Source organism: Brienomyrus brachyistius, chromosome 19, assembly GCF_023856365.1.
Source record: "Brienomyrus brachyistius isolate T26 chromosome 19, BBRACH_0.4, whole genome shotgun sequence".
Classification (NCBI taxonomy): domain Eukaryota; kingdom Metazoa; phylum Chordata; class Actinopteri; order Osteoglossiformes; family Mormyridae; genus Brienomyrus; species Brienomyrus brachyistius.
In genome coordinates, this window is record NC_064551.1 from 10,371,504 (window position 1) to 10,513,625 (window position 142,122).

The 142,122-nt window shown below is 43.5% G+C and overlaps 6 protein-coding genes, 1 long non-coding RNA gene and 1 other non-coding gene across 19 annotated transcripts in view; 4 read left to right on the top strand and 4 right to left on the bottom strand.

Annotated features, from left to right (window-relative positions):
* Positions 1-11,216: 11,216 nt before the first annotated feature.
* On the top strand, positions 11,217-56,623 carry LOC125714763 (pleckstrin homology domain-containing family G member 1). Of its 7 annotated transcripts, none has more exons than XM_048985688.1 (19): positions 11,217-11,829; positions 38,490-38,911; positions 42,879-42,979; positions 43,820-43,889; positions 45,708-45,754; positions 47,076-47,226; positions 47,738-47,869; positions 48,117-48,299; positions 48,462-48,557; positions 48,973-49,059; positions 49,536-49,569; positions 49,681-49,770; positions 49,997-50,035; positions 50,134-50,156; positions 50,292-50,483; positions 50,656-50,775; positions 50,969-52,361; positions 52,443-53,237; positions 53,402-56,623. In XM_048985688.1, exons 1-19 carry the CDS (start codon positions 11,739-11,741, stop codon positions 54,448-54,450), a joined length of 5,115 nt encoding a protein of 1,704 aa, XP_048841645.1. In that variant the 5' UTR covers positions 11,217-11,738; the 3' UTR covers positions 54,451-56,623. The 7 variants fall into 7 exon arrangements, with proteins under 7 accessions (XP_048841645.1, XP_048841649.1, XP_048841648.1 ...); XM_048985692.1 differs by having other exon boundaries at positions 50,969-52,278; positions 52,468-53,237; XM_048985691.1 differs by having other exon boundaries at positions 50,969-52,249; positions 52,412-53,237.
* LOC125714775 (uncharacterized) lies at positions 11,464-14,047 on the bottom strand. 2 transcript variants are annotated; one of them, XR_007383836.1, is made up of 5 exons: positions 13,813-14,047; positions 12,842-13,051; positions 12,603-12,667; positions 12,347-12,484; positions 11,464-11,976 (listed from the first exon to the last, which is right to left on the bottom strand). It is a non-coding gene; the product is annotated as an uncharacterized LOC125714775 (long non-coding RNA). The 2 variants fall into 2 exon arrangements; XR_007383835.1 differs by having other exon boundaries at positions 13,722-14,045.
* Positions 56,624-61,352: 4,729 nt separating the features above from the next.
* On the top strand, positions 61,353-66,491 carry tcp1 (t-complex 1). Its single transcript, XM_048985717.1, has 12 exons — positions 61,353-61,497; positions 62,081-62,166; positions 62,546-62,674; positions 63,005-63,102; positions 63,216-63,326; positions 63,689-63,870; positions 64,600-64,726; positions 65,053-65,228; positions 65,315-65,438; positions 65,543-65,735; positions 65,814-65,977; positions 66,103-66,491. Exons 1-12 carry the CDS (start codon positions 61,425-61,427, stop codon positions 66,314-66,316), a joined length of 1,677 nt encoding a protein of 558 aa, XP_048841674.1. The 5' UTR covers positions 61,353-61,424; the 3' UTR covers positions 66,317-66,491.
* Positions 62,738-62,875, top strand: LOC125715287 (small nucleolar RNA SNORA29). The gene has a single exon (XR_007383999.1). It is a non-coding gene; the product is annotated as a small nucleolar RNA SNORA29 (small nucleolar RNA).
* Positions 66,492-66,840: 349 nt separating the features above from the next.
* On the bottom strand, positions 66,841-74,396 carry acat2 (acetyl-CoA acetyltransferase 2). Its single transcript, XM_048985718.1, has 9 exons — positions 73,970-74,396; positions 72,816-72,950; positions 70,609-70,790; positions 69,784-69,901; positions 69,560-69,703; positions 69,338-69,460; positions 69,018-69,172; positions 68,786-68,896; positions 66,841-68,554 (listed from the first exon to the last, which is right to left on the bottom strand). The coding sequence occupies exons 1-9, from the start codon at positions 74,016-74,018 to the stop codon at positions 68,384-68,386; spliced, it is 1,188 nt and encodes a 395-aa protein (XP_048841675.1). The 5' UTR covers positions 74,019-74,396; the 3' UTR covers positions 66,841-68,383.
* A 1,250-nt stretch (positions 74,397-75,646) lies between these two features.
* On the bottom strand, positions 75,647-83,707 carry LOC125714771 (WT1 associated protein). Of its 3 annotated transcripts, none has more exons than XM_048985720.1 (8): positions 83,136-83,707; positions 81,985-82,036; positions 81,843-81,898; positions 81,229-81,287; positions 80,808-80,935; positions 80,047-80,225; positions 77,379-77,533; positions 75,647-77,287 (listed from the first exon to the last, which is right to left on the bottom strand). In XM_048985720.1, exons 2-8 carry the CDS (start codon positions 82,012-82,014, stop codon positions 76,770-76,772), a joined length of 1,125 nt encoding a protein of 374 aa, XP_048841677.1. In that variant the 5' UTR covers positions 82,015-82,036; positions 83,136-83,707; the 3' UTR covers positions 75,647-76,769. The 3 variants fall into 3 exon arrangements, with proteins under 3 accessions (XP_048841677.1, XP_048841678.1, XP_048841679.1); XM_048985721.1 differs by lacking the exon at positions 83,136-83,707 and adding an exon at positions 82,996-83,070; XM_048985722.1 differs by lacking the exon at positions 83,136-83,707 and adding an exon at positions 82,159-82,838.
* A 198-nt stretch (positions 83,708-83,905) lies between these two features.
* sod2 (superoxide dismutase 2, mitochondrial) lies at positions 83,906-88,411 on the top strand. 2 transcript variants are annotated; one of them, XM_048985724.1, is made up of 5 exons: positions 83,906-84,049; positions 84,926-85,128; positions 85,638-85,754; positions 86,029-86,208; positions 88,001-88,411. In XM_048985724.1, the coding sequence occupies exons 1-5, from the start codon at positions 83,949-83,951 to the stop codon at positions 88,144-88,146; spliced, it is 747 nt and encodes a 248-aa protein (XP_048841681.1). In that variant the 5' UTR covers positions 83,906-83,948; the 3' UTR covers positions 88,147-88,411. The 2 variants fall into 2 exon arrangements, with proteins under 2 accessions (XP_048841681.1, XP_048841682.1); XM_048985725.1 differs by lacking the exon at positions 83,906-84,049 and adding an exon at positions 84,088-84,631.
* A 34,236-nt stretch (positions 88,412-122,647) lies between these two features.
* The window catches only part of fndc1 (fibronectin type III domain containing 1), a 32,410-nt gene continuing 12,935 nt past the window's right edge, over positions 122,648-142,122 (bottom strand). The window contains exons 4-22 of one of the 2 annotated variants that reach the window (XM_048985694.1): positions 141,843-142,007; positions 141,297-141,395; positions 141,021-141,138; positions 140,281-140,474; positions 139,758-139,865; positions 138,517-138,705; positions 136,179-138,257; positions 135,238-135,353; positions 135,027-135,138; positions 133,988-134,341; positions 132,670-132,753; positions 130,752-130,877; positions 127,980-128,210; positions 127,233-127,341; positions 124,959-125,038; positions 124,843-124,872; positions 124,480-124,641; positions 124,120-124,242; positions 122,648-123,588 (exon numbers count right to left, since the gene is read on the bottom strand). In XM_048985694.1, coding sequence (XP_048841651.1) covers positions 123,473-123,588; positions 124,120-124,242; positions 124,480-124,641; positions 124,843-124,872; positions 124,959-125,038; positions 127,233-127,341; positions 127,980-128,210; positions 130,752-130,877; positions 132,670-132,753; positions 133,988-134,341; positions 135,027-135,138; positions 135,238-135,353; positions 136,179-138,257; positions 138,517-138,705; positions 139,758-139,865; positions 140,281-140,474; positions 141,021-141,138; positions 141,297-141,395; positions 141,843-142,007 — 4,595 coding nt within the window. In that variant the 3' untranslated portion in view covers positions 122,648-123,472. The remainder of the gene's footprint in view (positions 123,589-124,119; positions 124,243-124,479; positions 124,642-124,842; positions 124,873-124,958; positions 125,039-127,232; positions 127,342-127,979; positions 128,211-130,751; positions 130,878-132,669; positions 132,754-133,987; positions 134,342-135,026; positions 135,139-135,237; positions 135,354-136,178; positions 138,258-138,516; positions 138,706-139,757; positions 139,866-140,280; positions 140,475-141,020; positions 141,139-141,296; positions 141,396-141,842; positions 142,008-142,122) is intronic. The other variant, XM_048985695.1, reaches the window with a different exon arrangement.

Consider the following 142,122-nt stretch of genomic DNA (forward strand, 5'->3'; position numbering starts at 1 on the left):
ATAATGTATACTGAATGCTTCCAGTCATACCAGATTCCCAAGCATTTTACTTTCACTTTCGCTTGTCATTAGCGTGAAATAAGCATACGTATATGATTTTCGAAAACTGAAGTATTGTCTGCATTTTAATAGAGCTGAGAAATTGTCCTAAACACTAAGCTAAAAACTAAAAAAAAATTGTAAAAAAAAAAAAACAAAAAAAAAAATAATGGAAATGGAAATAAAAAAACATTTATGCCCCGTAGTTAATTTGGTATACAGGGTGCTCAGCTTTTTCTCTTGTTCTAACATGCTTTGTCTTACAGTCTAGTTCCAATACATACTTTCATTACAGCAAAAAGTTCTGCCTTTCATTGTGATTTAGATTTGGGCTTGAAAGGTGTTATGAATCACATGCATTGACATTATGATGAATGCGCTGATGGTTGTGATGAACATTCGACAATGAAATTTGAGAGATGGGTGTTGCATTTGAATTTAGAATTTTTGTGTAGATATGGCACCTTCGCGTGTGTGTGTACACAGGGAGACCTGGAAGCTATGCCGGACATCCTAGGGCACAAGGTAGGAGAGCATCCGGGATATGTCCATCACCCTCATGCACGCAATGACGGCTGTTCAGCGATGGCAGTTCACCTGACTTCATGTTTTTGGTCAATAATATCCAGAGAAAACCGACATCACATGAGGGAAACTTCAAGCATAGTGAGTGGTGCAGCCCTGCAGGTATGTGATCACTGTCGCATCCATCCATTTTCCAAACTGCTTATCCTACTGGGTCGCGGGGGGTCCCGGAAGCAATAGGCACGAGGCAGGGAACAACCCAGGATGGGGGGCCAGTCCATCGCAGGGCGCACTCACACACCAGTCACTCACACATGCACACCTACGGGCAATTTGGCAACTCCAATTAGCCTCAGCATGTTTTTGGACTGTGGGGGGAAACCGGAGTACCCGGAGGAAACCCCACGATGACATTGGGAGAACATGCAAACTCCACACACTTGTGACCCAGGCGGAGACTTGAACCCAGCTCCCAGAGGTGTGAGGCAACATTGCTAACCACTGCACCACCATGCCGCCCCCGCTAACTGTCCCACTATTTTAAATTTAAAAAATATTTTGTGTCTTCCACTAGAGGGCGACATTTACGTAAGTCGCTTCAGATCAAATACTGCACACACCGTGTGACAAATAGATGCCTGGAGGTATTATTAGAAACATTTGATTGAAAAAAAGACAAAAGCATAAAACACTTTCTTCTGCCTACATTTTTTTGTGTGTCGCCTTTGAACTATTGAAACAAGTTTGGCAAGTTTAAAACCACTAAATGGAAAATAATGGCAGATACTATGTGCAAATGGACCATTATGTTTCTGAATGATTTAACACAGCTGAGGAGGGCTGGGTGAGGAGCTTGTTTGACAGAAGCTATGAAACATTGAAACGAGTCACGTTTTCTGTATTGCTAGAGCATGTAAATGTATAGCAGCATCACCATGCATGCAGATACATTAATTCAATGAAAACCAGATAAAACCTTGTTTTACAGTAAATATTCATGTCAGCAGTAAATCAGCCACGTCTGACTGCACAGCCTTCTGGGATTGCCAGAAGCATCACATGACGGCTGTCAACCTTCCTTTGGACTTTAAACCGTCATGAGAAATATTAGATTGGGTGGCTATTGACTGGTGTGGACCAGCATGTACTAATTAACAGTTGATGATTGGTATAGACTAGTGTGATTCAGCCAAAGGTTCTGAGTATCACTGTGGTCTGCTATGGACTACCTAAAAGTGGTAATGATTGGTACAGATTAACTGAGAACTGAAGCAGTAAACTATGACGAATTAGTCAATAATTCTGGGGATACATGTGGACTGGTTTGGATCAGCCGAGAGCGGTAGTGATCATGTATTTGATCCATGCAGCGGGTAATCCCACAGGGATACATACCATGTGGTTCTGCGATCCACACCCTGAGCCGTTACCAAGGTGATAGTGGACACACCCTGCCATTTTGGTGTTGGCATGACGACGTGCTCCCACGCCCTAAGCCCACATGCTCCAGCACAGCCTTTGGGAAGGAGTACTCCGATGCAGAGTGGGGGTGTACCCATATGCTGTGCTGTAAATCCTGGGGTGGAAGGCAAAACTGATAGGGGAGAGTGTGGGGGTACATGGAGGGGGGATTATTTGACCCATGGCGGAATTCAGGAAATCAAGCCATGCATGAACAAGAGGGAAGAAAGGGGACATTGTTGTGGTCTGTATGAATGACTCTCGGGTCACAGAATGGAATCACTCCAGAGATTTCAGGAGAAAATGAGTTCGATACACAGTCTATTAGCACCTGCTGCTGGGCGAGTGAGTGAGTGAGTGAGTGAGTGAGTGAGTGAGTGAGTGAGTGAGTGAGTGAGTGAGTGAGTGAGTGAGTGAATGAGTGAGTGAGTGAGTGAGTGAGTGAGTGAGTGAGTGAGTGAGTGAGTGAGTGAGTGAGTGAGTGAGTGCTTCTCATGACATCACAGCTTGTACTTTGCACAATAACCCCTTGATAAAATATGTGTCCTTAGGTCATTCATGTTTTCTAGTAACCTGTGTAAAGCTTCATTGTTGACCCGACAGATGACACTGAGACGACTGGTCGACTGGATCTCAACTTTGCTTACGGCGAATGTAATCAACACTTTTGATTCCAATTCTGCCGACCGCCACAGCCATGGCTACTCCGGGCACTGCTGGGGTGATTTATGAACCCCTCCTCTTCCCAGTTGCCACCCCGTGTCTATTGAGTTTGAGTATTGACAGATAATTTGCACGGTGGATGGAGGCTCTTTCATATGTTGCCAGGGATTTTTTGGTAGTGATGGCGTTCGGGTGCATTTGAGTGTGATATGATAAGATGGGTTTCTTGTGAAGGCTGATTTTACAGCGGGGGAGCAGAGTGCATGAGATCAGGTTTCAGTAAAATATGTGCAACCCGACTCCACTTTCGGCAATCCTGCACTTGGGCAAGAGGACCTTTAAACACCCCTAGATTCCTTCAGGGCTCTTAAATCCGAATCGCTTTATTTGGGCTTGTAATTCCATACAGTGTGTTGCTTCATCAATAGGAAGTCACTCTATGTTACCTAAACCAGTGTTTCTTACACCGATCCTCGGGGACCTCCAGACAAACCACATTTTTGCTCCTTCCCAGCTCCCAGAATAGAGTAAAAATATGGACTGTCTGGAAGGGAGCAAAAACATGGTCTGTCTGGGGGTCCCCGAGGACCATGTGGAAAAAGACTGACCTAAACAACGGCATCATTATATCCTTGTTGTTTTGTTTGGTCCTACTATATGCAATGCATCTTGAATGCTTTTTACTGACAAATATTACAAGGAAATCGAAGCCAAAGTAAAGACATATTGTAGCCAAAATGTTTATTGTTGGGAGGAATCCACTGTATCCTGGAACTGATCCTGAAACCATCCAGTGCCAGTAGTCCAAAGCAGAAGGCTTGTTAATCTGATTCAACATGTCTGACGCAGTGAGATATGTGGAGGCGCGTCCCTCAGTATTGTTCTGCCTCCCAAAGGCTCCAGCTGCAGTTTGCTTTTCTGCCGTTTTTTTCCCCCATTTCCACCCCATGTGTCCCAGTGGCTGCTGCTCCGTTCTGAGGACCAGGCGCCCAATTAACACGTGGCCTAATTGCACTACTAAGTTTGGCATTTACAGCTACTGCAGCATCCCCCTCACTCTCAGCCAATCAGTGCCGCTTCCTCACTCTGTGCGTGGGGGGAGATCCTTGGAGAAATACCGAGAAGAAGCGAACGGCACCAGATGTGAAGCTCGAGATGAAGGTCCAACGGAAGCTATCTGTCATCTGTAGGCAGACGGGCTCATGTGGTGCAGAAGGCTGGTGCCCACAGCATCCAAGGTGTGCAGCATCCGAACCCAAACAAGGCAGGAGACACTTCATGGTCAGCCTGACCTTACACTTTTGTAGACTAACCCCCTTCCCAACAGATCTGCAGATGATCAAATTACACAAACCGAGCCCAGAGACAAATATGTGCTCTTGCCTGTGAGTCAGCCTCCCTTGAGTAAGAGTCAGACTTATATTTAGGCTTAAAAACAAACATCAGTGTTACATGCTTTTTACAGTAGCGGCCACATTAAATCAGCATTTTCCAAGCGTTATTGCCCGTGGTCAATAGCTATATGGGAAGTACCTACATTCCTGCTTATCCACAATTATCACATTATTTTAAAAATCCGTCGCAGTTTTGTTACGACTCATTCTTATCTGGGCATGGATAACATCCAGTTGGTATCACCGACTGGGACCCCCGTGACCTTTTGGGCTGACCTGGGAATCCCTGATGAAAGGAACCCTCTCCGCTCGTCCTCTCAGAGAGCAAAGCAATTAGGAGAAGTGAGGCAGACGGGCTGGGGCTGTGAAGTTTGCAGCGTTTGATTGTTCGACCCGTAGCTGGAGGGGAAACATGGAAGGTGTCGCGTATCGCAAGGCCGTGATCGGGCTCATTCACAAACACCGGGGGTGATGATGGAGGCGGGGGCAGGTAAGGAGAGTCAAAGCAGTGTATAACTGATCGGGGAAGGGCGGAGTCACTGCAGCACAAACTCCCCACACAAACGAGCGAAACAATGCACCTACACAGGCTTTGAAACACTCATTAGCTGCTGTTGTTATTGACAGACTGGGCTACCTAATACCTATCAGATTCTTATATTTGCACAGCTTTTATCTGGGAGTCTTCAACTGACATTGTATTAAAGAATCAGCTAATGGCTGTGGAATATTACAACCTTAAATCTAATCTAGTTTCCCCGTAAATTATACTCAGCACAACAGCAAAATAATTCTGCAAATATTTATTGTAAATATTTACAATAAATTCCAAGAAACCTTTCATGATTTTTCATGCTACTGTACATTTTTGTATGATGATCATCGAACATAATTTATTACTTTTTTTCCACTTTTGTGAGCTGTAAGTAAAACATCGACGGATTCATTGTCCAAATGGCATGTTTTGGGCAGGGGGATTAATGGGTTAAAGCATATTTTTTGTCGTATTAATATGCAAGAATCCTGTATAGGAAAATATATTTCCATAAAACATTTCTGAAGCCTGTATTTTTCGCGGTTTGCAGGATACATGCAGGAAGGTGAGTAATGTAACATGCAAATTAAATGGGCTATATACAGTTTGCTGAAAATTAATTACTGTGGACTGAGTTTGCGTGTTATTCCCACATTGTGCAGCTTTCGGATGGGGACTGCGGTTCCCTCTGGCAGCCGCAAGACCTGCAAACTTAGGTTGTGCTGACTGTCAAGCCTGAAACAGAAATTTCTAGACGTTCACGTCATCTCAACTTTGTGAGCGGCGGTATCTCTGCACCAAGTGATTTCCAGCGGTGTCACGGGTGAACGACTGATGAAGGGTTGTTGTGGGGACATGGGTAATAATGAAAGCAGTGTTCTGAATGGATGGCAAGCTCATCTTAAACTAGTTACGAATAAGATGGTGAATGGGTTAGTGGGAGCCAAAAGATCCAGTTCAATGACAGATGACTCCGCTGGTTTTAACAGAGATGAGAAGTCAGACCATATGTACGGTTTTAAATTCCCAAGGCACATTCAGAGTATTGAGGGTATTATCTTTGTGTGGAATGTATAGGACTGTCGCTTAAACAGACATTTTATTCTCTGCTGTAGTTAATGGCTGCATCAGAAACTCATTAGGAGAAATCTGAATCCAAACTACCCAGAAACCCCTTGCAGGTTATGCGGCGTAAAAAAATCCATTTTGTGGTCTCACGGCCATGTGTGCATATGACAGGCCTACTCACACAAACCAAAAGTTATCTGGAAGTCATCTGGTGTACAGGAGTGCCGTAGATGAGCTGCAGCAGATACGCAGTACAGAAAGCTGGCACGCTCCACGTCTGGCAATATTTATGTCTCTCCAGATTGAGAAGACAGAGGTTCCTCAGTAGATGGGTAGATGGAATGGAATAGTGATACTTCATCCACCCGCATAGGGAAATTAGGCTTTCACCTACATCCTCTCACTTTCCATGAGACACACACAAGGAAGAGCAAGCTTGAGGGTCACAGCACGAGGTATGGAGATAGAGATAGACAGAGGCCTTGCTCAAGGACCCAATGGTGACATCGCCAGCAACCTTCCTATCACATATTCCTAGCCCACACAGTCAGAGGAAAGGACACAGCCATGGAGAAGTTTTGTTCCCTAAGGTACAAGCAACATTAATGTACTCCAAATGGCAAAGGTACATTTCAGTACCTTAAAATGTATACAGGTTGTCATCGACTTACGACTGTGATCGGTTTCCGACTAAGCAGTTGTAAGTCGTTTTGATCATAAGTTGGGCCTTTATTTTATAGGCCAAAATTATGATATGTATAGTATATTGTATAATAAAATAAAGATTGTGTCCTCTTTAAGTCATATTGTTACTGTTTTTTTTTTTTTTTACCTTTTCACCATTTTCTGGGGGGTGGGGGTGCTAGCACTGCTGTCAGTTGGGGCGGAAACTGTCATATACTCACACTGGGCGACACTCGTGCTACCGTACGTGACACAGTCGTGCACACATATCTGCGGTCTTGGAACGCTGATAAAGTCCATCAGTTGTAAGTTGCATAGCTTGCAAGTTTATAATGACCTGTATACCCCTGCAACTAGGGTACAACTGGCAGACCTTTGAGGGTACAGCCCCAGTGAGAAGTAATTGTACCCTCAAAGGTACCTTTTTATGACAGTGCACTCCTCATGTTAAGCACCAGTCACGTTGTGTCCCAGAGTGTGGAGAGAGCGAGTGTGACCCTCTCAGGAGGGATAGTTGGCTGATTGTGGCTGTTTGCTTTTTCTATCTGTCCCCTGGTCACACCTAAAAGTATAGAATGACATCTTTTGGCCCGTGGCTCCTGTTAAAACCAACATGACCCTGATGCCTGCCCTGGCTCCCAATTTAGTTTTGACACACTTGCCTAAATTCAGGGCTTGTGAAACTTCAAAAAGGGAAAACCCATTACTCAATTAACCCATTCTATAATCTCCCTGTATCACATGGTTCTCTGTCCCAGTTGAATTATCCTTGTTATATAGCCATTATATCAATTAAGATACGTACAATAATAAGCATACTATGGGCAAAATGTACATAAGTGATACAAAGAAGTTAATCGTGTCATTGTGTGGGTTGCTATGCTGGACTCAAGCTGGTGCTGCAACTGGTAATAATGGGCTGACTGTGATGGAAATGATGTAACTGAATGGCCACAATTAGACTGGTTTCAGAAGATCCTCAGATGCAGCTTTCTGGAGTGTTCTTGCATAACTGTGGTGTAGTTACAGTAATAAATCATTTTAATAGTACATTTATGCAATCAGAAAACATGCCCTAACAATGAACTTCAGCTGTTACACTGAGGCATTTCATGGTGGCTCCCTCATTAATGCCTGCATAATTGTTCCCCAAATTGCATATTTATTTAAATGCATCAACATGAACTCAAATTTTATTTGCATTGTTTGAAGGGAAAAAGGTAAATTAGAAAATTAGAATGAATCCAAGTACTAATTAGAAACATGAGAGAAAAAATCTTTGTATGCAGCTATGATTTAAGCTTTGAATTTGTCCATAAGGTCATAGGTTCAAACCTCGGTGAGATATTCCCCTGAGTAACGAACATAAGTGCAGCTGCTCTAATAACCAGCCAAATGTATTCTGATATTTATAGGTTACTACCTGTCTTAATGTCATACCATTAATCAACTTGTAACATTTAGGAGTTTTTGCCTCTCAAGTCCTTAAAGATTTATCAGCAAATAGGCTTTAAAACTTTTAGTCTTTACTCACTAATACAAATTTTGTTTAGTGTGATTTCAAAATTAAGAATAGGGCAGTAGAAAGCATAGTCGTTAATAATAATGGCCTTGTTCCAAATTTGACAAGCAAGCCCACAGCTTTACTGCTTATTTAATAAAATGATTTTGTCCAATTTAATTTTTGGGAACTTCCTTCTATTGTTACACCAGTGATTTTGATTTTTTCAAGACACATGGGAACTGACGGTCTCAATGGACTTAATCCAAACCTACACATATAGAACACCTAACCATTTACAATGTGCCAGCACATGACATGATTAACACAACAGACTTAAGGTCAAACCCTTAAAATATTAGTCTTCCGGAAAACACTTTGTTTGGCTAGTAACGCGACACAAAACCGTAAACTATGCAACAGTGGTGAGGAAGACACTGCAGCACAGGAGCATGCAAAAATTATCGAAAATTGTGCAAATAAGCAGAAGATTACCCTTCCCACAGAATAATACTTACAATTCGCTTTTAGGAATTAGACATCAATAAATCTTGTGGTTTGTGAACCTGCAGGCAGAATATCAGAATTCCATATGCCATAAACATGCTTGGGCTAGTGTACACTGGCATGGGACAGCGTGCGCACACAAACTAATCACTTATGGTTTGCATTTTGGAACACAATTTATTAATATTATGTCTGAACGCGCACTAAACAAGACTGCATGGCTGCCTGAAATGTCTCATTGACCTCTATGGTAGCCCAACTACCTATCAGCATGAGTAAGAAAATATTTATAAGTGTTGGTATGGCAAGATCAGAGAGGCCTACCTGCTCTTAAAAGGCATATGTTTGCAACAAAGAACTCTAAAAGGCAGCATGATGCCTATCTTCGTGAAGAATGAGATTATGTCCAGCTAACAGCAGAATTCCTTGAAATCTGCAGCAGAGTCCTTGGTGAAGTGATGCAGCACCTTGTAGACATCACAGAAAATAAAACCTCACTGCCCAAGCTGCCCCGGGACCAAAGACTGGAAACGCTGCCCAGCTCCTCCTCAGTGATGTCACCACAGAATGTTGTTTTGAACTGGTTTTTCCCTCCGTTTCCCACTAGCACTTAAAATAAAACGAAAGGAATTATCAGGGGACAGCAGGCTCTGTATCCTTTCTGAATACATATGCTGGTGTAAGAGGTGTGGCAGAGCGACAGCACAGTGACAAAACAGACTAGTGGAGGCCTGGCTTTGAGTTTCCGCCCTGCCTTTACATCCGAGGAGTGTGCATGTTCTCTCCAGTTTCCTCTGGGTTCTCTAGTTTTCCCCCCGCAATATAAAAGCATGCTAAGGTGTCTTGGAGAAGTGTGAGTGGTGTGTGTTGGCGATGGGCTGGTGCCAAATCCTGGGTTATTCCCTGCCTTGTGCCTGTAGCAGAGGCGTAGCTTTGGTTGCGGGTTTGGTATGGACCAAATCAGCCCCAACCCCTTATAGACATAAGTTATTTTTACAATACTGGTAGGGGCATGTCTCTACCATCCATACCCAAATCTATGCCCTTCTTCTGTATTTTTTGGGACAGGCTTTGGACCCTTACAACCCCAAACAGAATGAGTGGGTATAGGAGATGGATGGATCGAATTAAAGTAGAAGTAACTATAGAACAGTTGCTATAATAAAAGCATCCACTCATAATCAATCAAGGCTCTACGGAACCCAGTCAGGTGAGAAATCGACCACACATTTCATCCTGATTTGCTTGAAATTCTTCATTATCTGTATGTAATAGGCTTGTGTCCTTTACCGTAAGTGGACAAAATGATCTTGGGTCATCTGTGTACTAATGTGTTCAGTTGGCAGACAGTGTGATTCATCCTTCAGTTCCGCCATGATGGGAGATAGGGATGCACAGATAGGGATGTTGGACAGTAATGATGCGCAGATAGGGATGTTGGACAGTAATGATGCGCAGATATGGATGTTGGACAGGAATGATGCGCAGATAGGGATGTTGGACAGGAATGATGCGCAGATAGGGATGTTGGACAGTAATGATGCGCAGATAGGGATGTTGGACAGTAATGATGCGCAGATAGGGATGTTGGACAGGACTGATGCACAGATAGGGATGTTGGACAGTAATGATGCGCAGATAGGGATGTTGGACAGGAATGATGCGCAGATAGGGATGTTGGACAGGAATGATGCGCAGATAGGGATGTTGGACAGGAATGGATACTCTAGCAGATTCAGGGCCCCCCACGCATCACAGAGGTCCTTAAATACACTCAATTATACATACAAGAGGGAGGTGCCCAGAACGTGTGCCCCTGTTAAAGAGTCAGTATGGATATTATAATTTAATTTTAAGCGTATTACTTAGTGAAATAAGAAATGCACATTAAAAAAACACATTCACATATACATGTATAATTAAGTGTTACACACAAACAAAATTTTAAATTGCATGCTTATTTCAAGGGACTCCTCACCTCCAAAAGAAACTAATTCAGATTGGAAAGTGAACTAATTTCTTGTTTTAACAAACTCTAAAGAACTGATTCACTGAAATGAATCATCCATCTCTACGTAGTCTTTCTGAGATATCCAAAGACATTTTATATAATTACCACAAGTATGACACTAAAGTCACACGTTTAACATCAGATCAAACCCTTCCTTGTTCCCACTACATTAATCTACAGCATTTCAAACAAAGATACGGAAAGTGTTATGCCAGTCCGCAATTAGGCTGCATTGTGGAGCTTCACATTCTACAGTTTTTACAGCCAGAGCTTTTTAAAAAGGCTCTGAACATTACACAAAAGGGTGGACACCGCAGATAAAAACAGGGAGACCCTGGAGAGACAAGAGCCTACTATTTTGCACATTAGTAACGCTCCTCTACATCTTCTTATCGCTTTAAAGCATCGTCTAAATAGCTTCCTGTCAACTTTGTACAAGTATGATCACAGAACGGCAAACGCCGTGTTTTTTGTTGGTGCTATTTGATGCCGTTAGTTTCATCAACCCCGAAATGGCTGTCTTTTTTAACTCATGATGGTACGCTGATTGTATCGCAAATCTTACTTAAAAACACTACGTACAGAAGCGCAGATTTCCTCTCCGTATCCCTTTTTTTGCAGTATGGATAATATAACTGCTGGATAATATAACTGCCGCCTATACATTCACACATGAATGGAAAAAAATTGTCCTAAATTCTGGAAGTCTTTCCATAAAAATATACTTGATACAAAACGTGCCCTGCCCAGGTTTTTGTAACGATTAAAGAGTTTTGTGAATTTTAATTGAACAACATGGCTTTCAAAAAGTAACAATAATTTCAACCCCAGTTCCGAGAACTGACCATTTTTAACTAGCCCGTTCTAGATTTACTGCAGAAAGGCAGAATAATTGCTTTTATATCCCTCTATCCACCATGAACACCTGGAAATAATTTCGCCCACCTAATTGAACGTTAATGTTAGCCTAAAGCCTTCCAAAATTGTTAAATTACTATTTTACTTTGAAACACGTTTCAATGTTATTTTTGAAACAAGTCTGACCACAATTAGACAGCAAGTGAAACTTTGCCTGCAAATGTGAAGCGCTCTTTATTGTACGAAACATTTACAACGACCCCACCGACAATCCCGACTGCTGGGTGGCGCATGTCGGTACGCTTAGTTTCCCAGTATAAAGAGTGTTTGAACACTATCGCAAAATAAATCATACATTCATTATATGGTGGTAAAGTGACCGCTCACTCCTGGCTATCGTCCAGGCAGATTGAAAGGAGCGCTTTAAAGGCTGTTAAGGGGTGGGGGAGTGGTGTTGCCGGACAGGCACAGCGTTGATCTCCGGCTAGCTAGATGAAGAACACCTTCAGCCCGGGGTCGCTTAGTACTTTGAAGAGGCGATCTGCTTCGGGGCATCGACGCAAAACGCCTGGGAAGACGCGAGGTAAGCGCAAACCAGCAATACTGCGGTGGAGCCGGCTCCCAGTCCCAGTGTAGGTCTTGGTGCATGTAGGATGTTTCTCGCCGCCTCCATCGCAGCCAACTTGATCTTCTAAAGTTTCCCGAAAGCGATCTGGCTCCAAACTCGCCCCTGGAGAGAAACGTCTTTACTTTATAAATTTGCGCTTTGTTTTTGCACCGCTCCAGAGAGTTCGCCTTTCTTTACATTTAGGTGACAAATGTAGGCTAATTATTGGATGAAGAATGATAATCGCTGCTTTTTTTCTCCTCTGGTTAAAGAGCCCGTTGTTTGATAGCTACTTGTAAAAGCCCTGTAAACGGAACAGCTATGCTTAGTGTCATTTCAGTAAATTAAGTCATTTGGCATTAGTCTATATTTACAAAACTGGTCCGTCGTTAATATTCATTTCACTTAATCAAATTTTATTTTATATAATATTCCTTTATTGGACGCGTCATTTTAATAAAACAGCAATAACCACGAAAATGATAAACATTACCGCCGTCATTCTGTCTTTTCCCAATAGACTGCTTGGTTATTTAACTGGTTGTATGAAAACCAGTTCGTCGTATTTATTGATTTGTAGCCGAGTCCTGCTTTGTTAGTTATCGCGGGTCCCATCAAAGAGTCTCAGTACCTGTAAATGTTAACAGAGTGATTGAAGTTCGCCAACCGTGCGTTTCAAACCTTACACGCCAATATCGCATTAGAGGCACAGAAGAAGCGGGCAGAGAGACATTCATGACGCACGTTACCTGGATGTGTTACGATACACTTTCATGGCATCGAGAAGATGAGGGTGTTAGCTTAAGTCTAGATACTAAGAAAAAAAAAACTTTCTTGAACCATTTCCAGATTTAGATAAGTGTTACTTAGGCTGGCATTTCACTAAACGCGTTACGACATTGAAAAAAGGAAAAGTTTATAAAGTACAGCGATGACAGGCTATTGTGTGTTTCTGCTACTTGGTAAAATACATTTGATAAACTTGTACCTTCATTTGAACGTGGGTAATGCATGCTGTGGATGCTGGTTGGCAGGCAACGGCATCGTGACGCCTAGTTCTGCACCTGCGCGTGTTGTTACTTGCGGATGGTACCCGAATGACGTAGAAACGCGCACATACGTAGCGATGACGCCACACCGGGTGGGTCTTGTTTTACTGTATCCTCTCCCTCACCTGGGATCTGTTGAACCTGTAGTGCTGTAGTTGGTGTCAAAAAGAATTATAGGTTTCCGTGTAAGCCAAAACTTCTGGTTTTATCTAAAGCTATTAAGTTTTTTTTTCTTCGCACGCTGAGGGGCACTTTGCTGGAACAATTTTAATTGCATGTTTATCTAATCCTGCTCTCACATAACGAACCCAGCTTTAGCCTTGAAGCTAATTATACTGTAAACCCCTATGCTGTCTTTTGCCATAGTTTTAGCTCACTGTCAGCCTTGTATTTCTGGTTTGCACTAAAGAGGTTTAAAACAATACTGAATGCGGTTTATAGATTTATTGTAGCACTGACAGAATGTAAAAAGAAAAAATAAACTAGTTGTAAAATTGTTCACAACATAAATAATAAAACAACAACCAATCCTAGCATGTTTTCTCTTCAAAATTTCCATCTTTGAGTACATGGCATTTTGTGAAATGTTCTTCAAAGGTAAAGATTATGAATTACTTTTGAGTATTATGAATGCCTTTCTACTTTACAATACATTTTGTAAAGTAATGACCAAGTTAAATTTGACCATCTAATGAAGATCAAATTTTGCTAATGTATTATGTTGGCTGAAAAATAGATGTTCAGTTAACATTTTATAAAACGATTTGATTTCTAAAATCCCAAATTCAGATACCATCTGTAATTTTACTCCCAAATTACCGTAAATGCCTTCCTCTTACAAACAGTCCTTCAAAGGGAAATAGCTCCTCCATTACAGATGAATAACAACGCCCATGTGACACAGCCGAACCTTGATTGGAGGACATCTGCTGTTTTGTGGCTGGTTTCCTGTTTCTTTATTTAAACGGACCTCTTTCAGCCTTCATGGATGAAGACCACACGCCAGCAGAAAAGCATCAGTTTCCTGAAGCAGCCAGGTGTGAGGTCACATGACTACATAGCAGGGCGGAGCCAACTAGCCATCCAGGGGGTCTGGCTGGCTTTGGTGGTGACAGGCACAGGCCCGTGAGCCACATGTATATTTTTAGCTTTTGTTTGTGCTGGAGAATTTCCTCCCCCATCGCCCGCATATTACCATGTGACTTCCTTTTAAAGGCAGATGGTTTTTAGGGACGTCAGTTTGGAATGTTTGCAAGGAAATTACATTTGTAAATAAATAAAGCCCTCTTGGGTCACTTGGCTGACCAGTCCGCTGGATGGCAAGTGTAGTCACTTGGTGTTGACACGTACGTCCTTGTGGTTACAGAGGGTCTAGGCCTTTGACAGGTCTCCCTCCCTTATTCTCAGTAAGGGCAGATGTTCAGAGAAAGTACAGGTTTTAAACCTGATTCTGTTTGCAAAAAATCTTCATAGCTACAAGCTGGTTTGTATTTTGGTGTTTTATCAATGTAATGTTTACCAGCAAAGCTTGAAAAATACAGAAGCACTTTACATTTAAAAAAAAAAAATCACAAATAGCCTTTATTTAACTGTAAATGGATTGTTGATTTTATGCTTTCAGATTTCTGAATACAGGTCTGAATTTTCTATGAAATGTAAATTGTGGGTATTTTAGCTGTATAGACATGAGTCCCATTTAAACGAATATATCCAAATTACTCGGGGTGTCCCGGGCGACCGAAGTCTGGAAGGTTGTCCTTACATTAGTGGGCCTACATTCTCTCACTGCTTCCGTATGTGCCCTGTTCCTGCAGCACAGCTGGCCTGAATTTCGTGTTGTCTGCAGACAGATCAGTATATGTGTCTGTATCCAAACAGCTTGCTGCTGAAGTTATCCTAAGAATCCCAAATCTCTACACACCTGACATCTCAGAATATCATATCCCCTTAGCATCTGGTACGCGGCCCTGTGAGACGAAAGGGCCCTCGCCATCATATCCGTGCCCAGTAACCCTTCCTTCTGTGCTACAGGAATCTGCTGGGATTGTGTGACCTAAAGCCCCTGTCACCAGTTTCACTGAAATATCTGTCAGCTGCGATGAAAAACCTATAAATTACTTGCATATATTTGCTTTCAAAATTGAAATATAGCAACAATATTTAACCTTAATTTAACGCTATTGTTTTAAACTGAATTGATAATGACTTCATCTAACTAAATATAACCTTGAGCTTAGCTATACTGAGCAGAAAAACTGTGAAGAGGATCTGGGTCAATTACAAACCAAGTGGACCCTCTAAGGATTTTATTGTGTACTTCTATATCTGTGTATTCACTTCTAAGCCAGCTTAAAGTCAGTATAGAAACTGGTTTTGCTCAAAGTACCTACTCTTTCCTGGTACTTGACCCAGAAGGTGGGGCTGAAACTGATCTGCTGTCTGTGGTATGGTTTCCTGACACCTAGCAGGTCTCCCAACCTCCATATACTGTACACTGACTTTAAATCTTTTAGTACCTCTTAGGTCACTGTTAAACAACTGAACCCCTGATACTCGATGAACAAGAGACGGTCCTTGCATTATAAATTAATTTTTGGTTTAATGTTCCAGTATAATGCCTAAATTGTACTGTTCCTTGTGTCCTTCTGCCTTTTTGTTTCTTGGCATAAGCTCCAGGCTACTAGACGTACTAGCATTTGGGAGATGGATGGATGGATGGATGTTTCAATATGCTGAGGCTTACTGCTTTATTGATCACTCTTTACCTGTCTAACCCCAAAGAACTTATGTAAATTAGGTTTTCGCCACAATATTAGAGCTGGAAAGAATCCGCTCTATCTCTTTTCCATTGCACAAAGTACGGTTCTTTCGGTACGGTACCTTCGGTACTATCGCTTTTCCATTGACTTCCAGTTGAGTACCAGTACCGAAAGTGCCAAACCAGCTGGGGTACTTCTTTGGTACTTTGGGGTGGGACTGGCAGACGTATTTGCTCTCGATTGGTTATTCAAACAGCCTGCCCCAGAAATACAAAATACGGCATCTTTTGAAACACACAGCGAGAAACAAAATAAAAAGCATTAAAAAAATATTTAAAAAGTAAAATGGAAGGATGGACAAACACAGGCTTTAATCGCCATATGGTCAGATGAACAGATCCAGCAGGATTTGGATGCACGACTTGAAATAAAAAAAGTATTTGCTGTAATAGCAAGCTGCTTGGGAGAAATGGGGCAATCGAACACCGAACAATGCCACTTGAAATTAAAACAAACTTAAGCAGGACTACAGGAAAGTGAAGGATCATAATAACCAGTTTGAATTCAGTGAAAGAAATACCGCGCTGCGCTTTGTGATGATGTCAGTCAGGGGCGGTCACTGATGATGTAATTTTGCGCCGGTACCAGTTTTTACACCAGTGGAAAACCGACACAAAAGAAGTACCATACTTTTGGTACTTTTATGGAAATACCGAAAGTATGGTTCCTGGTGAGGTGGAAAAGCGCCCTAACAATGGGCCTGGTCTCACATGGCTTCGTACAGGTCATGTCGCTCACCGATCATGCGCACCCCTTCAGTGTTACAGGAACTTTTTTTTTTCATGTTTAGATTCAATGAAAGTCTGAAGAGGCAACGTGAGCTGCAGCCTGGTGCTTATTAACATTACAGCCTGTATTTAGAGCTGTAGATTATAGCGTCGCTGACTAACCTGCAATTTGTCTTTATAACACCCCTCCGTGTCATGTACACCCCACCACCACTTTCTACGAGCTTCGTAAACGTTCAGCCAACTTGCCGTGGTATGGAGAAGAAATGTGAGCAGCATGTCGCTTAACTGAAACGTTTGTTTGAGGGTCTTGGGTCTTAACCAGGCTAATTTGTATCCTGACACTTAAATACTGGGTGGGGACCACAAGACTACGTCGGACTTGGTGATCCTGATTGCTGATAGTCGTTCCTGGCAATATGCTGGAATTTCCCTCCATTTGAATTCCGGGACGGGCTGTTGGCTTGCTGTATGCGACGTCTTATAAAATTTATAATGGTTGAATGTGAAAAATCTCCCCCTCTGACTTCAGAGTGCGCAACATTCCAAGCCATGATGCCTAATTGCCATTAAAATGGAAAAAAAGGCTGCGATAAGGGCTGTTTTTTTTTTTTGTTTTTTTAAGATCTCTTTGTGGAATAAAAGCTGCCTGACTGGAGTTTCAGCAGATTTTGAGGATTTCGGGTAATGATGCGGCGTCGGCGATGACGCGCTAAGGAGCGTGCGCTTATTTTGATGAGTGAGGCTTACAGGAGGGACGTAACGTCTGCCCGCCAGCGAGTGAAGTTCGGCTCCTCGGTCGCACTTAGCCGTCTTGGCCGCCAGCCAGTTGATGGGCTCTTGGCACGCTCGCCGGAGGCCCTCTGGCAGGCACGGACCCGGGCCTCCCAGGGCGCTGCGGCATTGTGGGGCTCCTGTCCTGTCCTTCGAGAGGAATTCGAGTGCCCTCCCCACCAGCCATCTGAGTAGTGCCACGGCGTGCTGCGACTAGCCCACGAGAGCGCTGCTGTCGCTCTCAATGAATGATCCACCTCCATTCACAGTGTGCCATGTTTAGCAATTAACTCGCGAGGTTTAGTACAAGCAGCACGCAGCTTTATTCCAGCTACTCAATGCCCAGACCCATGGAAACCCCACCCGTCACCCACGGGGCCCCCCCTGAAACGGATCCTCAAACGGTAATCCATCTCGGAGCCCAGGCCCCGCTAAAAACTATAGTTGCTATTCATACATCGTTGCATATTAATGGTAGCATCAAGCATTGCGAGAATAGCGTCTTGCGGTTTTGAGAGATCTTTCCATGGAAATACAAGGAGGCGATCCAAGTCGCCCAGTTGTACAGAATTACCGAAGTCCTTTATCTTCTCTTGCGTATTCTGAAATATTCGCATGGAAGCGTTCTTATTTAACGGAGATGTTTGTTCCAAGTCAACTGTCGAGCAGCTGTGGGAATGCTTCTCTGGCCTAGTTATACGCATCTGGATTCATATGCTATGACTGGTCTACTTAAAACGGCACAGAAAGGGCGTCTTGTGAACCAGAAACAAGTGATGGAAACTATGTGCCTGCAGGGACCCTTTAGTTTAGTAAAAATGGGAAATGTATTGTTCTGTTCTAAATTTATCATTCAGTACTTTTAAGGCAGAGATGATATGGGAGTTTTTGTCCAGATTATTCAGCAAGATGCATGCATTTTGGAGCCGCAGGGAGTGTAGAGTGTGATCACTAACCCTCAGCCGCGTAGCAAAGTCAAAGGGGTAGATGTACAGTAGTATCATGAGTGGCGGTGGGTCATTGTGATGCGTCCTGGGGGGTACAGATAGTGGTGGGCATTAGGGGTGGTGTATGTATTACTTTGTCCTTGGGATGCAGATGGTCAGACTGACATTGTAACGAAGTCCATCCAGTTAGACATTGTCAGCTTCTGCTCATTTTCTCTTCCCTTCCCACACCGTGCTGTCAGTTTATGTCTTAACTTCACAAACATTCATGGTGACACGAGAGGAATGCACATTCTGCTGTTTTTCACTAGCCTTCTTCTTTGGCTTGGTTTGTGCAAAATCCTACACTTCTGCTGTTTTTAAAAGTTATATTGCAGATTGCCCGTAAGCTAACATTCCACTTTCTCAGGCTGTAATGATATCACAGCTGTCTGGGTGTGGAGTGCCTTCACTCATAATAGCTAGGTCTCGTAAAGTGTTTCCGTGAAATGTCTTTGCGATGCCTTTCGCATGTTTGATGGGGAAAGGAATGAACCTTGTTGTGAAAATTTATGAGTAAGGGCTACCAGCAAAATGACTGAGGTCTTAGGCAATCGGAGAAAGTGTATAAAGCTATTTATCTTCATAGGAAATGTATATTTGCTTAGGGGAAAAACATTAGAACATACGAAAATTAACAGCAACTCTAAAAACCAACAAGAATTTTTCTTGTACTTCAAAACCTTCCTGATATCTAGTATCTGGGGGAACCTCAGCCATTCCATGTTTAAGTCCATCTCTAGCACAATTAATTGCAAACGCACTTTAACAGACATTGTATCATCGTGTGCATAGTGTTCATGATCATTTAAACATTTTATCGGACTTCCTAACCCTTTTGAATAGTACTGCATGTCAAAAAAAGTGATTTAAATAGAGCAACTTGAATTGGTCTTTGTTCTTAAATACAATTGAATATTTCAGATATCGAGTCATTTTCTTAATTTTCTTAAAGATCATGCATTTTAGATTTTTTTTCCAGTTCTGGGTCTCTACAAGATGAGTTTATTTGTTGTATTGGTCTGTCCCTATAGTCCTTTGGACTGCTGGTGTTTAAAATGGGCTTGTGTTGCAGTTCAGCAAGGACATATGTGGACTACAAGGCTTTGGCTAAACTGGAGTAGAGAAGGATGTACTAATGTCTCTGGGAGGGAGTCTGAAGGGGTGAATGTATGCAGAAAATTCTGCTCTGAGCAGGAACAAAGCCCCTCACTGAAAGAGCTGCATGTTTCTGCTTTATATATCAATATAACGTCACCAAGGAGCTGCTTAAACGCTTTGATGGGAAGACGACCCATCTCGCTTGTTAATCACACAAAGAAACTGGTCCCCGGATCTCGTTTGCGATGCCTGCGTTCACTGAAACATGACCACGATAGCTGTCAGACGTATCATCTTTCTTGCGCAATAAATTTCATCTCATAAAGATTAGAGAAACCCGACACTGCGCAAACATCAGAGATGAAAGTGTTTGCTTTCATTATAAAACCTTAGTTGTGCTTCAGAAAATCACAGCCTGGTGGTGTCCTTGTGAGCAGTACATGGCAGTTTGTATGCTAGAGCCTAGTTACTGGACTATTACCACATGCTTATGTAACGTATGTGAGTGTGTGGTTTGAACTGAGTGCCTGTGGCCCCAGAATTAAGAGGTTCCTACACCAAATTTCAAGGTCTCTTTTTTTTAAAGAGTTGCAAATAAAGCATTTAGAATTAAATGAGGTAAGGCACAGTCAGCGATTTCACAGTGCGGTACGCTGTCGCTCAACAGCTGAAAAACACTGACGGTGAACTTGCATTGTTTACATGTTTGGTTCATAGCATCTAAATATTTTATCACTTCGAGAACTGAATGGTTCCCAACACATTGTGTTCCTAATAACCTACAATGCTCACCCTGCACCTGTTGCATGCGTGACGTCGGTTTGGAAATGTGCCCATCGGGCACGTTTGATTAGATTAAAACGAAGGTCTCTACCCCCCCCCCCCCCACCCCCACACACACCTGCATTCTATGCACACATTCAGTGTAAATGTGAGACTTCACAGCTACAATACGAAAGCTGAGTGTCAATTAGGCTTAATAATATTTTGTTTACTTGTTGGAGGGCTGAACCGAATCGGGCTCGTCCACTGGCAGATGGGGCATATTCTGTACTGTGAACACCTCCTCCAGGGCTTTCAGGTCCGGTGCTGCATCATGGCAAGAACAGTCACACTAATGTTAGGGTTGGTGTTCATTTTCCTTTAAGAAATGAAAAGTTCCATTAATCAAAGACCAAATTTCTAAGACTGAGTCTATAAGACTGTGAGACTGTAAAGTCTGTGAGCTTTGGAAATTTAACGCAAGTTCTTCATTGGATTACATGAGGACAGAGTGAATTTTGGTTCCCAGTACTGGGAACCAAATGAGGAAGCCTAACTTTAGCTCATTGGTGGTATCATCTCAAAAACAAGAAAATGGGCTGAGTTTTGGAAACTTTGCTCTTTAATTCAGTTTCTGTTTAGCCATATATGTATAGCTAATTTTGTTTTGCTTATGCAGTGGCATGCAAAAGTTTGGATAGTTAAGTGAGCAGAAGATGAACTGATCACCAAAAGGTAAACCTTAAAGACACATTCCTTTAATATTTAAGAAAGATTACATTATTTCAATTACAGGTAGAAAATACCAAAAAAAAAAATAAAAATGTAATGGGTACATTGGTATGGTACATATGGTAAAAATGTACATGGTCAGTACCTAGTAACACCCCCTTTGGTGGGCATCACCACTTGTAAATGATTTTTGTAGCCAGCTACCAGTAAGAGTCTTTCAGTTCTTGAGGGATTTTCGCCCATTTACCCTTACAAAAGGCTTCTAATTCTGGAAGATTCTTGGGCCTGCTCTTTTGTGATCCTTCCACAGATTTTCGATGACGTTTAAGTCAGGGCCGTGGAAAAACCTTCAGCTTGCGCCTCTTCAGGTTTTCCATTGGAGATTTTGACGTGTGTTTCGGACCGTCATCATGTTGTACGACCCATCCTCTATTCAGTTTAAACTTTTTTACAGATGCTGAGATGTTTGCTGCTGGAATTTTGCTGCATGGAATTTATTCAAATCCATTCTTCCCTCTACCAATGACACGTTGCCTGTGCCATTGGCCGCAACACAAGTCCAAAGCATGATCGATCCACCCCCAATCTTAATAGTTATAGAGGTGTTCTTTTCCTGGAATTTGGCTTCCTTTTTTCTCCTAACATACCTTTGCACATTGTGACCAAAAGGTTCTATACTTGGTGGCAAAAAAAGTTAAGCACCCATATGGAGTGGTGGAAATGAAATGATGGTATATGCATGTGGTGAAAGGTCATGGGACTGTATAACAATGATTATAATATCAGATCAAACGGACAACAGAGTTGTAATGAATGAGCACACTGCTGATCCTATGTCCCCCACCCGCCCCGAGCCTGAATACATGTGGCGATATGATGTGGAAGGGAGTCATACAGCTCTTGTATCCTCTCCTGCGGCAAGTCGGCGCAGAGCTGTTGAAACTGGCCTTCGAGATCCTGTAGATTAGCATTGCGTCTGAGTTCATGTCCTTGCTGATCCCACACATGTTCAATTGGCGAAAGATTGGGGGAGCTGGTTGGCCATCGGAGGAACTCAACATGACGCAGACAATCCATAGACACACCTGCCGTGTGTAGACGGGTGTGGTCTTGTTGAAAGACTGTACCAGGCTGCTCTCTCAGGAGGGGTAAGACATGCGGATGTAGGATGTCACTGACGTAGCGCTGTGCCATCAGGGTCCCCTGAATCACTATCAGATATGACCTGATGTCATACCCTACGGGTCCCCACACCATGATGTCATACCCTACGGGTCCCCACACCATGATGTCATACCCTACGGGTCCCCACACCATGATGTCAGGAGTGGAGAGACACCAGCGTTACAACACTGGCAGGCTTGGTCCTCTCCCCTTGGTGCTGCCGTATGTGCACACGACTCTCATCCATGTTATTCTTGCTTAAAATATTCAAGAAATATATCACCTTTAACTTCATGCCTTTTTGGTAATCGATTCTGCTCACTTAACTATTCACATTAGCAGCCATTTTAAGCTCGGGTGCCCAGACTTCTGCATGCCGCTGTATGTGGCCGAGGTTTGGCTGCCTGTGTATTAAGATGCTGCTATACCGTCCCTTGGATCCTCCTGTTCCAGTAAGCACTGCATCACAGCTGGGTCACTGCATCACAGCTGGGTCACTGCATCACAGCTGGGTCACTGCATCGCAGTCCTAGGCATGGTAGTTTGGAAGCCTGTAATATAAACCTGTTTGACCGGCTGCTGCTGGGGATCCCGGCTTCCAGCATGGTTCTTAAGAGACATAATTTTGTGTGTGTGCCCTTTAAAGTAAAAACATGTATATTGGCTCTATGAAGTTGTGGCTGAATGGTCCTGTTACAAAGAGATGAGATACTTTACCATCACGCAATCGTATTAGAATAAAAGTGAAATGTGAGCAAATTACATGGACTGAACAAAACATCTTGCACGCCATCATCGCCATTCCGATGCAGTCAGGGCAGCTATGCCAGCCTTTTCTTTTGCCTTGTCTATCTACTGCTGAATGTGTGGGTGGGATTGGAAGCCTAGTGTGATCCAGTCTTTAGTCCTGTCCTATTCACTGCTGGATTTTGTTGTACCCTTCTATTTCCACAGTTCATTGGATTGGATTGGATTGGAATGGATTAACATGAACAGAAACAGGTTAGCCATTTTTAGACCCTGTTAGCATGACTAGGTTCTGCTTTGCATTGGGCCGTTGAAGGACTGTGTCTTGTCATTGAGGCATTTTTTTTTTTTTTTTTTTTAATTGCACTGTCAGCTATTTGATTAAACTTTTTACCTTGAGTAAAACAAGTCAGTGCTCCCTGCGCTTGGCATTCCGATTTATATATACACCATTCTGTGTATCCCTGCTAGTCATGTGGGCTTCTTAATCTAGATGTTTTACTGGTCTAGTAGAGTTATTGTAATTGCATTGTTTTCTGCGTATTCTTTGCTTGCAGTATTGATGTACATCGGATGGCTATTGAATCCCTATGGTTAAAATACTCCACCTTCTGATTTTGTACTAAGGGAGGGTCAGCTGCATGTACTGATGGCTAATTGTGCACAACCAACCTGTTGTGATGTGTGTGTGTGTGTGTGTGTGTGTGTGTGTGTGTGTGTACCCACCCCCTCTTGTTCTTTGACAATTGATATTGTCTTTTCTGAAAACTTAGTTCTGACCTTTGTGGTTCCGTGTCACACCCTATGTGCCCCGAAAAAAGAAGCATGTAAGTAACATGAAGAAAAGTGTGTGTGTGATCGTAGAATGTGTCGGTGCACAGCTTACACTCTGCTGTTGTACTACAGGCTCATTCCCAGCCGGTTGACCTACCGTGGGATCATTCCCAGCAGTGTCATTCCAGACACTTCACCAGTTCCCAACACGGTGCCTGGACTTCTGGAAAAGCAAATGACTTTAATGACCTCCTGCCAATGGCAGTTATTAAGGATAATGGCAGCTGCTGCTACTGCTACTGCTGTGGATGTGCTTTTGGATTTATTTTTTTTAAAAAAAGAAAACTCCTTTTAAAACCAAGCAAAATTCAGGATTAAACCAATAATTTATTTCAGAGCATTCGTATAGTGTGCACATGGGCAATGTACATGTACACACAGTTCAATGCGACTTTTATGAATGTTTTTTCAGTAGTGTGATAGTAGTAAAGATTAATCGGTGTGATTTACTGGACCTGAGAAGTACAGTACATATACTGCCTGTGTGTGTGTGTGTGTGTGTGTGTGTGTGTGTGTATGTATGTATGTGTGTGTGTGTGTGTGTGTGTGTGTGTGTGTGTGTGTATATATATATATATATATATATATATATATATATATATATATATATATATATATATATATATATATATATATATATATATATATATAATTTTTCTTTTTTACCTGAGTAATTTGATGCTGCTGGTCTTAATTACCTTTCATGTCACAAAATGTGCTTAAAAATGCTGAATGTCGTCATCACCTTGCTTTCCCTAATCAACATTCAGGTTCCTTACAAGTGAAGCCCAATTTTCAAACACTGAACTCTTGGTACCGAGAGCATTTTGACAGTCAGGAAAACCTTTTCAGAATGGCTTCCAATCTGTCTTCATTTATTTAGTGATTTAAAAAGATCTTGCTTGGAGGGTCTTTAGTCTGTGGCTGCCCTGTTTTAGAGGTGAATATTCCAGCGTCGTCATTTATTCAGTAAACAGGTTATCGTCAGTTCAAAACCTAGATGAAGCTCTTATAGAATTGAGGTCTAAGAATCCCACCCTTTAGAGCACATCTAAAAATAAAGCTCTTTTTTTGGGCCACCTTGGCACTGAATGTCCAGCAGGGATTGGTGCTTGGAGACCCAGAAGTAGGCCAGAACCAAGCTTTTGGTTTAGCTGGTACAACTGTCTGTTGTGACCGTCATTCATCTCGTCACACTGCCTGTTAATACTCTACACAGTACTCGTATATCAATTTTGGCCGTCAATACCTTATGTAGCATCCTCCTTGACCACATGATCAGTTTAAAAAAACACTGTACTAAACAAGGGCACAATTCAGGCCACAGCTAGATCTTTCCTCTCTGTTTCCATCCTCTGTTTGTTTCTCAAAATAGTCTTTACATCACAAACGGTGGCTGAAAGCAGCCATGTTTAATGAGACCTAATTACAGCTGTTCCCTGCCTGAACAAATATCCTGTATCTTCAAGCCCCGCTTTCTCAAATCGCGTTACATAAAGGGGACAGGAATTTCTTTTAGGTTTCAGTTTGGAGGAGGGGGGGGAGTTGCGTTTCTGTTGGTCTCTTTATTTTTCAGGTCGTTTGGTCCGCATCGCTTTCTGCCCTTTTCTCGTTTTTCTATGCTATAATGTTAGAACTTAACGGAAATCGCTGCCGATTTTCACAATATCTGACTGATGCGTTTCCTTTGACTCGAGCAGCAGCCATAAAGGAAATGGATAATTAGATCATGGTGATGGCTGTCATGCAAGTTATCCCAGACCATTAGCTAATGTCCGATAAAGCTGACAGACGCTGGAGCCGTAGTGCGTTCCTGACCCAGAATGCCGTTCCCAATATAAGTCTTCCTGCTTCCTACTTAAGACTTCTGCTGCAGACATGCCCTAGTTCTTGTTCTTTTACTGCACTTTTGGGACGCTGATGGTGCGCCATTGCTGGCGTTGCAGCTGTCTGACATGTCCTATATTAGTGGCACGGTTTCTTTTTGTTTAGAAACTTTTCTGTAAGCTGGCCCCGTGGGGGAGTCGGTGAAGGGCCTGAGGGGGGGAGGTGAACTGATGTGGTGTACCATGTAGGGGCGCTTGTATGAGCACTAGTGTAGGATAACACCCCAACGAAACAGGGTACCGACTGAGCAATAATGCTTGATGTGTAATACGGTGATCTCTAGTGCATTTGTTTGCTTTAATCACCTAGAAACATTCTGAATAGCCAGCCGTCTTCATTCAGATTCTTTGTGTCCTTCTGTTCAACAACAGCACATCACATTATGTTGCGTTACTGCAAAACGTGAGGGGAAAACAAAGGAAAAGCTGCACGTCGTGCCGGTTTTTGAGGAAGGCCTGTAGCTTTCGTTTGTATATTTAGGAAGTGCTTGTTTGGAGTCTGTGGGAACCGGTTCACACGGAGCACTATGCCCAGGCACCCTGTGTACACTGGACGATGGAATTGAGTTTCCAACATCTGTATCTTATTTAAAAAAGTGTGTAAAACCCTGAAAGTGGACTGTAAAGACTAGTTTGATGTCTGCAGATAACCTCTTATTAAAGAGGCATGTGCTCTCATGTTTTGAGGTTTGCTCATCCTGCCAAGGCAGTGAGCTTGTCTGGCAGAATATCGCATCATGTATGGCTGGGTACATCCTGAGTGTGTGGCAGGTTTTTCTGATGAAGTTTTGTACAAAAGCCAGATGCTCAGAATCTAGGGAGAACATCTCCAAGAGTTGCTTTGATTGTAGTGCCACTGCCTCTGCAGTGTTCCCAGCATCCTGTGGCTCAGAGGATCGCCAGGTCAACGCAGGATCGGCCCTCCGCTGTAGACCGTCTGCCAGAGGGCCAGTCTGACCAGAAAGGCTTTCGGCCGCTCTGCTGAGCTCTGCTTTCTGCTGCTTCCTCTAAATAAATCTTATTTGATTTGGAAGCCCTTGAAAGGTCTTTTGTTGAACATGACATTGTTCCCGTAAGACCTGGACAGAATAGCAAGTTTAGCAAGTTTTGGAAGCTCTTTTTGTATGGGAAAGTTCTCCTTATGAATTATATGTATTTTTAATGTTTTGAAAATGTTTTCCAAAATGCCAGAGGAACTTCTCCTACCAGCTGCACACAACTTGAAAGATTTTCAGATCCAGCTTTTATCCTGCGCTTCACCTACCACACCCATCTCACTGGACAGGAAAGTGGTCACTGCCTTCCCATGTTTCACGTGATGAACTAGTCACCTCCTGGTCCATTGATTTAGATCTTCAAACACTCGTCTGATTTGTTTTAGGTGTGGTATTTAAGTGAATCATATACTTAGAAATGATGTAATTTCTTGTCAATGTAATACTTATTAAATGATCACTTTCTTTAATTGTGTAACGTGATGGTTTAGGCGTGGATACTTCCTCTTTGTATTATTCATACTTTGTTTTGTTTTTTTTTTAGTAAACATAGCTGATCTATTTTTAATATAAAACAAATGTACACTAAACATTCCACATTATCAGATTCAAAGTACTTAAGTCTGTTATGGAAATACTGTAGGATTTTGAATTCGGGAAGCAAAGATTTGTGCTTCTTCAGAAATCGTCTGTGTTTTACCATGTAAAGCCTCTTCAGTTTATCTGGTTTAGTTGACTTCTGTATGTCACTAGCTATGCTATTAGCTAGCCACATTAGCTAGGCTGATATTGCTATTGTGAATATTAGCCATCTCTCCTGGATTGCCAGGCTCTGATAGGCCTATGATGTAAATGACGGGTTTGACACTTGAACACTAACCTGCTATACGTTTTTTTTTCTTCTCCAGTGTATGGTCCTCACTTCAGCTGGTGGTTATACTAATGTATTCTGTTAAAATATGAGCCATCAAATCTGTAACTAGTCTCACTGTACATGTACAAATGCAGAGGAATTACAGGCGCACTCCGTCTTGCCTTCCGATTTCAGTTTTGAAACGGTTTCACATTCTTGAGCGTTTGTTGAAGTTTCCCTTTTGTTGCATGTAAAATACTGAAATACAGGAAGAGCTAGTCAGATGTTGGTGGAATATGTTTGGGACTTTCCTGTGGACTCTCGCTGATGTAATGCTGGTTTGGTCTTAAACAATGTGAGCAGGTCTGTAAACATTGTCTAATCTTGAACAAAGGAATCGCAGTGGATAAGTTTCATACATTCATTCAGGGAACGGTTTCCTTGATTCCAGCCACATTTGCTCATGACCTTTTAAAGAAAGATGAATCAGTGTTTCCCATTTGATAGCTCATGTTATCTATGGGGGTCCCGTTGGATCCGTCGCCCCAGACATTAGGACACTCACATCATCTTGTCAGTTTTGCTGAGGCTTCAGTGTGTCGATCTTGCAGTCTTGATCGATAGCTAAGCTTCCATCTATTATTAACCACCCCCCCATGTTGGAAACGTGACCTAGTTGTATGAGCTGTAGAAGTATCTCTGTGTCCTTGAGCTCGCACTTGTCCGCTAACCGCAGTTAGCAATCTCATTGGTTCAAGTGGAGCAATGCAGCTTGCAGAAGTGTCTGTGGGGAGAGTTTATCTCTCGGAGCTTGTATCGCAGCTTTCCATGTGTCCATGCTGCTGCCGTTTTTATCCCTCCGGTTATATTAGCAGGAAGTACGTAATTCACGCCCATTTTGATTTTATTCAAAGCGATGTACGTTTGAGGAATTCAGGGTCAGGTGGTCCCTGGAACAATTTGGGGTTAAAGGCCATGCTGAGGGGCCCAATGGTAACATCACTCTGCGACCCTGACACTTGAACCAGTGACCTTGCAATCATTAGCATAGCATCCTAACTCACTGAGCCACACTGTTCTCCTGAGGAGGGACTGTTTCCCTATTTTGTCTGCAGTGTTGGTGGATGTCCAGGTTTGCTGTACTCATCACTGTATGAGCACTGACCTCATCTCTGTGTCCTGATATCGACAGTCATGGTGGAAGGTCTGTACTCCATGTCCTGAGCATCCCGGGACTCTTGGGGGAGTCTTACCCTTGGGGAAAGTTACAGAGCCCAGGTATGACTAGTCCTCAGTTACAAATCCCATTCCTACTGTGTCCTCTCTGTGATTCCTTGCTGTCAGCAGTAGCACTCTGCGTAAAGTACACGAAATGTAGGGCATCTAGTTTGGTTGATGCTGTTGCATTTAGTCCTTGATTGTAGACACTGTCCCCAATTGCTATGTTCTAAAATCAGGCTAGCAGGGAAAAAAAATCCAGTTTAGCAAGAGGTTAATCGCAACCTTACTGTCCCGTATAATCAAGCAGAGAGCTGTTATTTCCAGCGCTTGAGCAACGTTTCTATGGTATGGTCAACACGTGTGTCGTCATGTGCTTGCTGTGTGGAGGGAAAGATCTTGCACTTATGAAAACATGATGTGGCAGCTGTATGCCTCGGAGAGTAAGGTCTCGGAGAGAATCTTACCTGCGGAGTCAGATGAAGATGAGGCTTCATGTGATAGATAGGAGATAGATAGTCTATCTCTCTCTATCTCTCTCTATCTCTCTCTATCTCTCTCTATCTATCTATCCATCCTTACTCTTACAAATGGTGAAAAAGTTAAGGCTACTACAGTCATGAAGAGTCCAGCCAAGCGCCCGCTTGACCAGTGAAAGCCAGTGATTGGAGATAAATGTGTTTACACTCCATCAGACGGTCCCCCCCCCCCCCCATTTTTATTCACTGGAGGGGGGGTCTACTTTTCACAGTGTGCCTTTATTTCCCTTCCTGTTGGCTGTCCATCCCGCATTTTAATCTGCGTCTAAACATGGCTTTCCTCCGCTGTCTGGCGGCCAGTTTCTCCGGGTTCTGTCGCCAAACTGCCGCTCTCGTTCCGCTCGCTTGCCAGCTCTCTCTGCCCGCATCTGAGCTCAGGCGCCCAGTCCCAGGCACCTGATTCTCCTAAATCAGACCTCGACAGCTCCGTCTTACGACGGCTTAGGAATGTGGGATGAGCCTCCACCGGCACTTAGTCTGTGCTGGTTGAGAAAACAAGTCACTCCAGCCCATCAGACCTGATTTTGGTTCTCAGCATCAGGGCCCCCAGCTTCCAGCCGCACCGTCTGGGGATTCTTGCAGCAGCTGGTTGGGATGGGTCGTGCATAGCTTTGGGGGCACAGAAAGGTGGACGTGTGGCCTTTGTGGGTGGGGTCAGGTAGTTCTTATTGCCAGGCCTGCTGGGAAAGGGACCTGCAGCTTGGGAGTCAGTGTGCACACCTGCGTATCATGTGATGGGGATCTTGAGGCCGGTTATAGTAAAATGGGGATCATTGTAGCTGCATTGTTCCTTCACCACTGAAATAGATGAAAGAATAAATGTTTTTTCTTTTTCATTCCAAAAATGTTTTGAGTCTCCCACTGCACTGACCCAGTTAAAAACGCAGTGCACTGCACTGACTGGAGCTAGCTCCATGCACCATGTCTGGGTCAGCTGCCGAAGCTGGGCATTTAACTGGGCACGTCTTGGTTTTGTTGTCACAGTCTGCTACAGTGTGTGTTTCTACAGGTCCACAAAAAAGTGGGGCACATCTTGATTGCCCGGGGGAGAGGGGGGCAGCCAAAACAAGCACTGTGTGTTTAGGAAACCATCTGTAATTATGGCCGGCCCTTTGCACGGTGACTGTGTCCCTCCTAGGAGGACCTCGCATAATATGTCCTTAGGGTGATGATGCACAGGGCAACTTTTTGAGCAATGTTGCCGGGCAATGTTCCTGATGAATGTTGCTCAGGCACTTTCCCGTTGATATTAGGCATCAAATGTCTATTTGGAAAAACTTTGATCAGCAATGGGCAACTTTGTGATCATCCAGATCCAGATGAGTTGCCCATTGTCTCCTGGTTGGCAATTGCCCAGGAACATTGCTCAAAAAAGTTGCCCTGTGTCACCTTTAGGGTCTCTCCTGGAAGTCTAGCCTAATGCTCTGCATTTTCTGTACTCTCCATGATGGTCTTTTGTAGAATATTTTTGTCTACTTTTGTAAGAAATACTTAGAGACCTTTATTCCAGCTTGAGTCGGTTGGTGAAGTTCTGCACTCCTAGGTGGTGAATAGCCAGGAGCATGTTTGACTTGCAGAGCCGTGAGTCTGGGTAGGCAGCTTTCTTTTAAGCCTGCACTGAGCTATTGTTAATTTTCTTTCTCTGGCAGTGGGGGCTGTGAAGGGCCGTTGCTATAGTGACTGCAGTGCTACAGCCCTGGTCATTTCGGTGACCCACCCCCCATGCAAGCAATTGGAGGATCTCATTAGGGGTCTGTGTCAGCCAAACATCTTCCATCATGCTCTCAAAATGGACCCCATAAAACCGCTCAAAGTGTCTCTCGCTGAGCCCCTACTAAACAATGTCCCTTACTAAACCCATAAAACATTCCCCGCTGACCACAGGTCAGCTGCAGTGGGGGAACACTGGGCCTCTTCCTGTATCCACATCTTGGTTAGTTTTCACTCAAAATGAAAACTCTGTCCACCTTAGTGTAGAGCTGGGCTGCCGGGTGCCTTTGATTTGGCTGAGGGTACAACCTCCTAGGAGACGGAGCAGGCAGGACGTCCTGTGAACGGCGTTACAGGAAGGACAAGGAGGGGTCTGGCTGAGATGTGTCGGATGCGAGAAGCAGTGTGACGGACAATCTCTGTGCAAAACATGAGAAATACCAGCGTTATAGATCTGAAATTCAGAGCTTTGAGGGCAGACCACTGGTGAAGTCAGGTCCAGCGTGGGGTTTACCTGGGGATCAGCACGATCAGAACCTGTGAGCTCAGTGTGGGGGTCAAACACAAACTACCTCTCTCACCTGCTTCATGAGCAGAGATGCATATGGCGGGAGGAAGTGGTTGTTGATCCACTGTTCATTTTACTTTCTAGCCTTGTTTTTGTACCAGATTCTTTGAGGAGATGGTGTTTTTAGGAAATTTAATACGTATTTCGTCTGCCTCTGAAACATAATACCGACAGATTTTATAAATGTTGATTCCCACGTCCAGGCTGTTTTTAAAGTGTGTCAGTTCTGAAGAGACAGCAGCTGGTTTGGTGTTAGCCTCGCGTTGTAGCATTCGGGAACATAGACGTGATTCTGTTGATAATAACTAGCCAGGACAGCCACAGAGAACATTTAAAGGCTTCCCAGGTTTTTGCAATTACATAGAGGGAGGGGTGTGGCTTGGAGAGGGGGTGTGGTCTGTGGAAAGGGGGCTGGACCAGTGTGTGATCAGTGGGCAGGATGTGGGTGGAGTCGGCAGACAGTCAGCCTGTCAGTGTCGCTCCAGAGGCTGCAGTGGAGCTGAGTGAGCATTCAAGCCCAGAGGGGGGAGTAGACAGACACGGATCCCCCAGCACCGTGTGTGTGTGAGAACAAGAGAGAGAGATTTGTGAACAGAAGGAATGGCCAAGCAGCGCCGAATGTGAAGCGCTCGCCGGGCTTGCGGACACTTGTGCTTGGAATCCAGGTGCCCTGGGATATGTGATGGTTTTGGAGTTTATCGCCGGTTTCAGGAAGGGACAATGCCAACTGGTGAGGAGCTTTTTAAAATTCTTTTCTAAACTTTTTCTGCATCCCACATTCAAGTCCGTTGTTGAGACGGTTATTGTTGTTCCCAGAAGTGTGCAGAATGTAACCAAGGGTAGTCAAACTTAAAACCCAAAGCTGCTCTACATAGTCATTGGGGGTATTTAGCGAAAGTACAGCCCACTGCAAGTGAGTATAGCGTAAGGATGGGTTAGTGCAGGATATGCTGTATTGTTGCTGTCATCATCAGTAAGCTGTTTTCGGTTTTGGTTTCAGGCGAAGTTATATTGGATTTCGATGAGATCCGTCTAAGCTCTTTGCATTAACAGGACTTTCTCTGCTTCTTCTTCTCAATCAGATTCCTATTAAGTTTTCCTGCTTCACTGGTCTGTGGGGGATGAATGTTAAAATGCCTTCTACGGCCTGTGACCCAAATTGCTGCCCCCGGGGTCCATAATTACGCTCCAGTGCCACTGAGACATTGTCTCTCTCTGGGACATCTGCTCTGTGTGTGTGTGTGTGTGTGTGTGTGTGTGTGTGTGTGTGTGTGGGTGTGTGGGTCGGGGTGGGGTAGGAGGTGCGGGGTTTGGAAGTGGGGGGTCAATCCGTTTTGAGAACTCCAGTTTCTTCCCCTGACAGCAGCCACCGTATTGGGTCAGGATCTCGTCCAGCCTGGCAAAACAGAGGAACTATTTCGGGAAGGGTTAGGATTTCGGTTCCCCGCTTTGGAAGGTGTAACCTAATCACCAAAGGGGTTCTCCCCCGTGAGTGGACACCCGTGCAGCTCCGTACCTATGGCAGGCTCAATCTGCCCCCTCACTGATGTGCTCGTGTGGGGCAATAGAGTGCAACAGAAGGCAGATGTGAAGATCATCCCAAAGTAAACAGGGTGATCCTAGGAGACGACCTCTGCCAGTCACTGAGATTGCGGTCAGCTGTCCCGTTGCCTTCTCTATAAGACGGCATTTGGCATGTCAGTATAGGTTATGGAATTCAATAGTTTGGGAATTTTGTTTTTTTTTTTTGCAAGATTGATATGAGGGGTATTTACGTTCTGGACACGCTTCCACTGGTAGAGTATCGCTTATCCATGGCTGGAGATAAACTTGTATCGGAACTTTGCTCTTTATCTCTTGTATCTGCGGCCTTGTTACACTTTTTGATTTATTATGAATTGAATGGAAACCTATTTGCGAACTGCACGGCTTGCGAGTCCTTTGTCAGATTCTTAGATAGTGCTATGGAATCCTGTTAACGGTGGTAACCAGCTATCGGTAAAAGGTAAAGTGAAACTTCTTCATGGGTGTTTTCGTTTTAACCCCGTGAGTTTTCATTGCCGCGCATGAAGCATGAACCTTTTGCACTTTATCACAGCTTATCTGGATTCCCTGGAACTTGTGCGCTAGACGGGTTGAAAATAAGGCAAGTTCAGTGGTTTGTTTTACCTCTTAAATTAGACAGCATTTAACGAAGAGGAAATCTCAAATGAGCTGAGATGGGAATTGGCGTGGCCTCACAGTTCATATGCTTTTGCAGTCTTGCATTTAATCGCCTCATATTTATTTAACCTGTTGGGGTTTGGCTGTATGATCGCCATACCCTTTCCGCCTTGATGAGCTTGGATGTCATCATCAGTTCAGGGGTCTAAGGCCTTGCTATGTATAACTCGCACAATAATGTGTTTATTTCGGCTCTCTAGGACATTTTCTAGTCTATGAGTCGGCTGAATCTCTTGAGGTACGTTATTTTGGAAAAGAACTGTTGACCGTGCATTCCGTTCCATTTTAAAAGTATTAGAAGTACACTGGTTTATGGATCACTGCATTTTCCTTACATGCATATTCAGAGTGTATATCTCAAAGGCTATAATAGGTCACCCTTCATTAAAACTTTCTGTCACAGCGTCTGCAGCTAGCCCAATATTGTACAGCTGTTGGTAAACTTCTTGACCCCTACACAGCTCCTTTGATGACGGAGGCATATACCTCTTAACCAGTGCCGGGGAGGGGTTTGAATCTGGGAGGGAGACTCCACAGCATTGGGGAGGGGTGGTGGTGGTGGTGGTGGTGGTGGTATCAGGCTCCTGCTGTAACAGTGTTTAAGGCTTGCGGTCTTTGGGGTGTTTGCTGTATAGGTCAGCTTCTCTGTTCTGACTGTTGTGTGCAGCCATTGGCTGGAGGTATGTGGAGAGGCGGGGTTTCTGCTGTACCTCTGCTAAACTGCCCATCTACTGTGTGCAGTGCCCTACTGCCGCCGCTGCTTTATGGCCCCACTGGCTGCTATGACGCCAGGGCCCTAGCTGTGCTGTGGTGACTCCTGCACTGTCACACTGTGACTCTTTCTGTGTACTTGTGCTCCTGCTGCTTTGTTCCTATATGGTACTATGACCCTTAAGCACAACAACTTACCTCCGTTTTTGCTTCTGTACTTCTCCTTTTTAACTCTGTTTGGTACACTTTATGTACTACAGTGTGTGTGTGTGTGTGCGTGTGTGTGTGTGTGTGTGTGTGTGTGTGTGTGTGTGCATGCGTACACACACACGTGTGTTGAACCTGCCCACAGCTCGGGCTATTGTGCTGTGTGAATTGAATGATGTCATGACCGACTGTGGGTCTCTGCAGCAACACTCAGATTCCACCCCCCCCACTGCACCCCGTTGGACGGGAGGGGGGGGGGTTAATACTGGCCAATCAGGTTGGCTTTCTTTGTGTTTTCGGGGATTTGCTGGATAAAAGCTGACTCATGGAGCGGTAGCGGGTCCGTAGCCCATATGCCGGGGGGGTTCTGCTGTCTCTCATATGTGCCCCCCCCCCCCCCCCCCCCCCCAAGTACCTGCACCATTAATGGCCCTCCTGTCTGATTTTTGCTGTCTTGGGTCCGTTTCGAGTGGGAATTCCTGTTTGTTGGCATTAAGCAGAACTCTGAGTTCTGTGTTTTTTTGGTATTCGTCCCATTTGGTGGATCTTAGCTGTAATCCAGCAAATCACACACACTAGAACTGCGGCTTTGTTCCGGCCTCAAATTGCATACTGGTGTTATTCTCCAGTTTTGAGAATGTAGCGTCCGTGTATGTACACATGAATTTTCCACAGTATAGTATGACCTGGATAGTATATACTTAATTCACCATGTCAAATCAAGTAAGCTTTTCCGGGAATTCTTTGCTAGTCAGCACAGACATTTATGGTGCAGTTTACCGTGGGATAAATATTAACGTGTAAAGTAAGTTAGCAAATGGTATAGACTTTTTTCTTTTTAGAAACTTGCAGATGTTTGGGCCTGTGTGTTTTTGGTGCGGCGTTACATTTCCTGCAATTGCAAAACAGTTTAGTAAAGAAATTATACATGCAAATTGTATTCAGATTTCAACAGTATGCATATGAGAGCTTGGTAATCTATATATATTACTAACGAATATGAAGTATACACTTTGACAGGGGTGTGACTGGTCCTTTTTTGAAGAATTCAAAAATGACTAGATGATAAAGTATCTTTTCATTTTGTTTGTTCATCATGATGTTTGGAGGCTGGCTGTGTTTACAGAAATGCTTTGGATGCAACTCCATTGTTTAGTCTTTTGTTTTACCCCAGATGTTAACCTATTCAACGGTTATGCCATTTTCATATAAACGTACGCATTATGAATAAATAAACCATTGTCTTTGTTTATAAGTAGTGTAATAGTGATCCAAGGAATGGGGGGGCTGAAATACAGCCCATTTCTCTGCCAGAAAAGTAGTAGCAGAGGGGGTTTAACCCTCCTAAGCTGGTCCCATTCGCATCTTCAGGTTTGGGGGGCTAGTGTCACACTGGGGAAACCGACTGGCTGAGTCATGTCCAACACCAGAGACTCAAAGCAGCGCAGTGCCGACTGGCATAATCCCAGCGCAAAGAGCAGTTAAACATGCAGGCTTATGTGTATTATCAGGGGACATTAAAGAGATCAGGTTGAACATAATCTAGGCTAAAGGTAAACCCCCCCATTGTGGCGTCTACCATTACCTCAGCGCTCCACAGTTCAGCTTCTCTTTTGATACTGAAGCCAGGATTCTCGACTACAGTCTGCGAACCTGCCAAGGGAGTGTCCATGCGAGAGCCAAAATATTACCCACCTTTTGGCGTCGTTGCGTTACCTGCCGTGGACCAGTAGAGTGTTTTCCCACCGAGTGTGCAGAATCTGGCTTCCGTTTTCTGCATTTTGCAGTGAATGAAGAAAGTAACCGGATGAGACGCCTTCTATGTAATCCAGAATGAGCTTGTGTTTCTGAAAAAGGACAACAGTACGAATTTGTGGTGGTTTTGTTGAACTTTTGTCTGTTAGCATTTTAGCATTTGAACAAAGGAATTCACACATGCATCCTTACCTCTTGCATGACCCCTGCTTTAAATCTGTTTCTTTTTTCTTTAGTATTTTGTGATTTGCTGTTCGGGGACCTTACCCAGCATCGCATATCCACTCCTGCTTTCACAGCTGGCTTTTTACAGCAGCAGGGCAGGCTAGGAGCACATCTCTTGTGTGTCGTCAATTTTTAACCTTGTCGTGAGCCCTGCGCCCTAACTGTACCCCCTGGTGCCAAATATGCACCTCTGGTTCTCCCCCTTAGGCTGTAGTGTCACACTCATTACTCAGTAGGGCCCCATGTAGCTCTTTATAATGATGGCCTGACTCCTTCATGGATCCGACCACCCAAAACAAATGGCTGAGCTGAGCAGTGTCATGTTGCTCTGTTGGTAGCGTAGCTGTGAATGTGTTGAGGGATCCTTGTCCACACCGGTCATGTGTGGACAGCTCTCCCAGAAGGCATCCTGCTGGGGGTAGGGCCCCACAGGACAGAGTTGGTGGTTTAGGAGTCGGTCGTCTTGAATGTGACCATGGAGTCACCATGGAAGTGATACCATTTTCTGGTACCCCCGTTAGCCAAGGTGCCGCACCCCTTGGAAATCAGCCTGATCCTGTGGAAATAGTCCATTGGTGCTGCCGGTGGAGACCATGCCAGCTGGGATCCTTGTCCGAAGGGACGCAGCCTTCCTTCCTGTGTTTTGTGAAGTCATCAGTTGCTCAAGTGTCTCAGTTCTGCAGGAAGGACTCGCTGCGGTGTGTGTTCCCTGTGCCGTAAAATGGACACCATCTCTTCCTTTGTGACGGTATGGAAAAGGAGGGGTAGGGGGGGGTCCCATAAGTACTGAATTAGACCATCATTATCTTGCGTATCTCTGGGGGAAGCAGGTGTTCAGGACTAGGAGTACAGTTGGATTCATTTGGGTTCCTTGTTTTATTGTGTCCTTCCTTACAGAGCTGCCCTGAAGTGCTTATCAGATGTAACACATTTTAGAATAACATGGAGCCATTTCTGCCGCTAACATCCTTACTGTTGCAGCGCTTTACATGACTCAATCGCAGTTGTTTTTTTCCCACTGACACCGATAGCTATCCAATCATGGGAATCACTTTGGATAGAAGCATTTAGTACGTATCTCCTCCCTATAAGTACGTCAGTTAGATTTGAACCTACGTAGCTGTGAGCCAATTCCAAAAATACATTTGAATTAGGTTAAAAATGTGTTTGAAATATTTGCCCTCTACAAAAGTTCTATTATCTAAGTTGAACTGTTGGAAATACTTTTGGGAACAAGCACACTTGTCAGTGAAACGGGGACAAAAACCCCCCCCCCAACGCCTTTGATGGAGTCTAAGCTGAAAATGCTCCTTTTCCTCTTTCCAGGACAGTGCCTCTTGGAATGTGGAACTCCATCCTTGTGCGGATAGATCTCGGAGACCACAGGGGTTTTCGTGATTGCGTCGGTTTTGGGCAGGGAGGTCTGGGAGCCGCAAATGCGGGCGTCTGTCTCTCTGACGACGTCTCGGTGGCACCAGGCTGCCTGGAATAGAGGGCCTCTGTCGAGCTGGCCGGCGTTGGTGACGTGCTCGCCGCCCGGGCACAAAACGCCCATTCATCCCTCCATCTGAAAAAGCAAATACCCTTGTCATTACATAGTTAATGTGCTTATTGAAGCTTCCTTTTGTGCCCTTGGTGTGTCTCGCCGTGGAGGATGAAGCGCTTTCCAGGGTCAGTCCAGGGCGTTGCAGCCAACCTCTGCAGCAGCCCGGGCAATGATGCATTGGTGGCTCATGTCGGACGTGAAGAGATGCTCTTTTGTAGGTGCAAACGAGTCTGCAGATGTTCCCGGATCCTCTCATGGGGTTTCACCTTTCCGCCAGTGAAGGTGTAGCTGTGTTTCTGTTCTTTGTTGTGGCTTGGCCGCTGCCTCTGGAGCCTCAGGCACTGTCATTTGACCGTAGGTGAAAGACCCTGGGTTGGTGTTACCCTGTTAGTGGTTGGTGGTTTGCCCATTAGGCGAACCTTTCTGTTTTGTTTGAGGTACGCTGAAGCCACCGTCACACTGAGTTCCGCTCCCTCTCTCTCCCTCTTGTCTCCACCCTACCAGACGACTCCGCCCTCCCCTTGGACACCCGTCCCTCCCTTCCAGAGACCCCCATGGAGACCCCTGACAGTGAGCGGCCTGTCAGCTATAGCTCCACCTCCTCCTCTGCCTCCTCGCGTGACAGCCACTGCTCCTCGCTGGCCCCGGCTTTCCGAGCCTCTTCGGAGACCGATCCTCAGGCTGGCGCCATCCGGCTCGAGCTGGTGCCGGCTCAGCAGCTAGAATGTGTCGACCCCCAACTGGAACGGAGGCTGGAGGCCACGCATGGGCACACGCAGGCTGCCATGACACAAGCCATGTCGGAACCTGCGGCGGAACCCGCAGCAGAACCCACAGGGCCCAAACTGCAGTACGTGGACAGAGTGGTCCAGGAGATCTTGGACACAGAGCGAACTTACGTGCAGGATCTCCGAAGCATTGTGCAGGTGAGAGACCAGCTTGGCCTTTCACTTAACTTAAACGTTTTCATCCAAAGTGACGTACATTGAAGAAAGCAGGGTCATCCAGTCCCTGGAGCAGTTCAGAGTTAAGGGCCTTGATCGAGCCCAATAGTGGCATCACTCTGCCAGCCAGGGGAATGGAACTGGCGACCTTCCAATTAATGAGTTCTGACCCACAGCGATGTGTGTACCAGTATATATAAGCCACCTGCTCCCCCTGTCGCACTCTTTCACTGTAAATTTTAACAGCATAAATGACATACTCACATCGAATCTGTACATACACCTGTTTTAGCCCATTGCATTAAAAAAAAAAAAAATGCATTGGAATGGATGCACATCCTCGCATGCTAGAGCTGAGAAAATTAAGAGGATTAGCTTCTTGTAGCAGGAATACCCCAGAGTGCACTGGACAAAAATGTTTGCGACAACCATTCACATGCAAACATGCACAGAAAAATGCACTTGGGGGCCCTGTGTCCTCTGAGGCCTTCGAGATTAGTGGTTCACATACTTGTCCCTACAGTAGGAAGAAAATTTTGTCATGTCTAAACGGCCTGCTTTTCTGGGACTGATTTTGTGAGTAAATACTGGCGTGGCAGTAAGGCATTGCCTTTCTGAGCTGGAGGGTGAAGGCCTCCTCTATGGCCCGCGGGACACGGGTAACGGCTGCGAGGGCTGCGGCGTAAACTGCGTGGCTGAGAGAGACATGGGACATACGGTACCGTGCTGCTGAGAGGGGTGGGTAGACGTGAGTTTGACTCCGTCCTCTTGTCTGCTCCCCCAGCAGGAAGCCCCGGGCTTCGGGGAAGCACAGGCTCCCAATGTAGCAGGAAAATGTCCCACTTCCTCATGGAAAGACCCTAAGGCCAGATAAATCGGGGTGGGGGGGGTGCGGAACGCAGCCAAAGTGAAGTGGAAGTATGCTAGCGGGGGCAGCAGGATGTGGAGGATGACGGGGGTCAGCCAAGCGAGCGCTAGGGCTTCCACTTGGAGGATGCGAGCCTCTTTACTGCTGCACTCCCTGCAGGCGGCGGCGCTCGGGGGCCTTGAATGGCTGAGGCGGCCCAGCAAAGTGTCCTGCTACAGCTCTTATACAGAGGAGATGGCGTATGTGAGTGGACTGTCATTAGGTCATTTGAAGCGAACCCAGTGTACTTAAACATCAGGGCGCAGTTGTTCAAAAGTAATCCAGTGCGACTTCGGATAATGGATTGAATCTTGAAAATAGGTTGTTCAAAGGGGGATTCTGAAATCAGATCAGATCATGTAATTTAAGCTCGGTTTTAATCTGGATCAAACCTTCACTTTGTGTTGTTCAAAAGTTTGTATTTGAATTGGAATACATTTCATCCAAAAAATCGGGATAATCCTGATCCCAACACAGGGGTGGATTCAGTGCGGGTTTCTGGCTCAGAATTAAATACATCAAAATTGATCACAAAAGCAATTTCCTGATTATGTACATTTATTTATATTTTGTACAATTGTTCAACTAGAAAAATGGCAGTGAAAATAAAGTAGGAAATAAATCATTTCAGTGTAGTGAAGGGAAAAAAAATCCTGTAAGATCTGTACTCAAACAAAATCTCAAAGGTCAAAACAAAAAGCTCTTACTGTCCATTGTATTTTAATGAAAATGACAATAATTACTATTACTCAATTCATCAGTCAAAGGTAACTGATGCATCCCTGGCCACATGGTGGTTGCGCTGGTTTATTGTGGTGTTTCCTGTTTGTTCAAATTAAAACACATAATGGGCTGTTTGGGGGCGGCATGGTGGTGCAGTGGTTAGCACTGTTGCCTCACACCTCTGGGGCCCGGGTTCGAGTCTCCCCCTGGGTGACGTGTGTGGAATTTGTATGTTCTCCCCATGTCGTCGTGGGGTTTCCTCCGGGTACTCCGGTTTCCCCCCACAGTCCAAAAACATGCTGATTGGAGTTGCTAAATTATCCATAGGTGTGCATGTGTGAGTGAATGGTGTGTGAGGTGTGCCCTGTGATGGGCTGGCCCCCCATCTTGGGTTGTTCCCTGCCTCGTGCCCATTGCTTCCGGGATAGGCTCCGGACCCCCCGTGACCCAGTAGGATAAGCGGTTTGGAAAATGGATGGATGGCTGTTTGTGGCCACTAGTATTTTAGGTTTACCTGATGCTCTTTACGTAGCCGGTAGGCTTCACTGTGGGTTCCAAAGCACTAGTAAAATGTATTGGGTAATCCTGAAAATTCTGTATTTGGATAACAGTGATCCAATCCAGTGTTGCTTTGAAAAACTGGCATACAAGTAAAATGGATTACCAAGTCCTGGATAGCAAAACAAGGGATTTCAAAATTCAGATTACTTTGATCCGGATTAAATTGTTTGAACAACTGGGTCCAGAAGATTATGGGAATCTCTTCCAGGAAATCAGGATTGTCTTGAAGAGATTTTTTTCAGAAAAAAAAATTCATCATATATATAATGTTAGCATGCGGTGCTAACTACATCAAGGCATTGAACTGGATGTGCTAATCTGGGGGATGTAGCTCACACTCCTATGAAGTCTATCTTCTCTGTCTCTGTTTTTAGGAGTATCAGGTTCCTCTGGTTCAGGCAGGCGGTGTTTTGGCCCACATTTCAGCCAAAACGCACTCCATGATCATAGATCATATCCTTCAAAGCACATCTTCAAAGTCCCTCAGGTTCTGGAGTGATTTCAGATCTCGTGGCATATGAACTACATCCCCACAACAAGAGTGGGACAGATTATGACCAATGCATAGGGAATACAAAGCATTCAAACATTTTCCAGTGCTTATTTGGGTCATGAGATGTACTCTGTGATGTTATCTTCTAGTAATGTTGATTTCAAATCACTTGCGTACCTCAGCGTGCATATCATGGAGAGGATCAATCCCATTGACCAAAATTACAGACAAGTTATTTTTCAGCAAATCGCAAATGTGTGCTACGAACCCATACTCAATATTGTACGTGGGATGTCTTGTGGTGAGAGAAGTAAAGGCTTGTTGAATGTTTACAGTAATGCCGTTGAGCAGAAACAAATGATAACCAGAGGCGGAAGTGACTAATGTGTAATCGAGTGTTCGATTTCTGAGCCTTTATGTCAGAAAGTCCAGCCCAGGGCTGGCTGGATGCAAGCGGCTGTAACATGCTGCCTCGCTTCCTGTGCTCGGCATATGAGATGCTACTCTCTCGGTGCTACAGTATCCGCACCACCTGGGGCGGTTTGAGAAGACGGTTTAGTTTTTGGGCCGCAGGCTGAAGGCTCCATCCCTGCCAAGTTCACCTGAAGGTCGAGAGGTTCCTTGCGGTCCCGGCGCTTAGGGTTAGCATGGCTGAGCGTGATGGCTAGCTGGTGCCACGTGAGGACAGCGGCGAACATGACTTCTGAGATTCTGAGGTACTTCAGTCCACCCGGAGCTCTGAATGACGCGGGGAATAAAAGCTGCCTAATCCCCCGTGAAACTGAACGCCGATGCCAGACACCTAAGTGGTGCTTGGCCTCTGTCTCGGGTGCCTTTCCTATCAGATCCAGTGCACTGCTGGAGGGCTATGAAAACCGTGGCGGGTGGAGTTACTCAGCGCTGTCAAAGCACGCCCTGGTTTAACCCAATGGGAACCAAAAGTCATCAGTTACCTGACAGTGTGGGATAATCCACCCAGCTGTGCGTCTCAAAGCCTCATTTCTCCACCGAACGTGGCTATTGGGGTGGCTGGAGCTGCCTGCTACCATGGTACTCAAATAAACCTCCCAAGTAGCTCTGTTAAACTTGGCTCCATTCCCATTGGGAGATTAATATATTGCTATGGGGAAAAGGAGCTAATTTAACTGGATGGACAGTTTTTAGTTCACGTCCCTCCAGATAGCACCACATGGGAGGCTTATTTGAGGCCAATGTCACCCTGATCATGCTCCTAATGTTCATGTTGCCTCCTAATATCTCCACAGGACTACCTGGGCTGCTCTGCCAGCCAGGCCCAGCTGGCCCTGGGGCCAGAGGAGAAGAGAGCTCTCTTCGGGAACATTCGAGATATTTACCGCTTCAACAGGTAACCACACAGCCGTCGAGTTCATCTCTAAAGCAGGGGAACATAAAGATTGTGGGTCAGTCAACCACCTCCGCTGGAAGACTTGCGGGGCAAGTGGGTCTCATCCTGAAGACCCTGAGTGCCCCCACCCAACATGAGGGCATCCAAACTCCCACGCAAGCCAGGTGCAGGAAAATTTATCTGGGCTGACATCTGCATGGATACTCGGGTTAAATCAGGCCGATATAACTAACCGTTCCATTTTTCCCGAGGGGGGGCGGGGGCGTCTAAGTGTTAATCCGCCACTGGGCACGGGATTCGAATGGCAACAATGGAGGTGTGAGACGACGGTGCTCTCCACTGTGCCGTCATGCCACCCATATCGTAGAAATGGTCAAAATAAAATCAGCTTTGCATTGGTATGATAAAATGAAGCAGGAATCTCTGGAAGTCTTGTGTATACAGTGTGGACAAAGTTTATATTGTGAGTTTGAAGGGGGGGGAATCTGGCTTGATAATGACAGCACTTAGCTGCTGAAATGAACACCGCAGTCTCCGCTTCACCCCCTCGGTCATGTACCTATTGTACGCCATGATGGTTCCCATGGTCACTATTTAAAAAAATAAATAAATAAATCAGAATTGAATGGGCCTGAATACATGGAAGTCATTTCTTTTGTGTTGTCAGATGAATTAAATGTATTAATAGCAAATATGGACTATGTCACTGCCAAGGATTGCTGGAGAGCATACTTTTAGTGCGTCTGAAAGCCTCAACATGGTACTAGAGCACAAGCCAACAGCAAGGCGACTAGAACAAAAAAATAAGCCCCAAAGTAATGGACTCCCTTTGTGTTCCAGTGAGCTGCTGCAGGAGCTGGAGAAGTGCCAGGCTGACCCAGTTGCTATAGCGGAGCGCTTTGTGGCCAAGGTAAGCAGCCTCGCACAGCCGTCAGCTGGCTTCCTGTCACTGAAGGGACAGGCAGTGCACCCCCTGCTGGTCGCTGACTGCACATGCTACTGCCTCGACGTTTGGCACGCGGACGCGCGCGACAGGACCTCGACAGTCTGTGTTTGTCTTAGGATCGTAGTTATTGTTCAATTTGTATGTTTTTCTTAGGATACATGATTCAGATCCCAGGAAAACAGAATAGCACTATTTGAGTATTGCTTTTGTTAAATTATGCGTCTTCTGGCCATAAAAATGACAGTGGGGAAAAAAATTACAGAATTTAAGGTCAGCGGTGGTCATTTCCTCCCACTCCTGTGTAGTTTATTGAGTTCAGATGCTTTCTGGAAGCCTTTTCAGCTCTTATGAAGCATAAACTCGGTTGTTTTGAGGGATGTGCAGTAAAAAGGAAGACAAAGAAGGTGGGGATATCTTGAATGCATTGTACTAGTAAAAGCAGAGAAGGCCTCTTCACGATTGATTCCATTGTGCCAGTTGGGTTGGTGTTCTGCTCGGCTAAGCGAATTGACACAATAGTGTTTGAAGTGGTGGCGTTTTACGTCATACAGACCCAATCAAGTGTGTGTAGGTTTTCTTGGGTTGCTTCTGTGAATCATAAGGACACAATTGTGAGAGTGACACAGGCCTCGTGGTACCATGTGGGTCAAGCGACAGGGGTCAGAGGTCAGGTGAATGTGGTCACCTCGGAAACATCAGCAGTATGTCTGCCATAATCCAGCCCCTGCTGCTGCAGAGCCAGCTGTGAACAGGACGGCTAATTAAAGGGAGCCTTCAGCTCGCGCTCAAAGTGCTCCGCTGGGGCTGTAAATCTGCAAAAGCCTCCTCCAACAAAAGATAATTGGATTTTTGTCCTTGCTAATGGTGTTCTTCTCTCCCAGCTGAAACTTGATGAGTAGGCATGCTGAGCTTTGTCCCGAGATGAGACCAAGGTAGTGGAACGGAGTTAGCGTCATTAGCAGACGGCGTTCCTTGTGCCGAGTCCACCATCGGAGTGTCATGGCTATGGCGCTGGCAGCATAAGCAAGTAAAAGCTCAGTGTGATGTCAGCACTGAGTAGAACATAGTTAGCTTCAGGAGTGTTAGCAGCAGCCGGTCAGTGGACTGTTAGAATGATTTTGGGTTGAAACAGAGGGAATAGAATAAAACTCTTGTCATTCGTTTAGCATCATTGACAGTCAAAGCCCAATCGAGTGCCTTCAGCCTTCCGAACTGGGCCTGAACTGGTTGGATGCTTGTAAAATGTACCATATAATTTATCAACCCAGTTTGCCAATTGAGACATCTGCTCCTGCTTTGGTTGTGTGCTGCCGCAGGCTGCGGAGGGCAGGCTGGAGCCGGCCTCAGTGCCGGGCTGCTCACACGGGGCCGTCCGCTCCTGGCTGTAGTCCAAAAGCAGAGATCTGTAGGATGTCCTGTTCATCAATCTGCTGCATCTATGCTTAAGTTTCCTGCCAGCTCAGAATGTGATCACGTCCCCCCCCCCCCCCCCCCCCCCCACTTCCTCACTAGGAGGACTTAACGGGTGTCGCCTGATGACTTGCTTACGCCACGTATGAAGAGCAGATGAGCCTTTCCTGCTCCGCGTCCTAATGCCTGTAAAATATGCAGACGCGTCTTCTCAAGCATCTTAATACACTTACAATTAATGTTCAAATTTCAAAATTTTACTTTGAAATTAATAATAATAATAATAATAATAATGTCATTTTAAAATTTAAATTAAATTTCTTGGGACATGAGTTATAACACTTCTCACCATTTTCTCTTTTTCCTTTCTAGAGTGAAGAATTCCACATTTACACTCAGTACTGCACTAATTACCCGAGGTAATTTTTTATATATATATTTTTTAAGTCATATTCGGAGCTGCACTAGTTGCGCTGGAGCCTTGCATTTGACTTGTCAGCGTGTGCTTCCATACTTGCTTGTGTTCACGTTCTTCCTGTTAGGGAATTCAGAGCTGAAGTTGCTGGTAAAATTAGACAGGAGCTGTGTGAGTGTATTAGCATCTGGATGGGCCAGTTTTTAGCCCTAGTAAACAAAACCTCTGTATATATGCAGGCATGTGTGTGTTTATATGCGTCTCCTCAGTCAGCCTTTGGAGCTACGGCGTGTTTAAAGTTAGCACCCAGGCTTGTGTGGGCGGAGCTATACTTAGATATACGTACCGTGTTTCCGAAGTATGCATGCAAAAAGCTGTAGCACTAGCGTGCTCGTACTTACAGCTATCTATAGGGGCCATGGCCATGCGTGTCCTCGGTGATTAACAGCCGTCTCATTGCAGTCACGATTCTCTCTGATTTCAAAAGGGCTAATGCCCGGAGCATTCCGGAGAACCCAGGGCAGCGTCTCCTCTCTGCTTTAGCTGCCTGCACTTTAAAAATTCCGCAGAACAGTCACTGTCTTTCATGGAGTGTAATCTATCAGCTTGCTGTAGTACTGAAAGTGCCCCCTCGGTGCAGTACACGATCTTCTCATTAGGCAAGGTGCATGAACTCATGGAGCTGGTGCAATTGATCACTGTTTTAATGGCCTGTCTGGAAACTAGATAAGTTACTGTCTTTCAGAAATAGGTATTTATTTGCTAAAGCGATTCTATGGATATCTATTATATTTATTACTTGGTGTGATGCAGTGGGTGTTGCTTAATGATTAAAATTGGACTATTTTGATAAGTGAAAGACAAAGGGCTATCATGTATTTTCTCATAAAAGGGAAGCACAATTAATATTTGGACCCAATTAAGACATGCAGGCATTTCCTTTGGTTGATTTTTATGAAATTGCTTATTAAGATCTTACGTTTTTTTTGATCGTTTAATACTTAATTACCAAAAGTTAATTTATGTTGCATGCTGGATTAACGCTTTAAATTGAATACATGTATATAGAATGAAGCAGTTGAGTGTCTATTGACCTGAGAACACAGTCATGCTTCCTCAGATCCCAGACAGACACTCACTCACCCTATGCTGCCTGAGTGAGTGAGTATGTCGTGACTAGTTCACGCACACAAACACGCCCATGTACTCACAACGCCCCAGGCATCAGGGTATATGGCTTCAGGCCCAGCCCATGGTGCCGGGCCGGGCTCTAGGAGAGCACTGAGGCTGGGTCCAGGTGCTAACAAGTCACCATATCCTGGCAGGTCAGTAGCAGTTCTCACAGAGTGCATGAGGAACAAGGCTCTGGCGAAGTTCTTCAGGGAGCGGCAAGAGTCACTGAATCATTCCCTCCCTCTGGGATCCTACCTGCTGAAGCCGGTGCAGAGAATCCTGAAATACCACCTGCTCCTCCATGTCAGTACTGCCTCATGCTAACATCGTGTGTCCGCTAGCCACAGCTTTCATGGTCTTTGAAGGTCATGAATTATTAGCATGCTATAGTACTAATTGTGTCATTAGTTAATACAGTGTGCATTACTGTATGTAAATTCAATTAAATTCAAGCAAAAACAACTGCAGGATGCAACTTGACGGCAAAAATACGCACAAGCAATATAAAACCGCATGTGTGACACAGCGCGGTAAAAATGTTTATTGGTGTTTCATGTACTGCTGATGATGAAATACCCACATCACACTAAGTAGTCCTTAACTGACAGTTTTATCTTTTTGGAGGGTCTGAATGTATAGAAATTTTCCTTTGTCTTGGAATACTGATGAATAAAATACGTACGGTATGCAAATTTTACAAAATACATTTTGTGCATCTGCAAGGAGTTGAATACCAATTTTGAGAATGATTTTGAGATGTGTTTCTTTCAGAACTGTTTTAATAAACCATCTGTTGGGGGTTTGTGGGCTTTAGGAGATCGCGAACCACCTGGACAAGCAGACTGACCGTTATGAGGTGGTGCAGGACGCCATTGACACCATGCAAAGGGTGGCCTGGCACATCAATGACATGAAAAGGAAGCATGAGCACGCGGTGCGACTGCAGGTAGACTCCGCCTTCAGCTGTGATTGGCAGCTGTCACTGTTGGTCTGATGTGATTGATGGAGGTTTGGAGGTGGTGGAGAATGCTACTTGCAGACATAAAATAGCATGTACGTTTGCAATGAGGGAATTAATCATCTTCATGTAAACTTTCTTTAGTGGTTCGATATTTTACCTGTTTTCTTGAAGCTTACCAGAGGCTACAGATTATATAGGTTATAAGAGATTAACATGCCCTTGCCACTACCAGGAGATCCAGAGTCTGCTGATGAACTGGAAAGGCCCTGATTTGATTGGCTATGGAGAGCTGGTTCTAGAAGGCACGTTCCGGATCCAGCGAGCCAAAAATGAGCGGACCTTATTTCTGCTGGAGAAGCTTCTGCTCATCACAAAGAAAAGGGAGGAGTCTTATACCTATAAGGCTCACATAATGGTAAGTACTCTTACCTATGTATGCGTATCTGTGTATGGTGACCCCAGTGTCAATGATAAACCATAATGTACGTAAGACTATGGCTTTGTGCCCCCCTCCCCCATTTCAGCATCCATACTGGAACACCTTGGACTGATTGGCTGTGTTTTTCTCCATTTTCAGTGCTGTAACCTGATGTTAGTAGAGGTCATCCCCAAAGAGCCGCTGAGCTTCAGCGTGTTCCATTACAAAAACCCCAAGCTTCAGCACACTGTGCAGGTAAGCGGCGACCCAATCTCTCCACAGCGGCTTGGTTCTGCTCTGGTATTCTCCAGATCCTCACCGCAGCTTCCTCTATGGAGGAAATGGCAACGATCAGGGAAAACATACAGAGCAGTCCCTCACTGGGGATTAAACATGGACACGGAGCCATGAAATTGTAAATTGCGTCCTTAAGCAGACACATTGCAAAGATGGCAGAACTGGATCCTTCAGATTACGATCAGAATGTCTTCAGTCCCTCTCCTCGGATTTAATTGGTACACTTGGGCTCTCCCTGTACCACTGAAGGCCAGTACATCTGGACAGCTACATTAGACATGCGCTGCCGTAGGCTGACGTGTGCATGAATGGAAATTTCTGTGTTTCTGTATTTGCGATTGTAAAATGAACTCTGCATATTGTTTTCCAACAGGCAAAATCCCAGCAGGACAAGCGCACATGGATCCTCCATCTAAAAAGACTCATACTCGAAAACCATCCTGCGAAAATCCCCGCCAAGGTCAGTCCACGTGTGGTTCCGTATCGCCGACACGAAGGGGGCAGCTTCTCCTGTTTTATAGCTTGACAATTCTGTCATTTAGACCCTGAGAACTTATATTTTCAGGGAATTTTCACTTTCAGCAATTAAAAACCAAAAAAACATAAAACTTTATAGTGTATAATAGGGTTGGTGTCATGTGGGAACATTTTTGGGCCATTTCTCCCCAAATGAGCCACTGTACCCTGGAAACTGTCTCTTTTTTTTTTTAATAAAGGCGTTCATCCTAAAACAAATAAGCCTGGTATATCCTAGGGATGCAGCCCCTGATTTGAGCACTTCCACTCTCCATGCCCTGCCCCCCTGTCAGATTTGCTCTGGTGCCCCACACTGGTCTATAATTACCTCTCTAATGAATGGGAATTGAAACATATTGCATTTCATGTCTTTACTCATTATATGATTAATGGCTAACAGCCTTTTCTTTTGGCCTTCAGGCTAAACAGGCTATATTGGACATGGATGCAGTGGGTGAGTATCTAAACAGTGACTGTACTGTGACCAGCACAATGTCTACTGGACATGCAAGCCTGAAGGTGCAAATGACATGGAGGCAAAACATTCGGAATCGGTGTTCCACAGATTCCACCGGACTGAGCTGCAGTCCCCATTGGGACAAGAAAACCCAGGCGAAGGATGGGCCCACCCCGCGGCGAGTCAGGAGGAAGACCGGTAAGTTACCGGAGGCGGTGACTCGCGCCTCTCGCGCAGGATTAGTGCAGGATTAGCAACATGCATGTCGGTGTTTCCCTGTTGTAACAGTGATGGAATAAGGGGTATGTTCAATGGCACGCTATTGGCTGAAGAATCCTGGAAGAATGGTATTTGATTTAGTCATGGTTTGTTTGATGATTTTCCATGACCTGTAGTTAATCTGCGGTTTTCTGTCCTTTTTCAGAGCCATTATCAAGACTGCTGAAAAACGCAAAGCAAAGTGGTGAGTTTCGGGCGTGTTAGAACCCGTTGTGTGTTGACCACGGAAAGGAGCTCAATGTAATAACTCCCTTTTCTCTCTCTTGCCTAAATTCATCTCAGGCACTAATCCTGATCCACAAAAGGTAAGCCTCTCTATTATGTTTCTGCCTCAACTTGAGCTGTTCTTAGACTAGTTGATAACTTGACCACAAATGTAATGCTAAACAGAGGCTAGGTATGGATTACTTATGGTCTAAAAATTAATTTGTTTTTCACAGCGGGGAAGTCTAGGAGTGGCCCTTCTGTCACCTATGTCCCAGCTCAGCCCCAGAGAGGGGTTGCTGGCCTCGATTGGCCGAACCAGGAGTTTGGTCAGCCAATCACAGGAGTCTCTGGACCCAGCAGAGCCTAGTGACTGTGATGACAACCCACACCTTCCAGAAGCAGAAAATGGTGCTGAACCAGGCTTGGTGAGCTGCCATGATGTTGGGCTTAGCAATATAATAAATTATGATATCAATACCGCCAATGTCATTGGTGTAATCACATAATCAAAATGTTCCTTTATGCGCTGGCCGGAATTGCAATTTTATTCTTTGTTAGATCTGGCATAGAAACAGCTAGGTAAATTTTTGTCTGCAGGTTAAAGGGAAGAAGTCAAAAGGTCAAGGGAAAGGAACCATGAAGAGACTCAACCCGCAAGCTTCAGTTGACTGCATTGACAAATGGCGTGATTGTAATATCGGGGTGCAGGACTTGCAGGTACCTAGATTAATCCCCCCAAAGCTCCCTCTCTTACAGTACATAGAACTTATGTTTTTGGTGTAACCTGTAATTATGGACTAGTGTAAAGTTCTCATTGGTCAATCACTTTTTCCAATTAGTAAATATACTATGGTGATATTTTGCATACGTTTTGCCTGAACTTTATAGTATCATTGTTTTTGTCTCGCAGGCTGTTAAAGATTCTCTTCAGATGGACCCCAGCATGTCCTGTCGAACCGAGGGCCTCTTGGCTCGTCCTCAAAGCCCCAACCTTGCCGCCATGATCTCTGGTGGTCACATAGCTCGAAACATCTGGACAGATCACAAGATTCGACGTGCTATGTTTCCAACCCGGCAGCAGACCGTTCAGGGAGAGGATGAAGAGGACCTCTACCAGATGTTTATGCCGTCAGAGCCATCTGATCCAGACCTAGTGGCCTCCCAAGAAGGGGGAAGTAGTCGTGGATCTGGTCGCCCCTGTAGCTGGCACATGGAGCAAACGCAGGCACCAGTGTACACTGAGGCGCCATCCAGCAGCAAGAAAGTTCTGCGGCGTGCCAGCAGTGTTGGTGAGAAAAACAGCAAGGCTCCAGATCCAGGGGAGAAGCTTGGCAGTCCCCGGGACAGCTTGCAGATAGACTCCTCCAGCAGTGTTTCAGGCTCTGCGGAGCAGCTCACCATTGACGATATTGAAAATGTGTATGATAACATCAGCTATGAGGACCTGAAGTCTATGGGGTTAATTTGCAGAGAACCGGAGAGCACCCAATATCCTCAGGTAACCAAGGAGGAGAAACAAGCAAAAAAGGCAGAACAAACTGCCACGTCTACAGGAATGACTGAATCCAGAAATTCGTCTGATATTTACGTTTCCCCATCCAAGGATAGTGTTCCTTTTGGGACATGTGAACTGAAAATTGTGGAGGAAAACATCTATGACACCATTGGTTTCTTGGACCAGCCTCCAGAGCCATTGCACAGTCCAGCTGTGGGCGAACAGGACACCATGTTTCTCCAACCGATTTCAACTGGTAGCAATAGTTTGGACAGGTTTCTCTCTGAGGACAGTCTGCAGAGCTATGAAGACGAACGCCAGGTCTCTGTGGAGATGGACTCTCCCTCCATTTCAGATTCCCTCGTGCACAGGTCCCCTGCAGGCACTATGTCAGAGAAGGTGGATGAGATCTGGAATGACCTGGAAAACTACATCAAGAAGAATGAGAAGAAGCAGGACAGGCTTACGGCTGCATTCCCAGTGAATGGCGAGGAGAGCCCTGTGAAATCCTCGACGCAGGAGAGCCCCATCAAGACCACAAAGCAGGAGAGCCCAGTGAAGTTCTCAAAGCAGGGGAGCCCCCTCAAAGTAGCAAAGCAGGGGAGCCCTCTGAAATCCTCAAAGCAGGAGAGCCCCATCAAGACCACAAAGCAGGCGAGCCCAGTGAAATCCTCAAAGCAGGAGAGCCCCCTCAAAGTGGCCAAGCAGGAGAGCATGCTGAAATCCTCAAAGCAGGAGAGCCCCATCAAGACCTCAAAGCAGGAGAGCCCCATCAAGACCACAAAACAGGAGAGCCCCATCAAGACCACAAAGCAGGAGAGCCCAATGAAATCCTCCAAGCAGGAGAGCCCTATCAAGGCAGCAAAGCAGGAGAGCATGCTGAAATCCTCAAAGCAGGAGAGCCCCATCAAGACCTCAAAGCAGGAGAGCCCCATCAAGACCACAAAACAGGAGAGCCCCATCAAGACCACAAAGCAGGAGAGCCCAATGAAATCCTCCAAGCAGGAGAGCCCTATCAAGGCAGCAAAGCAGGAGAGCTCGCTAAAATCCTCAAAGCAGGAGAGCCCCATCAAGACCACAAAGCAGGACAGTCCGCTGAAATCCTCAAGGCTTGGGAGTCCTGTCAAGGTGACAAAGCAGGAGAACCCACTGAAATCCTCGAAGCAAGGGAGACTAGCACAAGGCACCTCTGGGCGACGGGGTCCAGGGCTTTTTAGAGAAGAGGCCATTGAGATTCTGGAGCCCCCAGTGTCCTCTTCTGTTGTTGTAGAGAACTTGGGGAGCACCAAGACTATTAAGAGCAAGCTGGCTAGATTCAGCAGTGGTAGCTTTAGACTGGATGAGCCAGATACCCTGAAAGAGAAGGGAGAATCGCCAAGAGAGAGAGCCTTGCTTGGCCTTGGCGGTGGCCTGTTCCCCAGGGACTTTGTCAGCTTTGACAACACCTTGGACTCCTCCAGTAGCCTCTTCCCGGGTGCCATGGATTTCTCCCTAGACTTCGGAGACAAAACCAAGAATAGGGTGTATCTCATGGCAAGGCAGTATAGCCAGAAGATCAAGAAAGCTAATCAACTGCTGAAGACAAAGAGTTCAGAGCAGGAACATACCGTTAGCCGGCTGAAGTCAAAGCAGAAGGATTTGGCAGATATCTTGGAAGAAAAGAAACAAGGAGGGACTGCAATTGGTAAAGCTCTATTTATGAATTTCCAACACGTGTATGTTAGAATTTTTTAAAATGTGTCTATGTGAATGTGACTAATTAGGAATCTCTTTGCTTTCAAAGGAAAGCAGGGGTGCAGAGGGAATCTCCCATTTCCTTTATGAATGAAGTTTTCCTTCTTTTCTCAGGTGCAAGAATTGCAGAGTACTCTCAGCTGTACGATCAGATCCCGTTCAAAGATATGCCCCCTGGCAAGCAGAATGATCCAGAGAATGCCACCCTGGAGCCTCCATGTCTGCATTCTTCCCCTTCACTGGCCCCACCTCAGGGCAGCTCTGAAAGCCATGCCAGTGACTCTTGTGTGGATGAGGACTGGCTCAATTCCACATACAGTAATGGGGAGCTGGTGGACTTTGTCTCCTGTGTAAATGAAGCTGCCCTTCAGAGGGAGGGTTTGGTATCTTCTCCCGAGAAACAGTTGAGCCTGGTGTGCCCGATCCCTACCATCAAATATTCCTCTCCTCCACAGTCTCCCACTCAGAGGTGGAGTGCTTGCATGGCTCAGCCCAACAAAGAGAACTTGAGCCATCAGCATGTCTATAACTCTCTGGACCGACAAACCCAGTCTGCCAAAGCACTTCCTTATAACAGATGTCTGTCGTCTTCCTCCATAGCTGCAAGTGGCAAGAATGGGGATCATTTGGGAGGGGACAGCGTTGCAGGTCTCGGCATTAGCTTGACGGGTGGGGGGAGCTGGGGATCTGCGTTCGCCAGGCTTGGGTACTCAGGGCGGCAGTCCAGTCTTCCCGAACGTTACTCTGATTTAACCCTCCAGGACTCGCAGCAGGTGGTGGTGGTGGTGAGCAATAGTCCCTCGTCCAATGCTCTCCGGGCCACTCAGAACTACCACGCCAACTTCAAGGACAATGACGACGACGATGACGATTACGTGGAGATCAAGTCTGACGACGAAGAGCTCGAGGACGGAAGGCAGCACAAGGAGCCGCTGGCTATATCGACACCTTGTGTGACCCGAGCTGAGCGTGCAGGCCAAGGACCGTCCATCAGCCTCCCCTGCACGCCCATCAGAACCAACCCCCGCATCCCGCCCCCTGCATTCCCCGACCAGGACAGCCTGGCCCACTACCTGTGGAGCGAGCCACAAGTCTCCCAGCAGAACCTTGTGCAGTCCCTGAGGGATAAATTCCACTGCCTGAGTTCCAGCAGTTTTGCATGAGGCCCATCATCCGCTCTCGTACACTATTACTGCACGCCGATGTAAAGAGGCTCTGCGTGACACGGTCTAGTGTCTGCTTTGATCTGGTTCTGAGAGATTCCCTGACGGTAACTTAGATCTTCTGTACTTGGTAAAACTTTAAAAACACTATGTATGTATATTTAAGAAATGTAATTAATGTAATTAGATTTATCATGGTTTACATAGCAATGAAGATATTTTAATTACTCTGAAAGTAACACATTGATCAGATTATAGGGTTATGTTTCCAAAGGGATTATATTTTTAGAAGCTGTGGCCAATTTAATGCAACTTGTATGTAGCTGGTGTTTCTGTGGGCTTCAGCAAACTGTGGACATAGAAAAATCTGAATTACTGAGTAACTTTCACCATATAGTATTACTGTGCCATATAAATCAAAACTTTTTTTTGATACTTTCGTGGGAGGGGGGCAGGATATCTCCTTATACCCCCCCCCCCCCAACCCCACCCCATGATTTACCTCATACAAATGCAAGGACTGACTGGGGCTAAAATTCAGAATTGTAATTATCAGTGTTAACTGACAAAAATTAAATTGGAGAAACAAAACCAACTAACTTGTTTTTATGTAGCAAAGCAAAAGTTTAAATTATTAGTTTTAGTTGTATCTGATACTGCTTTAGTGCTTGTTTTGGTTTTGATTTAATTAGCAAATGCTAAGCCTGTCCAAAAAACCTCCATCCTTATTTTAGTCTATTTTAACTGTGCACATCAGTTGTCACTTGAGAATGTATGACATTTACCAGAGTTTACTTTGTTATATGCTAACTTAATGTACTTAGCAGGTATACTGTATTTAATACTCAGGAGCTTCGCCTACAAACCAGCTAATAATGGCAGTTAAATATCCAGTGAGAGGCTGTATGCATGCTTTGTATGCCTGAAATATCCATATATAGTCGTACAATTGCAAATGTAGTTTTTAAAATAGGACTATAAGGGTTTGCAGCAATATCCAAGTTAAAGGATCATGCTTTGAGGTTTGCTAACGTACCAACCTAATGAACAAGGGATCATGCTTTAATGGGCTGTCTTGAAGAACTTACTTGGCATCAGAAGTACATATTTATTGCAAACTCTGTGCAAAATGTTGGTAAATTTTAGTTCACCATATTTCTTGTCTTACTGTAGCAGAACATCATGCATCTTAAGAGCCTAAAATACTAAAACCTGAAAATCTGGGACCACGGAAGAAAGTTAAAACAGTACTGTACTTGTATATTTTCACATCGAGTTAATTTCTCTCTCTCGCCAGTGCACATATCGACACTACTGATTGCATGTTTAACATTCACCTTTTGTGATCCGTCTGGGGTCCATTCTTTGTCCGTCCTTGGAAAGGAAATGTATACAGTTTAGTTCTGTCAGGATTTTCGTTAAATCTGGGGTCAGTCTGAATTATTCCAAATGATGAGAATTTATGTCGACAATGATGTGGACTTAACGTCAAATGTTTCCTATCGTTCAACAATATACTGGGCATCGACCGTATGTGTACAGATAATGTCACGGTTTGTTTTTGTTTTTTGTTTTGCAGTATGTGGTTTCCCTCATATTTCATTTAAAAAGTAAATTAGTTCCCCTCGAACTGTTAATAATTACAGCCAGTCCATAGATAAAATGCTGAATAATTTATTTATTTAAGGTTTTTTGGGGTAATTTGGGATATTTTGGCAATGGGTAATTTTGTTCAAAAGGATACTGTGAATGTTATTTATAAAAGGTTGGTCTTAAAGCACTGTTGAATTACCCTTTCTGAAATACAACTAAATGTTCTAATGCACAATCAAGGCTTTTTATCAATGTAAATACACCAAACAATGTAGAAAATACAAATACGTTGTGTATTCATGTGACTTCGTAGTTTTTGTTTTTATGTTTTTGCTTCTTATTTTGGGGATTGTCAAACTTTTTTTGTTCATTGAAACGGACCTTTTTGCACTTTTTGCTTTTTTTTTACATTTGATTTGTAAACATTTTGTAAAGATGTAAGTATATTTTAGGAAACTTAATTGTACGCTATAGCTATGCTATCACCATATTAGTTTATAAGTTTTTAACTGGCTAGTTGTCCTTCTGTAGGGAAAAAAGGTATTGGAGGAAATAAAGTATAATTAAAATGTCAAATAAATCTCTCGTATTTTTGAAGTGGGGAGATACTGGGGTAAAGGGAGAGACTACATGACAAGTACCGGTTCAAGGAACCATTTCTCTTGCCAGAAGTCAACAGGAGTGAGAGAGAGCGGGATCAGTTTCAAACGGATAGAAAGTTGAGGGATAGAGGATTATGGTTAAAGGAAAGCAAGGTACACTGCAGATACACTTCAGAGCTTGTCATATGTCGCCCCCTAGTGGCATATTCCGGAAGAGCATTCGGGGAAAATATTTTTTTCCAAAGATAAGCCTACACATATCTAACTATACAGTATATTGTATAAAAGTCTTAGGCAGTCAACGGAAATGTTTTAAGCCGTTTATCTGGGTTGTAAATGTATATTTGCTCAGAACAAAAAATTTATTATGAGAACATAAGAGAATGTAAGAGTGACACAACAAAATCTCACAAGGATTTCCTCCATTTTCCAAAGAGTTACTGATAACTTGTTGGATGGCTAGAACACCGCTTCTGCTCCCAAACCGCTCCTCAGGGGCACCCCAGACATTACATGTATTTGTTACATCTCAAATGAAATCGATTAATTAGTTTTAAAAGGTCAATGAGGTATCGATTAGCTAAAATCGAGTCAAGAAATGCATGTGTGTATTTGATGTTTGCTGTCACGCCACAGGAATGAGACTTGGCAACGCTGCTATTGCACGATACAGTTTTTTTAAACTTGGTAAATGCGTTTGGGTCCGTCTTTAACGTTCAATATACATTAATTACGTGTCCATCGAGGCTATGAATTTGGTGCTTCATGACAACAAAACCACATTAAACATTATATATATAATTAACAAAACATGTCTGAAAAAGATTAGTGGCTTAATTCTCACGATGCCGACCGTGGCGCCGTTGAGATCCGTACAAATACAGAGAATTGATTATCATTATTGGAATCATATTAAAGAAATATTACATTTAAAACACTTAATATTTTAAAAAGGGGGGTGCAGAGAGTAGCAATGTGGTTTCGATCCGCTAGACTTGGGCTGTTCTATCCTGCCTGGTCTTTGACGCAAGGCTGTATATGGATGGAAGGTTGGCTGGTTTTTATCTTTTTAATATTTGTTTTTTTAATAAGTGTATATTGGTTTTGTTAAGTGGTATTATTACAAAGAGGAAGCATTTAGGAACGGCAGAAATTCAGCCATGAAGTGGCAGATCACATAAGGTAACATAGCGGGGTCGCTGACGTGCATAGTGCGTAGAAGTTGCTAGTGCTCTGTTTACTCACTAACTGTACAGTTCCACATAATTGCATTAACCCCAGTACAAAAACTGCGTGCCGGGAGCTACATGGAATGGGCTTCCATGGCCGAGCAGCTGCATCAAAGCCTCACATCACCGAGCGCAATGTCAAGCATCGGATACAGTTCTGTAAAGCACAACGCCACTGGACTCCGGAGCAGAGGAAATGTGTTCTGTGGAGTGACGTATCACTCTTCTCTGTCTGGCAGTCTGATAGGTGAGTCTGGGTTTAGCAGCTGTCAGGAGACCGTTACCTGCCTGACTGCATTGTGCCAACTGTACAGTTTGGGGGAGGAGGGATAATAGTGTGGGGATTTTTATCAGGGGTTGGGCTAGGCCCCTTAGTTCCAGTGAAGGGAAATCTTAATGCTTCAGGATACCAAGACATTTTGAACAATTGTATGGTTTTAATTTTGTGGGAACATGTTAGGTTGAAGAAACTGTTATTAATCATTTGTTATCATTTCTGTATAATCAGCAATGAGTGTAAATATGTATATACATTATTTTGTTTTCCTCTAGCCTCATACTTTAGATTATATTAATAATAGCATTCAGCTTGCACGTACCCTGAGTATGTGCTCAACAGCTGCCGACCTAAGCAAAACCAGAACTTTCTCTTCTTGCTCTCACCTCCCTATTTTGCGAGACCCCTGCGCCTCCCACTGACTATAAATAAAGGAGCCAAGGGGAACCACCCTTTGTAGCACATTCTGCTGAGAGTGTGGGTACCCTTGCGCGAGTAAAACTTTAAAGTGTGTTGTCTCGTAATTCATAGTGTGTGCAGAGTTGGGGTGGAAAGCCTGGCGCTTTCTCCAACATATAGTTTGGTCCTGTGTGCAGAGTTGGAGTGCAAAGCCTGGCGCTTTCTCCAACAGATCACTTTAGGGAAGGTCATTTCCTGTTCCAGCAGGACTGTGCCCCAGTGCACAAAGCAAGGTTCATAATGCCATGGTTGGATGAGTTTGGTGTGGAAGAACTTGACTGGCCTGCACAGAGTCCTGACCTCAACATGATCAAACACCTTAAGGATGAACTAAAACGGAGATCGTGAGCCTGGCTTTTCATGCTCAACTTCAGTGCCTGACCTCACAAATGCTCTTCTGGATGAATGGGCAAAATGTCCCACAGACACACTCCAAAATCTTGTGGAAAACCTTCGCAGAAGACTGTTATAGCTGCAAAGGGGGGGACCAACTCCATACTGATGCCTATGGATTTCAGAGGAAGGGGGAGGTGCCCATAGCTTCCAGGATACGTTCCAGACCCCCCACAACCCTAAATAAGACAAGCAGTTTCAGAAAATGGATGGATTTAGAACGGGATGTCATAAAAGTTCCTGTAGGTGTAATGGCCAAGTGTCCCAATACTTTTGTCCATATAGCGTATGTGACTTTTTGTTATCATTTCTGTATAATCAGCAATTATACAGCTATAACAGCTATAACAGTTGCCACTCTCTTTGCTTAATATATAAATGCAATGTCAGTATAATTATTTTAATGTGTAGCCAATATGAGACTGACTTTTACAGTGTGAACTGTATGTACTATTTCAAAATCATGGATAATGGGGTATAGCTGGAAAATATGCAATATTTACTTAATACCTAGCACTCACATGTTGGTTTTTTGGTTCTTTGTGTTTTATATGCATATCTAGCACTTGCTTTCACTCATGCTTCTGTATCCTACATATAGTTAAATGATGTTTTAAGGTTTGTGGTAAGAATGGCAGGCATATTTTGCAGAAACATAATAAAGTTTTATGCTTTTCCATCCACTCCCCAGTGGTTTTATTTGCATGTCAGACAATGAAATTTCCTGTCTTGCACCATATCCAATGAGAGACCGGTTTCCAGTTTGACATAGCATTCCATACTTGCATAAGCACTGGTCTACTCATGTATTTATTTATTTTTGGCATTGTTTTCAGAAGAATTTAAAAAGCAAAATCATTTAACTTTAAGCATTTAGCTTCAGTGGAGATTTGTCCAGTCAAACCTAAAATCCTCAGTCTGAAATAAAAATGCTAGCTAATACAGGATGGCTTGTGCTGGAGCCTCCTATTTACATTGAAGTTGTTTGGCTACGTTTGTCTGATGGTTGAGTATTATGCAATGAAGTTGGCTGGTGTAACCAGACATTTTAAATTCAGTGCGGTTTGGACATATTCCGCCTTGATTCTATTTGGAATCATAAAAACAGAACATTAGGTCCTTGAAAACATAAAAAAATGTGCTTTTAAGCAGGCTTTGTAATAAATAATTGCAATAAATTACTGGAAAACTCTTGGCAACTTTAAAAATATAACCTGGTCAGTGACAAACTGATTGGGATGATAAGGCATAAATGATTAAGTTAGTTTTTCTTCCTGTAGGAAGTGTCAGATATCTGCAGGTCAAATATGCAGTTGTGGAGGGCTTTTTATTCTGATAAGTGCTGGTGCATTTAATAATGTAATTGTTTATTTTTCTGGATTAATATCAGAATGTCTTAACTCAACAGCTGTAAGTGCATATAAACAAGTTGAGCATTTGCATGTTCCAGCGCAAAGCACTGCAGGAAAAAAATGTGACATTTCAAATCCTTGACTCAGATTTGCTGATAGTCATTCTATACTACTTTTGTATCACAATAAAATATCTTGCCAAATTATGTGTGTGTATTTTTAATAATATTTAAAATGACTAATAAAAGAATAACAAATATATGATTTTCCAAATGCAGTCTGGATGTTGGTGATTCATACCCCCAAAAGCAACTTTCCCATCATTTTGAGGCAGTGTGTGCTTAAGTGGGTTAAGACTCACTTAGTGATCAGAAAATCACTGGTTTAATCCCCATCTGCAGCTCAAAGGGGCTGAACCCCGTTATGGAGCACCTGATTGACATCAGGGCTAGAGGTAATGCATCACTTGTTAAAAGACATTTGTGAATGGGAGCCATGCTCTTCTATATAGTTAAATCCATCCATGTTCCAAACTGGAGCACCTGGAGGAAACCCTACAACGACATGGGGAGAACATGCAAACTCCACACACATGTAACCCAGGGGGAGGCTCGAACTTGGGTCCCAAAGGTGTGAGGCAACAGTGCTAACCACTGCACCACCATGCTGCCCCTTAGTTGAATCCAGCCAGCTCCAAAACATTACAAAGGAAACTGTAATCCCGAATGTGGAGCTCTTAGGGCATAGGGCACGATTTGGGACAAGCAATTTTACTCTTAAAAGGAAAAGGAAACAAGCCGTTCCTGTTTCATGGGAAATGTAGTACACACAAAAAATACTGTCATAGTAAATGATAACTAAAATCGCCATAGGAAATATGAAAAACAGTAAGAATGCACCAGTTAAAGATATATAAGTGAACATTAAATAAAAAATATTTCATAGTTACAGTGAAATATTCTGGAACATTCGAGACAGCGCCAGTGTTTACCCAGAATTCCGCGCGCCCGCCCCATTACCCACAGTGCTTAAGCGGCTTCTTTCTTGTGTTTGGAAGTAGCGGATAACGATGTCTGTACTGGAGGGTCCGCTTAACGTCCTCGGTCAGAGGACGACCGGGGAGTCGGTTCGCACTCAGAACGGTGAGGTTTATTACCTACTCAAGCGCATTTTTTTAGGTTTGTGTTTTGGAGCGCAGGACATTTGTAGATGCGACACAGCCGGCGCCTTGCTGCTCCACCTCAGACACGTGTGCTATACTTCCTTAGGCTAGCTAGCTAACTAGTTAGCTAACCTACTCGATCGCTCATTTTCATATTTTTAAAAACCATTTTGTGTCCATATTAAGAATTATTATAATGTACAAGCGTTCCACCATAGCCGTTTCTTGTATTTAGCGAGTTAAATCGAGAGGCGGATTGTTCTTCCTTTTCAGTGGCTATGTTAGCCTAGCTGCTCCGTTCATTCTGCTGGCATTGTGAGTGCCGATCGTTATTTATTCTCTCGCGTTAAGGGTGCGACTGTGCACCATGCATGCATCCATCCCTCCATTCATCGTGCTTTGCATAATTAGGGCTGGATTCCATTATCCCTCTTTTTAAATGGCCTTTGTTCTGTACGTTCCCTTTATGTCAGTCACACGTAAGGCGCTTCCTTAAGGGGGGCGGGATGCGCAATTGAGCATTGAGATGGTCCTCTAATGATGGCGTTTGTCCACTTTTCCAGTCATGGCGGCATCCTCCATCGCCAACATCGTCAAAAGTTCCCTCGGTCCAGTCGGCCTGGATAAAATGTTGGTGGATGACATAGGAGTAAGTACGCTTAGGCGCTGGATAGTATTGAGTTGTGATTTTACAGAAATGTAGAATAGATCAGGTTTTTATGTGTAAGTGTGTAAGGTTGTAATCTCTTATACTTATTGAATGATACTAGATCAAGGATAATCTAGAGAACATATATACTTGTCAGTCTGAGTGCAAATGATGTATGATGAGCATAGGTGGACATTTCAGGTCCAGAAAGCAAAAATCCAGTCCAAGATTGAGATTCAACCAACCAGTTGAGAACTGTGTGACTTTTTTCACTCGGCCGGTTGGTTGAAACAAAATCTTGATCTGGATTTTTACTTTCTGGACCTGATCGATCCACCTTTGATAATGATTATCAGTGACAGTGTTGTGCTGTGTGCAGGATGTGACCATCACCAACGACGGTGCCACCATCCTGAAGCTGCTTGAGGTTGAGCACCCAGCCGCAAAGGTTCTGTGTGAGCTGGCAGATCTCCAAGACAAGGAGGTCGGCGACGGGACCACTTCAGTGGTGAGCTTGCCAGTGGCTTCTCGACTCCTCCCATCCGAGCTGCCTTTGCGACTGCCTGCCCCGGGTCCCATTTTAGTACCAATCATTCCTATTTCCCACGAATGACTGGCTATGCAAATGGGACAGAGCATCTCTGCCATTGTCTGAAGGAGAGGTCTGCACTTCCTGCCTCTTCTATATGTAATGACAGCACATCCCGTGGTCTCTTGTGGATAAACTGCTGTTGAGGTCTAGGTCTGGTCAGCTGATTGAAATTAGACGCCCCCAAATAGGTTGTAGAAACTGAATTTTAGCCAAATTTTAGCTTATTGATCTGTGGTCACCTTGTAGGTGATCATTGCAGCTGAGCTGTTAAAGAGTGCCGACGAGCTGGTGAAACAGAAGATCCACCCCACGTCTATCATCAGCGGATATCGCCTGGCTTGCAAGTCAGTATCTGTGCACTGTGTTATAATGAAAAAAACCAAACGCGTGCTTCCCCCCAGGTTGGTGAAGGGTGCTGGTATTTCGATGCTGAGTACTTATTTATCTCCCTCTGCAGGGAGGCTGTGCGCTACATCAATGAGAATCTCACCATTGGCACGGAGGACCTCGGCAGGGAGTGCCTCATTAATGCTGCGAAAACCTCCATGTCGTCCAAAATCATTGGCGTGTATCCTGTCACGTGCGACCTGCGGATCGTGTTCCGTTATTAATGATGATGCTGAAGTTTGCCTTTCTTCATTTGATTTTTACTCGGGGTTCCCTATTTATTTCAGGTGGGACCAGCCATATACAAAGGCTTTAACCACCCCACAAAACAACATCAATCTAGACATGCAGGGAAATTGCTTTATGCAAGGGTAAAGAGATTTCTTCATCGAAATACTTTTCATATGTAAGGGGGCACTGAGATATATTTAAAACTCAGAGACGGAGAAAAGTGACCTATGGTATAGTAGGGGTCTTTTTTCCCTCAGAAATGTTGCCCCTTTGTGGTTCAGTTTGGTGGTGGACCTTGACAGGAGCTCCCAGTGACGCAGACTTCTTCGCGAACATGGTGGTAGACGCGGCAATGGCGGTGAAGTTTGTGGACAGCAAGGGCGCTGCCCGCTATCCCATCAACTCCGTGAACGTGTTGAAGGCCCACGGCCGGAGCCAAAAGGAGAGCTTCCTGGTCAATGGCTACGCCCTCAACTGTACCGTGGGCTCGCAAGGTGGGGGGGCGGCTTTGGCATGGGGGTGGGGGTCTCCCATTCTGTTTGCTGCTGCGCTTGTGCGGTGGTGCAGGGAGCTATACGCGTGGGAGAGAGCAGCCAGCCCAGAGTGTGAGGGGCGGCCTGCAGGTTGCTGCTTCATGTCCTCTGCGACTGAACAACGTGTTTAAGTGTTTACCCTAATGGGGGGGAATTAATATCATACATCAGGGTTTCCCAATCTGGTCCACGTTTTTGTCCCTCCCCCATCCCAAGCAAAAATGTGGAGAAACTGTGGATCCACATTAGGAAACACTGCTGTACATTTAAACGTTTGGAAAGTCCACCCACCTTTGCATGGCTGTGAATATATGCAGCTGTTTTGTGGGGGTGTTTTTATGTTAATCTACAACATCTGCACTTTTACTAGGTATTATGGCAGGGAGTTTTTCTCTCTCTCTACTGATATGTGTGGGCAGTTCTGACCATTGCATATCAGTGTGAGGTCTCCTGTAGTGAGATGGTAATACCAAAGTAACAGTTTTATATTACACTGTTTTGATTGGTATATTGTATGTATGTAATTCAGCAATTTTTGCTGTGTTTTTGTGATGCTAGGTGGTTAGCAGGGGATTGCTGTGGTCTTGATTTTATGGTTAGTGCCAGCAGAGTTGTCCAGCCTCATAATGGTGGTCAGTGTAGGCATGAGTCATGTCATGCCCCCCAGATGAACATCGATGTGTCCCTCAGGTATGGTGAAGCGTGTGACCAGCGCCAAGGTGGCCTGTCTGGACTTCAGCCTGCAGAAGACGAAGATGAAACTGGGCGTCCAAGTCGTCATCAGTGACCCGGAGAAACTCGATCAGATCCGGCAGAGGTATGCCAGTAACGGGGGACTGTCCCCCTGCCAGTGGATGTAATCAGTCTCACTATTTGGATTCCCATTTACATTGCTGCCACACTGGCCTGTAGTGTGAGTGGTTATACGCGTGGGAAATATCAACCGTAGCCTGAGATCTTTCTTACCAAAATGCACAATTTTGGGAGTCATTTTGGGCTCGACAGCTGATATTATACTGGCAAAATCATTTAACCTTGAATGTTTCTAAATCCATTTTCTGCTGCTTTTCTATTGCCATATAATTAAATAGGATTATTCTGTGCATCAGTGTGGTGAATGTACTTCTCAATGGGTTCTTTCAGGGAGTCGGATATCACAAAGGAGCGTATCCAGAAGATTCTGGCTGCGGGGGCTAATGTCATCCTGACCACTCAAGGCATTGATGACATGTGTCTTAAGTACTTTGTGGACGCTGGCGCCATGGCAGTGCGCAGAGTCCTGAAGAGAGATTTGAAGCGCATCGCCAAGGCAACAGGAGGTGATTGGACACATGCCTGCCAATCAGATACATGCTGAAGAACTTTAAGAGTTTCATGGCGCTTATCCAATCCATTTGTGTTTCAGCTACTGTCTGCTCATCCCTATCTAACTTGGAGGGGGAGGAGACATTTGAGGCGTCTCTTCTTGGCCAGGCAGAGGAGGTGGTCCAGGAAAGAGTGTGTGACGATGAGCTCATTCTCATCAAAAAGTGAGGCTCTTCTTCCAGATCCCTGTTTCAGAGAATTGAAATGTAGTGGAGAGAGTCATGTCCCCTTAATGTAATGTGTTTATGTCCCTCTTTCATACCTACAGTACCAAGGCACGTACTTCAGCCTCGATCATCCTACGTGGAGCCAACGACTTCATGTGCGACGAGATGGAGCGTTCGCTACACGACGCGCTCTGCGTGGTCAAACGTGTGCTGGAGTCCAAGTCTGTGGTGCCAGGAGGAGGTGCTGTAGAGGCAGCCCTGTCCATCTACCTGGAAAACTACGCGACAAGCATGGTAATGACTGGGGTGTAGAACGGTATTGCGTGTCGTGGATGTCGTTTGGCTTCTTCTGACATAGCCATGCTCCTGCAGGGCTCACGGGAGCAGCTGGCCATTGCCGAGTTCGCCCGTTCCCTGCTGGTGATCCCAAAGACCCTAGCGGTGAATGCGGCGCAGGATTCCACCGATTTGGTCGCCAAGCTGAGAGCTTTCCACAATGAGGCTCAAGTCAACCCCGAGCGCAAGAACCTCAAATGGTCAGTGATGGGATGTTAATCTACATTTGCTGCATTGCTTTACCTCCGATTTAAAATTGAAGGTTGTGCACTGAAAGTGGGGGTTGCAGTTCTTGTAATGGCTGCCATTTTTTTGGTCTGGACAGGATTGGTCTCGACCTGGTCAACGGCAAGCCCAGAGATAATAAGCAGGCGGGCGTCTATGAGCCAACCATGGTCAAGACCAAGAGCCTCAAGTTTGCCACTGAGGCAGCTATCACCATTCTCCGTATTGATGACCTCATCAAGCTGTTCCCAGAGCAGAAGGAAGGTGGGCCATCCTACCAGGATGCTGTGCAGTCCGGGGCCCTGGAGGACTAGAGGCTGGTCACTGACGGCACTTTGGAGGTTTCTGTTCCCTATTTATGCATAGCTTCCTATTCTGTGTCATATAGTATGTAGGCCTTGCACTTGCCTTCCCAAGCCACTTGCAAACATGGGTTTACTGTGTTGGACACTTAATAAATAGGTCTCAATGGCCTGTGTTTCCTGTTTATATTCATTGTGTGTTTGTTTCTCAGCTGGTACCAGAAATTGCCAAGTGGCAATAATGGCAAACTTCTTCCCCAGTGAAAATATTTTGGGAGCTGTAATCCTTCATGGTAGGATGCATCAAAATTGTTTTTCGTCTATGGCAATTAAGGATTGGTGGACTGGATTAACTGATTTAAATCTGTAAAATGGTCTATAGCAGTGGTTCACGCACTTTACACCATATACAACTTACACCATATACAGTCGAACCTCGTTACTACGTACAAGGCGGGATATCAAAAACATGTACATTATAAGCATAGAACGTTGTAACCACTTAGTGCAAGATGGATGAAAGAACTCACGAAATATCCATGTAAATGATAAAACTTTAATAGAACAGACCCTTAAATTGACTACAAAACAAAAAACACATTATTACCTGTTAAATAATTCGACAAAGCTCATTTGGATCCTTGATATTTTCCTTAAATTACTCACGATTACTTAGTTCCGGCCGGCAATAAACGGCAACAAAAATACACAACGGATTTTTAAAATAAACATTCGCATCCGAATTGGCATTTGGCCTGAAAATATTAATGAAATATTGGTCAAATTAAATCCTTTACTTCCATTATTATTCTGAATTCACAATTACCAGCATGACCGGTATTTCACAAGGTTTAATAAACAAAGAATACGCACACAACGCTTAACAAGCCATTACTACGCAGTCCGATAACGATCGGTCAAGGCAACTCATTTAACGCGGGAAGTTACAACGCAATAGACAAATGTGCATTGTCGGGCGAAGATCCGGTAGATACAAGTAGATGTAGCAACACAAGTTGTGGTGGGCGGGGAGAGCGCTGCACGTTGTAACGATGGTTAGTTTTCGTATTTTCTCTAGAAATTTGGCTGTTGTATCGAAGTTTACGCTGTAAGGGTGTATGCTGTAAACAATGGCTGCTATTGGAATAATACATTGGCTAAAAACGGGAATTAGAAACCTGCACGTTGAAAACGTTGTATCCGGGGTACGTAGTGACGAGGTTCGACTGTACCACACCCAAGGGTTGCCGTTGGACACGTTCTCAATCTCCCTCCGCTTGTTTGCAGCACGGTGGGTTGCTGAGTCGCAATATCGCGGAAATCTTCGTTTTTAGACCAGGGGTCACCAGTATGGTGCCTGTGGGCACCAGGTTGCCCCCAAGGACCACGAGTCGCCCGTGGACCTGTTCTAAAAATAGCACAACTCACCATTGAGCAGCGTCTAAAATTTAATACGTGACGGTATTCGTTGTGTGGTGTGTGTGTTAGATTTCTTACATTTTTTTTAGATCAGGTATACAATACAGCCAAAGGACATCTTATGCTGTATACAGACATTTTCTTAGAGGTAAACAGACTGACAGTCTGATTCAATGCGGTTTGTACTACAAGCAGCTGGAAATTTAACCTGCCCACATTGGTAAGTGTCCATCTGAACATCACAGCACTCACCATATGGTCCATGACATTTTATTGCTAATGGTGTACAGAGCAATACAGTAAAAGCATTTGTTTGTGTGTGTGTGTGTGTGTGTGTGTGTGAATATATATATAACAAATTATTCCTGACCATTCTTACACGCAGTTAGTGATTTCTCATCGTATTAACTGAACCCTATTTGTCCAGCTAGTAACTGTTGCTGTAACTACATCACAGGCTTGATATACTGTAAACAATTCCAGTTTTCACACTGATTTTACATTAGACTGTTCAGACTCCCTATATATTCCACAACTTTCTGTAATAAGGTATGTGTGTGTTTTTTTGGCACTTTATGGAAGACTAACTCAGTAACTGTACTGTAATACCGAATGACTGGCGGAATGTCTTAAACCGTCTAGCAGTGAAACGGGGTATCTTCAGGCTCTCTCCACACACATGGCCACGCCCATCCCCCCTCCCACACAGAGTGCGGCCACACCCCTCCGGCCACCAGTCCTTTGTAGAGCGTGCAGGAGCGTCACCAGGATGCGGCACCCCGACATGCCCAGGGGGTGGCCCAGTGAGATGGCACCACCACTGATGTTCACCTGCAGAGGAAACCAAGTTAGCTTCTGCAAGTTGGGGATTAGGTTGGCACAAATGGGTGGGATCCATGCTGGGAATGCAGTCTGTGCGTAGGTCCAAGGAAGAGTTATTGCTATGGGATCCAGAAAGAGGCCACAATATCCAAATTTTATTACTGGATCAAGTTTTGTCAAATATTTCAGTCCAGTTTAGAGAAAAACACACTTTAATGCCTTATGGTTAGACAGCACTACCTTGTCCTGGCTTAAGCCAAGCTCCCGGACTACAGCAACCGACTGTGCTGCAAAGGCTTCGTTGATCTCAAACAGGTCCACCTGATCCAGCTGCCATCCAGCCTTCTCGACCTGGAACACAGACGAAGCCTCTTTTCTGCTTTCACCAGGCATGCAAAGAGAAATGAAATCACTGAATATGTATAAAATAAAGAGTTTGATGGTAGAGGGTGTGACTCAGAGCCTCCCTTACCGCCTTCCTAATGGCAGCGATGGGACCAGTACCCATAATCGCTGGGTCTAGGCCCACCTGAGCCCAGGACATGATCTTAGCCATTGGCTTCAATCCCCTACGGTTGGCCTCAGAAAGAGACATGAGAACCGTGGCAGCAGCTCCATCATTGATCCCTGTGAGACAGCAGCAGAAAGCATCATGGGAGATGGGTGACAGAGGGCTTTGTGGGTTAAATGGGTCATAAGTACACCCATGAGTAAAAGACAGTTTCAGGTTGGTATGATGTCAATAGCAACTACTGCACTCTCAAAAGACGTTGGCAGGTCCTGCCGACCGACCTGATGCATTTCCAGCTGTCACAGTCCCCGTTCCATCCTTCACAAAGTATGGCTTCAGTTTGGACATGGCGTCTAGGTTGCTGCCATGTCGGGGAAATTCGTCTATTTTCACCTCAACCGGTCCTGCATTCAGAGTCAAACCTTCGTGACCTTCGCCAGCATCACGCACGTTGTAAGCGCTCAAGTCAGTGACTGTCGTCGGAGCAGACGGGCGAACCTTACCTTTTCTGGATGGAACGGTTACCGGTACGATTTCCTGGTCAAAATACCCGGCTATCTGGGCGGCCTCTGTTCGATTCTGGGAGGAGACTGCGAACTTGTCCTGATCGTCACGGCTCACAGCCCACTGCTTGGCCACATTCTCCGCTGTGGCGGGAGCACGTGCAAGAACATAAGCACGGTATACAAAAACGTACGGCATCCAGACACCATGTGGGAAGACCGACCTGTGATCCCCATGTGGCAGCTGTGGAACGCGTCGGTCAGCCCATCTGAGACGATGGAGTCCTGCAGGTTAGCGTCACCCATTTTCACTCCAGCTCGCATGTGGACTAAGTGCGGGGCCTGCAGGTCATAGGAAGGCATTATCTACTTGATGATATCACAACACACAGCTGCTGATATTGGGATCTGGAAGCTCAAACACACTGATTTAAAGACCGCTGGATGCAACATTCACATCAAGGCATGAATAACTGACTAATCGCTATGGATTAAAAGTCCTGTAGTAGATTTGAAGTGGCAGGGTATATCACAGGGTGCAGCACTGAAGGTTATATGCTATGCATATAATCAGAAGGTTGTTGATTCAAATCCCATGACTGGCAGAGTGATTTCATGTTGGGCTCTTAACCCTAAATTGCCCAAATCCTAAACAGTCTGATAAATAAAACACAATTGTTCACGAGGGCTTCATTTTAGCCTAAAACATTTCTAAGCATCAGCCTCATCAACAAACCTGTTTTTGCTTTATTTCTAAAAAAAAAATGGTATTCCTCTCCTCTACTTAAAGAGAACACTCCTTTACACTGTGAGACTAGTCTTTTTATTGGCATGTGTTCTGAGTTACAGGTGCATGGGGACAATAGTACCAACAACAGTACAATAAAGGACAAGAATCTTGGACCCTATGCTTATTTTTTCAATGGTAGTACAGGCAGCGACCTGTAGGATGCTTGTATATACAGGAGTCCCTTTGGAAAACGCTGAATGTTGACATTAGCAGTCTATACAGTACAGCTCAGACCAAACAGGCCTTGACGGTGACCTACCCTGCTCATGTTCTCCATGCCCCCAGCCACCACCACCGTCGCCTCCCCAGTGAGAATCGCCTGGGCTCCCAGCCACACGGCCTTGAGGCCCGAACCACACACCATCTGGCAGCTCCAGGCAGGAACGGCATATGGGATGCCCGCCCCCACACCGGCCTGGCGTGCTGGGTTCTGGCCCTGGCCTGAAGACAGGACCGGCGGGAAAGGGGAGAACACGTTCAGCAACGCGTGCTAACAAAAGCAACTCTGACAGCCAAGCTGTCTGCAGGAACCACGCATTCGACGTGGAGTGAAAGGCAATGGGGAAAGAAAAAGCCATTTTACGCACAGTTGTGAGAAAAATGTTGCAAAAAGTTAGCAGATTTCCTTACTCAGACTAACCAACTACACCGGATAATTAGCTCATTAATGTGTGTTTGAGCAGCGAAATCTGCAAACTCTGTTGGATTCTGGCCTCCAGGACTGATGTATTAGCTGGACTTCCAGATAAGTGACTCCTAAAATGTGATCTGATCTTCACCAAAGTGATAAAAATAAAGATTAGGTCAGGTCAGGTTACTCGATTTGGTTTGCAACACTTTACATTGTATTATCTTTATCGGACAAGTGAAACTATCAAGGTCACTAACCATATTAACCGTTATGAACCGTTATAATTAGAAATCAGTGGAACCACATTAATTTGTAATAACCTCAGACCCACTACACATGGAGTAGGTCTTTTGGCATTTTGGTCTATACAATACCGTTGCAGTTCATACATATTTTGGAAAGTCTTGCCTGATTGTCCAAAAAGGAAGCCTATCTAAAGAATAATATGCAATATTTTAATTAAAAAAATTGGAATCAATGATAGATGATAGAATCATTCCCCTCCACTCCCTCCCATTTTTTTTTTTATGGAAATCAACTAATCAGCAGAGTTCAGATTTAATTATGATTTACTAACATGCCATGAATTTAAAACAAACTTTAAACATTCTGTTAGAAGAAAAAAAAGACGGTTTTTCCTTTAAATGCCCAAGAAATACAGAAGGCTGAACTGAAAGGCAATATGTAAATCTTTCTTATCGTACTTTCTGTGCAGCCCGATAAACACAATCACCAGTCATGTCTGTTATTGTCCCTTACCAATATCTTCAAATCACGCAAGCCTAGATAACTCAGACTCAGCCCTTATAAGATGCAGTATTTGTTCTCTTACAGCATCTTTTATGTTAAGATAACAGGTACCACGATATTCCGCTGTAAAATTTCCTGATACGACTTGGGTATTCATTATACCCATTCATTATGCTAAGCAGCCCCACAACATAAAACCCCCTCACTCATGCTTCACACCTGGGGGGACATATTGGTTTGGTTATCCTGTATTTTATTTTCTACAAAAACAGTGCACAATCAAAAGGTGTCCTGTACATGTCCACAGAACTTTATTCCAGCAGTGCGGTGGAACATGCAGGTGGCTGACTGGCAGTGATGTTTCTTTGGGGAGAGCGGAGGTGTACTCCATTTAACCTCCCCAGTCTGCGACTGACACATGAATACAGGTATCAAGTGCAAGCAATACCTACAGACAGCTGTCACCCTACAATCCACTGCTATTGCACTGTCAGTAGCCGAGGGGCTGAATTTCTTCTACCTGTAAACTATCCACCTGACTGCGGACTGATGAAGCCTGGGCCTACAGAAATCCTTTTGTAAGAAGTCTTCCATTGAGGTCCTCTGAAATCTCATCTCATCAGACCATATTGGACTAAGAGATGTCTGTTGTGAAGTACAGGTATCCAGCATTGTTTGTTTGTTTGTGTGTGTGTGTGTGTGTGTGTGTGTGTTTTTAATGTGGCAGGGCGGGTAAAATGCCTTTGGAACACCTTTCTTCAATTATCGTTTTTTTCAAGACGGCATTGTGTTTGTCTGTTGAAATCATTTGTTCAATAAACATATGGAATTGTAAAATTCTGAGTGTGCCATTTGTTAAATGAGATTGTGGCTATGTATTATTAAAACTTTGGTGATGATCCGATTACATTTTGGGTGTCATTCATACTGAAATCCAGATAATTAAAATGAGTTTCTGAACCATATGAAAGTGAAGAGTGTCATATCATGGTGTTCTGCCAATAATCACAGGTTAATAAACATAGAGACAAACAGACCCTTCTGATTACTGTGTCGTCATGCTGCAGGTCATGTTTGAGGTTCACCTGCAGTCAGAACGTGTCCCATGACGACCTCGGACACGTCATCGGGTTTCACCGAGGCTCGTTGCAGGACCTCCCTGATCACAGCAGCACCCAAGTCGGATAGAGGTACGCTTGACAGGACACCGTTGAAGGACCCTGTCCACATTTAGAAAACATAAGGAATTCATACTGCAGGGGTCTCCAACTCCGGTCCTGGAGAGCTACTATCCAGTAGGTTTTCTATCATACCTGGCTTCTGATGAGCCATATCTGTTCTCGGGCAAATACCAGGAACAGATGTGACTCATCAAAAGCAGGGTAGGATAGAAAACCTACTGGATAGTAGCTCTCCAGGATCGGAGTTGGAGACCCCTGCCATAATGGCTGAAGTGCAACATACCTAACCTCAGTGAAGACAACTAACAAATTACGACACCTCCAAAACACACAAGAAGTTTTAATGTTGCAATGCCGTCACAGTATAACGAAAGAGACAATGACTCGTTTTCCCCGTCTCAGTATACCACGCTGATTTCGACAGCGCTGGCTCCTGTCTCAGTGTCAGCCGAAGCTACACTCCTATGACAAACGGTTATTGGTTTAATCGGGGAGGAACTTTACAGTCATTCCCGTTCTACAGCCAATAGGAAATCATCGACCTATCGCCTTACGACGAGTTACCAGCCAATCGCAACCTCAGAGGTCTGGACCGGGTCGGGGCAACCAATAAGTGCTCTCCCTGAACAGCGATCAAGGAAACGTCCTAACGAAATTAACGAAAAGCAACAATAGAGCAATGAGATAAGTCTATAATGTTTACATATTTTCTTGGAGTCTTCTTGGTAGCTAATTTACCAGCTGTCGCGTCATAGTGTTAATAAAACATACCATTGATTTGAAGTGAATCGGATTGAAATCAAGTTGTTGTCTATTATCATTTACAACTGTTTTCCTACACTCCAGTCTCCAATAGTGTGACCGTAATTGCTATTCAATATTTCTGAAAATCGGCAAGAACCTCACACTACTATACGTGACACGTTCAAGTACCCTGACAAACTGTAATTTATAACATTACAAAATACAAAATACCAAATCGGTTAACAAAATATATTCTAAAACCAATTTGCTTTGCAATACAATTAATACACAAAATGAAGAAAATTCTGTTTTACCAATGGGGGTCCTTGCCGCAGAAACGATAACAACTGAATCGGCGTTCATTCTCCTTGATTCTCCTTGGCGTTTGTGGGAACTTCGCACAGCAGCAGAAACCTGTATATCTGAATATCTCAAAGACCAACGTGCTACCTAACCATAGTGAGGTGACCCGTACTTATTTGCATGTAGCTGTAGATTGGCGTATTTCCCAAGAGATACACAACTTTCCCTCCGTGGGTAGTATACGTGAGCGTATTGGGGAGGCCGTAACTTAGAAAGTGAATGGTCCTCCTTGTTTGTTTAAACTTCCAACGAGGCTGAAATTTGCAATTCTATTGAGCAACATACAATTTATAGTAAAATGTAAATATACGGAAGTTAAATATCAACTGCGACCAAGAAAGGCATATCCTCACGAAGAGATCTCTTATACGCATGCGCAACATCACGCCACCTCATTGGCTGCATCATACGTATTTCGGAAGCTTCTTATGTATGACCACCTCTGGATATAAAACATTCTTCCTAATATATACGTCATTTAGCCAAATAATCTGTCACTCAATGTAGATACAATCATACCTAAAAATTAAAATGATCCTGTTTGTGTACCTTTCATTTAAAAACCAGATTCGTGTTTGTCGATTCCCATAGACCTAAACGTCTCCCATCTACTGGAAACAACGTCTACATATAATACGATCGATTTCACATCTAATAGTCCGCATAAATATCAGGATCATCAGATTCCCTTCCGTCAGGAAGTGCACTCGCGAAACTCCCTGATGCACGAATATTTTCTAGTTTTAAGGCAGACAGATATTTCACAGTCTCTTGGATTTTTTCCATGTATATTCACGGTGTAGTCGGGGAGAGGGAAATGCGGTACTTCTCAACATATATGTTGAGAACATTCATATATTCATCGGAAAATCTTTACGTTGTTCTATTAATTGCTTATTGAAATCCACGATGCCCCCCACTTTGAGTAGAAACGTTATTGGTTTATTAAGTTAAACGTAACACCGCCACCGCCTACTCAGGGAAGCGATGAGGACATTGGAGCATTAAGTGGGTGAGGAGAGCAACCTTAAGCAATTCTTCCTACGCTGAATAAATTTTCCCAAATGCTTGTACCAAAGGCGGCCAATGTAAAGTGTAAGAATTTCAGTAAATTCATAACGAAATCACTTACGTAGATATACAAAAAAGTATGAATATTAACAATACATGTTTTCTAAATATGCACAACAACCCGAACCTTAATCATTAAGACTAGGCCCTGTCGCAGTGACCTTGAACAGCGCATATAGTTATAATTTATTCCAGTAAACTGTTTATTGTCTGCGGCACAATTGGTTGAGAAAAACAATTGAAGAAATATAAATGTAATTTCTGGGTTAACTCCACAGTGTAAGGCAACACAAACACAAAGTTAATTGTAGTGCATAATTATACGGACAAATGCGGCTTGTGTGTCACCTTCAGAGTGCATGACGGTAATAAGGGAAATTAATAGGCATGATTCCTCTGGAAAAGTTATTCACATACATGTCAGTCCAACAGACATCAAGAAATACAATTAATACTAACAAAGCCTGCTACTTGCGAATAGTTTTATTGAGTTATGCATAACCACAGAATTCACGTGAAAGCCTGGTTAAACTCAATAATGACGTCACACGCAGACATATTTTCAGTTGTTTATTCCCAAACCCTGTAACACCAATGTACTACACAGCTACTAAGCTATGGTTCAGGCTTTGACATTAAACAGATCCCATTACAATTTGAATTGTGTATGAAGTCTGACAGGAAAAAAAATGGCATTACAAAAATAAGTTAGAACACATCTTAACATCACTACATTGAAAGTCCGTTCTCTAAAGCTCACCCATTCTACACGGCGCACGTGTCGATTATAAACCTGTTGCTCATATTGTTGTGAGTACAGTAAGAAGCATTGAGCTGCATAACAGACATGAGAGCAGAAAACGGTTTCGAGTCTGCAGCTTCCAGAGCACCATAACCAAGGGGACATCCTTCCTGCTTGAGTGAGGTCGCTGCATCGAACTTGCTTTTAAAATATGGCCAGTTTAGCTGACACCGACAGGATAGGGACAACTCAACAACCAGGACTATCAGACTCAAACGTACATGCCAGGCGAATAACCCCGCTGCATGTGAAACAAATATGGGGAGAAATTAGAGAGCCATATTATTAAAAGTTTTTATTGATATTTGGTCAGTACATGAAAAGGGCTGAATCAGAATAATAGGAATTTCACATGGTATATGCAGAACTACACACAAGTCAAACAGAAGTCTGCCTAGAATGGGAAGAAAATAAAAATGAAGCTTAACACCAAGAAACTAAGGACACCCTGAACATTGGCAATGCTATTTAAAATAACTAGACAGAACCTGTGGTGTCATCATTTTGTTGGCCATAGCTGTAATTGCTAGATGCAAAAAAAAAAAAAAATTCTTATCAGGATTCTTAGTACACAAGGGCTGCACTGAACCAGGCATGTTCAAAAGCTTTCAAAGCACTGAAGTGTTCAGTTAAATGGTTTAAAAAAAAAAAAAAACCCTCAAATCTACATTAATCCACTGCTTTTACTGTTCTCGTTTAGCGACGTAATTAAAAGTTTCAACTGCGGCAGAGATACCACGAGAAGCGAAGAAAAAATACAAAGGAAAAAAAAACAAAAAACAAAAAATGATGAGTCCCAGCAACTGTGGACAGTATCCTCAGCCAAAACGTTTAATGACACTATTTGTTGGATATAAAAAGCTGATGTGTAAAGAATGTTACAAAACCGTGCTGTGTGAGCTCGCGCTGGAGTCCAGGCCATTCTGGGCATGGCGGGAACCCCCAGTTCTAACCTTGCCACCGGCCGCCTTATCCTCCTGGGGGTCGGTAGTGGAGTCTGTGTCGTTCGAGTGTTGCGTGAGAGACGCATCGCTCCCCGTGGGCGAGTCCACGCTCTCGTAGCCTCCGCTCAGCTGGTTCATATAGCCGGTCCCCTGCCCCGGCTGCTCCTCAGAGTGGTTGGTCAGCTTGGCCTGGCCACCCGGCGAGGCTGGTGAGTCGTCTTCGATGCTGCTGACCTCCCCGTAGAGTGGGGGACTGCCACCCGCGGGTCCATTGGCCACCCTCCCGCAGTCTTTGGCCGGCATGTCAGACGGGCCGGGGGTGTGGCACGACGACACCTGGCCCTGCTGGGACAGCTGCTGACGTGTCTCCTTAAGCTGCTGCTGCAAGACCAGGATAGTGCTCTGCATGCCTTCCACCTCCTCGTCCAGCTGGATGATGAAGTCGTTCAGCTCTGGGGAGAGAAGCAACGGGGAGAGTGGGATGGTCACCCAAAAAGCTTGCTGATAAAGACTCGGTGCACTGGTACAAGAGCCGCAACTCACCGTCCTGACTACTCTTCAGCTCCTCGCTGTACTTCTTCTGCAGGGCGAGCTCGGCCTCCAGCTGGGCAATGCGGCCCTGTGAGAGCTGCCTGCCCAGCTCCTGGTTCTCCTGAATGAGCATCCGGCATTTCGCCATCAACTTTTTGCCTGTTTGGCTGTAAAGGAGAGGAGCCTGCCATCACACAATGAACCCATCTCCCCACAAAGAAGGTTAAACACCACACCTGCACCAGACGAGCGGCCATGGGCAAAGGCACAAACACCCATGGAATGTTCAAAATGAGTTACCTTTAGGATGCTGCCTTCTCAACCCACCAGACAGCTGTATATCTGTATTACTACACAACATACTGTACCTTTACCTTCAGTACACAACTCAGCATAGCAGACATAATGAAATGTCACACATCTAGAATATGTGAGATAGCAATAAAAATCAACCCATGCAACAAGGAAAATTGTTGGATGAAAAACATCATACTAGATCAATCCATTTCAATGGGGGACCAGCACTGGGGTGGACCTCTTACAGCATCAAACTGCGTGCACAGATATCCATCATGTATGTGGGAAGCAAAACACCCACATGGCCAAGTCTATCAACTAATAAATCCTCCAATCACATCCTCTGCCATTGCAGTTGGGCAGACTAGAATGTGAGTAAATACAGTATTTGCCATTTTGCAAATAAGTGATCAGATGGGCTTCTCTTCCTGCTATGGGGACACAGGACTGGAGGTCAAAATTGGGTGCATAACATCACAGACCAGTCTGTTTAAATTTGCCATTGCAACCATGAAGTTGTACATATAACAAAAGGGCATGATATAATCTATGAAATTGCTCATACAATAATCGGCATATAAATCTGAAAAGTCGGATATAACCATAAGCATCGTAAAATTCACATAAAACTATTTTGACTGGCAGGATTTAAGCCACCATGTAACACTCTGCAAAAGGGTCACATCCTTTTTACCAGTCAGAAAAGCTGAAGTTAAGAGTCCTGGCTCATGAAGAAGCTTTATATTATTAAATAGTAGGTTAATCATTCTGTTAGTAACCACAAGGAATATGGAACATTATGTCTGATTGAGACTAAACATTAAAAAATTATACAGAAATATAGCCAGGAATTACAGGGAAAATGAACAAGTCTTTAAATCCAGTGTGCTCACTTCCGTGTTCAAGGACAGTCTAAGCAAACACACATTTTAAAAGTTGGCAAGACGACGGCAATTTCTCAGACCCGCCAAAACACAGCCAAATTATGACCAGATTCCATAACATTGTTTCAGCAAAGTTTTCAGCACTAATAAAAAAAACATTCATGCATTTTGAGGCCGATACTCGCTTTACCCAATTGTCATTGAAGACATTCAAAAATACCCATTCACTTACCAGGAAGGATGAAAGTGAAATCATACCATACTTTCAAAATGCAAATTTGTCACCTCTAAACCAACCGCTCAGGGCAAAAATCACCAGAGCAAAATTTCCCCACATGCTTTTAACATAAAGCCCATATAATGTCTAAGAATTTCAGAAAATGCACAGTGAAGTAACTAGCTTAGATTTGCAAATGCGAATGTTTTAACAATGCATGTTTTCTAAATATGCACAATGAGAATCATAGCCTTCCTACAGTACAACTTACATTGCAACAGGAATTGAAAGTATCTGAAAGGCGAAGAAAGTCTTTCGAAATGTAATGAACTGATCCGAACAGCAACGCATTCAAAATTGTCGCCCTTTGGAGCTGCACAACAGTAGACACATTCTCACCTGCACGGGAGCCAATCAGCTCACATCTGTACACACTGGCATTGACACAACCTCGGGGCCCAGACAGAAGTTCGCACGGCAGCTCGTCACGGACCCCGACCATGGCGGCTGGCATTTCATTCAGTCAGTTCCCAGATAACACTGGATGAGCACATTTGGTTTTTTTTTTTTTTTTTGGTTGGTTGGTTGAACAAGACTCCCCTTTTTTGCACACCGCTGTCAATGCAACGCATTTGAAGGAAATTAAAAACAAAATGTAAAAATAAAATTAAAAAAAAAAAAAAAAACCAACAACAAAAAGAGTAACTCTACGCGTCTCAGGATAACATGCTCTCTGAGATTATCAAGTCACTTCTTAGGGTCTGACTGGCTTCGGATGACACAGACCTCGAAGGAAGCCGACAGTCTTACGATACTGACTCCCGAGTGCCTTGGATGGTGCAGCTAGTGCAGGGCTCCACTGTAACTTTACTGGAATACTTTACTTGTTCAACTGGGGGGGGGAGAGGTTAAAACTAGGCTCTTTCCTCCATTACTCAGTCTGCAGACAGATCACAGACCCCAAGCTGGAGTCTACCCCCCCACCTCTCCATCACACTCGGTAACATTCTAGGGGAGGGCGAGCATTTGGAGCAGGATGCGACCGCCTCTTCGAACAGTCCCGATTCCTTCAGCTCTCTGAACGAGGGGAGAGAAAGCTGCAAATAGAAGGTGCACCTGACAAATCGGTATGTTACGCGTTATAAGCGGGACAGTACAAAAATGTGGCTTTTTTTGGCTTTAAAGTCTGAGTCTCGTGGTGAACAGAGCATTTCAGCTTTCCCACCATTCCTGCAGAGGGAGAGTCAGGAAGGTCTTGACTGGGAGTATTTGGGTTGTTTACCTATCAGGTGTAAACTTCCAGGCACTCAGTTCATTTTGGGCTTGCTCCAGTTTGTCTTTAGTCTGTTCCAGTTCACTCTTCATTTTAAGGAAAAACAAGTTGATGGCCGGATCCACCATGGAGGACCTCAGCTGGGCGGCGCGGGGCTGCTGCACTTGCTTCAGATACTGGATCTGGGTCTGCAGGAGGTGAGGAAACCAATGAGCAGACAAATTCTTCTCTGGGGGCTAAGCTAACCAACACACCAAAACATCTCATGGAGCAACACCAGGAGATGCAGTCAAGCTATTGGGTCTCCGAGGACCAGGTTGGGAAAACTGCAGTGTAGGGTACTCATTTCACACAAAACACCAAAAATAACTGTTACAGAAAAAAGGTGAAAAAAGCTCCTCAAGAAAACCTTAGCAGAACTTCTCCATCTTCATCCCTGTTCAAGGTACTGAATAGTAGCAGTGATGTTTAAGTGTCAACTGTTCCATAGAGAGATGTACCAATTGGGCCTATCAGGGGTGCCAAAGTTCTCAAATGGGGCATCTTACTCCTAGTGCTTCATCCACACCCCTTTGTTAATGATCACCATCTCTGGTCTGCAAGAACAGTGACTCCTCAATCAAAATCAACAGCTCCAATTACAGTGCAAGTAAGCAACAAAATATTATCTTCACACTGTGTATAGTTGTGCTGTGCTTAGGTGCTGGAAGGAGACATCAAGTGCTTCAGTTCCAAATGCCGTTGAAGGAAGGGCTGAAGCCTTCACTTACCGTGCACTCTTGCATCTCCTGCTCCTTGGTGGCGAGCCGCATGACCAGGATGTTCTCCCTTCTTGCCGACTCCTGCTGCTGCTGCTTCAGCTTCTCCTCTGACTCCTTCAGACCAGTCAGGTCATTGGCTGCAGCAGCGCCACACGTAAAGGAAACAAACATCTTACGATACCATCGGCGAGAGATGTGCCCGTCATTTTTCCGTGCCCCGGCAGATACCCAATAGCAGGGAAACACTGTGAGGAAGAGCGACACTGTCCAAACAAACCGGAAGCATCTTACATATCATGCAATTACTTTTGTATATGTCAGAAAAACAGCAAATAATTACCAACTAGAATATCTTGCGAAAGACGTATTGAAGCATATTTAAGACTAAACACTTCCCCAGCTCCCAAATCACTTATGAAAATGAGCTTACAATTCAGATCTGCATATTTCGCCTCCAGCAACTGGACATAGGCTTCATGCTGCTTCCACCTAAAGGTTAAAAAAATAAAAATCAATCAAAAATTCAAACAGTGAAACAATTAGTGAAAACTTCACTGTGAAGCTAACTTGAAATACTCAATGTCACAGAATAAAGGTAACCAGAGAATGACAATTACCAACTCAGTCTCAAATATCCTGAACCGATGTTGCACACAGCTCAGTACTAAGTGTGCAAGATCAATATGAACATTCCACACTGTAACTTAAAATCCAAATCTACATTTTAGCCCATTTAAATAAAGTTACATGCAAAGCATCAACCATAAGAATATCACACTGTCAAGTTACTGATATTGAATTAGCAAGGTTACTGTGGACAGAAATCAAAACGGTTTAAAGGGAATTCAGCTTAAAACAACACAATTCACTTCCTTACATGGAATTTATTAAAGTGAAACCCAGTATTAAGTGAGGTGAAACTCTGTTCTGTATGGAAAACACACACATTTGTTGATGGCCAAAATATGCATTATAAGCAGAAAGGTGACAATCCCACCAAAAACAAACTATAAACTGCAGCAGACCAAAAGATGCCCCATTTACCTGGCACATAGCTCCTCTCTGGTGAGTGTCTTCAGGTCAGACTCACTAAGGCGAACCTACACAAACATGCAAGAGAAATCAATGAGGCCACTTAATGCAGAGAGGAAACAAGTCAGCAAAGATATTAAAGGACTGTAATTACCTTCTTTGGTAGAGGTTCCTCATTAGTCATTCTGAACTCTGAAGGGGCACGACTAAAGAAGAAACAAAAAGGGGCATTTTAAGACCTATGCATCATTTAAAACGTTTTAGACTATTTGAGAGCCCGTCAGTGCATGAATGCCATCTAGCTGCCCCCCGAATATAGAACACACACCTCCTTCACATAGATGATTCCCCTGCAAAGGTCATTACCCAGCAAAATTACCTAATGGGGAAACTTTAAAAGTAAAATCAGTTATGACTGGCATCTGAAGAAATCGCGAGGTATAAAACCCAGTTTAATAAAGAAATGTATGTGCCACAAGAAATTATAAATCACGGTGAAAAATGCAGGTATGCCGCAATGAGCAATTAATTACAAAATTCCCGGAAGTGGACAGTCAGTAATTCAGCCAGACATATACATGTACGGCCAGCTATTTTGAAAGTGCTGCAGTACCGTTAATTTCAAAATGAACTATACATAATAATGATTCGAAACGAAATATAGCATAAATAACTAGCTACGCGATAAAAGTAGTGTTTTTTTTCCTTCGCATCTCACATTACTGCGGAACACCTATCTGGCCTGGTGCCTTCTTGCTTTAGCGCCTGTTATTTTTTTTAACTAGTACAGCACAGTAGCTAACCGATGCTTCGTCCGAAATTGCATAAATGGGTCGGGGGGGCGCAACTATTAAAGCTTAATAAAAAGGCTCGGATTGCGGCGATTTGGCCGCGATGGAGGCGGCTTATAATGCACTACACCACGGAGCAAAACAGCGCCGTTTCTGTAATCTGGGTGCCGGATGATACAAGCCATCACGCCGTACGAGCACGCCAGTTACCCCCCCCCCGACCCGACCAGAAAAACAAACGCGAAAAACGCACTTTCCCCGCCGCTTACACGGCCAGGCGGCCGGACGCACACAAGGACGGCGACGCGCTTCTGGCCACTGAAGTCGGCCGCGGGTTTCAGCTTTTTAAAACTTGCGATAGCCAAGCCACGTACCTGCCGGTTTATTATATGTTTGTGGCTTCTCGCAGCTACAAAATGGCGGAGAAGGAAGAGACTCTCCCACGACCGAGGAGAGACGCGCTCTCCTCCCTAGCCTGCCTAGCGACACCACGATACCAGCCGAGCGCACTTACCGAGTTCGCTTTAGGTCAGCGTTAGAAAACCTTGTAGCCCGACACTAAATTAAACAATTGCTCGGAGTTATGAGTCTTGCCGAGTGTATTTTTTTTTATTGCATTTTGTCCTACGCCTGTTCGTACGGGACCGTCAGAGGCGCCATCGTCAATGAGGAGGGGACTGCGCCGCAAAGCATCATGGCAGGGAGGCGCGGAACCGCCTGGCCGGCTCGCGCAGCACGCGTGCTATTCCTGCATTTTGTGCCATACCCACGATTATTGCCTGTTTTACCATCTGTTAAATTTAAATGAAGTGTACCAGATCATATAATCTCGTCATGGGATTTTTAAAAAAATAAAGGCTTTGCAACAGTATACAGCATCTGCCAAAATATTTATCGCCCAATCCACGTTCCATTTTTAAAGTTTAAGCTGAAGAATGTAACTTATGAACATAATGTCGGGATACACATTCGTTTTTTTTTTGTTTCGGATTGCACTGTCAACTTCGAGTTCTGATATGCTATTTACCGCCGACATTCAAAAAGTAAAAATTGAAAAGGAAAATAATACGCAATGCGACTTATAACATTATCAAGTGCCACAGGCCCGAGGCTTTTCGTCCCTATTTTGAGTTCAACAAAATGGAGTGGGGTAAACCATAATGATATAGAGGGGGAGTCTGGTGACAAATAAGTGGACATCTTATAAATATCGCCAAATGAATTCAGAAATTCTGAAAAAGAATCAGATAGTCTTAAAATCTCTATTTTGTACACTTCATGTATAATGTGTCTTATAAGATTACAGCATTAGTTATCGTACGTTGAAATGGTACCGTCGCCAGCGAGTTTAAATTGGAATTTCAAGGGCAAGTCGCTCTGCGCGGATAAGGCCGCTGTCGGACTGTCTCTGTTAATCATGCTGCGCAGGTAAAAAAGCAAAAAATAAAAAAACGATAAGGAAACGATTGAAAGTGTGCTGCACTTCATAATAAATGCTGGATAGAGAACTCTTAATGGAAGTTACCTTAATGGGTGTACTCCCGGTAATGTCTTATTGCTAAATAACCTTAGTTCTGGTAAATAGACGTAAAACCGATGATTAGCGAGCTGCGTAATTAGTTCCGTTCATTATCTGAAACCGCAAAATAGGTAGTAAACTCAGTATTTACAGTTTAACGTCTGTTATCTAAGCACCTCACCGGACAGTAGCGTTGCACCACTTTCAGTAATAACTAACCAAACGTGCGACTTCTACATATTATAACAGCTAGTGATTTGCGTAGACAGATTCCCGGACTACCGAAACTGTGGTCAGTGTCAATTTTCATTCGAATACTGATAATCTCTCCTAATATTTACCGGTGTGATCGGAAACCCCGATAAAGTGCCTGGCTTTACACGTAATAAAAATGCGCTATTAAAAGGTTGGAATGGTTAAGATGTCCCGGCGACAGTTCGACAAGAGTGCTGAAGAGGAAATCCCTCGACCGACTGCCCGGTTAAAGACTGGTACAACGCTGCTTCTTTACTAAAACCTCATGAATGGCTTAACTCGTCGTTTGTCCAAAGCCATTGCTACACGCTGGGCATAAACAAAGTGCGAAAGACCAACACCGTTCTTCTTTACAGTGTCTGTCGATTTAAAGTGCTTCTATTTTTTTTGCATTGGTTTCTGGTAAACTTTAACAAATTATTTGATATCTGCATTTATAAAATATGTGAAATACTCTTGTACTTCTGTAGGGATCTTTCTCTGCAGGGGGATAACCTGAATAAATGGATCTTATAAATGTTTGAATACAGGTATTCCTTCTGTCTGCGACCTGCCCTGAGCTACCTGGCATCTAGGCAGAAGCACTCGCTCCCCGATCTTACCTACGATTATGGGGCCCTGGAGCCCCACGTCAGTGCTGAGATCATGCAGCTGCACCACAGCAAACACCACGCCACTTACGTCAACAACCTCAACATCGCCGATGAGAAGTACAAGGAGGCGCTAGCCAAGGGTAAACACTGACTGAAGGGATCCTGCCGATTGAGCTTGACTTCACATTCTTGTGATTTTTGTTTAGGCAGAAAACAGGGTCATTTTGAAAAGGTTATTTGATTGTAACCCAAGGAAACTTGTTTTAGTGGTTTTTAATGTAATTTATTATTCTGTCTTCCAACCTCTCAACAATGGCAGGGATGGGCAAGGCCAGCAGCCTACCCCGAGCAGTTTTGGGTACAGGGCAGGGGAGCACCCTCGATGGAATGCCAGTCTATCAAAGGGCACACACATGTACCCATTCCTGTGTAAAATATGTTATTCGCAGTTTAGTGAATCAGTTGACTACAGTATTATTTTTGGATCAGAAAATGAGAATCCTTCCTGTCAGTGTAAATGCTTTTGTTCATGTGACCAGAAACGAACAAACGAAGAGTTAAGCAGGAAGCTCACTGGAACAGTCCCAGCATCCTGAGAGGGTTCCTGACTTGGGTTGGGAGGCACTTTACAGCATTCTCTTTGTTTCAGGTGACATAACGACCCAGGTGGCTTTGCAGCCAGCCTTAAAGTTTAATGGCGGCGGGCACATCAACCACACCATCTTCTGGACGAACCTTTCCCCAAACGGTGGCGGGGAGCCACAAGGTGAGCTGAGGACCTGCTTGGAAAATCGACCCTATGGTTCATGTATGGAAATGGTAAATGGTTTTGCGTGAATTAGACCATTGTTTCCCAATCTGGCTTCCATTCCATGTTTTTGCTCCCCAGCTGGGAGCAAAAACATGGTCTTTCTGTGGGTCCCTGAGGATCGATTGGGTAAACACTGAGTTAGACCGTTGCTGATTTTTCTTCAATTAAGCTTTCTTAATCTCTTGGGTGGGCAGAGATTGACTTGGTTGGTAACGTGCTTCTCTCACAGGGGAGCTGTTGGAAGCCATAAAGCGGGATTTTGGCTCCTTTGAGAAGATGAAGGAGAAGATGTCTACAGCTTCAGTTGCTGTGCAGGGCTCTGGATGGGGATGGCTGGGCTTTGATAAGGAGAGTGGCCGCCTGCGGATTGCAGCCTGCGCCAACCAGGACCCCCTTCAGGGGACAACAGGTTAGTCAGACCATGTTAGGACATTCAGACCTTCCTGTTTTTAGGATTTTAAAGTCATCCGTCCATCTACGTTGCTTAAAATAACATCTACCACAAAAACTATTTTATCTTTTTGCTTAATCTGTATCTCTCCCAGTGAGATTCACAAAATTTGAACCAATATAATGTGTTAATGCAAGGCATGCTCTCTGTTCTGGAATGACCCACCCCCCCCCCCCCCCCCCCCCAAATGATGCTGGAGGAAAAGAACGGCCTCTGGTGGCCAAGCAGGGTCCTGCAACAGCTTGCCTGGTTTCTCAGACATCCTCTGTCTGAAGTAGACCCGTGGAAGAGGGTGGAGCTGGATTGATAGCTAATACTCTGAGGCAGGCGGTGCCCTGCACCTGAAGACAGGCTTCAGATATGGTCTGGAACCTGATTTTGTAAAATATTTGGATGAGAATTGCAATATTTATGAAAGAAAAAAGTTGAACATTTATCCAGGGGTGGCCAGTCTAATCCAGCGTCCCGGATTGGAGTACTAATTAGAAGACTGATTGGCTGAAGAGTCCTCACACCTGGGTTTGAACAACTGACCTAAAGGTTACCTCAAAGACCTGCGTGCACAGTGGGCCTTTGTGGATACGATTGGCCATCTCTGCCCAAAATTAAACACAGCCAAATAAAACTTACCTAGCAGTAGTCGGTCATAAGTTGCTTTGAGTTTTGCCGACAAAAAGCAATGCAGACAAATCATTTGCTTTGGCTAATATCGTCTCTGTGGAATATTTCCATACAATGGAAGATGGATGTGTTTAGGTAATCTGTTCTTGTTCACGTTTCTGCTCCTCAGTTTTTGTTAAATTACTCTCAGATTTGCCGACCTATCTGTGAGTAGTGTCAAGGCAAGGACGAGAATGGCTATGATTGACACGAAGTGCTCATTCAAAAACTGCAGCAGTAAACTTGACACCGATTTTTAAAAACGTATTAGATAATCTTAAATTCTAACAATCATTGAAACTGCAGAGCTAGCTATGTTTTGCTTCCTGTGTCGGAGTAGAAATGTTTTAGCATAACTCACTGATGGTGTCAACCCAGCTGACTGTGGTGCTTGTGATGTGATGGTTTCATATGCGTAACATGTGATGTAAATACTAACACTGTCCTCTGTGCAGCCCCTTTTCCCTGATGCGGATTACATATATTTAATATGAGAAATATTTTTTTCCTTTTATGGAAAAGGAATAAAACAAAATGCTATACAATAATATAATGTATTGTGGCAAAAATAGATTTTTACAGTTCGGTCTTCTGTATAAAAGCAGTAATATTTTCCCCTGATCATTGTCACAGTAGTGAGGCTTTTTCCACTAGATGTGGGCACTGGAAAACCATAAAACCCGGTGCTTCATAACAGATTGACAGATAAGGAGAGAGAAATATGACTGATGTCATTTATTGGAAGTTCCTTGCTGTGTATTTTATCATTCACTGTAGTTCCTAACCTCCCAAAACTTAGTCATTGCAGAATTGCGGATTTGAAGTTTCTCGTGGGCGGAGTTACTGCGCTTCGCTTTGGGCTGAACCAGTCACTTTTTAACAGCACAGTAATCCCACCCGCAGTAGGTTTAATAGCTTGCTTTCTATGCCAAGCCTCCCGACCGAAACATTTAGTATCCAGTGCCAAAACCTAACCCGTTTCTTTTGTTCTGTTTTGGCGCTTTTGACACTGATCGTTTCAAAATAACATAGACGGTTGCTGAAATGCAAAAGCATTTTTCATTGGGTGTAACTTATACATTCTCATCAGGCCTGATTCCGCTGCTTGGCATCGACGTATGGGAGCATGCCTACTATCTGCAGTACAAGAACGTGAGACCAGACTACGTGAAAGCCATCTGGAACGTGGTGAACTGGGAGAACGTGAACGATAGGCTCCAGGCAGCAAAGAAATGACTGTGATCTATCAAATGGGCAACGCTGCAGGCTGAGCAATCCACTGTAGAGCACCGTGACCTTCCCTGACCCATCTGAAGACCGGTCCTCCCTGAACCTACACGACCCAACATAATCCATCCAGTATATTTCTCATGAGAGAACAACGGCATCAGCTGCTTGGCGAAAATGATTCTGGAGTGCTTTTTGTCAGGCTGACAAGCAGCAGCAACTGACAAAGGTTTAGTTTTTGTTCGTTTGTGTAATTAAAATTATTTGAAACTGACTTGTTTTGCTTCTTGTGTGCGTGTTTTTAGTAATTCAACCCAGGCTTCTAAATCTATAGTCAGGATGTATGGTCAGACACCGGAACAGTGGCCCCGGAGAGACTTTTAATAGGGAAAACATGTCTGGCATACCGAGTTGTTTTTTTTTTTTTTGTCTTTATGATTGGCTGACTTGTCCAGTAGCCTTCACAGCAGGTGAGAAAGAAAACCCTTGAAAATGTTCTGCCATAAAGCACATTCAATCAATAGTCCAATTTGGAATCGTTTTAATTTGCTCTCCAGTAGGTTTATGCCCTGTAGGTTCAATGAATGTATGACTTGGCTTCTGAAGTTATCCTGGGATTGATACTCACTGGCATGAACGTGCAAGCGGACACTGGATATATCACTGAAACAAACTGAATCGGGGCCATGCGCACTTATTCTGTGGCTCCAGTTGTCCTCTTTTTTCGGTATGCTCTCACTGTATGCGTGTGCATCAGTCAAACTTCACTGGTGTGTGTCCATACTTGTGCCCGGTGACTAATAGGAAGTATGGTGTTTTATCTGGCATCTTCAGAAATTCTGCGTATTCATATGCGTGTGGGTTAGGGTACAGTAATGACACAGCATGGCTCGCTCTTGTGTAATTTGTGTTAAAACTGTCAGGTCCTGTCGACTTCCTAGGCAGCACAGTAGATGGTGCCATTTGCAAACTTTTTTTAAAGGTGCCGTCTTTTGCTCCTGAATGACAGCACTATGGACGGACGTTTTGCACCTTTAATTTCCAGGTTCAAACGTACGGATGTATGTTGAGGCATTGCTATATCAAATTGTCCCCTGTAATGAAAATAGGTGCATCATAGGGTTTGCACCTTTTCCTTGGCGTGATTCTACACGGTAAGGTGGATCCCTGAAGTGCTTTTTTTCTACTGCTCTTCAACTTAACCTTCAGTGGTAATCGATTTTCCCCAGACGTGGTGACTTATTTATTCGAATATTGGTTTCCAACAATTAAGAAGTGCCATTGAGTGAAAACCAACATGACCTGTCATTGAGAGAAGGACCCTCTTACCCTAACTGGGAAACCGTGCTGTATGTGCTCAGTTTAAGTTTTAAGGCTTTGTCATGGGCATAGTAAACAGTCAATTCCATTATGCAATGAAAATCTTGTGTGATAGTTGTAAAGAGCAAAGGTAGCTGAACGTCCTGTGCTGTTTCCGCTGTTGATCAGGGCTCCATATGTGTCAGGCTGGGACGTCCCGCCCAAATGCTTCTGGTCCACTGGAAATAAACCATTTTCCCCTGCAGAAAGGTTTCCAGTAAAAACAACGGTTTGACAATAAATATAAGGAGCAAACTCTGTGTGCTCTGGGCTGTGATGTTTGGCTTCTTGGCTAGCCTGGCTTTCCTACGGGCCCATAAATCTGTGCTGTGGATGTATGAAGGAAGGAGCGTTTGAGGCTTGCTCTCAGCAAGGCCTCCTCCATGGCTTAGTAGGACAACATCCGGGGAGCCCTGGGCAGCTTTTCGGCCGCAGAATGACTGGGGGGAGTTCTTTCTAGAGTTATATTTCAGTTATGCGTGGTCTTCAAGGGTCTGACATTCTTCTGTGATGCTTTCAGATTGATTCTGTTGTTATTCTATGACAAATTGTTGTGCCGGATGGCCCCAGCCAAGGTTCGTTGAATTTCCTACAGATGCTGGCCCGGTAGTCTTCCAGATACCTTGAGAGGAAAAACACATTCTGCACACCTCGGAATACCTGGATTTGGTTCTCAGTGCCCAGTGGCAAGCCTGCTTAAAAACAGACAGACGTTCTGACCGTCTCACTGGGCTTTCTGGGCTCTGCTAGGACTGGTAGGTGTAGCCGACCCAACTGAGAAGTAGGTCATCTCTTTTTACCAATGTATGATTGTTGTTTTTAAAATGATTTTTGCCTAACAGGGGCAATAAAATAATAAACCGTTAAGATCTTTAGATTTAAACAATTTATAGAAGTTTTTGTCCTGTTAAAAATAAGAACAGATCTCTGTGTACTTTTCTTCTCTTAAATCTTTGCTGTGCCAGAAATCATTTCCTGCTACCCCAACATATAAAGTCGAGCTGGCCATTATCATACTGTTTCTGTAACCTCTGGCAGGACGGAAGGAAAATACCTCAGGTCTCAAGCTTCTCTCTCCCTCTTCCCCCAGTTCATGTCTCTTTCTCTCTCTCTCTCTCTCTCTCTCTCTCTCTCTCTCTCCCCTCTCTCTCTCTTGCTCTCCCTCCCCCCCTTTCATTCTTACCCCTCTCTCCTTCTTTCTCTCCTCCCTCCCCTTCTTTCTATCTTTCTCTCTCCCCCTCTCCTCTCTCTTGCTCTCCTCCTCTTTTTTCTCTCTCCCCCTCTCCTCTCTCACTCTTCCTCTCTTTCTTGCTTGCTTGCTTTCTTTCTCCTCTCTCTCTTTCCCCTCTGCCGCGTGCTCACCTATTTCCCTCACGTAGGCGGGCAAGCAGCCAGAGATAGACAGAGACCACTAGCCAGACAAAACATCTGCCACGAACGCGGGGCCCTTGGGTCGTTCCTGCTTCGTGTGAGAGGGCGGCGAGCTGTCGGCGAGTGATCTTTCCTTGCGAGGGCTGAACATCCATGTCTCACAGTGATGGTAACGTCAGAAGAGGAAAATATGGGAACGTGTATGAACATAAAAGACAATAACGGAGACAGTACCTTACCCTTCCCTGCACATACATTTGCTTAGGAAGCACCGAAGATAAATACATGACAAATCACATCATTTATTATCACAGGTGTTACTGCAACTCAGTGGGTTGCACTGTTTCCTCACCCCTCTACTTTTGGGAGTTTGAGTCCTGCCCCCAGTCTCTGCGTGTAGATTTTCTTTTTGCTCTGTTGTACTGGCTCCCTCAGCTGCTCCACGTCCCTCCATGTCCACAGACACGCTGTTTGAGTCGTCCTTGGTGTCTGTGCCCTGGGTCAGATTGACATCCCATCCAGCGCAACCCCTCTTTTCTCCCTTATGCTTCCTGGGATGGTCTCCCTCTACTCTGCCTACAGGATAAGCAAGTGGAATTCAGATGGGTGATTTACTATCCCCTGGAGAGGGAAAGTGTACAAAATGTTGCAGAGTTAGGTCCTGGTTAAGGTCCTATTGTTGAAAAGTACTATATTGTTTCAGTACAGCAGCCAGCTGCATAAACTGATAAGGCTGCCTGTTTAAATAAAACACTACCACAAGTAGCAAAATAACGGCAGCCATTGACATAAATGTCACCAGCTGTACTTTACTGAAAAGAATGAATGAGGATTATCAGCTATTGACTTCTGTAAGAAGGTATTTCAGAATACATTATTTATAAAGCAGTAGGACTTGCAAACACCACTGTTATCTCCCCGGGTAGTGCACAGATGGAACCAGTCAGGCATTTCTAAGTATGATACTCTTCCAGGCATTCTGTAATCTCCTGCAGAGGAAAGACAGCCAGCCAGGTAACTTGGCATCTTTAAATTGCCTATCGTGTTTGCATGCACTCTGTGATGGCCTGGCCTCCTGGCCAGGGTGTTCTGCCCTGCGCCTTATGCTGCCTGCAATGGACTCCGGTCTCTTCACCATGACCTTAATGAGTGTTATAAGATCTAGATGGACGTGTTGCAGGGCTAGTCCTCTATGCCTGTGGTCAGATTGTTACTGGTAAAAGCCCTGGCCCCGACTGGCTCATTACAGCTCCACTGGTCTCTTGAGCAAGACTCCTCCAGCGTTCCCCCGGGGTGCTGGATAAATGGCCTGACTCTGCACTCAGGCCCCAAGCTTCACTCTCAGCAGTCTGCATGTGTTGCATCTCAAAAGAAGGCAAGATGATGTATACATACATTCCAATGTTTCTCTGCGTGCACAAATGGCAAATAAAGGAGTAGAATTGAGTAGAATAAAGAGTATCTAAATGAGTCTAGAGCACGTACGCATTATTAAGGACAAACTAGATTCTTTTGTTTTCTTGAGTCAACAAGTCAACCCAGTTGTAACAGCAAATGAACCAACCAGCAGCCTTGTAGGGTCTCACCAGTGCCGTTTTCCATAATCCCTTCTGCATCTGTCTCTGACGAGGTCTTCAAACACCGCTAGAGACCTTTATCGTCTGTTAAAGACTCTCCTGACATCGTCACAGGCTCTCTCTAGTCTGTGAGAGCATGTCGCACACGCATGATGGTGAGGAACGGAGCGCGGCATGACTGCATTGTGGGGAAAACTCTTCTGTGCCCATCCTCCACTCGTGCACAAACCACAGTATCGTAACACTGTCCAGAACTTTAATGTGAAACCATACTGTTTAATTTCCTTTTCTGGATGCTATGCTGTGAAAACACATGTGAGACTTATTCTTCACTACCGATTTAATATATTTATGCTACAAAGTGCTTTAAGTGGGTCCTGACCAATGTAAAACATGTGGTTTTAGTTCAAAGAAGCTTGTTTACAGAATAAATAGGAGAAAGTGTGAAAGAATCGACTTTGGAGAGAAAATCACAAAGGGAGATACTTTTGCAACAGAAAATGGCTGGTAGAACTGGAACGGTGCTATAGTTTGCAGCATCTTTCCACTGGGCTTGTTTTGGCAAGGAAAACAGACACAGTTTGGCCTCTATATTTTCAGGGGAGAAAACATGCTGAGGTGCTGAGTGAAAAGCTAGAAGGAACCTGGATCGTCACTATTTGATAGAAGATCTCATGCTAAGCCTAGTTTTTTCTCAATAATTTGTTTTTTTGTTTCTTTTGATAATACTCCCCTTTTGCTGACCATCATTCTCTTCAAATATTCCTTCATTCTACAGTTAAATGCTAAGTAAATTATGGAATCTGTTTAATACCGCATTAAACTTTCATTTAAATTAAAAAAAATACAGCTTATATTACATCCCACATAATTAACCATTTTACATTCCTTGACATTCCTTAACTGAACAGCAGTATCCACATATTTTGCAGCAAATGATAATATGAATTTTTTATAAATAATCTGTCCTGAGGTTCACTCAGTATGCTCCCATCTAGATCCATTGCTGGATGAAGATGGGTTGCTATTGGTGACAGTTATTGCACCTGAATCTTTAGAAAAAGCATATCTGTCTAAACTAAAATGAACTTCAGAAGGGCTGTACTCTCTGTCACTTGACTATGAAAAACGAGGAGGGGTCATGTAGTGCTGCAGAATGAGACAGGTTACAGAGAAATTCAATTTTATAAATAGGGGCAGTCTTGGCATCTCATGGAGAGAAACTGTGAATTTAGCAGCTGATACAAAAGCAAAAATATGGCCAACATATTCCGCTCCAGGGGTGGCATGGTGGTGCAGTGGTTAGCACTGTTGCTTCACACCTCTGGGACCCAGGTTCGAGTCTCCGCCTGGGTCACATGTGTGTGGAGTTTGCATGTTCTCCCCATGTCGTCGTGGGGTTTCCTCTGGGTACTCCGGTTTCCCCCCACAGTCCAAAAACATGCTGAGGCTAATTGTAGTTACTAAATTGCCCATAGGTGTACATGTGTGAGTGAATGTTGTGTGAGTGTGCCCTGCGATGGGCTGGCCCCCCATCCTGGGTTGTTTCCTGCCTCGTGCCCATTGCTTTCGGGATAGGCTCCGGACCCCCCCGTGACCCAGTAGGATAAGCGGTTTGGAAAATGGATGGATGAATGGATGGATGGAGTTTCTCTAGAAGGGTGAGCAGAGTGTGGTTACAAAGTGCCATGTAATGGAAGTGTGTGGATGAACAGAAGTCGAGGTACAGGCAGTTTTTGGATAGATAATGATTCATAGTGGCAACATGTGCGTTGACAGAGGTGGATAGTGATCGATAGTGACTGTTTGTCGATAGTGAGCAGTAAATAGTGGTAAACAGTAGCAATATGTGGATAGTAAGAGGCAGATAGTTGTACACTGTAAATATACAGATGGATAGCAATAAATAGTAACAGTATTAAGATTGATGTTTTTGATGCACAACATGTGCAACATAGCAGGGGGCCAGCTAATTCAGCACCTGGGGAGCAGTGCTTGAGTGGGGGGCGGGGGTACCTTGCTGGTCAGGGATTCAAACCAATCTTTCAGACACAAGTGTGCATTCCTAACCATTAGCCACTACTGCCCCCCCCCCCCCCAAAAAAAAAAAAAATACAGAACGCTTCACGAATTTGTGAGTCATCCAGTACGCAGATAGGCTGATAGTGGGTGACAGTGGCAATATATGGATAGACAGAGATGTATCGTAATAGATCATGGAAATATGTTGAACAGTGGAAGATAATGATTGCCGTGGGAGACAGTGGTAGACAGTGTAAATATGCAGATAGACAGAGGTAGATAAAGTAGAATGTAGATTAATAAATTAAAGTGCTGATGAGAAGTGCCGTTTAGTGTTGCTTACTGTTTAATGTAAATTGTTTTAATAAATCCTGTTGTTTAAATGGAAGCCATAATGTTTGACAATACCAGTGATAGAACCTTTTAATAATTCATTTACTACGCGATTGTCCGCTGGATTCCTTCCGCAGCTCAAAGACCGGCAATTAAGACGAATTGATGCCTTTAATTTGTTGTGCCCTGTGATGGACTGGCAGTCCTATGCGGGGTGTCCCTCTGTGGGGTGTCCCTCTATGGGGTCCCATGTCGGGTGTTCCTCTGCGGGGTCCCATGCGGGGTGTCCCTCTGCGGGGTGCCATGCAGGGTGTCCCTCTGTGGGGTGTCCCTCTGTGGGGTCCCATGCAGGGTGTCCCTCTGTGGGGTCCCATGCGGGGTGTCCCATGTGGGGTGTCCCTCTGTGGGGTCCCATGCAGGGTGTCCCTCTGTGGGGTCCCATGTCGGGTGTCCCTCTGTGGGGTCCCATGCGGGGTGTCCCATGTGGGGTGTCCCTCTGCGGGGTCCCATGCAGGGTGTCCCTCTGTGGGGTCCCATGCAGGGTGTCCCTCTGTGGGGTGTCCCTCTGTGGGGTCCCATGCAGGGTGTCCCTCTGCCTTGTGCTTTATGCTGCCTGGGATAGACTTTGAGCTTCATTATGACCATGAACATGACAGGCAGGTAGAAGATGGATGGATTTAATAGATTTTCTTTTTGCTTAAAAGGATAGATGGACGTAATCAGGGCCAGTAAAGATAGACAGAAAAAGGTGACGTAGCGCTGAACTAATCTTAAGTCAAGAGGTGTAGTTACAGTGTAGAACCCAGGGACACATTGATCTTGGAGTCTTGGAGAGGATGAACTTCAGCTAACAGAGTCCAGGTGTCCAGATGGAGATATTACTGAGATATCCAGGTCCAAACAAAGAAAGCCCTGAGAAAAGTTAGATAGACCCTTCAGAGGTAATCTCTTGGGGTCAGAACTGTGGGCTTCTCTACTGTGTCCACATATGGCCATCAGGAAAAGGTTCATCAGGGAGACTAGGGATTGTATTGGGGAAGTTTAAATGAAATCAATCATTTTTATTTATGTTATACAAAGGGAAGAAGTGCAGATACTATGAAAAATGATCTTTGAAGCCAAGAACCAGAAAAAAACTTGGCTAATAATCTATTTGTATTGTTTTTGCACACAGACTTTGCTGGTGTTTGGAAAGATTGTGTCATTTCCTATTGCGTCCATATTTCCTATTACATTACATTGTTATCGCGGATTAAACAATATTTTATTTGGGCTGCTGTTGTTACTTCGAAAAAGTTTGTTGACAATGCTGTCAAATGCTGTAAGGCATTGAAAGTAAAACAATATCCAAGCACTCCGCCAAGTACATATGTGCTTAACTCTCATACACAACAAAGAGAATTGGGGGTATAATTTCATCCTAATGTCTGCATCCTTAAATACTCCTGGCAGTTTGTGTATATCATTATCACTCACAGAATCAAACCATACACAGAGATCAGAAAGCAAAATAGATGTGTTGATTCCTTTCTGTTCAGTAGAGGAAATTTTGGAGTAATTGCAAACATTCGACATAAACAGGAAAAACCACTCGTGCTTGCTTTAAGAGAGAAACTGTATTTTAATTCACAAATAAAAAGTTCAAATTATAAGTGCATTACTTCACTGAATTTGTCTTGTAAAATGCGCAAGTGATTCCAAGAAGTAATGTTCCGAACTAACATTTGTTTGCTTGGGAGTCAGGATGCCTCGGGGCTGGTTTAATTTAGTGCTTTACAGAGACTAGACATTTCTTATTGATCCCTGTGGTAAGATCATCACCATTGTCATTTGTTTTAGCCTCTGATGAATTACATATAATCATGCGTTAATTTCGAGAAGACCGTTAATAATGAAATTCCACTACGACTTGTAGGCTCTGACAAAAAAAGATACCTTTTTATGAGTTACTGTAAAATGATTTTTTTGGCATGGTCGCTTCACAGTTCAGGTCTTCTCGGTTCCCTGCTAAGGTGAATTAGAGTTGCCAAATTGTCCTTGTGGTGTGAACAGTGTGTCTGGCTATTGTGAGTTATTCCTTTCCTTGTGCTCGTGGCTTTCAGGCCGGCTCTGGACCTCCATTACCCTGCAGAGGATATGGAACATAGATGGAGGGTTCAAGCACCTTTGTGATTGGCCTTCTTGAACCGTGTTCTGGTCTGTCTGTTTGGATCCAATCAGGTTCAACCAGGAAGCCCATAGGTGCGGTTCTGTTATCTGCCCATGACACAGTTATGTTCTGAAATCATGTCTAAAAGCATATTGTGTTATAATCAATAGAAGCAAAGAGCTGCTTTGTATTTGTAACTGTTAAAAGACGCCATTCATTTTGAGCCATCTTCCAAAACAAATTATTTAAGCAATTTGTTCTTTTATCTTAAGATATAATCCCTTTGGATTTCATGAAAGGGATAAGGATTTTGAAGTGATTTAGCATAGCTTGGAGATTTTTATTGGGTTGCTCCTAAGAATGCATGTAAAAACTCAACCGGTCAACTCCCTAAAAGATCACTAAAAGATGTCTAATGATATTGGCATATGTTCCAGAATGCTGCGGTGTCTGTCTGACTGTCTGTCTGTCTGACTGTCGTGTTCAGTCCTAGGGCCTTATGGTTTAATCCAGGGAGAGGTCCCATTATTCAGCTCACTTTTCAGGAGGAGAGAATTTGCTGGAATTCAGGAAACGGCAAGTTCCAAAATTCCAGCAGTTAGAAAATTTGTGGTCCATAGAAAATTGCAGGACTGTAATTCTTGTGATGCCATTGTTAACGTGAAAATAGACTGTTAGGGTAGCTTACAGCAAATGAATTTAGCACAGATAGAGAGGTGGATGACTTCCCATACTGAAGAAGAGCAGCTTTGTAGTTACATACATCACCTCGCTGAGAGAGAGAGTGAAGGCTTTATAGCGATGTTTCACACAGAGAGGGAGTGAGGAGTTTATAGTGATGTATCTCACAGACAGAGAGTGAAGGGCTTATGGCGCCATGTCTCACAGAAAGAGAGAAGCAAGCTTTGTAGGGATACTATCTATAAACTGAGGAAAGACTTTACAGCATTTGCTCAAATAACTGGAGGATCTACTTTTTTAAATGTTGAATGGTTTAACTGAGCTGAGAGGGAAAAGAGAATTTGTGCCAATGGACAGACAGGAAAATATATGCATCTTTTCCCAGATCAAAGAGGATTATTCTTGCAAGCCATTTCATCCATCTACCCAAACATGATCAATGACCACAAGGTTGGACCCTTTCATCCATCTTCCAACCGCTTTTCCAGTGCAGGGTGGATCTAATTACTTGGCTATTGTTCAATGCCTTAGGAAACAGGACCTTGTTCAGCCTGTGTTAAGCAGGTGTGGGGAGGTGCCTACTCTAGTTATTGTTGAGCGGTAGAATAGTTTAAGGAACTCCTTAACCTGGTAGATACAGATGTTGGAAACTTGTCACTGCAGCCGAAGTTCCTATGGTGATCAGAGACGTCCATGGTGGGAAGGCCACAGGGGTGGGATGATGACAAGAAGAACTAGAAGTTATGCAGAAGGAAGATCAAGTGCCGTTGGACTGGAAAGCAGGGCTGGTGGTCCCTATTTTTAAAAAGGGGGCTCACAGCGTGTTTTCCTGTTACAAGCCTTCCTGGGAAAGCACATGTCAGGGACGTTTTGCTTGATGGTCAAACCTAGGATTGAGGATGGACAATGTGGATTCCAGCTTGGCCATGGAAGAATGGACTAGTTATTCTCCATTTCAAAGTGGTGTTTATGAATGTGTTAACATGGTCTACATCTGTTCTGTGGGTTTGGAAACATACTGTGGGAGGTGCTGCAGGGATATGGGCTATGGAGCTGCTACTGAGTGGTACTCAGTCCCTGTATGCTGATGCAGAGGGAACTGGGGCTTCTTTGGATCAAATCAGCTGAAGTGGATCAGACATGTCATAAAGACTCAATTCCAGAGGAGCCGTTTCGGGCACGTGGAGGTGGGTGGAGGCCCTGGAGAAGACCCTGGACATGCTGGAGGATTTATATCTCCAGCTAGCTTGGACCTGCCTTGGGATCCCCCAGAATGGGCTATAATTCTTTGAAAGGTCACGTCTGATCAGATCTGCTTGAGGTGCTGTTACTGTCAACCTCAGCAGTTTGAAAATGGACGGATGAAGAGATGTCTTCAGAAAAATTATTTTCATAATTTTCATAATTAATTACCTTTACTATGGAGGATGAAATGTGAGATAACCATAAAAAAATCAATAGGAAAATAAATTTATTTAATTTTCTATTCAGAATATTTATAGAAAAATCATTTAATGTTTTATTCAAAAGATTTTTTTATTCTTCTGTATATAAACATGAGTTGGGCAGCTCTAACCATTTTTATAAAGCGCTATTGGCCGATTCAAATTTTATTTGTTATATAAACAATCATACACTGCATACCGTACTATGTATGACTGTGTATGCGACAAATAAAAGTTGAATTTGAATTTGATCTGTGCTCTATTACCTTTGCCTTGCTTGGATGATAAGAAATTTCACACTACAGAACTTTTGTGCATTGTTAAGTATGTTACCTCGGTGTGTCACCTGACTGTTCCTATGAATGTCACCTTTGATGTGTCCTTCATCTGTGTTGTTCTGCTTCCAGTCTTGCTGTATATTTCTCCCTGTTGTTTCTGTTGTTCTGCACGTCATCTTCTTCTAACGTTCTCAGATACACCAATCATTCTCCAATACGCTCTTGTCTTTTCATAGGTACTCAACGGCCGGCAAAGGCTACTTCTGTCAAAATCAAGTTAGGATTCCTTTACTTTTTCTAATCTTAGACAGTCACGTAGTTTATCTGCCTTACCTGCGCATGCCGTGTGAGAACATGCTATACAAATAAACTTGAATTAGTGTACTTGGGATGTCAGGGGCAGAGAGAATAATAAAACAGGACAAGAAGCAAAGCAACACAGACAAACATAACATCAGGGCGACAGGTATAACCATGCAGTCAAACGACAAGGAGAACGACATATCAAATCGACACGCAGCACATAACAGTCAGACGACACTTCAGGAAGCCAGGCAAAACAACGGTCAAACGACGAGGATAATGACATCATAATGACGCGTTGACATATTTGGTTGACATGCAATACAAGTCAAATGATAGGGAGTCCTAAGATGGCAGAAGTTTTGTCTGGTGAACGATCAACACAGACATTTTCATTTTCAAAATAGATCTGTCACAGCTGTAGTACAGTTCAAAGTTGAATAGACAAAGACAAATGTTTTGTCACTTTGCGTCTTCAATACTTTACGGTGATGCATGCCAGCGGTGGGGGAAATGTTCCCTCTTTGAGCCCCCCAACCGTCAAATAATCTGCTGAAATAATTTGTCAAAAACACACATTTGTGAAAACTTTATATAACATTTAAGAATCACATAAAAGGTTATTTTTTATCTTCCTAAGTTTCCTTGACAGTGGGCAAAAATCAATTTTACTTTCCCTCTATAAATTCTAAAAATGACTTGGCCTGCTCTTTTAGTGCCTGTTAAACAAACTCATGGTCTTTTCCAAAAGCATCGCTGCAATGCAGAAGACTGTAGACAGCAGTATTGTATGTCGTTTTTGTGTAGATTTTTGTTCAGTTTGTCTGAGAGGTCAGAGAGATGATAAACCTAATTTAACCATTAATCAATTTCCAGCAGACCCAGAAAGATCCAGTGAGTGGATTGTGAGTCAGAAGAGAGAAATGGCAGCCCACTGAATACATGCATTTGTGTATTGTGCTGATTTGTATGATTTATGTGGGTTTTTTTTGTGTGATTTATTAAAAACAGATTTTGGTTTGTAGCCAATTGAATTTCTTGCCTTTTATTTTTATGTTCTGATCTTTTTTAAGGGCAATTCTGAATAGGTAAAAATGGAACATTGAACTGGAGAAATATTACTTGAATTATATTGTGATAATTTAATTTGATATTTAAAAAAACGTAAAAATATTTGACTATATCGCCTAGCCCTAGGCTGATACCAAAACAGTTTTACACACAGCTGTTTTACATACTGTGTCTCAGTCATTAGACATCGCAGCATTAGTAAGCTAAGGGTTAAACCTTTTCCAGGAATTTCCCATACACCAATCCCATGTACATAACCAGCCAGAAAATACTTGAATGCATCTTAGGATCGTGTTTACCAGCATTGATGAATTTCGGTTGATATCTGATAGCCGTTATCTAAAACACTACATTTTCAGGAAGATCACGTGGGGGAGGGGGGGGGGGTGGCTTGGAGATAATCTTGTATCATCCTGTAGTGATATTAAATGCAGTGATATTAAATGCAGTGATATTAAGTGCAGTGATATTAAATTCAGTGATGTAAGGACCTGACAGTGGCACAAAACAAAATCAAATGATCGTCCTCCATGACTTAACCGGTCCATCGCTATGAGACAAACCACAACCAGACAAGTCCTCGTAATGGGCCTTGTTAATATACTGCAAGGTGCTTTAGCCCAAAAGAAATGCTGTTAAATCTAATGAAAGGAGACAGTAACAAGATGAATGGATAAATAACGTGACCCTGTGGTGGACAGGAGTCTGGGAAGATGGCTGGATGTTTTCATTCTTTCGAGGTCCTTGCCCAGACCGAGTCGTGTCTCTCTCATAGTCTGCCTGATAGCTTAAGGTATCAGCACCGTCGGTGAGATAATGGGGCTAACAGCTCGCAGGAACATCGGAATGCTGAAGCCTGAAGTCAGCGAAAGTCTGTGATCATGAGATGCACCTTTCATTTTCACACCACTGAAAAACTATAGCAATAACATGACACACAATACTAGAATTGTATTTTCAATGCAGGGGGCGGCATGGTGGTGCAGTGATTTGCACTGTCGCCTCACACCTCTGGGACCCAGGTTCGAGTCTCCGCCTGGGTCACGTGTGTGGAGTTTGCATGTTCTCCCCATGTCGTCGTGGGGTTTCCTCCGGGTACTCCGGTTTCCCCCCACAGTCCAAAAACATGCTGAGGCTAATTGGAGTTGTTAAAATTGCCCGTAGGTGTGCATGCATGAATGAATGGTGTGTGAGTGTGCCCTGTGATGGGCTGGCCCCCCATCCTGGGTTGTTCCCTGCCTCGTGCCCATTGCTTCCGGGTTAGGCTCCGGACCCCCCGCGACCCAGTAGGATAAGCGGTTTGGAAAATGGATGGATGGATGGATGGATGGGTATTTTCAATGCATTGCATGTAAGAAGTTGGCATCCAATCTAGGCCGTACCCCTAACTTCTACCCTGTGCTCTCTGAGAAACACTCAAGATTCTCGACATCCTGTACTGTAGAAGTGGTTGGAAGATGGTTGATGGATGCATAAAAGAAATGGAATACTCTGAATTGGCAGCCATTCTGAATATTGCAATATCGCATTCGTAATGCTGCAGCATATTACCAGCACCTAGAGACCTTTAGGACACTTTTGCTGCAGAATGGATCTTTGGTGGCCTCAGGGAGAACATCTCACCAAAATCGCTCCGGTTGTATATTGCTATATATAAATGACCAACACTGCAACAACTGGATAAAGTAATAGCTTTGCAACAAAAATAATACAACATTTACAGTATAAATATTAATTACAATATATAAGGCTAATATTGCATATAGTATACTATGTAGGTACAGTATGTGTGTCTTTATGTGTGCGATGGGGGGGGGGGGGGGGGGGGCCGCAAGGTGAATTCACTGTGAGAATTCCGTACTGATTCACTGCACCTTCTTAATTTGGTATGTCATATATTCGCCCGCACTGTCTCCAGTTACCGTGAATCCTTTTCCACACCCACATAACATTTTTCTATGTGTGTTTCTCGCCAAAATAGTTCTTTCTGATTTTCGCATCTTCCCCCCATGCTGCCTTGATCCCCTTCCCCCTCTTCCACACACCTAAGACAGGAATCCTTTCCAAGTGACCACCAGTGTGTCCTGGGGTCACATGCTTCTTTTACTGTTGACTCTTTGACTCTCAAAACGCGCAGGAGCTTTTGGGATGATTATTTGGGATGGCACATGCATTCATGCAAATAACTGGGAATAACATTCCCAGCAGCTGTGTGTGTCTCTCTGTGTGTGTGTGTGTGTGTGTGTGTGTGTGTGTGAGAGAGAGAGAGAGAGAGAGAGAGTATTTATTTATTTAAGAAAGAGGACATCATACTTTATCACCTGTGTGTATATGTGTGTCCGTGTGTGTGTGTGTGTGTGTGGGTTTGCGTTTCGGCAAGTATATCTGCATTTGTTTGGTGGTGCTTGGGGTGTTCTCCTTTGCCAGGGGATTTTCCAGGCCTGGTGTTTCATCTAGAACCAGATGCGTCGGGGGTTACTGAAGCCAGCAGACTGATGCAGAAAGCAGTAAAAATAAACCTTCAAAGCATTCCGGTCTTCTTCCTCTTTTAGCTATACACTCCCATTCACTTTGTATGGCTTGATAAGTAATTTGGAAAAATGAGGCATTTTCCACATTGTTTACAGGTGACAGGTCACATTTAGATATACATTTCAAATATATTGGTCGAGTGAATGATTATAGCTTTACTTAATATATATGACCTTTTTCAGTTTTTTAATTTTATTTTATTTTATTTTAGATTTTTCTGTCCTGTGGCTGGAATAGGCTAAATCTCCCCTGAATCCAAAAACCTTGGAAGGAACAGCTCACTACTTAATAGAAAAAGGGAAACCAATTTGGAAGGAATTTAACATGGAATTAAGAAAAGGGAAAATTATACAGGGCTGAATACGTTTAACAGTGTTTCTCTTTAATCTCCAGCTGTTTGTTTCAGGCAGGGTTTCCAGTTCTCATTACAGGCATGATTTTTATTCTGTCTGTTGTGCTGTGCTGGACTGATCAAAAGCGTGGCAGAATGTAACTAAGTTAAAGTATTGAGTGGCTGGTTATTATGGGTCAGAGTCCATGGTTCAGTTGTCAGGTAGTTAATAAGTGTCACAACTCTGTTCAATACAGAGAGATTTAATGTAACATTCATACAGATTGATTCAAAGACAGGGGCGGCATGGTGGTGCAGTGGTTAGCACTGTTGCCTCACACCTCTGGGACCCGGGTTCAAGTCTCCGCCTGGGTCACATGTGTGTGGAGTTTGCATGTTCTCCCCATGTCGTCGTGGGGTTTCCTCCGGGTACTCTGGTTTCCCCCCCACAGTCCAAAAACATGCTGAGGCTGATTGGACCTGTTAAATTGCCCGTAGGTATGCATGTGTGAGTGACTGGTGTGTGAGTGTGCCCTGCGATGGGCTGGCCCCCCATCCTGGGTTGTTCCCTGCTTCGTGCCCATTGCTTCCAGGATAGGCTCCAGACCCCCCGCGACCCAATAGGATAAGTGGTTTGGAAAATGGATGGATGGATGGATGATTCAAAGACTTGTGCAGTTGCTGGGTTTTTTTTATAGGGTGAGATTATAAGTTAAGGGAGCAAAGGGAGTAATGTGTCTATGACCGGAAGGTCGCAGGTTCAAAGCCAGGGTTGCCAGGGTGGTTTTATTGTAGAGTCCTATCTGACCCGCCAAAAAAATATGTCGCTTTGGATGAAAGCAAGTGTGAATAAATGAAACGTGAAACGAATTCACCACTGATTAGTCCTCTTTGGAACAGATTCAAGAGCTGGACTTTCAATAGCGTTGCCATAATATTCTTGGTTGAAATCACACTGTATTCTTTCAGATTGACGTGGCCATTTCAGCAAAAACCAGCCAGCTGCTCTCCGTCGGAAAGGTGGCGACCTTCTCGGTCCTCTCTGCAGCTCCGGCACTCTGACCCTGCTCCCTTAATGCATCAGCTACTGGGACTGTTGGCTTGACAGCCACACCATGTGGAAACTGCTCTCTCCGACATGCCTGAGCCCGTCGCCAAAAGCTTATCTGTAAAAATGGGGTCAATCGCGATCCGCTAAATCTGCTGTTACCGAAGTTCTGATGACAGGAATTAATGAAGCTTAATAAATTTGTTTAGATGTGAAGTGACGTGAAAAAATATCATGATTGAACTGTAAAATATGGTAAAATATAAATCACTTTAGTGTTAAGTGTGGCTTTAGGGAGCAGAACAACTGTAGAAGATCAGACCATCAGGGGCAGGCTGATCTGACGTCAGTCTTTACAATGAGGCAGTTATAGGCATAAAACCATAAGACAGCAAACAGAGGGCAGCCTAAAGATAGGATAATGTCTTAGTCACAGTTTCATGTTTGCACTTGGTGGGAGCAAAAAAAAATGCACCCTATGTGTTAATGCACGTATCTGATGCAGACATAACTTATTTTATCTAGCTATTTTGAGTACCAACAAACCGTTTATGTAAAGGTGCGAAGTGGCAGGAGAGAAGATGCAATGCTGGTCTTGTCAATTAATTGCAATTACTACTCAGGTACCTGGGGAGGGGGATGCTGCCCCCCTGCTGGCCACATCCAAACTCCACCTATGGATAACATTAAGGCAGACATTGAACAATGTGGATGACACGGTGGCACAAAGTTTAGCACTGTTGTGTCACCCCTTTGGGATTGGGGTGTGAGTCTCTGCCATGCTCCATGTGTGGACTTGCGGGTATTTACTCTGGGTTCTCTGATTTCCCTCCACAGTCCAAAAAAACATGGGTCTTACCCATCAGTGTGCATGTGTGAGTGAATGGTGTGTGAGTGAATGGCGTGTGAGTGAATGGCGTGTGAGTGAATGGCGTGTGAGTGAGCCCTGCCATGGGTTGGTGCCCCATCTTGGGTTGTTCCCTGCCATGCATCCATAGGTTCTGCCCCCCGGGACACTGAATGGTGGTTACAGGAAATTGATGGATGGATGGATAAAACGACAGTAGAACAACACTAAGATGTCATTAAAAAACAGCATGACAATATTAATATTGACTTAAACATTGGTAGGACAGTATTAAGGTTAAAGCATTAGGATGAACATTAAACTACAGTAGGACAACAGTAAGGTGGACACTGAAGTACAGCGGGCCGGCAGTGAGACAGCAGGTTTGTGCTGCATCAGTGAGGCAGTTTAAGGGCTGAGGCTGGACACTAGTGGAACGCCAGTGAGACCAGTACCTCGCATTTGAGGGTCATTTCTGACTCATATGTTAAGCACTTCCAGCTGAAGTGCAACCTAACTGGTAGAAGTGGCCTGCGATTCTTGTTTTGATTATACTCACTTGCTTTCAGCATCCAACTTTTGAGATTAAACTTTTGCGCTCTTTGCTCTAAATACAGTGTTGGACTTGTTTATAGCTATCAGGGTTACATCATTTTCGGTGTAATTACCCTTTTTTTCCGATCGGTTCTGCTTTGGTACTTCTTTCCTTCTGTGAAATACGAGGGGCTGAATCTGGCAGCTGAGGTTAAGCTAATCGAAGCTCTGCCGTTAGTCTGTGCCAAGGGTCACTGCTGCGGGCCGCGCCGGCGATGTTCACCAGCACTCCCGGCGGATCCCTGCGCTGCAGGCTGCCTCGCGGATGCCGCCAAGCATGAGTCCTTCTGCAAGTGTGCTTTAAACATCAGCTTAAGGAGAAGCTGCACGACAGACCAGAACCGTAAGGTCATGCTGCCTGCTCACTGCTCCCGGGTTATTTAATATTATGAAAAATTTCTAAATAGCTCGTTATTGATGAACAATTAAGTAACGTATTACTCTTGAAACTGTGGCTAAGAAAAAGTCAGTGGCCGCAATTTCTTCTTTTCCATGGACGCATTTTCTAGCTCGAAATTAGTTTTCAAGATGTGTTATTTTTGGGGACTGATTCAAGATTTTATGACATCACTCCATTGCCAAGTGGAAAGGAGAAATATAGGGGCTCCTTTCAAAATGATTTTTAGTACGTTTATATTTTTAGATTGTTTTTTTTTTTTTAGATTTATATTAGACTTAATTGTTGTCAACAACCCCGTAACCTTGTACTGGAAAAGCAGTTGCGGATGGATATATATCGTTCAAGAAACAAGAAAAAATATACATCTTTGGGGTGGATATCATTGATTACGTTAATTCCGCCCATCTTTGTTTCTCAGTTTTACTTGAATGTTGTGGAATTGTCAGTGTTTTAACCACAAAAAGCCATGTTTTCCCCAGGATGAAGCCTTTATAATGACTTGCTTTTGTACCACATTATTTTTAAATAAAATCTTGTGTAGAGCCCAGTGGTTTGCTTAGTTTCAAAACTTTTTGCACCGATTGTATTCAATAATTTATACATAAACAAAATCTGCTGTAAAATCTAGCCCTTATGAAATAATATTCAACTGAATTCAAATGAACAATGAAATTTATTTATGTACAATATAAATAATTGTATTCGTACAAGAATTAATAACGCATTAAAACATCTTTCTTTTGATAAAAATCGAATATTTTGTAATATGTCCATTTTCTAATAAATCCATTTTCATCTAACACTCTGCTGTTACAGTACATACTGATCATTTTTATTGTCTGGTTGCCCAAATGGGACGTCATGGAGGCAGTGTAGGTGTCACTGCCACCTCATACCTCCAGAAGTGGCCGTTTGAATCTTACCTCCAATCCTCTGGGTCTTCATACAGTCCAAAGACACCCTCATACAGTCCAAAGACATCCACTTAAGTTAACTGGCATCTCTAAATTGGCTGTTGTTGTGTGTGTGGGGGGGGCGTGATGTATACATTACCAAATGTCCCCACAATGTAATATAAACCTGTTACTTTGATGTTGTGGCAACATTTTTTTCAGTTCCCACAAGGGGAAACTCAATTTTATAAAAATCTGTGACTGCAATCAAAAAATTAAAAATGTCAAAAGTCTTATATTGTATTTGGTTACTTATAGTTAAGGTTAGGGCTGGGTAGGGGCTAATGGCTGGGATTAGGGTTATGCTCATAGCAATGAATAGAGAATCTCCACACAGGAATATAGAGAGGTACCCTCTCTCTCTCTCTCTCTCTTTCTCTCTTTCTCTCACTCTATGCGTGTGTGTGTGTATGTCTGAGCATGCGTGGATTAGGTTTATATTACATTGTGTGGACCGAATGTGTCACAATATAATATAAACCTGTTTTATATTGAGTATCGGCTCTTACTGCTAATTAATTCACAATTACACAGCTGGTTTCATGTATAATAACCAGTATTGCATATATAATTGAACTAAAATGCTCATCAACACATTAGACATTATTTAGTTACTCAGTTGTGCACCTGCCAGTCAATAACCAATTAACAGCTCTCAGTTATTAACAGCTAACAACCGAGAGCAGCAAGCTGAATAACCCTCTGCTGTTACCTGTATATCATCGGACACACAGACGTTCATAATGAATCAGGTACGGCTCAGTGACATCTGCTCTGCTGTCTTCAGCATTGTGCCCAACTCCTCAGCAACACTCCATTAACTTACAGTCTCTGCACCATGGTGCCCCACAGCATACCTCCACAGGCAACATATTTATATTAAAATGTCATGGAAGCTCTATTTCAAATATAAATTTCCCAAGGAAACAGCCTCCTTGGGGTACTTAGCGTGGTCCCAGCCATGACAGTTCCTATCACAATCCAAACTGTCGTCAGGCAACTTGACGTCCATAGAGAAACAATATTCAGCAGAACATATTGAACACAATTAATTATGGGCTGAAAATGATGAAATGAAACTTATTTAAATTATTATGAAATAACTCTGTATTTTATAAGTTACTCCATAAATATACACATTTATAAAATGAACCTTGAAATTAAGTAGTAGTCATTACTGCATATGTTTTAATGCCCTCTTATAAATTGTTTATTATATGTTAGGAAATGGATGGATGGATGGATGGATGGATGGAAAAATGTCTTCATACTTTCAAAACTTGGCTGAAAACGCAACCTTTCCACATTGCATATAATAATATAAAATAATTAGTTATTTTACTATTTTATGTATGTATTATACTCAGCTATTTTATTAATCTATTTTCAAAAAGGTAGGAGCTAGATTCCGCAGTGAGGCAGGCCTTAGAGTCCCCAGTGAGGTTGGGGCTAGAGTCCGCAGTGAGGCAGGCCTTAGAGTCCCAAGTGAGGCAGGACAAAGAGTCCCAAGTGAGGCAGGCCTTGGAGTCCCCGATGCGATAGTAGAAGGAGGGTTGGCGTCCTATTATTATTATTATTTTAACTGATTCTACTTACTTATTTTTTTCAGTTTTTATTGTTATATTTACTTTAATGCTTTTATTTTAAATGTCTGTAAAGCACCTTGTGCTATACAAAAAATATTGATTGACTGATGTGTTTTATTAGCAAATATTGCTTTACCCTGAGATTTGACTTGAAACTTTGACTACAAAGAGAGATTAATGCTTTGTATACAAAAGATGGAGGTGCAAAGCGACTGGCCACTGAAGTTCGAGCCTCTCTGCCTTTGATTTGAGTAACCCTAATATCCCAAGCTGTCTATCTTCCTAAGGTCTGCCCTCACAGGTTTTGGACTGGCTAACCTTCTCTCCTCAACCCCATTCCATTCTGTTTTTGAATTGTCCCTCTCAGTATAGGTAGATGTTATTGGGGAAAACAGAGTTGAATAGTTGCCTTATGAGCTTGTTGTGTTGTTTGGAAGATGTTATGTAGCTCCTGCTCCAATATTTATACCTGGACTATCACTGGAAGCTCAGCCTGGCTGCACTTATGCCTAGTTGACTCCTTGAAAGCCGTATGTATGGAATTTGCTATTTGTCTTTCTTGTATGTCGCTTCGGACGAAAGTGTCTGCTAAATAAATGTACATGGGGAGTGTGGAGCCTGCAGATGTTTCCTTGAGGGCATTTGGCCACCTCCCCCAGATGGCCGGTGATGTCAGCGTCGCTGCAGCAGCTGCTGGACCTGTAGATGTTTTCCTTTTTGAATGGGAAACAGTTCTCCGTGAATACTTTATGAATTGTGCACACACAGAAGACTGTTAGGAGAGTCAGGGGGTAGACGTCTTGTTCATGTAGTAAAATTACTAAAGGTCTTTGTAGTTTTACCTAAGTGTAAAATAATAATAACAATAATAATAATAATAATAATAATAATAATAATAATAATAATAATAATAATAATAATAATAATAATAATAATAATAATAGTAATGGGGCGGCATGGTGGTGCAGTGGTTAGCACTGTTGCCTCCCACCTCTGGGACCCGGGTTCGAGTCTCTGCCTGGGTCACATGTGTGTGGAGTTTGCCTGTTCTCCCCATGTCGTCGTGGGGTTTCCTCCGGGTACTCCGGTTTCCCCCAACAGTCCAAAAACATGCTGAGGCTAATTGGAATTGGAATTGCTAAATTGCCAGTAGGAGTGCATGTGTGAGTGAATGGTGTGTGAGTGTGCCCTGCGATGGGCTGGCCCCCCATCCTGGGTTGTTCCCAGCCTCGTGCCCATTGCTTCCAGGATAGGCTCCAGACCCCCCGCGACCCAATAGGATAAGCAGTTTGGAAAATGGATGGATAATAATAATAGTATAAACCAGAAAGAAAACATGACTCGAATGATTAATTGTGATATATTTTATCAAAGTGACACAGGAAATAAGGCCAAAGTATAGCTAACATGTATATGAAGAAAATGATTACCTAAGTCCTTGTTTGTGTAGTGGATTGTAGTTATCACATTCAGAAATGCTTTTATTGAAAGAAAGATGTTAGCCCCCAAATTGAGCAAGATAGATTCAATCAATCAATATTTTGATCTAATATTATTTGAACAATGGACTGCATAGCAATTGGTGCTGTTTAATATACCATCCAAATTCAAGGCTGTTAGCTACTGTTGAGGTTTGGCTTTTCTCTTTTTATTTAGTTCTTGTATATAAATATCAGTTTCCAGTTATTCTATTTTTCTAGCGAAGAGCTGGCAGATAAGTGCACTTAGCTGACTTGGTTATGATTAAATGACTCTGATGAATTACACTGATATCTTTCCAGGTTAAGAAACTATCTAGCTACTTGTTGGAAAATTAAGAAATATTTTAGGGTAATGTTTTCCAACCTGGTACTCGGGGACCCCAAACAGTCCATGTTTTTGCTCCCTGGCAGGAAGTTGGGACTTTTGAATTTGGGTTGTAACTTACTGGACAATGAATCATGTAGGTCCTGTGGATAGAGCAGTTGAGAACCTTTCCTTTACAGCATTATTGAATTAGTGTGAATGCGATGCATGTTTCATTTTGTTCCTCCCATTTGAATGGTCACCTTGTAGTTAATGTTCAGCTATTCACCAAGGCTATGTTAGCTCAGCGGGTTTGGGGTCAGTGCCTGTATCCGGAAGGTTGTAGATTCACTGCCAGCAGAGTAATCATATCTCATTGGGCTTTTGAACAATTATTAAACCCCAATTGCTCCAGGAATCCTACTGTCTGATCTTCATTTGTATCTGCTAAATGTTAATTATTAACCTGAATGTTAATGAATGCAGAAGTTCCCCTGAGATGACACCTTCTGCACCACAGAAGGTGACACATGAGTAGGTGATCATTATTCACTTCTCTTTTGTTTTTCTTTTGTCTTTTCTCTTTTTTGTTTCAGTGACTCTTCCCGTTCAGGAATAACAGTCGATTTTGTGCGCGATGCTGATGTTTCGCTTCAACACTGTGGTCAAAATTCAATTTCTTTGCTAAATTGACAAGATATCAAACCCCACCGCTTGTTTACTTGAGCCACATTATCTGTCAATGCAAATCGCTGCAGTCTCATTTTGTCATGCCCTGCTCGTCCGATCCTCCCGTGTGCCGCACCCCCTCGCTACCTCGTGTGGAATCCCGATGTCACCAGCTGTTTCCAGTCATGTCGATTAGTCCTGTGTATTTAAGTCTGCATTCGAGTGTGTTTCCCTAGTCCGGTCATGGACGTTACTGCCTGCTTTTCCTCGTGTTTAGTGTTGCTTCCCTAATAAATCCCTCGTTTCCCGATTCTCCGTCTCCCTGCTCCTGCTTCCCCAGTCCTTACCGTGACACATTGCTTGTGCTTGCATCTGTGCCGATAACACAGCCTTGTCCCTGTTGTAAGAATCTTATCTTTCATCTTTTTCGTTGTCTCCCTCTTCCTGAATAAGCAGGTAGGGCCACAGTCATGTACATACCTTTAGATTGACATACTATTTCCACCTGTAAAGCATTACTAGTGATGAGGGAATGCAGCATGCAGTCTTTATGTCCACTTTATTTGTCTGTTTATTTAACGGCGGAGGGGAAAGTGTGTGCGTAAGGCAAAAGGAATCTACATTTTCCATTTCGCATAGTGAGAAAGAGGCCCTGTTTCATGCACAGGCCCCTTGCATTAAAAAGCAGGCCTCTCCCTTGAGTCACTCAGCACATTGCAGTCTTGGTTGCTCTGCAAATGACTCTCCAAATGACTCCACCTAGATCTGACCCCGTGACCCCTAATGAGAACGAGTATTATAATATAATTTATTTGCTTGATTTTTGTATTGCAGGTGTGCATGTATAGAAGGTGTTGAAACCTGGAAGACGAAGTTTAAGCACCAAACAAGGTATAGCTGGAGTTTGGAGTTTGATTATGGACAATCATTTGTGATCGAAAGACCAGAGTAAGTTTGTTTGGGTTTTTTATGTCAATCTGAAGGAACAATGACAGGATATCAGTCCATGTTCTGGAATATAACACGCACCGTATAAAGCCTGCATATTGCATGCATTACATTGCATTGTTATGCTAACTAAACATGATACCCACAATACATACAACTGCCAAAAAAGGAAAGCATCATAAATCATTGGAATAAACCACACAATGAGGAGCAACACATCAGGACTCCACTCAGCTATGTTTAAGACCATCCAAATAGTTGTTTTCTTCAGTTCCTTGGATAATATTAAATGATGACCAACGAATGGCCATCAGTCTCAGAGTAGTTGCATTTTCTTGGAGGAATGAGACTGAAACACCCCCTGCCATTGGCAGCCACATAGAGCCAGAGCAGTGACACTATCTCCATCATGTGGTTTGTATCAAGGGCATTTTTTTCTGGACTTTATTGTTGGTTACTTTTATTTCGTCCCATTTGTTCATAGGGCTTTATTTGGAAACTTTACGGGCTATTTTGGTACTTTTTAGAGGACTGTAACCCTTTTATTCTGTTCTTACTCGTGGTTTGCATCACATAGTATTCCTTCTGGTGTTTTATAGGCACAATCTTCCATATATCGGGGACCGATTTATCCAGCACTGGATTCTGTTTTTGAGCTGTTGTTTGAGTCTTTTTCTCCTCAAGTGAAAGTGTTCTTCAGTCATCCTCTATAGTCCTTTGCCAAGTTGCTGAGCTCACCAGACACTAATGATTTACCAAACAGTTGGTGTTTGCTAAGCCTGCGGTTTTTTGCCATGTCTTTGATCAGTTTAATTTAATCTGTTTCTTGCCTCTTAGTTGCCAGTATTACTTGTATTTACACTTCTTCAAGTCTCTTGTTGTCGGGCAAGAGAGACAGACTCCAAAAGCAATTTGGAATTTGAAGACAGTTAGTGAAATATAGGTACTGGCTCTCTGAATAAAAAGAGGCAACTAAATACATGTTCGGCTGAACAAATACTTTTGGAGTTTTATTTTATCCATCCATCCATCCATCCATCCATCCATCCATCCATCCATCCATCCATCCATCCATCCATCATCCATCCATCATCTTCCGCTTAATCCGAGGTCGGGTCTCAGCAGGGAGGCCCAGACTTCCCTCTCCCCGGCCACTTCATCCAGCTCCTCCGGGGGGATCCCGAGGCGTTCCCAGGCCAGCCGAGAGATATACTCCCTCCAGCGTGTCCTCGGTCTTCCCCGGGGCCTCACCCCAGTGGGACATGCCCGGAACACCTCACCAGGGAGGCGTCCAGGGGGCATCCTAATTAGATGCCCGAGCCACCTCAACTGGCTCCTCTCAATGCGGAGGAGCAGCAGCTCTACTCTGAGTCCCTCCCGAATGACTGTGCTCCTCACCCTATCGCTAAGGGAGAGCCCAGCCACCCTGCGGAGGAAACTCATTTTGGCCGATCTCGCACTTGCACTCGCAATCTCGTTCTTTCGGTCACATCCCACAGCGCGTGACCATTTTATTTGATCTTTGTCTGTATTACAGTCATACTGATTTCCCCCTAAATAGGTAAGCAGGGAATTCAAAAATGGTATAAGCACATATAGTTCCGGTCCCTGCTGATATGGCGTCCTAGGCGAGCATCAGTGCTGGCGCCCAGTAGTGACATCATTACCTGAATTAATTAAAGGGGCAGTTCACCCCAAAACTGAAAAATGACATGTTTTAGAGGGGCCAATCGTATCACTGTGCAGAAGATCTGAGCACGAGCTCCCTGGCAGTCTCTACTGCGCTGTGACTCAATTGGTGTGTGGGGTTCGGTAAAAGAAAATATTCCCTGCATTAAACTGCTCGCTACAAAGTCTGTGGATTAAGTAACTGAGTCATGATTTCTGGTAAGAGACATTGGGGCTGAATTTTTTAAATATATCTTTGGTGCTTTAATCACCAGAGAAAGAATGCAATTCAGTCCCATTTTATCGAAGAAAAGACTGACAAAACTGGGCAACTCCCAGCAGAACAACCTAGATGGATAGACAGAACTAAAGCCCCCCTTAAAACATTCAGTTTTTCAGTTTTGAACTGCCTCTTTAATTGAGTACTGGCCCTTTTTAACAAGGACTATAGCTTTCATATCTATTGGATGCACTAAATAATAGCTGACAACTGACATTTGAAAAACAAATGAAAAATAAGGCATGGTTACTAAACTAGAAGGTATCACTGATTTTATGGACTGTGTCTTTATTATTTATTATGCAAACACCCTTTATGATGTTCTCTGCGGTAATCTGGAGCCTTTGATCACTACTTGAGGCCTAAGACTACTGGAAATAGACATTCATTAAAGAAAAAACAAATTAGTTGCAATTATCTAGCAAAAATTCATTCATTTATTTGTATACATATTTACTTGCTTGTTTCTTTATGGCCTGTCTAAATCTTTTACGCCTTAATAAGTTGGCTGTCTATAGCGTAGCTGCCACATGATCGACCTCGAATGAAACCTTGAACGAAATCTCAGCAGAACAGTGAGCAAACTGGATAAATATTTATATTAATAATGTTTTCTTTTCTGAATGTTGACATAAGGTTAGAACTTTGGCCTTGTTTCCAGTCGTGGTGGATGGATAAAAATGTTGAATCAGCCATATCTGTCCAAAACTAACCTACATCACCTAGTGCCTTGGAAATGATATCGACTGAATGTGTTTTTGGTCGGTGTTAAGAGCATAACTGTAGATTTTTCCACTCGTGGTGACAGCTTCTGCCTTTTCAGGTGGAATGATTTATTTAAACTGATTTAGTAGAAGAAAGAATCACTCTAAAAACAGGAAAACAAACAGCAAGGTGCTTAGATGAGAAGGAAAGCCTCTAAACTCCAAAATACATTCTTTTCACATTAAACTTAGGACAGAGGCATCCATCCACCCATCCATCCATGCATTTTCCAAACTGCTTATCCTACTGGGGGGGTCCCAGATCCTATCCCGGAAGCACGAGGCAGGGAACAACCCAGGATGGGGGGCCAGCCCATTGCAGGGCACACTCACACACCAGTCACTCACACATGCACACCTATGGGCAATTTAGCAACTCCAATTAGCCTCAGCATGTTTTTGGACTGTGGGGGGAAACTAGAGTACCTGGAGGAAACCCCACGATGACATGGGGAAAACATGCAAACTCCACACACACGTGACCCAGGTGGAGACTCGAACCCGGGTCCCAGAGGTGTGAGGCAACAATGCTAACCACTGCACCACCATGACGCCCCCTGCATTGAAAATACAATTCTAGTATTGTGTGTCATGTTATTGCTATAGTTTTGCAGTGGTGTGAGAATGAAAGGTAAACCCCTGAACCACCATGCCGCCCCTATTATTATTATTATTATTATTATTATTATTATTATTATTATTATTATAGACAGAGGCATGTATGTATTAAATACTTTCATATTAAAACATACTTCAAAAGTCTTCTCACGATAAGCCGCTAATGTTTCCTCATTTCACTCTAATACATTGTACATTTGTACATTTTGTGGATACAACAAAATATATGTGGCCTCTCACTGGCTAAAGAGACACGTAGAATTATTACATGAAAGATGTGTGGAATCTGGAAATTAATGAGAAAAGCATGAAAAAATCACAACTGTTTTAGATGATTTTGGTAACCAAACCAGAACTAATGATCATCGCTGCAGAGCCTCCCTAACAGATTTAGTAGCTACATAGATGTATGATGTTGTAATTAAAACAATATTTCATCATTATCTGTGAAGTTCATCTTTTTATCATTTGCATTGGAATTACAGTATATGCCCTTTGCTCATTCACAATTTACTATTTTTGCAATTATCTATAATGAATGATCTTGCCATAAATCTTATCAGCCCTCAGCATCTGTTTACATTTACAGCTTCACAAAGCCGCCAAAGTCCAAAGCCGTTCAGATAAACAGCACCGTCTGAAATCCACGATCTAGATCTTGATCACAGATGCAGTCTGGGAATTCTGTCTCTGAAGGGATGGAAAGAAAAAGAACTAATGTGATTCATTATATAATACTAAAAATAACTTACAATTCTCTGCGTTCATAAATGTGCATGTAAATCAGCTTTCAGTGTTGCACAGAGGAATAGGTGAATGGCAATGAATCACTGTGTGGGGCACATAATTTCTGATACAGGATGATGTCAACATCCTTACTTAAAGTAGCTTTATGAAATAGCAGTTGACATGAAAGGCCGCATTTTTGCAAATGAACAAGAATTAATCTTAAAGGCTGCGATGAAGGAAAAGCAGCATTCAGTTGAGGTTTCATTTCCTTCTTGATCGATTTCAACTTTTCCAAGAAGCTGGGACTCCAAGTACAAGTTTATGTTCCCTGCGCTTATACCTCCTAAGGACTCCTTGATTTCCCTTAGCTTGCAGTTCAAATTCCTTTGTCATCCTCCTAATTATTTAAAGATGATATGAGCAGTGCAGTGCTCATAGCAGTGATACACCCAGTGGCCCCCTGTCTCTCCAAACAGCAAATCACATGGCTGTGACTGAATGCAAACTGCACGCAGACAGGGGTCAGGAGGCTCGCTTACTGTGCAGCAGAGCCTTCCATTGGCTAAGATGCTAGATCTAAGCAGTTTTGAATGTTCTGCAATTGTTGGTGTTTGATGTGATGGTCCCAGCATCTCAGAAGCAGCCTCCCTCCTGGGATTGTCAGACACTACAGTGTCTAGAGTTGAGTGTGCATGGAATGGTGTACTAAAGAAAAAAGACATCACTTCTGTGGGCAAAAACATCTTGAAAGAGGTAAGAGAAGAATGGTCAGCCCGTTAAAGGTACCAAGAATGGCATTAGCATCCTGCCCAGGGTACATGTGCTGATGGCACATCCAGGAAGAAGTCAGAAAATGCAGTAAAAGTGCTCAGAAAATAGACAGATGGATGGAGTTCAAGTGCTTTTCTCAATCTGACCAAATATTCAAATGTACTACACTTTCATAAGTTTACATTAATAAAATTGAACATCATCTTTTTGATCCAGCCAAGATGACCAGCACATGGACATTGTCATATGTATACATTTAATCCTAATATTTAGTTAAGCAAAAGTTTTGTAACTGAAGTAGTTTGTCAAAAATGACATCACTGGAATGGAACTGGCAGTTAGGGCAACAGACTATAATGGAAATTCATGTCTGTTCTCTCCATTCCCAAAGGACAGGGCTGACTGGCCTCTTGTCTAATTATTCATTTGTTAGTTTCCTTATATTTCAAATGCAGTTACAGAAAAAAAAATTGTGTTTTAAAGTAGTCTACACACGCTCATGAAAAAACAAGATACATGCAGAAGCAGAAATTAAAAATGAGGATTAATCAGATGCTGTATATAAGCAAACATATTTTATAGGTAACTTTATTTCTAATGTCTGCTGCTTACCTGCTTTTGAATGCTTTTGTTGTCTTTTTTACCTACAGTACATTAATGTTAACTCTCTAACACAGAGCTTCACGTGAGGTGTTGTTAAGAACGGGCCAGCAGAAAACACCTCATCTTGTAATCTTGTAAAGCAATTACCTTTCTTACTGTATGGCTTGTATGAAATAGGTCTGGGTATTATTTGGTTCATTCATTTATATGTTTTAACATAACAGTCGGCTTCTGAATGCCATGTTAGGCTTTATCAGCAGCACCTTCATTTTGTCACTGCTTTAAGATTTAGTTTTTTTTAAATCAAATACTGCAAATAGTAAATGGAATTTCAACCGTTGCAGCTGTTCATTATGTAGATACCATAGTCCACTTTCTCTGATGTAATTCCTTCTAAAACAAATGCAGTGCGATTTCCTTTCTATAAAACACTTAACCATCATAGGCAAAACTCTGACACTTTCATATTATTCTCAAACAACCTTGTTTTTCAGTTGCTGTTTTAATAGGCCGTCGATTCTGCATAATTTTGTCTAACATTTAAATATTTTCAATGCAGTCATTTCTGACACCTTTTACACCGATTACCGTTCTAGAATCAATACTGGAATTGAGGGATTTAACTTTCAAGAATAAGGTATTTCCCTAATTAGACAAACGTAGCAGACTCTCTCGATGCAAATAAAAAACAGCAGTTGACCTTCACATTGTGATCTTCCAATCCTCCAATGAAAGGGAATGAATTCCTGTTGCATAAGTAAAGTGATTAATCAAGAATGTGAATTAGGCCAAACGTGTAGGTTAGCACAATCTCTGAGGACTACCTTCTTTACACAAACACAAGATTTTTATAATTAAACACAGAGCATAATTTCAAAACACCACTGCTGTCAACAACCTGATGTTCACATACAATCTAGAATGGAAACCTATTTATACACGAAGCTAAAGTTTCATGCTGCCGATATGACCAAGCCTATTGTTGCTCCCTGATTCAAGGTTTCCATAATTGTTGTAGCCAGGGCAAATTTAATAATAGTTACTTTGACTGCTCTTCCCTTACAAGTAAGTCATGAGATTGTTTTTCTTGCATTTTCTCAGATTAAACTCTGAATTGTGCATTTCTGACAGGTTTTCCCTCTTGTTTAACACATACACCAGAAGCAGCTGTTTATGACTCTGTCTGGTCTTGCTCTGAAAACTCTGGGCTATGTCATGTGTTCAGGATGACAGGATGTAAGTGATGTCACTTCCACAATCCATCCTTCTTGGTTCTTCTGTGTGTAGTCAAAACTAGACAGACACACAAACAGGATTAAAAACCACTGGGCTGAACTGCAAGACAAGTTTTAATGCTTGCAGATTCCTTAAAGGTCACATTTATTATGCTAACAGGCAGGGGCCACAGGGGGGGCATGGATACCCTGTCAGATTCAGGGGGCCCAGTACTTTAAAGGGGCCACAGGGGGGGGGGGCATGGATACCCTGTCTGATTCAGGGGGCCCAGCACTTTAAAGGGGCCACAGGGGGGGCATGGATACCCTGTTAGATTCAGGGGGCCCAGCACCTTAAAGGGGCCACAAGGGGGGCATGGATACCCTGTCAGATTCAGGGGGCGCAGCACCTTAAAGGGGCCACAGGGGGGGCATGGATACCCTGTCAGATTCAGGGGGCCCAGCACTTTAAAGGGGCCACAGGGGGGCATGGATACCCTGTCAGATTCAGGGGGCGCAGCACCTTAAAGGGGCCACAGGGGGGGCATGGATACCCTGTCAGATTCAGGGGGCCCAGCACTTTAAAGGGGCCACAGGGGGGGCATGGATACCCTGTCAGATTCAGGGGTCCCAGCACTTTAAAGGGGCCACAGGGGGGGCATGGATACCCTGTCAGATTCAGGGGGCCCAGCACTTTAAAGGGGCCACAGGGGGGGCATGGATACCCTGTCAGATTCAGGGGTCCCAGCACTTTAAAGGGGCCACAGGGGGGGCATGGATACCCTGTCAGATTCAGGGGTCCCAGCACTTTAAAGGGGCCACAGGGGGGGCATGGATACCCTGTCAGATTCAGGGGTCCCAGCACTTTAAAGGGGCCACAGGGGGGGGGCATGGATACCCTGTCAGATTCAGGGGTCCCAGCACCTTAAAGGGGCCACAGGGGGGGCATGGATACCCTATCAGATTCAGGGAGCCCAGTACTTTAAAGAGGCCACAGGGGGGGCATGGATACCCTGTCAGATTCAGGGGTCCCAGCACTTTAAAGGGGCCACAGGGGGGGCATGGATACCCTGTCAGATGCAGGGGGCCCAGCACTTTACAGGGGCCACAGGGGGGGCATGGATACCCTGTGAGATTCAGGGGGCCCAGCACTTTAAAGGGGCCACAGGGGGGGCATGGATACCCTGTCAGATTCAGGGAGCCCAGCACTTTAAAGGGGCCACAGGGGGGGGCATGGATACCCTGTCAGATGCAGGGGGCCCAGCACTTTACAGGGGCCACAGGGGGGGCATGGATACCCTGTGAGATTCAGGGAGCCCAGCACTTTAAAGGGGCCACAGGGGGGGCATGGATACCCTGTCAGATTCAGGGGTCCCAGCACTTTAAAGGGGCCACAGGGGGGGCATGGATACCCTGTCAGATTCAGGGGTCCCAGCACTTTAAAGGGGCCACAGGGGGGGGCATGGATACCCTGTCAGATTCAGGGGTCCCAGCACCTTAAAGGGGCCACAGGGGGGGCATGGATACCCTGTCAGATTCAGGGAGCCCAACATTTTAAAGGGGCCCTCGAATACATAAAATTATCTGTAAAATTGAGCAGGGGGGCGAGAATTTCTACGTATGCTCTGGGCATTGGAACAGCAGAGGCACATTTGGGGGGGGGGGGGGGGGGCAGACGAGAGTTATATGTCTTATATTGTCTCAACTGGAACAAATCACTGTGATCTTCATGTGTGCCTGAAAATAAGTCATAGATCTGAGTGACAAAAGATGTTTTAAGCACAACAAGTGACTTGATCTTGAAGCCGGGAAGAAGTGAATGCCTTCATACGTGTCGTCAGTCCTGGACACACAGCAAGTGTTTTACCCCAATCCATAATTAAACATGTCAGATATCTGAAAAAAAACATAAGGGTCTTTGAAAAAAGGATCTGCAGCAGCCTAACACAAACAAACTGCAAGTGTTAATGAGAGATAAGCTGCTGCTGTGTTCATACAGGCAGACAGCAGACTAAAGCTATGCATTTACATATTCATGCTCAGTAATGAGGCTATATGTGTTTAATACTGTATTTGGACAGACATTTGACCACAAAGGATAAATCGGCATCCAAGGTACCTGAGTCATTAGCTATTGCTCCTTCTGAAGTGAAAAGCTACAGTAGATCAGCAGACATATCAAACAGAACTCAGCTTACACCATTAAAGTCCATACCACCAGCTCGAACCCAGGACACCAACACCCCTGGAGTGACCTCAGGCTTCCGTGCAGAGACACAGCAGCTTCCAGGGAGAATAGTCAGACACATATGGACTGTTTTTAGTTCCATAAATCTTTCTTCACTACATCTGGAATACCTTATTCACTCTTGCTTAATGTGTAATGTTTCACCATGACAAAGGGCATCTAAATATACTACAGGAGCTGTGATGATATCTACAGATTGCACAATTATTCACGGGCTGCAGAACTGCACAATGACCGTGTTACTGTTTCCAACCAGTTATTTGACTCTTGACTTTGCTTGGTGAAATCACAATTTGTATTTTAATTTTATCAGTTATGTTTCATGTACATGAAAACAAAAGCGATAACCTCGCTTGCATTCTTAGACTTGCAGACTTATCATTCATCACAGTTCCTCTTTAGACTACATTGTCAGCTAGGGAATTGATAATCAGAGGGTTTCCATCCTCCCTTTTCCATTCTGTATGCCTATTCTATTAATTAATCTTCTTCATTTTCTACGAAAACACTCTTTAGGTTTTTCTGCTCTATCTATTGCCTCCTACTGGGGACCATCTAGCCCCAAGTTATCAAATGTTCAGACGGACTCAAAGTTTATCAACAATAGGTGTTTTGAGAACAAACAGACTTTTTCAGATTATCTCGTGTGCTCACAGTCAATTCCTTATCTCCATCAGCTGCATTGCTGGGCTATATTTACCAACCCCACTGGCTGACATTAACAATTAATCCATTTATGTAACGTTTAGAAAAGCATTTGTCATTTATTCTTTTTACAGACACGATTTCCAGGAGAACTACCCATTTGCCACCTTGGAAGGGATTGCTGAATATTTTTCAGTTTTTTTCAGTACTGACATTTATTTTCCTGTTTTTCAATTTTTCATTTCCCAGAGAAAAAGGAAAATATTACAAACACTTTACCTTTCTTGACAGATCATCTGTAAAAATGCACTTTACTAAGATAAAATTTGATTGGTTGATTGATTGATTCATCTCCGCGACCCAGTAGGATAAGCGGTTTGGAAAATGGATGGATGGATGGATAGATGGATGGATGATTGATTCATTAATCATAGAGAACATTGTTGAATGAGTTTATGTTGAATTGTCTTTCACAGAATGTGTATGCAAAATTGTCATTTTTAAGCAAAAGCAAAGATTAGAATAAAAAGAACATATTTCACTACTAAAATTCAAGAACAAAGATGCCTACAGAGTTTGCTTTGTTTTATCTATGGGAAATGATGGCACCATCATATAAATTACAAAACAAAAATAACAAAGGGTTTGTTATAAAAGAAAACCTTAAGCACAAAGTTTTGACATCACATTGAAATATTCAAAAATTTTAATGCATCATATAAGTATTGAACTGAAAATCCATTGATTTATCCTTATGCAAATGAAATAAAAACCACAATATATAGAAAATCTAGAACGATACGTCAAGGGATTGTAAAAATATTTTGAGGTGGACTTTATTTGTCATTGTCAATGGCTGATTTTGTTATCTGTTGAAAATATACATTTAAAATAAGTTCCACTGTACATCATTGAAAGGCATTAACAGGTTTCAGTGGTTCCGTGATGCTTGTTGAATATCCTGCCATTCCTGAGCTATTGTCTTAACGTTCCCTGATTTTGTTCAACAAATACCTTTAACCCTATTTTCAATGGACCTAAAACAATTAGTATACAAAATCACCTGCAAGCCTGTCTTTCAGCAATGGGAGTGAGTAGTGTAAATTATACAATGTATTACGGTTAGCTTAATTTCGTCTTATTTCTTGAATTTACAGCAAATAAACTGCATATTACTCACTTTCCGTTAGCCTGCTGACAATGTTTTTGAATGTTGGTTATTTACTGTGCCGTTGTGATCTACTGGGAACAAGGATGGAAATTTTATATCCAGGGACAAATTATTTTGGGCCAAGCACACATGCTTTTCCTCATATACAGACTGCTTAAAAGTGCATGGTAAAGACTACATAAGATTGTTAGTATTTTTTTAAGTACTATATTCTCTTAATTATACTTAAAGCAGTATATGTTTGCTTGCCATAGCCTGTGACAGTTCGTCGGATTCCATGGGAGAGACCTGGGCAGAACTAAGCACAACTCCATCCGCACGCCTCTCCGCTTCTTGATACCGTTACCACTTCCCGGGGATGGGGACGCCACACTCATACCAGCCCACGAAAGTGTGAGGGGTGCGCTGACCGATGGGGCCGAAGCGCACTGGCTCCTGGCGGTAGGAACGGTAGAAACCTGCAATGATATCAGAGACGCCCTAAATCTTCCACTTGATACTTTAGGTAGGCATGTTGGTCTCGAGAAGTTTCAAACATGGCTGAATTTGCAACCAAAGAATTTTTGTAACTTTTGAAAAAAATCTTGTTTATATATATATATATATATATATATATACATATATATATATATATATATATATATATATATATATATATATATATATATATATATAATATTTAACTTGTAAAGCAGATGCTTTTAACAAAAGTGACATTAATTTCAGAAATCGGGGTCAGTCAGTCCCTGGAGTGACTGGGTTTAAGGGCCTTGCTGATGGACCTGGCACTGACATCACTCTACTGAATACAGGATTCAAACCAGTGACCTTACGTTCGCAGACACAGGATCATAACATGCCGATTCACACAGCGTCATCAGATTAGGCATTCAGGATACCCTATAGTTTTATTGCTAACAAACATACGTTTCCCGGAGAGCATTTTTTTCTCTGCTTTCTCTGCTGTTTTCTCCCTTCTCTGATGTTACCTTGCGTGGTCGGAAGGAACTCAGAGAGGCTGTGTGGCCCAGTCCGGCCCTCCAGGTAGGAATCGACGAACTGGCAGTGGTCCTCACCAAAGCCAAACGTGTCACCTATACTGTAGAAGGTGTCTGCAAATATCATAGATCACAGGCCTTAGCTAAATTTCAACTCTACTCACATGGAAACATTAATATGTCATCGTGATTTTAGTGAAATGAAAACCCTAAAAATGCATCGGTTTAACTTTAAAAGTCTGCTTTTACGGAATACTGGAAACAGTGAAAAATCTGAATGGGAAATGCCCTCGATAAGGAGAGAGGTGAGCGGACGACTGGGCTGAGCACCAGGCCGTAGCATGGGGGTACCTTTCAGTCCTTCTCCCATGAAAATTTTGTACCGCAGCGAGTTGCACAGGACGACCCCGACAAACTTCCTGTACCACGTACGCTTCACGAATTGGCTTCCTTTGCAGGTGCTCTGCGCTGTGTTGTACTTGAAGCTGAAGGGGATCCAGATGGGCTCCCCACCTGCAGAAGATGCAAGCAGGCAACATCTTCTGATGGTAGAAAAGACACCGGCCGTACAGGAAACAGCATGCTGGCCTGAGTGGTTTGCTCCATGTGCAAACTGTCCCATCCGAAACCATAAACCACAGTCAAACCAAACCGCTTCCACTTTACATTTAAATGTGAGTTTAGTTAAAACAGTAATAGTTACATTTGACTTACCAGGAGGTCTTTCTATGAGCAATGGATCATCTGCAAAACAAGTAAGTCATATAAAAATAAAGCAATATAAAAATATGAAGTAAAGAGAAGACTAGAAACTAGGAGAAGATACCAACCTGACTCGGTAACGTATGTTAACGTGTCACTGATCGGGCCCATTCCAAATATATTTTTTGCTTGCACTTTGAAGTAATACCTGTAAAAAAATGTGAGTCATTAATTTCCTCTGAAAGTGCTTCTAATTTATATGGATATTAATAAAGTTGCTAGGAAGGGAGCAGACTGAGTTGAAACTGGCTGTGGAAAGCGGCAGAGCATTCCTACGGAATGACTGAAACGCAGCAGCGACTTTCCATGGTGACTCGTGCAGAAACTTCCTAAGCGAAATCACCTGCGGACACAGAGCAGATGCCGGTCTCTGCATCGCTGACACGCAGCAATGCTGCGCTAATCCACTCAGACCACATGTGCTTCTCCTGGCATTTCTCTGCACTTTCTTTCACGATCACCGAGCTTTGTTGAGGTTGTTAGAAACAGACTCGACCAATGTACCACGTGGAAGGTAGAGGAAATCTGAATGGGGGAGACGTCCAGCTGAATTAGGCTAAGTAGCTGTGCAGTGTGAGTTGTGAAGGACATGGCCTTTTGATTCAATTGAGAATGAATATCAGTGGTTGCCCCCATGTCTTATTAAGAACGTTAGCCTAAAGCTACCTAGTGACTGTCATGTGACCTACAGCATTTCCTCAGCAAATCCATTCACATCTTTATCTGATTAAGTCACTGATCTCCATAAACAACGTTATTATCTCCGCGACGAACAGATCAACCCTCTACTAATTTCCTAGCTATGAGAAAGGGATATCATTTTAATTTAACTGTAACTTTAGAAAATTAAATAAATTACAAATGTTATCATGATATTGGCAGATGCTATGTAGCTAGACAGCTGTGTTACATAAGGCTGTCTAATCGTGTCAGAACTAAGGCTTCTCTTATGGGATCAGTCATACTGAAAGAAATGCCATCTTTGTTCTGCACTGATTTGAAAAGACAGGCGTCACGTAATAATTTAAGCATGGAAGTGTTCCAGGACAAAGATTCAAGGCCTTGTTAGCGTGTCAGTCATCACAGGCTGCTTCTGAATTAGCAAACAGCTCTGTAATGTGCCAATGTGGCCCAGCAAGGGTGACAATACCCCAAAGGGGTGACAGTAAACATTCAACCTTGGTACATTCCTGAGCTATGAACCGCCTCATTGAGGACGTGGTGAAAGACAAATCATATAAAATGTAAAGACATGAGTTTCAGCTGATCCTGGAAGTCAGAATTTCCACATGTGAGGACGTTTCAATGGGAGCATACAAAAGTCCTTTTAATGAGGTATAACTGCAGATACACATGCGTTAAATGAGAATTAAGGAGCCGCACTGCACGGTTCTCCCACTCTAACAAGCAACGTAAAGACAGGTGATGAAAAGTCACAGTGGAATGAAGCCTGCAGATGATAACATATGACCACTATCCCTAGTTTAATGCTATACTCCTTAATAAGTAACAGTTAGTACGGGCAAGTGCAAAACCAGAGAACCACGTGAGCTACTTATCAGTATGACTCAACATCTCAAGTACAAAGTTAACACAGAAAGAGATCGTGCAGTTCATTACTTTGTTTATTGATTTACTGTTTGTGTTTCATAATGAGGAGCTGATGCTCACAGTTTCCTTGTCAAGTCTCAGTTTGTCATTTAGTGGGATATGGGTCACGATGTTACATCTGTTGCCTGGCATGTACTGAACCGCAGTCAAAGACAGTTTTATGTATTTGTTGCACTCTTTGTAGTGCTTGTATCACTCTAAAGCAGTGGCTGTCAAACTTTTGCCTGGAGAATCCCCAAAAAACACTGGTCAAGTCTTACAACCCATTTTGATTTCCTAATAGATGTTATTTTTTTCTCTCTCTTTATTGAGAAAATCATCGGCCCAAATTTTTTGAGACTCGCAATTGTAAAGTATGCATTAACTTGTCATTTGTAAGAACAGTCGAAAGTTGAATTTGTTCTGAATGTGCATTTTGTTTGCGTTTATGGCTAATTCACTTCTGTTAGCGTTTTGTCTTCCTTGATGTCCTTCCATTAAGCGATGTCAACCCTCCCGTTGTTCTTCTCTAAGTTGTTCTTCTCTCAGAACTCTGCCACCATCCCAGCTCATCCTCAGTTCTATACTAACCATGTCTTTCATGCATGGCAACTCATTCGAAACCAACAAACGAAGCAAGGCGCTTCATGACTAAAGACAATAATGTTTTGGATGTGGTGCATGCGGACACCGAGTTCTTTCACAATAACTGTGCACTCTGCACTAAGGTGATGGACATGGTGAAGACAGACCTTGAATTTGGCTTGAGGTTCTCCACTGGAAGATGGGTTCCAGTTGATGTCATAGAAGACCACCTGTTACTCAGAACATCATCATAGGATGCGCTGTACACCATGTATCCTGAAGTTCAGAGAACAATTTATGGGCATTATCAACTCTCTGGAATTCTGGGCTTAGAATAATCCTATATGTAATATGCTATAAAACATGCTACAAGATACAGTGCTGTGTGAAAGACTTGGGCTACCAAGGAAAAATGTAATTATCTTTATGAAGGTACAACACTGTACTTTTATGTCTGTCAGAGTGTGTCAGCTTAGCCATTTCAAAACCACTTGCAAAGTGACCCCTGTATTTGCAGTAACCCTCTAAAATACCTTATATGGATTTGCACTTAATACCCAGATAAAAATCTTTCAACATTTTCTTTACTGGCATAGAATTGTACTATGAGAACTTTGAATGCTGAGGTCATGCAGTGGATTTAAAAATTATGTGAAAAAATATTTCGCTCACACCTAAATCACTGTTTTAGAATATATTTCGACATGGCTTTCATTGAATGCCAATTCAGGTGGTACGAAGTTACTCTGATTTTACATTGAAATAGAAAGTGCTTGACTTAGAATGGCTTATATAACCGTGCTATGGCTGCAATACCTGGAAACGCTTTAGAATTAATATTAGTAAATAAAAAAATGTATCTGTTCAATAGGTGCCAGTTGAGGTTAATCTGAAAGCAGTGAGCTCCTGCCTACCTGACACCATGTCATCCTTTAGAGGACGTGCCCAGTCCAGGATGACAAAGGAATGGCATCCTTCCATAGCTACTACAGTGATGTTGTGGGGCTTGTTCCTGGGTGGGAGGTTGTGTGCCTGGTTGTCCATAGCGAGCAGGTTCTCCAGGACATCCACCTGCACGTATTCCAGAGCCTCAGTCAGGGAACAGGGAGCTCCAGGATCCTTACGGATGTAACTCACATAGGGCGCTGTGAAGGGCCAAGAACGGAAGATCAACTCAGCATGGAGAACTGGGATCAAATCTGGGAAGACATTCTTTCCCTATATAGACACTCTAGGATGCAGTGCATTTAGAACATTGCAAAAAACCGAAGCCTCTCTTTCTACAACCAAAAATGATCTTACAAAAATGACAAATGGCTGAAGTCGATGACCTGACTTCATCCAGGTATCAAACGGCATTAGAGACTTTTACAGATAAAAAATACCAACAGTTAGCACTGTTGCCTCACACCTCTGGGACCCGGGTTCGAGTCTCCGTCTGGGTCACATGTGTGTGGAGTTTGCATGTTCTCCCCATGTCGTCGTGGGGTTTCCTCCGGGTACTCCGGTTTCCCCCCACCAGTCCAAAAACATGCTGAGGCTAATTGGAATTGCTAAATTGCACATAGGAGTACATGTGTGAGTGAATGGTGTGTGAGTGTGCCCTGCAATGGGCTGGCCCCCCATCCTGGGTTGTTCTCTGCCTCGTGCCCATTGCTTCCGGGATAGGCTCCGGACCCCCCGCGACCCAGTAGGATCAGCGGTTTGGAAAATGGATGGATGGAAATACCAACAGTCTGTCTTCTCAAAATCTCCAAAGTATTAAGTTCCTCTAAAGAATGACTCAACTTAGACTTTTGGAATTTCCCAGACAATTGGTTCATTCATATCAGTTAAAATGGTGCCATACACAGTAAATTCCCATAATGCCGAACTCTCCAAAAGAAACACATTGAAGGTTGTTCTAATGAGTAACAAACAGAATGGAAGAGTACAGACTGTCTTTGTCTTTGTCTTTGACAATGGATATTGTCAATACTTAATAATTTAAAGCGAAATGTCTATTTATAGGGGTATGAATGAATCCAAATTAAATACTGGGAGTTTGAAGTCCCCCTCTCCTCCCAAGTTCCTAGGTCAGTGCTTAAAACAGGTATATTCTCCCAAAACAGCCCAGACAAACTCATTTGTTTGTGTTTTATCAGCACGGAGACATATAAAAGACTGTCCTTCCGGAACTCTGCGCTGGGTCGGCTCGAAGCAATGTGACAAGTCAGCTAGCTGAGTATGGGTTCATAAATACTGGAACATTCTGACTGGATGATGACTCACTGGCAGATTTTGTGCTCCATCTGTGATGCTGATGTTGGTGACAGCCCTTCCTTTTAAACGTGTCCTTCATTTTGCTTCAAAGTAAGTTTCACAATCGAAAGTTTTTGCGATAAGATTTATGTATATTATATATACAAACGTTATATATAAAATCTTTTAATGCCCATCACTAAAAATATGAAGTAATAATAATTGTTAATGAATTTTAATAATAATTTAAAAATAATAATAACAATGATAACAATAATAATAACGTGGAAATAATTTGGCAGTTAAAGTTACAGTTAGAAGGAAATGGATGCAAAGTAGGCATCTAAAACCAAAGACGTTTTCATTTCTTGAGTTCAAGAACTATGGTAGAAGGATCAACAGAAGTGGAAGCTGGAGATGAGGAGAATGTAGAATATTATCCCCATAAATTGCAAGGTGTCTCAGCTCCTGGCCAGACAGAGCCGGTGCTGATGTCAGCATTTTCCCATGGATAATGAGTTTCAGATGGGAGTTCTGTGCACTGCTGAGGTCTTCCATCTCCTGAGATGGCGGGATGATATGAACTGTGTCCGGTCTGAGCTCGCATCTTCTAAGGCTGGATGGTCTGAGGAATCACTTTCTGCCCTCTCACTGGGATGCACTAGGAACATTAGCCTTTGGTCTGCTCACTCTCACTGGGATGCATTGAAAAATCATTACCTACTCCATGCTAACCGGCACTGGAATACAGTATGAGCCTCGATTCTGTTTCATCACTCCATAATAACTCAGCAGGATAGGTCAGGAAATAGATGCTAACCAGCAATGGAAGGCCATTATTTAGAAGAACAAAGAAATAGTTTTCTTCTGGATCCATCCTGTTGACGGCAGTCATGCTACAACAAGCACAAAAGAATGTCTCGACTTGTCAAGTCCACTTCAGCAAGATACTGCTGTTTTCCACAATGCTGACATGTTAAATACGTGTCTAATTTTGGCTAAAAAACGATTGTGCTTAACACCCTCTCACGAGGAAAAAAGTGTCTGTGTGACTGATCCCGATTTCAGATCAGTATCACAGCAGACAATGCTCAGCTGATACTTGGAAGGAATGGTTTGGTCGGGGCCTTGAATTCTGGTCCTAGTGGAAAAATGGAGCTCATGACAGAAGCAGAGAATTTGACTAATCTGTTGGTAGCATCCCAAGTCCATAAAGGACAGTTTTCAGCTACCACACTTTGGTTTTTCGTGTCACATGCATTTATTATGATACCTCCTCGTATGTGAGACCAGCATTGTTGGAATGTCAATGTTACAATACCTTTTCATTGTTCATTTTTTGGTTTTTCTTTAGCATGTAGCCATTTCTTACCCCGCAAAATCTAAAACTATGGCTACCAGAAGACCAAATGGAAACTGGATCAAGGTAATGAGGGTGGTCGTACCAGTGAAGCGCTCATTCCCAGCAGCATCAAACGTGGATGAGGGACCGGAGCTGAGCGGCTTGGTCGCTGGCTGAATCACTGGAGCTGCTGTTGTTGAGGCCAGTGTGGTCTGCACGACAAAGTCTTCTGCAAAGGCAGCAAGCCCAAAACACCAAAAATGAAGAAGAGATTTCCAAAAAACAGGCAAAATAATGCAGCTTTGGCCCTGCTTTGGTCAGTGGTGTATTTATGTAATTGTACCAAGTAATATGCAACATCTTTGTGGGCTCACATTCCACCATTGCGAGAAACGTGGACAGCGTCCTCACATTTAAAGCTACAGTGTCACACAAATGTACTTTACTGGTACTTTAATGTACTAATCCCTACAAATGTTACAAACATGTGCCTTTGATATAACAGAAGGGAAATTATAAGAGATTTGCACTAGATGGACACACAGTAACACTGTAACAGGCCCACTGTTGATTCCTGAGTTGATACCCATGTTTACCTGCTTATCAGAAGCCAGAGGTTTTCTGAGGACCTATGAAATCTTTTCTCACTGTAATCTGAAGGTACCCAAGTATCTACTTACAATTACACATGGTTAGACTGTATAATCAGTACACTTACAGTTGGCTAAATTGACTTTAATAGTTACGATAAAATCATGGTTGCAATAAGATTTGATATTTTCATTTAATCTCTAGAAAGCCAGCAATTCACTTCTGTCCTGTATAGTGGACATTGTGTTTTTCCTCATGTCTCTCATACTATACGTGTCGCTCCTTTAATTCTCGTTGTTCCTCAAAGAGGATAATTATGGCTTTAAGATGACATCACATGTGTGAGCTTCTGCCCTTGCCAACTTCCTATTCCTGTCAAATCAATATTTTACTGAATATTTCAAAAAGATCTCAGGAGCAGAAATGTAAGAATAACAAGTAATTGTTATATTTTCAGTTTAAAAGACAGACATTGTTAATACATGAAAACGGGACACGTTGTTAAGGACTGTGGTCAAAATGTAATTTAAGCTCTCAGAAAAGTTCCAGTAATTAATTTAATTGCATGTACACGTTGCCTTTTTTCCTTTTAGTCAGCTTCGGTCTGGATCTTTAAGAATGTTTCTGTGATCATTTCTTCGTTCAGTGAAAAATAAAGGTCGATGATGCGATCTTAGTAGAAATAAAACATGACGTCAAAGAAGCAGACCGACAATTCTGATATGATGACATTGTCACTGCTCTGAGACTGTTGGATTTTCTCTTTACGCTTAGTTGTTTTTATCAGGGCCGTCTTACGCACAGCGAAGGAGAACAGCACTACCATAATTTCAGATCTAGCCACATTTCAGCTTTTCCCTGTATAAACCCAGTGACTTCCCCTTGGTGCCAATACATCTATTAATCCTGGCTACAATGAAGCCCTTGTACCAGCCCGTGGGGGATAAAGACAGCATTCCCCTATACTTCACAGTGTACACTGCCAGGACAGCTGTTTCCTCCCATCCCCAGAGCCATAAGCAAGTAGCAGATGAGCTATGTTCCCTAAGGAAGCCCCGAAACAGTTCAGACATTGGCTGAATCGGTTACATCCCTCTCAGCCAATGGAGCGTGGCCTTGCCTGTCTGCTGTGGATCCCAAAGCTCAGGCAAGGCTAAAGCATAAAACAACATACAACAACAACGCAGCGGGAACAGCGCACATTACAAGCACACATTTTCTACAGGCATATATATGACAGCAACTGGGCTAGCTGCCGTTAGCATGCCCTAGCCAAGTTATGTAGAATCCAAATGTATGATTAGCGTGTTAGTTATGGGAATTTCTGACTGCGGCAAAACATAAAACCACACAATAAGCGGACAAATACGAGAAGCACGGAGCAGGACATGGGATGAGTAGCACTCGAGTGACCACAGCACAGCCGGTACCTTCCACTACAGCTAAAGTGCCAGGCCTGTGGGTCGACACAGGCACCGTTAGCACGGCATCCACATCCATCCCAGACGGACCCTCTGTTGAAGAAGCAGGAGATGCAGTTGCATACTTTCCAACCAAACTCAAACCAATACAATCACCCCTGTAGGTGCAGCACCACATTGTGCAGCTGGGGTGTGGTATTCGAACCACAGACATTTACAATTCATCCCTATGAAAAGTATGTATAATTGTAAATAAAGATGTACACATGTGACCCTCGGATCATACCATGCTCTTGCGGGCTGTACTATGCTTCACCTTCATGGGGGGGAACAAAGTCAGCGCCAGCCGTGATTTGGCCATAGGCCTCAATTTTGAGGCTGACGAAGCCTTTAGACAAAGATACCCACCCAACGAAGAGAGTCTTTTTCCTATCCAGAGCTAAGCATTTTCAGTTCCTATACAGCAATAGCATCGCTATAGCATCGTCAGCGCTGAATTATTATGAATCACTAGGAAACTTTTAAAGAAGGAATGGTTACACTGTTTATTCCCCGCTGTGCTATTGACTTATTTTCCCGCAGATAAAATGTGTAGTTTTTGAGCAGTGTGAGTTTTTAATCTATGTAAAATGTTACAGTAAAATCCTGTTATAGTGGACTCGCTTATAATGGAATATCGTCTATAATGGACGAGGTCCTTTGGTCCCGGCTGTGCGCCTTTAAGAACATACAGAAAAAGCATCGGATATAGTGGGTTCGCATATAACGGAGTTTCACTTATAACAGACAAACAATTTGGTCCCCATGGCCGCTTTTAGCTGTAATTTTATTTGCTATAATGAACATGCAGCTCCGCCTACAAGGTGCGTGGCGTGCCGGTGATATCCAGCGCAGATACGTAGTCGGGATTATTAATAGTCACACATCTGGTAAGGTAAAATTGGATTACTACATGTACAATATAATAATCTATACCACAAGTGTGTCTGCTGGGGTGTGGCATGAGTAAATGGTGTCCTGTAGTTGTGTTCTGGGCAAACAGCAACTTTGAATAAAGCGGACTGTTTTGCCAGATCCATTAAAGTCCATTATAACGGGATTTTACTGTATCTAAATTCTTGACTATTTATGCATACTAAAAAGTAATTATATTATACAATATCAATAGCATACTGATCAAATATAAAATGTTGTGTAGACTATATATAAAATTTCGAAATATTCTACATAGTCATTTACTTTATGTATAAAGCCTGTAAACAAAGCATTATTACTGTATGCTTTACTCTCACTTATGGTTCCTGCTGTTCCAGGTGCTGAACCTTACCTTCAGGATAACAGTTGAGTATACCGTCCGCATCCAGCAGGGGAAGCCCTCTGGCATCTGACTTGGAATAAGTTCCAGGAGGACACGTTGGGTGTACTGCTAGAGTTGTAGGTTCCACTGTCAGTTTCATTGTAGGTTCCACTGTAGTCATCTCAGTAGTAGTTGGAAGGGTTGTTAATTCCGTTGTAGTGGTTTTTACTGTGGTCGTTCTCAGCTTCGGACGGTCCAGACCAATTAGAGGCTTTCCACCCAATGTCAGCATCTTATCTTTAGGATTGACAACTGGCCTGCTGTCTCTCCCATGTCCGAACAGGGCAAGTCCTTCCTGGTTCACCAACGGGCTGCCTTGGGAATCTAGAGACGAAAAAGTCATGGATCTGTTGAATACAATCTGTAATCTGGAGAATACATTTTGAATCTTTGCGGTGAGTATTGGGGCTATAAAAGCCGGTGTTTGATATTCTGTTGCATTATTTGTGACACACCTCTTGTTACCTAGTTTAATAGTGACTTTATGAACTTTGAGTGAAATCTTGAGGAGAAAATTTGTATTCTGGAAAAGAATATTTGTATTGAAAAGGGTCTTGGAACTGTATATAAACCAAATCTTCAGGTATGAACTGTTTCATTTACATGTTCTCTATGCTTATATTTCCATGTGCTTTAAGTGGGGACTGAGCACTAAAATATTGTATTTAAAATAAATGTTAGCTATTTATTTAATATTAAATGTACTGGCAGGATTTTCTCTTACCATGACTATTTTCAGTTACTTGTCCTTAATTATCTGTTAATATCCTGTACAGTACAATAACTCTACAGTGGGACTGTGACTGTATAGCAAGTAGCAGATACACCAGTTAAATACACCAGGTAAATATGATGAAGGACTGTGAATGATTGACATCCCATCCAGGAGGGCCCTGTGCTGCTGGGATGGGTTCCAGCCCTGACCAAACCCTTCACCAGGATGAAGAACTACAAGAAGGTTGGGTGGATGATACATTTTTTTCAATAAGCATTACTGTATTGGACTGACCGAAAATAGTTTGTCCGTCTTCTCCAAGAACCACTCTATGAGGTCGGCCTTCGGAGTCCTGTAGAATTTGTCCATTTTCATTCATCAGGAGTCCTTTGTTCAGGTCTACTATCTGCATAAGCCAAGGCACACGCACATATCATCATACACGGCTGGCAGCAGGCGTTTCGTGAATGAGAGCATGCGTGGGTGGAAGTAAAGCTTTGCCCACCCATTTTGTTCCTTCTGGACCCGTGATAATGCGCTGGCCACCTGGTTTGTTGCTGTTATCTGAAGTAGGAGCATCTTTCCCATTTGCAACTGTAAGATTCGGTCTTCCATTTTTACCTGCATGTACAATGTAATGGCAGACAGGAATGGTCGTCATTATTCATTATCAATTATTTGCGCTTTCAGCGTTAAGAATACCCCAGGCATTTCCTATCCATTTATTGCCATTAGAGATATCATTAAGAAATGAATGATGAGGGCATGTGACATGGTGGTGCAGTGGTTAGCACTGTTGCCTCGCACCTCTGGGACCCGGGTTCGAGTCTCCGCCTGGGTCACATGTATCCTCCAGGTACTCCGGTTTCCCCCCATAGTCCAAAGACATGCTGAGGCTAATTGGAGTTGCTAAATTGCCCATAGGTGTGCATGTGTGAGTGCATGGTGTGTGAGTGTGCCCTGCGATGGGCTGGCCCCCCACCCTGGGTTGTTCCCAGCCTCGTGCCCATTGCTTCCGGGACAGGCTCCGGACCCCCCGTGACCCAGTAGTATAAGCGGTTTGGAAAATGGATGGATGGTTAGATACTGCTATCTAAATCATACACATGTACATACAATCTTAAATATATAAATACTTATTTATTCTTAGACTCTTTGCACTACCTGCCACTTTACTGCTAATTGCACGCTATGGATATTTATGGTCATTGTGTATTGCTTAATGTCCCATGTCTTGTCTCTTTACAGTTATGTCCCCTTCATATTTATGTCCCATATACGTTATATCCCCAGTCCACAGTATGGAGCAAGACAACTATGCATTTCAATGCACATTGTACTGAGTATAACTGTACATGTGACAAATGTTAAACAGCACGCAAGTAACATTTATATAAATGCATGCAAGATACATAAGTCTTTAATCTGAGAAAAGGTAAGACATACCTTGTTCATTGCCATTTTTTTTCCCCCGTGAACTAATATCCATTCGACTGGGATAACGCAATCTCGTCCCTGGAATGGGTTGACGCAATGATGTATCTGATGGCTGAGACTGCTTTGCTACTGATGATGGTCCTGCACCTTCACTAGATGTTTGCCTGGAGGCTGAATGAGGTGACTGAGAGGACATCAGGTGGGAAGACGCACCAGTTCCAGAAGATGAAGGCAACCGTGACGACTCACTAATGGTTCCAGACTGTGTATGCTGTGAAGGAAGTAACCTAGTTGGAAGCCTAAGACTGAGCTGACGGTTTTGTAGCAGAGTCGATCGAAATCGTCCATTCGGGCCTACTAAAGGTCGCCGAGGCAACAGTGGAACACTGGAAGATGCTTTTCTAGGACTTGAGTTTCTGTCTATACTCTCATTGTCATTTGACTGTGGTCTGCTAGCTTTGCTTGCAGCTGAGGTAGTTGACTGAGGGGCTGATGTTGTAGTAATTTTGTAATTTTTTTCAGAAGTCTCCTTGTTACCATGATGGACATTATCACTATTGTCATTGCTATTCTCTGATCCAGATTTTTTCGTCGTTGAATCACTAGAGTCTGTATTCCCCCTGGAAGAAGGTGACTTAACAGAATTAGCAGAACCACTTAAAACAGAGCTCCAGTTAGGAAAAGATGGTTTTGAGGCACCAGAGGTTGAAAGATGCTTTGATGGGAGCAAATCTGAAGTCTGGTGTGGCACAGAAATACCTGAATGTGATGAAGTTTCCTTCAAGACAGGTCTGTTAGCTCCAACTGAAGGAGCTGACTTGTCTCTGCTTGATGGGACTCTGGGTAATGTCCTGTTGCTTACCCCCAATCTATAACCTCGTCCCATGCTAGTGCCAGAATTAGTCCTTGAAGATGGATATGAACCATAGTTATATTCCTTGGTCCTGCTTTCTTGTCCATCTTTTCCATCTTTGGAAACAGGTGAAGATAAAGCATGTGAAGTGGATGCATGAGATGCTGCAGTTGGCCGTTCATCCTTAATCACACCCTTTGTATCTTTGTAATCCTGATTGTTTCCTTCCACTTTGACATCATTTCTTATTAAAGCATGAGAACTACTCTGAGGATTCTGAATTCCAGTTGGCAGGGTAGACTGAGATACAGCTGAGGACGATATAGGTTTACGTTGTCCATGAAAAACTCTTGATGTATTTCGCATCGGACCGAAGGGTTTTCTTCTGCTAAGGACAAGCCCAGAACCTGTTTGATGGTTGCCTCCTTGGGTCTGTATTGAAGGTGCTTGATTTAGTTTTGAAGAAGTTTCCTGGTTTGGAGTAATCTGGAGTGACTCCTTGTCAGGATGAGCGTTTGCTGTGTTGTCCTTTCTAGTGAGAGAAACATCCTGGTTGTTTGAAGATGGGGAGGATGTACCGACACGTTCTGTCTTAGGCTCAGGACTGGCATCGTGGGTGGTGCTCTTTCTGGTAGGTGTAGGTAATGGTCTTCTGGGTTTTACTGACTCCATGCTAATTGTTTGGGAACTAGCAGGGATAATGCGTGTATGAAATGGTACTCTGGGAACGGAACCAGGCCACAGCTTCACAGGTGTTGCGTGACTTCTTGATGGAGAAGTGTCATGAGGGCTTGTATCCGCGCCATAAGCAGAATTCTTACTGCTGCTCTTATCATTGTTCTGGGTCACTGTTTGTTCCCTGTTTTCAGTATCCTCCTCATCCAAATCCTCGTCAAGCTCATCAGATGATTCTTTGTGCGATGTATGGTCTTTGTTGTTTTGGTCACGTTTGTCTTGCAAAGGAGAATTTGAACCGGCAGCCCCATTGCGCACAAGGGATCTTGCAGATGAAAACACACTATGGTAAGACCTGGACTGGGATAGTGGACGGCTTCTTCTTGCCATGGGGTTTACTGTTTTAGGAGAATAAGGTGCAGGTTCATCAGTGTCCTCTGTGGACTGAAGACCGCCATCTTTGGAATCTTTAGAACTCTGTTTTGAGGTCCTGGAGGAGAGGTGACTGCTTCTGTCATCCTCTTGGCTTTTCGTCTTTTGAGACGACACGACAGCACTGGCTAGCAAGAAAGAAAAGATACTTCTTTAGCTTGCAGAGTCAGCCTGTGCTAGTTTCTCTGACAAAACCGTAAAAGCACCCAAAAGTGAAAAATATCAGTGATACAAAGCATAATAAAACTTACAAGATGCCTGCAATAGATAGGATGTGAACACCATCATTAAGTCATGCTTTATTAATACAGAGAAATACAGTCCATATAATACAAATTATTAAATATTTGCCCTTAATGCAAACCCATAAGCAGAAAGTATGCTTACTTCCTGGCATAGCGATACTGAAAGCTTTAGTTGAAGGACCTTGTCCCCTCCGGTTTACAGCGCGGATCTTAAAAATGTAGCTGTTCCCTGGCTGCAGGCCATCGATGTTGGCAGACGTCTGACTTCCAGGATAGGTGATGGACTTGGCTCCGAACGGCTTGAGAGCAGGGGCGTATGTGAGGATGTATTCTGAAATGGTTTGGCAGACGTTCGGAAGGTGACGACTGTGCACATGGCATTCATTAGAAGTCCATTACTGGCTGAGATTAATCGGAACAGTTACCATTAGCAATGCAGCTTAGCTGCCTACTGAACCAAAACACTAAGAAAATGAAATATAATGTGCAGACAAATTTCAAAGACGAGTTCTTACCTCACATTATAATTATTATAATACTGATGTATATGTTAGCATGATCTCATATTTATATATCAGACTATACAGTAGATGAAACAATGCAGTAGTTAATTCCTTCTCTCTGGCATAAGACTGCAAAAATGTCTCTGTAGACGGAAATTTGCTAGTGCAGTTACGATCTGTCACACCACACAGGGTAACAGACAGGCTTAAGCATATTTATTTCGGGAAAGTGGAAAGTTTTTCTGGTGGTGGCATGGTGGCGCAGTGGTTAGCACTGTCATCTTACATCTCTGGAACCTGGGTTCAAGTGTCTGCCAGGGTTCCATGTGTGTGGAGTTTGCATGCTCTCCCCCTACTGACGTGGGGTTTCCTCTGCATACTCTGGGGAGTGAATGGTGCGTGAGTGTGAGTGAATGGTGCGTGAGTGTGAGTGAATGGTGCGTGAGTGTGAGTGAATGGTGCGTGAGTGTGAGTGAATGGTGCGTGAGTGTGAGTGAATGGTGCGTGAGTGTGAGTGAATGGTGCGTGAGTGTGAGTGAATGGTGCGTGAGTGTGAGTGAATGGTGCGTGAGTGTGAGTGAATGTGTGCCCTGCCTTGTGCCCATAGGCTCCAGACCCCCTGTGACCCTGCATGGGACAAGTGGTTTCAGAAAATGGATGGATGGAAATTGGTTGACCGGGTGCGGGGGGGGAGTGCTGGTGGTAGAATTACTTGCTGGAAAACTTTACTGCCACTGTGGTATGATAGATTTCTGGGACACTGGTCATCATTTGCGGGCTGTCAATTTCCAGGACTCTTGAAACTTCCAGATGAGGTGGGGTGTCTCGTGGCCCTCCTGCTGCCTGTCTGGATTCCTCTGTAGCTATAGGATGTTCTCACCTCGTATTCTCCCATTGGGCTCCTCCGGTGGCTCCCAGGTTGCCGTGACAGCTGTTCCTTTTCCTCTGAATGGCTTAACATGGAAGTTTGTAGGTGGACCAGTGGGAGCTTCATATTCCAGAAAACGGGAAAATATGTGTGATTCAACGCAATTTCTGAATATTTGTTCTCTGTTTGCACACAAATTACAAAAATATCATTGTTAAAATATAATCCTCTGAATAAAACGGTTCTATGTGAATTCAGGTTAAGGAAATGTTGAAGTATTATTTGAACAAAATATGTATTTCACATGACTTGACAGAATCACATTTCAATTATTTTAATGTTTTCAGTTGAAGAAATTATTTGTGTTGGTAATATAATCATAATGCATTTTAAAATAACAAATTGCAGTTATGTGCATTGCACAGATACAGCAGTTAGCCACATAACCTGCTTCACATTGACGCCCCCTCACCAGCCAAGCACTGAACTTGAAGCTGAATTTCTGGGATTTGGCTTCCGTAATGCCCAACCCTACCAGATTCGGGGGTCCTTTGGAAGACAGAGGCGCTCCAGGGCCCATGCCTGAGTCCTTCCGAGATCCTGACGGAGAACTCATACATGTTGTCCGCATACAGGCCGTCCACCAGCAGGCGGCGCTGAGGGGTCTCTTTGTAATCCCAGCGGGCCGACTCTCCCTTTTCCCGGTACCTCACTGTGTACAGCCATTCCCTACGACAGCAGACAGCGGGTCACACATACACAGCCATCAAACTGCCCTGGGCCACTATAGCCATACTCACCAAGTGTATCACATTCATATCGTAACTATATGGTGAAATCCTTGAAGCTGGATTTCAACTGTCCTTCACAATACTCGTATTTTAAAAGGAAATATTCTTTTAAATTGCACGTGGGAATGATTCACTGTTATCCTGTGTGAGCAAACTGGGTTATTATATTATTTTATTAAACAGTCAGAAAGCCCTGTGTAATTTTCTTATTACACAGCATAGATCAGAAATGTACTGAATTAACTGTTATGTCCACTGCTGACTATTATACCAACCCATATTATCTTATTTTATCTTATCTTATCTTCTTATCTTATCTTATCTTATCTTATCTTCAATGAATGCATTTTTCTTTCATTTGTGCATTTTTGAAATTGAACTGCTCTCGCTGTGCTAGTTAATTTCCGGACAGGCATTATTTCAGACGACACCTCCTGGGTCTTCCCTTCAATGGAGCATGTGAATGTTTGCCGGCGGCCTTCACCTGCTGTCATCACTGCTCCTCTCCCTCTCGGTGGCAGGGTCCACCCAGGACACCATGACAGACTGTGCGGAATTCACCCTGACGGTTATGTCCTTGACTTCAGGCAGCTCCTCGGGTTCTGCAGGAAAGACATCAGCATCAAAGTTCATCATCCGTGGGCCAAAAGACATCTTGCTAGTTACCGACTGCGAGTGCTAATCAGAAACGTCGATTCAAGCGATAAGACATGCGGATATAATTAAGTAAACAGCCACAGGTTTTCGGGGCTTGGCTCACCTGCAAGTTTTTTTTTGGTCATGACAGCGCTATAGGCGGACGAACTCTGCCGGGGTGCATTCTGTGCCTGCAGTGATACCACATACACGGACTCAGAGGCTACGAACAGAGAGGAATACCAGATACGTCCACAGTTTACACTTTCACACAGGCGCAACAGGAGACCTTGTCGGCCCCTGACAGGAAAACATTACACTCACATTAGCACTCTAATGCAGTTTTTTACTCTTAGCATTATGCTACTTAATGGTTAAATCAACGTTTTCTCTTTTAATTTGCTTCTTGTTCATTGACCAGCATGGCCAAGAAATAATCATTTATCAGCTGGCTAAATCAAATACTACCTTTACTATAAAAAGCTTCCTTATATGTGCAAAATGTAAAATGTTAATCTACCTTTCAACGTATAGGCATAAACAAATTTTATATTCACATAGCATGATACAGAATTTCAAAATACGGTTGTAAATAGAAACAGTTCAAACTGAACAAGCCAAGCTAAATGTATAAGCAAACATGTGATTGGTTGAGCGGCTTGTCACTCACCAAGCTGGTGAGGCCGTTGGCTGCGCCGGCCCAGAGGCCGAGGCTTGTCGAGCAATCTGTGGTCGCTCTGTGCCAAGCCCAGGAGGTAACCACGGTTACTGCCCAATGCAACGTTGCGCGGGGAGTCCAGCCTCTCCCGGATTTCCTCGGCGGGTCTTCTCCTCTCTGAAAACACACGCGTGTGAGAGACTCTGTGGGGCTGAGGAAATCAGGTCTCACACAGGTCATCATGCAGACATTTTAGATGACTGGACCTATTCCCTGCTGTGTGCCGATTGGT

What these genes read in the sequence shown, in the direction of transcription:
- LOC125714763 (XM_048985686.1), top strand. Translation starts at nt 11,739, where the DNA reads ATGAAGAACACCTTCAGCCCGGGGTCGCTTAGTACTTTGAAGAGGCGA. An exon ending in ATCTCCGAAGCATTGTGCAG is followed by an intron (nt 38,912 to 42,878) that starts GTGAGAGACCAG and finishes ATATCTCCACAG; the next exon opens with GACTACCTGGGCTGCTCTGC. An exon ending in ACAAGGAGGGACTGCAATTG is followed by an intron (nt 53,238 to 53,401) that starts GTAAAGCTCTAT and finishes TTCTTTTCTCAG; the next exon opens with GTGCAAGAATTGCAGAGTAC.
- tcp1 (XM_048985717.1), top strand. Translation starts at nt 61,425, where the DNA reads ATGTCTGTACTGGAGGGTCCGCTTAACGTCCTCGGTCAGAGGACGACC. An exon ending in TGTTGGTGGATGACATAGGA is followed by an intron (nt 62,167 to 62,545) that starts GTAAGTACGCTT and finishes TGCTGTGTGCAG; the next exon opens with GATGTGACCATCACCAACGA. An exon ending in GAGCTCATTCTCATCAAAAA is followed by an intron (nt 65,439 to 65,542) that starts GTGAGGCTCTTC and finishes TCATACCTACAG; the next exon opens with TACCAAGGCACGTACTTCAG.
- acat2 (XM_048985718.1), bottom strand. Translation starts at nt 74,018, where the DNA reads ATGAACGCCGATTCAGTTGTTATCGTTTCTGCGGCAAGGACCCCCATT. An exon ending in GGGACACGTTCTGACTGCAG is followed by an intron (nt 70,791 to 72,815) that starts GTGAACCTCAAA and finishes TCCTGTCTTCAG; the next exon opens with GCCAGGGCCAGAACCCAGCA. An exon ending in GACAGCTGGAAATGCATCAG is followed by an intron (nt 69,173 to 69,337) that starts GTCGGTCGGCAG and finishes GCTGTCTCACAG; the next exon opens with GGATCAATGATGGAGCTGCT.
- LOC125714771 (XM_048985720.1), bottom strand. Translation starts at nt 82,014, where the DNA reads ATGACTAATGAGGAACCTCTACCAAAGAAG. An exon ending in AGGAACCTCTACCAAAGAAG is followed by an intron (nt 81,899 to 81,984) that starts GTAATTACAGTC and finishes ATGTTTGTGTAG; the next exon opens with GTTCGCCTTAGTGAGTCTGA. An exon ending in AGGAGATGCAAGAGTGCACG is followed by an intron (nt 80,226 to 80,807) that starts GTAAGTGAAGGC and finishes CACCTCCTGCAG; the next exon opens with ACCCAGATCCAGTATCTGAA.
- sod2 (XM_048985724.1), top strand. Translation starts at nt 83,949, where the DNA reads ATGGTACCGTCGCCAGCGAGTTTAAATTGGAATTTCAAGGGCAAGTCG. An exon ending in CAAGGAGGCGCTAGCCAAGG is followed by an intron (nt 85,129 to 85,637) that starts GTAAACACTGAC and finishes TCTTTGTTTCAG; the next exon opens with GTGACATAACGACCCAGGTG. An exon ending in CCCCCTTCAGGGGACAACAG is followed by an intron (nt 86,209 to 88,000) that starts GTTAGTCAGACC and finishes CATTCTCATCAG; the next exon opens with GCCTGATTCCGCTGCTTGGC.